The following is a 114,493-nucleotide window of genomic DNA, read 5'->3' on the forward strand; positions in this document are numbered from 1 at the left end:
TTCTCAGTTCCAGGCCTGGGCTCCACTGATGTTGTATGTCTTCCTTATTTCACACTCCTGATTCAGATCATCAGCTCCAGAGGGAGATTCACAAACACAGCATGAGCTCCAGCCAATCAAACAGCAGAATCAGCTGATCCAGGTGTTCAGGGTTATTTGATGACAGACAGCTGTTCTGGAGCTCTACAGGAGCTAAACTGACCAGCTGTGCAACTGCCTGTTTCCCCAAACTGTACTAACATGGTCGCACAGCCACTTAACCAGCTAATTACTCTCTAACAGCGATGCACTACTGCAAAAACAAAAGTTTAAAGACACAATTCTGAAGATGGCTGCTATACCCTTTAAGTAATAAACAAGAAGCATGTTAAAAACTCTGTAAACCACGGCTTCACGGGGCTTACTGCTTTTATGAAACTGTCATTCCATATATGTAATAAGTTATCATAAAATGAAACATATCAAATAAAGTGTAATATTAATAAAAACATTATTCCAACAAATGTAATTCCAACAAAGTGGTTGCCAAGCAACACACAGAAGTAAACAGGTGTATGTTACTTTGTAGAGTAATTTGCAACAGCTTCGAACTTGGCTGTTGGCTCAACCAATCAGAACCAAGGAGCGGAACTATCCTTTTTGTAAAGGACGCTGTCATTTTGCTTTATTTGATGTTTGATTCATCACAGGTTCACAGGTCCCAAATGACGCACTATACACTATAGTGTACACTATGCACTATACTCTGTGCACTTGACCTCCCCCTTCTCTGTGCAGTTAAAGCTAACAGCTGAGTGCATGACGTGTCCAACATTACACACTTCATGTTTTCAGTTCAGTGCATCATCCAGGTGTTTCAAGTGAACTTTTTCTTTTTGGAATTTTCAGTAAGAATGCATTAAACACACTAGTTATGCACTTTTCTATGAGGTTTACTTGGGACACACCTATACTCTGGGTTTCCCTGATGAATTTATGCAAATGCACACACTTCAAAAACGATGTTTATGGTTGACTAAAATATATAGATTGATACGTGTATTTATTTAAACAGAAAGAAGAGTATTAAGAGTAACCAGAGGACATCATCAGCATCTGTCACATTGCTCAGTGTAAGTGTGTGTGAAAGTCTATATGCGGTTTCATCATTAAACATTGTATTCTTCATCTCAGATCATTTATTATTAATGCGTGGACAATGACTCATTTCTGCAGGGGCATGTATGTAGATAATTTTCTGCAGCCCACTAACTATTTCTAAGTGCTCTGTTTGATATGAGCGTATCTTACCAGATCTGTGAGTGTGTATCTGTGTCTCTCTCTCTCTCTGTGTGTGTGTGTGTGAGTGAGACTGTGTCTGTGTGTGAGAGTGTGTGTGTGTATGAGAGAGAGAGAGTGTGTCTCTGTGTGTGTGCTTTTTTTCTGCATTTAACCCACACTTGGATGGGTTAAATGCAGAGCACAAATTCTGAGAATGTGACACGTTCTTGGCCCCACATCACATTCTGTTCATGTACATAACAGGCTTAAAACCTAAACGAGAAGAGACACATTTTTAGACTTAAAAAAGAAAATGTTTGGATTACTACTGAAACTGAGGTAAATATTATGAACAATGTCGTTTTGTGTCAGCACAATAATTTAACAAAAATAAATGGTTTTAGGTTTCTTTTTTAGTTTCACTGAAACCAGGGAATGCCAAGATTATGTTTCCTGGGCCCCACGGGTGTCTGGGACCATATAATACACACCAGTGATGCGCGGGCTGATCCAAAATGAGCGGGTGCCTGCGGTGTCATCCAAAAATATTTTTAATGATATTCGGGTCGCGGTCGGTCGGGTCGTTTGAAATAAAGATGCCAATTAAACCTTTGTAATTTATATAGAACTAAACACAATTTTGAAATACATAGGCCTACGCTTTATTGGCTGAATAACTGGCATGAAGATGACGCATGAGCTCGGTCGGCAGGTAGAGATGGAGGCGGCAAGAGAAAAGGTGAATACTGGGGTGCAAAGGCACTGGTTTTGGTAAAACATGATTTTGACGACGAAGTTTTGTTGAAGTTTTGTTTTATAGAAAACTCCTATATAAATTGTATCTTCTATAAATTGTATCTTAATTTTGATCAATGTTTTATCAATCAATTGCCTGTATTTTATAAATAAGGAGCAAATGTAATGAGGCACCAGCATGATCACTTGCATTGTATGTGAACTGGAGGGAGCCGAAACTCAGCTTGTGCCTCACAGATTTGAGAAATATAGGCGATATATTACAGAAAGCTTAAAATGTCTACTTTTAAAACGAAAATATTCAAACTAAAATAAATAGGCTACTCTCTGATTATGTAATCCATATGAAATGTGCATTTCTCTCTGGCGTTCATGGCGAGTCCGGATCGTCAACTTCATCTTAGCAGCGACACAGAAAACACCAGTTTATTAGGCAACTAAACAATTACTAAACAATCCTAGCTAATTTAAACACATTCATAATCGAATTGAATTTGTGGCAAGCTTTATGCGGTCATAAGGCTTATTATCCTGTATTATCCTAAGTACCTAATTAAATTAATATAAAGGGGCGATTTGTCCACGAATGGCTTAAATGAACAGCTACTAATCAACTAGAAAAAAAAAATGTGTCGAAGGCAGCCCTTATTCCACATATTTTCGAACCAGCAAGCCACTCTGGGTTGAGCGAGCGACTCCACGGAATGAGTTAAGCACTGCGGAATATTCAGAATGCGTTCTCGCTCCCCCAAACATCCCCCCTCCACCCGCACCCCTACGTCTATGGCCCAAAAGTGACCGACTCGATCTGTTTCGATCATCATTCTGAATCTGATCCAGACCGTCTTTTACAAAAACACAATGTTCTCAGCTTTTTGTTCAAACTTTTCACTTTCTCAATTAAACTTATCCACATTTAAGAGTTGCATGAAGGTAGAATAAAACAATTTTGTTTAAAAGCAGAGGCAGTTCTTTGTTTTGCTATACATATGTTATTCAGACAAAAAAATAAAAAAAATATTCAAAGGGCCATGAATGTTTTGTGAAAGTGATCAAAACGGCTGGTGGGGAGAGAGTTAATGGATGCAGTGAAGAAATCTCTTACAGCAGGGTTATTATCACATCTCTGTCATGTCATGTACAGCAAAACGTGCATTAAACAATGATCTGCTCACCCTCGAGCCCCATCCTAGCTCTACATGACTTTCTTCTTTCAGACGAATACAGTCAGGGCTACATTAAAAATGTCCCGGTGAGTGAATCAGGGGTCAGTAGATGATACACAGCCTACATTTACTGCATTATGCGATGTGACAGAACAATTACACCATGTTTTTGTGGTTTCTTCTTGACATCATCATATGTTCATCAAACTTTCACAGGTGAAAGAAAGTGTTAGTGTTACGTTGGTTACGTTGAGTGTTCAACAGACCCATGTCTTCATCTTTGAAAACAACCATTTTTTTGCCCTATTTTTACAGCACATATATTGCTTTCATACTTGGGGCTGATTAAATCAGTCAACAACACCAGTTGTTGCGGTGTTGGTGGAGTTGTTGCGGCATGTTCCACTGGTGTTGACGGAGTTGTTGGTGCATGTTCCACTGGTGTTGATGGAGTTGTTGCTGCATGTTTCACTGGTGTTGATGGAGTTGTTGCGGCATGTTCCACTGGTGTTGATGGAGTTGTTGCGGCATGTTTCACTGGTGTTGATGGAGTTGTTGCTGCATGTTCCACTGGTGTTGACGGAGTTGTTGCGGCATGTTCCACTGGTGTTGATGGAGTTGTTGCGGCATGTTTCACTGGTGTTGATGGAGTTGTTGCTGCATGTTCCACTGGTGTTGATGGAGTTGTTGCTGCATGTTTCACTGGTGTTGATGGAGTTGTTGCTGCATGTTCCACTGGTGTTGACGGAGTTGTTGCGGCATGTTCCACTGGTGTTGATGGAGTTGTTGCTGCATGTTCCACTGGTGTTGACGGAGTTGTTGTGGCATGTTCCACTGGTGTTGATGGAGTTGTTGCTGCATGTTCCACTGGTGTTGACGGAGTTGTTGCTGCATGTTCCACTGGTGTTGATGGAGTTGTTGGTGCATGTTCCACTGGTGTTGATGGAGTTGTTGCTGCATGTTCCACTGGTGTTGATGGAGTTGTTGTGGCATGTTCCACTGGTGTTGATGGAGTTGTTGCTGCATGTTCCACTGGTGTTGATGGAGTTGTTGCTGCATGTTCCACTGGTGTTGACGGAGTTGTTGTGGCATGTTCCACTGGTGTTGATGGAGTTGTTGCTGCATGTTCCACTGGTGTTGACGGAGTTGTTGCTGCATGTTCCACTGGTGTTGATGGAGTTGTTGCTGCATGTTCCACTGGTGTTGACGGAGTTGTTGTGGCATGTTCCACTGGTGTTGATGGAGTTGTTGCTGCATGTTCCACTGGTGTTGACGGAGTTGTTGCTGCATGTTCCACTGGTGTTGATGGAGTTGTTGTGGCATGTTCCACTGGTGTTGATGGAGTTGTTGCTGCATGTTCCACTGGTGTTGACGGAGTTGTTGCTGCATGTTCCACTGGTGTTGATGGAGTTGTTGGTGCATGTTCCACTGGTGTTGATGGAGTTGTTGCTGCATGTTCCACTGGTGTTGATGGAGTTGTTGCTGCATGTTTCACTGGTGTTGACGGAGTTGTTGTGGTATGTTTCACTGGTGTTGACGGAGTTGTTGTGGCATGTTTCACTGGTGTTGGTGGAGTTGTTGTGGTATGTTTCACTGGTGTTGACGGAGTTGTTGCGGCATGTTTCACTGGTGTTGACGGAGTTGTTGCGGCATGTTCCACTGGTGTTGACGGAGTTGTTGTGGTATGTTTCACTGGTGTTGACGGAGTTGTTGCGGCATGTTCCACTGGTGGCATGTTCCACTGGTGTTGATTGCGGCATGTTCCACTGGTGTTGATGGAGTTGTTGCGGCATGTTCCACTGGTGTTGACGGAGTTGTTGTGGCATGTTCCACTGGTGTTGATTGCGGCATGTTCCACTGGTGTTGGTGGAGTTGTTGCGGCATGTTCCACTGGTGTTGACGGAGTTGTTGTGGCATGTTCCACTGGTGTTGATGGAGTTGTTGCGGCATGTTCCACTGGTGTTGACGGAGTTGTTGCGGCATGTTCCACTGGTGTTGACGGAGTTGTTGCTGCATGTTCCAATGGTGTTGATGGAGTTGTTGCTGCATGTTTCACTGGTGTTGAAGGAGTTGTTGCTGCATGTTTCACTGGTGTTGATGGAGTTGTTGCGGCATGTTCCACTGGTGTTGACGGAGTTGTTGCGGCATGTTCCACTGGTGTTGACGGAGTTGTTGCTGCATGTTCCACTGGTGTTGACGGAGTTGTTGCGGCATATTCCACTGGTGTTGGTGGAGTTGTTGCGGCATGTTCCACTGGTGTTGGTGGAGTTGTTGTGGTATGTTTCACTGGTGTTGACGGAGTTGTTGTGGCATGTTTCACTGGTGTTGGTGGAGTTGTTGTGGTATGTTTCACTGGTGTTGACGGAGTTGTTGTGGTATGTTTCACTGGTGTTGATGGAGTTGTTGTGGTATGTTTCACTGGTGTTGACGGAGTTGTTGTGGTATGTTTCACTGGTGTTGACGGAGTTGTTGTGGCATGTTTCACTGGTGTTGGTGGAGTTGTTGTGGTATGTTTCACTGGTGTTGACGGAGTTGTTGCGGCATGTTTCACTGGTGTTGACGGAGTTGTTGTGGTATGTTCCACTGGTGTTGACGGAGTTGTTGTGGTATGTTTCACTGGTGTTGACGGAGTTGTTGCGGCATGTTTCACTGGTGTTGACGGAGTTGTTGCGGTATGTTTCACTGGTGTTGACGGAGTTGTTGTGGCATGTTTCACTGGTGTTGACGGAGTTGTTGTGGTATGTTTCACTGGTGTTGACGGAGTTGTTGCGGCATGTTTCACTGGTGTTGACGGAGTTGTTGTGGTATGTTTCACTGGTGTTGACGGAGTTGTTGCGGCATGTTTCACTGGTGTTGACGGAGTTGTTGTGGCATGTTTCACTGGTGTTGACGGAGTTGTTGCGGCATGTTCCACTGGTGTTGACGGAGTTGTTGTGGTATGTTTCACTGGTGTTGACGGAGTTGTTGCGGCATGTTCCACTGGTGGCATGTTCCACTGGTGTTGATTGCGGCATGTTCCACTGGTGTTGATGGAGTTGTTGCGGCATGTTCCACTGGTGTTGGTGGAGTTGTTGCGGCATGTTCCACTGGTGTTGACGGAGTTGTTGCGGCATGTTCCACTGGTGGCATGTTCCACTGGTGTTGATTGCGGCATGTTCCACTGGTGTTGATGGAGTTGTTGCGGCATGTTCCACTGGTGTTGGTGGAGTTGTTGCGGCATGTTCCACTGGTGTTGACGGAGTTGTTGTGGCATGTTCCACTGGTGTTGATGGAGTTGTTGCGGCATGTTCCACTGATGTTGACGGAGTTGTTGTGGCATGTTTCACTGGTGTTGGTGGAGTTGTAGTGGCGGAGTCCGTGGCAACAGAGAACGCGGTGGGTTTGATTACATTGTCTTCTGTAGATATCGTAAAGGAAGATCCGAGATAGAATGACTGTGGATTGGACATGGAAGTTGAATCAATTTTCAAAACTCCAATTAAAAGAAGAAAGAGTCAAAATGATAAACTCAGTAAACAAGTCAAAATAGGTGATGCTGTTGAAGATGAAATCATATCTTCGGACAACGATGATTCTAGTGTTTCTGTGTGTTCAGAGTTCTCTGCTTGTTCTCAAAATGAAGCAGTAAATGTTTTGTACAAAGCTGAAGACATTAGTGGTTTTCTTCAGGAAACGAAAGGGATAAAAGGTGTGCAGATTGAGGATTATTTCCCAATTGCGCACAATTTGTGAAAGACACTAGATATTTGATAAAAGAAGGGGCTTTTGCAGATCTCGAAGTGTACCGTTTACGGGAAGTTTGTAAAAAAGTAAAAAAAAAAACAATTCCTAGAGATAAGAATGCCATGGTTAAAATCCATAAACTTGTTTTTTTTACCATATGCATAATTTCTGTCTTTTCCTATCTGAGTTTCTTGCTGAATCAGAATTCTGTTGACGTCATGTTTATACAAGAAATGCACAGTGATCAAAGAAATAAGAAGGACTGGAAAAGAGAGTGGGGTGGTCAACTCTTTCTTAGTCACAAATCCTCTGTGGAGGCGTTGCAATTTTATTTTCTAAAAATTTGACTCCAGTATCTTATGAATTTGCTGTTATTGAAAAAGGTTGTTTCTTTAAAGTTATTGTTAAATTTGAAAAAATTGTTATAGTTTTTTAAATTTATATTTATGCTCCCAATAGTGGAGTGGAAAGGGGTTTGTTTTTAAATTTAGTCAGCACTACTCGCAACTCGTTCAAACTTTGATCTCTGTGACATTTGGAGAAATATGCATAAAAAATTAAGGCAATACACATGGGTTCACTGTAAAGATAATTTATTGTTTTTGGCATGTCTTGATGGGTTTTACAGCTTTAAGCACCAGTGCAATGTTTTTTAAATTTTGTCAAATGAATCCTGTAGGTTTTTCAGATCACAGTGCAGTTCTTTGTTCTGTATTAGTGAATTATGTGAAGTCAAGCGGTGCCTATTGGCATTTTAATACATCTTTGCTTGATGACAAACATTTTAAAGATTCTTTTACTTTGTTCTGGGATGTTTTTAAACAACAAAAGTATTTATATAGCTCTCTACAACAGTGGTGGGATTGCGGGAAAGTACAAATCAAAAAATTTTGCCAGCAATGCACTCCTAATGTTACTAGAGAAATAACTTGATCGATGAATACTTTAGAGGCTGACATAGTTGATTTGTATAGTTTGTCAGCATCTACGGGCAAAAAAGAACATATTGACGCTCTGACATCAAAGAAAACTTTATTGGCAAACCTGTTGGACATTAAAGCACAGGGAGCGCTGGTTCGCTCACGTTTCCAGAATATCACACAAATGGATGCACCTTGCAAATTTTTCTTCAGTATGGAGAAAAGAAATAGTTAAAGAAGAAGAATTCACTCTCTGATACAGGACAGGAATTAACTAAAACGTCTGAAATAAGAGAAGCTGCTGCACAGTTTTATAAAAAATTATATACAGCTGATCTGATGAGAAGATGAAGGTCTGCCAAAACTCGATGATGAGAGTAATGAAAGTTTGCAGCAACCATTGACAGAACAAGAACTTTATACCGCAATGATGTGTATGGAGAATGGGAAATCCCCCGGGATTGATGGGTTACCCATTGAGTTCTATAAAACTTTCTGGTCCATTTTAAGAGAAGATCTCTTGGTAGTTTTTGATGAAAGCCTTATTAATGGGTTTCTTCCCCGTAGTTGTAGAAGGGCAGTTATCACCTTATTGCCCAAAAAAGGTGATCTTCAAAATATGAAAAATTGGAGGCCTGTTTCTCTCCTGTGTTCAGAGTATAAAATTCTGTCTAAAACATTAGCTACAAGTTTGAGTAAAGTAATAGGGAAGGTGATACACTACGATCAAACAAACTGTGTACCAAATAGATCGATTTTTGATAATATAACTCTAATCAGAGATGTTTTAGAGGTTTCAAAGCTGCTTGGTATAAATATTGGCCTTATTTTTCTTGACCAAGAGAAGGTTTTTGATTGTGTTGAACACCTTTATTTGTGGCACACTTTACAAGCTTTTGGTTTTAATTCACATTTTATTGATATGATTAGAGCAATGCATTGTGAAATTGAAAGTGTGATTAAAATTAATGGATGTTTGTGTGCCCTCTTTAATGTACAGAGAGGGGTTCAACAAGGTTGTGCCATGTCGGGGCTGTTATATGTGCTGGCTATAGATATATTAATGATTTAAAGGATATTTCATCAGCAACTGTAAATTAGGGGAAAGTGATGCCTTATTGATCGGAAAATGGGAAGAAGGAAATCCCAAATATCTTGGTGTTTTTTTAGGCAATGAAGTTTTGATGCAGAAGAACTGGGAAGGAATGGCAGATAAAGTAACTGGACGTTTGAAAAAATGGAAATGGCTGCTTCCTCAGTTGTCTTTTAAAGGACGCACACTCATTATTAACAATCTTGCGGCTTCTTCCCTGTGGCATAGACTTGTATGTGTTGACCGTCCTGATGGCCTCCTAGCAAAAAAATTCAAGCAGAAACAGTGAACTTTTTTTGGGACAACTTGCACTGGATCCCTAAAAGCGTTTTGTTTCTGGCTAAAGAAGATGGAGGACAAGGTCTAGTGCATTTGGCAAGTAGACGTGCTGCTTATCGTCTCCAGTTTTTGCAGAAGTTCTTGCTAGGATCTGAAAGACTGGTATGGAGGTTGGTGGCTCAATGCATTCTACGCAGAATAAGTGGACTTGGTCTGGACAATGTGTTGTTTTTAATGGACTCAAAAAAATTAGATTTCAGAGGAGTTCCTGCTTTTTATTTAAGTCTCTTTAAAATATGGAGTCTGTTTAAGCCTCAATGGATGGAACCGTTAATGTCCCTGCACTGGTTGTTCGAAGAGCCCATTGTGTGTGGAGCACGTTTCGATGTATCTAGTGATGATTTACCAGGTCTAAAGAATTTGTTGTACAGAACTGAATCTGTACAGTTGAAACATATTATAAATAATGCAGGTCCTGATTTTAAAGATCAGTTTCAGCCTTTTTAAAGGTAAAGTCTGCCCAATACATTAAACGGTTTTTAGATAAACTCCAGGGGGCTTTGAATGTACAAGAAAGAATTTTACTTGATGAGTACAATAACAAATGCATATTTCCAGATTGTGAAGATTTCTTCCCAGATATAAGTATTGTACCTGATCTATTTTCATTTTAATGACATTAATCCATTGTTGAAGAAGGAAATTGATGTGCAAATTGATTTTTTTGAAGTTAAAAGGAAAGGATTGTACAGAAGTATTGTGAAAGTGATGAATATTAAATGGTTAAATAGAAATGATACTGTATGGAGAGAAATATTGCAGATGACTGAAACAACAAAACCAGTGTGGAGGATTCTGTACAAACCTCCGTTACCAAAAAGAGTTGGTGACCTTCAATGGAGGATACTCCATGGGGCTATAGCAGTTAACTCTTTTGTGGCAATGTTGAACCCAAATGTAAATGAAAATTGTCCTTTTTGCAATGAAAGGAAGACAGGAGACAGTGTTTCATTGTTTTATGTTTTTTAGCAGACTTAGTTTATTGTTTAGTCTTTTAGAGCTTTTTTTTAAAAATCTTTTGAGGTTTGTTTCACAAAGCAGGATTTTATTCTTGGTTATACGTATATATTAACAAGCATTAATACGCGTGTCTGAGGGGGGTCATGAGATAGGAGCAAGCTCAGCTTTTAAGAGTACAAAGAACATCAGTCATAAACGATGAAAAATGATGATTCAGTCAAGTCTTCGATGTGGATTGTTCCTCTTGTGGCTAATGGGACCGTAGTACCCTTTAAATTAGATACGGGTGCAAAAGTTAATTTAATTAACATCAGAGATGTAAAAGCACTGAAAGAAAAACCTCTCATTAAAAAACGTACAGTTCCCCTTAAAGCCTATAATGGACAACCAATTGAAACGCGAGGAATATGCCGACTAAACATACAAATAAAAGGAAAGATGAAGAGTTTGATGTTTGTGGTAGTTCCCAATGGTCATGAATCTCTTTTAGGAGATAAAGCGTGTGAAGACCTTCATTTGGTTAAAAGAGTGTATCAAGTCAACAAGGAAACCGTAGTCTTACAGCCTGTCTGTGACAATATAACTGACATTGTCAAACAATTTCCAGATGTTTTTGAAGGTCAAGGCACACTGCCATTTACCTATAAAATACAACTGAAAGATGATGCTTCTCCAGTCATTCATGCTCCTCGGCGGATCCCTGCACCTCTGCGTGAGGCCTTGAAAAAGGAATTGGATCGTATGACCCAATTAGGAGTAATACAACGGATTGAACAACCTACAGATTGGGTAAATTCTATAACTTGTGTGAAGAAGCCTAATGGTGTCTTAAGAGTGTGTTTAGATCCTAAAGACCTAAATGATAGCATCAAACGAGAACATTACCAGATACCCACCCGTGAAGAGATCATTAGTGACATGTCAGGAGCTAAGTTTTTTAGCAAATTAGATGCATCTCAAGGATTCTGGCAGATCCGATTGGATTCTGAGAGTAGCCAGTATTGTACATTTAATACTCCCTTTGGGAGATATTGTTTCCTTCGACTTCCTTTTGGAATCAAATCAGCTCCTGAGATTTTTCATCGAGTCATGGAAACTCTTATTGAAGGTCTAGAGGGTGTTCGAGTATATATTGATGATATTGTGGTGTGGGGGTCCACCATTCAACAACATAATCAGCGATTAGTAAAAGTTATGGAAAGAGTTCGAGCACATGATTTAAAGCTCAATCAGAAAAAGTGTCAATTTGGAGTCACAGAGATCACGTTCTTAGGGGACAAGCTGTCTGCAAAAGGTGTGGAGCCACATTCAGCAAAAGTGCAAGCCCTCCTTGATATGCCTCCACCTACGGATAAGAAGGGAATTCTGCGTGCTTTGGGAATGGTGAACTTCCTGGGAAAATTTCTGCCAAATTTGTCAGCTAAAACTACCCATATGAGAAAGTTGTTACAAAATGATCAGGAGTTCGTCTGGACTTCAGTACATGATCAAGAATGGAAGCAGTTAAAGGAGACTCTTACTACTGAACCTGTCCTTGTTTTTTTTTGATCACACACGACCAACTAAGATCTCTACAGATGCCTCTCAGGATGGATTGGGGGCGGTGCTTCTTCAGGCCTTTGAGGATTTCCTGGAGACCTGTGGCCTATGCTTCTCGATCTATGACAGAGACTGAAAGACGATATTCACAAATAGAAAAGGAGACCTTGGGTTTAGTATTTGGCTGTGAAAAATTTCATGGATATGTCTATGGATTACATACTTTTACAGTAGTGACTGATCATAAACCATTAATCTCCATCATTCAAAAGAAATTAAATGATATGTCACCTCGAATTCAACGCATGATGATGAAACTACAAAGATATGATCTGAATCTAGTCTATACACCTGGAAAGTATATCATTGTGGCTGATGCACTGTCTCGAGCACCAGTATCTTCGGAGATCAGCAAAATGGACGAAGTTGAGAGACATGTGAGTATGGTGTATTCAGCATTACCAGTTTCAGATGAGATGTTAAAATTGATCGCAGAGGAAACTGCAAAGGACGCTGAATTGCAGAGGGTTATTGCTTACCTTCAACATGGATGGATCAAAGGCAAGTGTCCACAGTACCTTCCTTTAAGGGCAGAACTGAATGTGGTTGAGGGCATGCTGTTGAGAATTAACAGAATTGTCATTCCAGTATCAATGCGCCACGACATGCTTCGTAGAATTCATGAGGGACATCTTGGTATCGAAAAATGCAAGAGAAGAGCTAGACAAGCTGTTTTCTGGCCAGGAATTAATGTGCACATTGAGAAATACATCAATCAGTGTGACGTCTGTCTAAGTCATCATTATAAACTGGCCAAAGAACCTATGATGATAGCTGCTCATCCTACTGAACCATGGCAAAAAGTTGGAACTGATCTTTTCCAGTTGAATGGTAAGGATTACCTGGTGGTTATCGATTATTATTCCAATTATCCTGAAGTTGAACAGCTCCATCATACAACATCGAATGACATGATTCAACGCATGAAAATCATCTTTGCAAGGCATGGAATTCCTCATATTGTGCAAAGTGACAATGGTCCTCAGTACACTAGTTGTGAATTCAAACTGTTTGCGGAACAGTACGGTTTTAAACATACTACTTCAAGCCCACTTTATCCAAAGGCAAATGGTAAAGCAGAAAAAGGGGTACAAATTGTAAAAAGACTTGTGAAAAAAGCCGCAGCAAGCAGGTCTGATATAAATCTGTCTCTTCTGAGTTACCGTTCTTCTCCACTCAGTTGTGGATTATCTCCTGGGGAGTTATTGATGAACCGAAAACTGCGTGATACACAGCCAAAAGTATCCCTGAAAACCACAAACAACAGCCTATCATTGAAAGAGATGCAACATCTTAAAGAGAAGCAGAAAGAATATTATGACAAGGGAGCTCGACATTTGAAACCTCTTTCTGAACGAGATACAGTTAGAATTGCGGAGTCTAATGGATGGAAAAGGAAAGCTACAGTCCTAAAAGAGGTAAACCCAAGATCATATCTGGTTCAAACAGAAGATGGCCAGAAATTGCGGAGAAATCGACAGAGCTTGCTTAAGACTGCAGAAAAATGTCCTCTTGTTGATGAGCCAACCCTGTCTTCAGAACTGCAGTCTTGTGAAATGCCCCCTGTTGATCTGCAACGTCATGAAATGCTATCTCCAGGTATGTGTAGTTCTGCAGAACAAATTCGTGAACTCGAGTTATCTGTACCAAAGACTGACATGCCTCTTTTAAGGAGAACTAATCGAGTTCGAAAAGCTCCTGTTCGAATGGACTTATGAAAAAAAAAAAAAAAAAAATGAAATGAACTGATTGTATTTTTTTTTTTTTTTTTTACAGTTGGGCTGATGTGAATTATTAGTAATTGTGAATCTAATGTGTTAAAAAAAAAAAAAAAAAAAAAGGAAAAGAGATGTAATGAGTATCTATTGTGATGAGTACTGATTGATGCCTGCAGGTGGCAGTAATGTATTGTATAAGATGAAGTGCATTCCCTAGAGGAAAGGCTGGTAATGGAGACATGCTTTGTACAACACCCGGAATAAAGACGCCAGTACCATCAATTCTTTATATCTTTATTTGTTGTCTCTGGAACAATACAGCCAGTATGTACGAGAAGCCTTATTCGCTGCTCTCTCTTTACTTAAAGAGGAGTGTGTGTTGCTTTCCCGAACCCCTGGGGGAAGAGAGTTATGGGTATCTTGGCAACAAAGGGGCGGAGTCGTAAAGCTCGCGGTCTGGGTCAGGATAGATTCTGTTTGACGAGGCCCCTGGGGGGTTGGGTAGGGTACAGTGACGAGTGCAAAGACACTGCAAACAAGTTCTGAGGGAGGTCCTGTGTCAAATGTGAAAGTGCAAAGTGAAAGTGACGTGACATTCAGCCAAGTATGGTGACCCATACTCAGAATTTGTGCTCTGCATTTAACCCATCCGAAATGCACACACACAGAGCAGTGAACACACACACACACACACACACACACACACTGTGAGCACACACCCAGAGCAGTGGGCAGCCATTTATGCTGCGGCGCCCGGGGAGCAGTTGGGGGTTCAATGCCTTGCTCAAGGGCACCTAAGTCGTGGTATTGAAGGAGTGTGCTACCTTTTGTTAGACTCAGGTGTTCTCTCAAAACGGCAACGGAGACCAGAACGACAGAGGGCCACAATGACAAGCGCTTGTCTGAGGGGCTTCATGAGATAGGAGCAAGCTCAGTTTTTAAGAGTACAAAGAACATCAGTCAAAAACGATGAAAAATGCAGCAGGTGCTGGACAAAGTTTAAACTTTCGAGAGCGCACGTGTTTAACCTCCTGCATTCGAATGCGCAAACAAATGGAATATGCTTTGAAATTCTACGTGTTCAACAGTACGCATATCTCAGCGTACATGTACAAAAATTAACTATACTTTGGTTTCAAGGGTGAGCTTCAACGTCACAGTTCTAAAAGGTTCTTCAGGAAAACCACCGCAGCCCAGAGGTCAGTCGGGCCCTCACACGAGTGACGAGGTGGCCGAGTGGTTAAGGTGATGGACTGCTAATCCATTGTGCTCTGCACGTGTGGGTTCGAATCCCATCCTTGTCGCTCCTTGCTGTGATTGTTCATCTGCTCTGCACATTTGGTGCACTTTCCTTATGTGACACGTTCACCTCATGCAGTGCGATTCAAAGCAGTCGATGATCCGAAGCAGGTGTGTTAAATAATGGAAGCACGCAATGCATTAAGGACACCAGATCTATTCTTCACCAACACGATATGCTTCAAAAGAAGCTGGCAAAAATTGCCAATGCTGACTCTATTTCAAGTCATCCTGGCGGGGTATTGGGTAAAGTTTTCAACCAGCAATGATCGCGCCTCATAGGCTACAATATTGCCTCTGCGAAAGAATGGTGGCAAGGGTCGCGACCTTTCAGCTGGAGCCATGTGGACGTGGAACGACATGGTGGTAATTAGCTCCAAACTGCGTGATGTGTCTACGAAACCAGTAGGCAGTATGTACGAGAAGCCTTATTCGCTGCTCTCTCTTTAGTTAAAGAGGAGTGTGTGTTGCTTTCCCGAACCCCTGGGGGAAGAGAGTTATGGGTATCTTGGCAACAAAGGGGCGGAGTCGTAAAGCTCGCGGTCTGGGTCAGGATAGATTCTGTTTGACGAGGCCCCTGGGGGGTTGGGTAGGATACAGTGACGAGTGCAAAGACACTGCATACAAGTTCTGAGGGAGGTCCTGTGTCAAATGTGAAAGTGCAAAGTGAAAGTGACGTGACATTCAGCCAAGTATGGTGACCCATACTCAGAATTTGTGCTCTGCATTTAACCCATCCGAAATGCACACACACAGAGCAGTGAACACACAGACACACACACACACACACACACACACACACACTGTGAGCACACACCCAGAGCAGTGGGCAGCCATTTATGCTGCGGCGCCCGGGGAGCAGTTGGGGGTTCAATGCCTTGCTCAAGGGCACCTAAGTCGTGGTATTGAAGGAGTGTGCTACCTTTTGTTAGACTCAGGTGTTCTCTCAAAACGGCAACGGAGACCAGAACGACAGAGGGCCACAATGACAAGCGCTTGTCTGAGGGGGGTCATGAGATAGGAGCAAGCTCAGCTTTTAAGAGTACAAAGAACATCAGTCATAAACGATGAAAAATGCAGCAGGTGCTGGACAAAGTTTAAACTTTCGAGAGCGCACGTGTTTAACCTCCTGCATTCGAATGCGCAAACAAATGGAATATGCTTTGAAATTCTACGTGTTCAACTGTACGCATATCTCAGCGTACATGTACAAAAATTAACTATACTTTGATTTCAAGGATGAGCTTCAACTTCACAGTGCTAAAAGGTTCTTCAGGAAAACCACCGGAGCCCAGAGTTCAGTCAGGCACTCACACGAGTGACGAGGTGGCCGTACCTTCCAGCGATCGGACGGCTGAACACTTCCTAACACTTCCTAACAACATTTGAATACTTCCGAACAAGGTCGCAACACTTCCTAACAAAGTCAGAACGAAAGTCCGAACACATCCTAAATTAATCCGAACAGGTCCTAACGCAAATCCGAAACTTTCGAACAGATGGGGCAAAGGAGCCAATCAATTCCTACCGAGAGGAAAGAGCCAATCAGCAAGTTGACATGCCAATCTCGCCGCTGATTGGCTGAATGAGTTTCGTGATATTCCAGCTGTTTGTAACTCACTGGACATCTGCTATGCGGAGATTCAAGGTAAGCGTTATCACAATAAAAATCCGTGACATCAGTGTTAACCTATTTGTTCAAACATTAATTCATGATTTGGAATAAAGATTATTCTGATCGTTCTACGCTTGCGTAGCAAGGCAAGCTAACTTAACGTGTCGCTAACTGATGCTTGTTGAGCCTTCGATTCATAACAAGTTTTTATTTTCTATATCTTTGCAAGAATTTCATTTCATCATTCAGTATTCCAAGTATCCATTCCCTGTGTTATTTCAGTCATGACTGAGTGATTCTTTACTGAATGTATTTAAATCTTTTACTATTCCAGGTATTCATTAAATATCTAGTTTTTCCCCCTTTCTTACTTTATATACAAACACAGTTTTTATAATTATACATCAAAAGCTATTTGCAATTTTTTGCAAGTAGGAACATATTTACTGCAGAAAACTATTAACCTGCCACATATTTCACCACTCAACATGTCTGCTTTTATATACTTGATGTGAGTCTTTATATATATATATATATATATATATATATATATATATATATATATATATATATATATATATATATATATATATATATATACTGTATATGTGTGTGTGTGTATATATAAATATAAAACTCCAATAAACTCCTTTCTACTGTTGCTATATTAACACATATTTAACCACATTGATTTGTTCCCCATTATTGTTCAGATATGACCAAAACAGGCAAATCCTCTGCTTATTGGAACGACATCTGCCACAGGTATGCCCAGGGCACCTTCCAGTTCAGTACAGGAAAAAGGCCTGGAAGCAGAAAATAGAAGGAGGTCCTGGAGCGGATTGATGCCTGTCCCATGCAAAAGGGGAATAAGGTGGACCTGTTTGGCAGGCACATAGTGTGCACTTGTGGGTTCCATAAGGTAGGTATATGATATAATATATCAAAGGCATGATAAGTCCCTGTATCATGTAATACACTATTTTATGCACCAACCCCTGATATATTCTCAGAATATATTCTCAGTACAGTTCTGCAGAGTAATTGGTGTAATTATTTAACATGAATAGTAAGACCTTCTTTTGTTCCTAATATTAATTTTCTCCCAGTCAACAGATAAGGTCTTGATTGAGTCAGGGCCTAAGGTAAAGGCAGGCGGCAGCTCAGAGGAGACCGGGACATCACAGGAAGTACATGGGGTGAAATGTTCTCTGTGTAGTGTGGTTGTGGAGGCAGAGAAGTTCTCCGAGCACCTCTCTGACCACCACGTTGAAGAGAGGTGTGACAGCTGTGGGGTCAGGGTCCAGGGTGCCGTCGGACTCCTCCAACACATTGAGTCGAGCCATTATGGGGCTCTATTGGCTCCACGTGTCAGCCCTTCAAAAAATCCCACACCATCTCCTTGCCCCTCACCATCTCCATGGCTGCCTCCACCTCCACAGCACTTGCCGTCTCAAATGCCAGTACCAGTGTCTCCATCCCCAGGGCCCACTCCATTCCCACACCACTCTCCAGCTCCAAAGCCCTCACCACCACCTCCACGGTGCTCTCCATCTCCACAGCCCACTCCATCCTCACATCCAGTACCCTCACTGCAGCCTACACCATCTCTGCCTCAGGCTATTACTGACTGGGAGAACTTTCTTCCCAGTCAGTTCAAGAGAGTCCTCCAGCCAGCAGATTGGGTGTGGATTGCCAAGTGCCTCTATGAGCCCACAGGGCAGCTGAGGCAGAAGATCCAGGTGAACTGGTTTTATCCATCGATGCAGCCCAAGCCATGTCCTCCTGAGCCCGGGTGGTACTTCCGACAGAGGATGTTCTTGTGGGCACCAATGAGGATGTGGGGCATTCCTCTTAAATGCCCACAGTGTGGCCGGAAGATGCACCATTCAGGAATTTACCCGAAGGTCAGGGAGGTGATTGACATGGATAGCCGCTATTACCTTGTGGGTGGGGACTATCCACGCTGCAGTGCATGCAAGTTGCCAGTATGCCCATGGAGCCAGGACATCCTTTCACAACTGGATGTGGCACACAGGACCATGTTTCCAGCGGTGCTGACCACTCAGCTAGCCCTGGACAGGAAATGTGTGACTTTCCTCAGGCCAAGGACCAGTGGTAACAGTTCCTCCTACTTCCAGTCAGCAGTAGAGGAAGCACACAGTGAGGAGTGGGCACGACGCACCATCCAGTACCTCTCTGATTGTGAGCATCATTTGAGAAAGGTTACCCTGGTCCAATCTGCAACGGCACCTGCCTTTTCTGCACCCGCACCCTTCAGGCCACTTCCACTCGCCCAGTGGTTTGAGACTGTCCACTCCAACGATATCCTCAGCCATTTGGACGAGATGAAAGGGGTGATTACCTCCACCTATGGCCGAATCCTGAAGATGGATTCTACAAAGAAGGTACAATACATGAAGGTTTCAGCATGAGGTTTATTTTCAGCCAGAAAGAATTTCAACATGATGAAAAATGTTGTGTTATATACATTTGTGTTATATATATATTATAATGTACCATAACAAATCAAAGAAAATGTATAATTAAGCTTGTCAGAATGTCTTTATTTTTCCTTCTTTTTGTTTTTCAGATCACCAAAAAGCTGGCTGGTGGCATTGGGGACACGGCTGCATGGATGACCAACATTGGCAATTAGCTCGGCCAGGTTCTGAACAGTGTTCTGACAACAGCTGAAGGCGCAGGACTGGAGGAGCTGTGCCAGGGCGTCGTCAAACGCTACCAGAATGCTGGCGAGCCAGAGCCTGAGGTCATCTATGTTGACCGGGATTGCTGCAGTCAGTCAGGTGAGATTTTCAAATTACTACTTCATCAAATGTGCACTGCAATATATTTTATAAAAGTTAATAGTGGTGTAAAAAAGTTCCCCTTTCCCTATTGGTGATGGTAATTAATTAGTATTATTTTTACAGCCAGTGTATTAAAAATTGTAATAAATTATATTGACTGAAAAGTATGTTTGAAATTAAATCAAATGCATGTTTTTTATTTTTTCTCCTCCACAGGTGCATCTTCAGTGTTAAAACTTTTTCGGCCATGGAAGTCTATTGTAAGGCTAGATATCTTCCATTTTATGAGAAGATTCAACTGTGGCCTTACTACAGAACACCACCCTCTCTATGGTACCTTTTGTTCAAAACTTTCCTCCTGTATCTTTGAGTGGGATCAGGAGGATGTGAAAGAACTTAAGGCTGCCAAGAGAGGGGAGTGGAAGTGCAGCCATGGTGGAAAGGCTCCCACTGAGGCTCAGCTCATGGCCAGCATCAGCCCAGGTGAACTCGCGAAGCACTGTAGGCGGCGGACACGCAGGGCTGAGGAGATCCGGGCCATGATTTCAGGGCTGCTGGAATCAGTGTGGGAGCTAACTGACACTACAGGGTTTCGCCTGGTTAACCCTGACAGCATGCACCATGTCTGGGAGATGCAACAAAAACACCTCGAGTGCATCCAGGACCCTCCACATGTAGAGTTGTACACAAAGACGGGGACACTCCAGAAGGGTGGCAAAGTCCTAAACGTGCTTAGGTGCGGCAGGGGGTCATCCTCGCTGGAGAGTTTTCACGGCCACCAGTGTGCCTTCATTCCTGGTAAATTCTGAATATTAAATTGCAGTATGTTTTGTAGATTTTTACGTTGAAAAGATCGCTATTGTGTCAACAACAGAACCCTGGGTGCTACCTGGATTTGGCTTGTTTTCATGGAATTTACTATCAGTCTCATTATTATGTGTTACTGTTCTATAACTGTGTCATTAAATTTGTATGTCCTCAGTTTAAAATAATTGCTGACTGAATCTGTGCATTTTCATTCTTAGGATGGAGATGCAATGCCATGCACACACAAATGTACATGTTAGAGGGGGCCTCGAGGTGGAACATGAGCCGGGCAAAATAAGCTGTATCTGTGGTGGGGGCCTCAACCCTAAGGACATTTGATGTCTGCACAATGTCTCATTTAAACAGCATGAGCCAACGGGTCCTTGGTCGGGCTTTGATGCCAGAATTTACCCCTCCAGGAAAACCCACTGGTAAGATATCTCACAGGAAAATGCTGAGCATTGGAGTATTTCTCTCTCTCCTGTGTTTGTTTGTTTGTGTGTGTGTGAGTGTGTGTGTCCTCTCCCCATTAACAATGTGGTACAAATTATTGCAGGGGAGCGCATTGCAGTGGAGTACTTGTTGGCCCAGTCCAATAGAGGCGACCAGTTGATTGCACACCACAATGACATGCCTGAAGTCCCCCCAGAGGAGCCCGAAGAGGATAGTGAAATTGACACGACTGTGTGCCATGCAGCTGACCTTAGGGCTGATGACTCTCCAGTAGCTGTCGTGCAGGTCCAGGTGACAAGTCAGGTGGGTGACACTGAACCCAAATCCCCAGATGAGGAGGTCACTGAGGAAGAGGAGGATGACACTGCAAGTCCTAGCACATCAAGCCAGGTAATATTGCTATCCTGTATTATTTTTTACTTTTAAAAAAAATGTATCTGGTACAGTGCAAAACGCCTATTGTCACCAATGTGTAAAGTTAAAATATATGCATGTACAATGCAAAATAATTATTACAACACCGTATATGTTTATTGGACTGTGTTTGGCATTTTTCTCAATTTCCAGAGTACACAGTGTGATTCCGGAGGTGTCTTGGGCTGGGAGGCAGTTGATGCCCTGGCAGCCTACTTGGTTGGCCTAAACCGAACGATCACTGCCTTGTCATCACAAGAGGAGGCCAACATAGTCCAGCTGTACATGGCTCTGCATGCCATGGACAAGGTACCATCAAAATATAGCCAGAGGGTTAAGAAGAAGGCTTTGACAGGACCTTGGAGAGCATCCAGGAAGCAGAGTGGCTCTGCTCCAGGACAGCAGGCAGCAGAGAGGTAATTTGACTATTTGGATCGTCACTAGTTTATAACCCAGTATACAGTTCAGATTATATCATCTTTCTTTTCCATAGATTGTTCATGACTCATGGGCAGGCAGCTCAGGACCCTGAAGTCCACAGGGTCTGTGAATGTGTTTGCCTGAGGCTTTTGAAAGAGTTTCAGCAAGCACGGAACAGGCCCAGGGACACACAAGGAAAAACTCTGCCAATTCCACAATCTATTGTGGTGGTATACAGCCACTTAAAACAGCTGATGGAGGACAGCAGAGGGTTCTAGGACAGACTAACCTAGTTCTGGTCCCGATAAACACCACTACTGTCTCCTCGTGGTGAGTCTTGTTTTATGCGATACTTTTGCACAATCACAGTAGTATATCAAGATTGTACTTATAAAACCTTCTTGTACATGCTTTTAAAAAATGATGCTACAGGAAGTAAAGACAATGGGCTTTTATTCACTTAAATTGCTAATTTAAGATGAAGAATGTTTCTCTTGCAGGCTACTAAAAAGACAGAAACGTGTAGACAGAGACATGCTTCTGCAGGGTACTGCACTGCCCAAACAAGTATATTTGGCAAAGGAGGCTCTTCCTGAAGTGCGCGAACTTCCAGCTGTTCCTGCACAGCATGGGCATGAGGCCATGGTATTTCAGGATTCAGCAAATCCGGAGGGAGAGGCCTTCATTCGTAAGCGTATCTCCAACAGGTGCCCAATGCCCACCCCTCCTCCTGGATCTTACTCTGCATTTCCCATATACCCACCAGCATCACACTTTGCATTCCCCTCTGGGTCCTACCCACCCTTTCCCAGCTACCAACCAGGTCTACCACTGCCTCATTCTACCCAATTCCAGCCACCTCCCCAATTCCAGCCGCCTCCCTAATTCCAGCCGCCTCCCCAATTCCAGCCACCTCCCCAATTCCAGCCGCCTCCCCAATTCCAGCCCCCTCCCCAATTCCAGCAGCCTAATACCTTGCCATCACAAACTTGTCCCTCCACTCAGCCCAGGCAGCGCACATGGAGAAGGCAGAAAGCTGCCCAAGAGGATGAGGAGCGAGTGGCTAGAGGTGAACCACCACGGAAACGACTAGCAAAGGATATATATCACTATATCTGCAAGCAGTGTGGGCAGGCAAAAAATAAGACAACTGGCCACACTCAGCTGAAGGGCCGGTGGTATTGTCCAGCCTCAGGCCTCTCTGTTGCACAGTGGAGGGAGAATGTACAAGGAGTTCTTTGATTTTTTTTTCATTGGTGTATATAGTAATGTATATAGTTAGGTTTTTATATAGTTGCATATGTTGTGCTGTGTGTGTGTTGTGCTGTGAACATTTTGTTTTTAGTTGCTGTTTCCAGTGTTTAATTTGCAGTGTTGGTAAAAAAAAAAAGAAAGACACAACTCTTGTGGTGTAATAGTAACACATCCACCCTTTGGGTGGAAGATTCCAGGTGCAAGTCCTGACAAGAGTGTGTGGTGTGTTTGTCAGATTATTATTATTATTATAAATTTTTTTATTAAAAAATGTATAGTCAAAAACCAATCAAACACTTTACTTAAATCCTTTGTGAGTGTTCATGAAGTTTGATGGATAATTTTTTTTCTTTTTCTTGCTTTCCCTCCTTTCTCCTTCTCTTTTCCCTTTCTTTCCCCCTTGTAGCAGTCCCTTTTGCCCTGTTTTTGGCCGAGTGGTTAAGGCGATGGACTGCTAATCCATTGTGCTCTGCACGCGTGGGTTCGAATCCCATCCTCGTCGATCCTTGCTGTGATTGTTCATCTGCTTTGCACATTTGGTGCACTTTCCTTATGTGACACGTTCACCTCATGCAGTGCGATTCAAAACGGTCGATGATCCGAATCAGGTGTGTTAAATAATGGAAGCACGCAATGCATTAAGGACACGAGACCTATTCTTCAACAACACGAAAAGCTTCAAAAGAAGCTGGCAAAAATTTCCAAGGCTGACTCTATTTCATGTCATCCTGGCGGGGTATTGGGTAAAGCTTTCAACCAGCAATGATCGTGCCTCGGATGAGCCTCATAGGCTACAATATTGCCTCTGCGACAGAATGGTGGCAAGGGTCGCAACCTTTCAGCTGGAGCCATGTGGACGTGGAATGACAGGGTGGTAATTAGCTCCAAACTGCTTGGTGTGTCTACGAAAACCAGTAGGCAGTATGTACGAGAAGCCTTATTCACTGTTCTCTCTTTACTTAAAGAGGAGTGTGTGTTGCTTTCCCGAACCCCTGGGGGAAGAGAGTTATGGGTATCTTGGCAACAAAGGGGTGGAGTCGTAAAGCTCGCGGTCTGGGTCAGGATAGATTCTGTTTGACGAGGCCCCTGGGGGGTTGGGTAGGATACAGTGACGAGTGCAAAGACACTGCAAACAAGTTCTGAGGGAGGTCCTGTGTCAAATGTGCTACCTTTTGCTAGACTCAGGTGTTCTCTCAAAACGGCAACGGAGACCAGAACGACAGAGGGCCACAATGACAAGCGCTTGTCTGAGGGGGGTCATGAGATAGGAGCAAGCTCAGCTTTTAAGAGTACAAAGAACATCAGTCACAAACGGTGAAAAATGCAGCAGGTGCTGGACAAAGTTCAAACTTTCGAGAGCGCACGTGTTTAACCTCCTGCATTCGAATGCGCAAACAAATGGAATATGCTTTGAAATTCTACGTGTTCAACTGTACGCATATCTCAGCGTACATGTACAAAAATTAACTATACTTTGGTTTCAAGGGTGAGCTTCAACATCACAGTGCTAAAAGGTTCTTCAGGAAAACCACCGGATCCCAGAGTTCAGTCGGACACTCACACGAGTGACGAGGTGGCCGAGTGGTTAAGGCGATGGACTGCTAATCCATTGTGCTCTGCACGCGTGAAACCAGTAGGCAGTATGTATGAGAAGCCTTATTTGCTGCTCTCTCTTTACTTAAAGAGGAGTGTGTGTTGCTTTCCCGAACCCCTGGGGGAAGAGAGTTATGGGTATCTTGGCAACAAAGGGGTGGAGTCGTAAAGCTCGCGGTCTGGGTCAGGATAGATTCTGTTTGACGAGGCCCCTGGGGGGTTGGGTAGGATACTGACGAGTATTGCAAAGTTAGCCATATATATAACTAGGAGAAATAAAATTGAACAGAAAGGGGAACAAGAACTTATAAAAGCTTTAAAAAAATGGTAAAATCACGACTTGTTATTGTGTTTAATTTTAATAAATTAATGAGTACATTGGATATCTTTGAAGTTGAGTGGTGCTGTGATAATGTGCTGTTCATTAGTTGAAAATGAACTGGTTATTTCTGAAGTGTTGAAGTGATTTGTTTTTTTATGATATTTTTGTAATAAAAGGATTGTTTTTGATAAACAAAAATGCATGTGCAAATTGTAAACTGAAATTGTAAACCCTTTGTATGTGACTTTAATTTGCACAGATGTTGGTGATTTGAAGCAGATAATTGAGAGGAAATTATTAAAAGTGAGATATATTTGAGATAAACAGTACAGAAAAACACAGATGTGATAGTTACAGATATGTCTCAAACATATTAACCCAAGTATACTTGGCTTTTTACCCAACATGCAGATTTCATCACCTGACTAGTACACATACTAGTGACTGCAGCAATTATATTCTCCACCAGATGGCAACAAAGTCTAAACGTAGCCAGAGAAAAACTGCATAAAAGAAAGAAAACCAAACACAGACAAACTACAAATGCTACCTCAATGAATGCCTGCAGGGTTGAGAGACCCAACTAAAATATTATAAAATGTAAGATGTCTATAGAAGTTATAATTTATGGCAAGAGATTGAGCAAACTCTGGGTAAAGTTGAGGCTGAGAGAGGAGAAATACTTTTGCAACATAATGTGTATGTATGGAAGCCTGTTTCTGACACTGAATAAAAACAAATATGTGACCGTGTACCACAAAACCGGTCAATATGATTATTTTAAATTATTATAAATTGATATTTACACTAACCCTGAATAAATCATCTTTCCATTGATGTCTGGTTTGTTCTGAGGACAATATTTGTCTGAGATACAACTATTTGAAAATCTGGAATCTGAGGGAGAAATCATCTTTAAAGTTGTTCAAATGAAGTTCTTAGCAATGCATATTACTAATAAAAAAGTAAGTTTTGTCATGCCAAAGTAATCTTGTAATCTTCATGGAACATAATCTTTACTCAATATCCTAATGATTTTTGGCAATAAAAGAAAAATCTATAATTTTGACCCATAGGCCTACAATGTCTGTTGCTACAAATATACCTATGCTACGTTTGACTGCTCTGGTGCTCCAGGGACACATATTTATAAAGCTATTGCAACTTTTTATGTCAGTTCTGTTTTTCTCACAATTGCATGATATAAACTCATGATTCTGGCTTTTTTCTTGTAATTCTGGTTTATTTTCTCAGAATTGTTCAGTCCAGTTCTGAGGGGAAGAAAATTGCGACTTCATATCATCCGATTCATATCATGCAGAGACACAGTTAGTGTTTGATCTTAATTTTTAATTTATTGTTTTAGACTTTTCTCTCTCACCTTGTGTTCAAATGTCAACAAATGTCTTAGTCGTAGTAAATGTCTTAGTAATGTACCTAGTATTATTGGTGTTTATTGACCACCTTCATTAAATAATCATTTTTATGATAAATTACACAATATTATGCAAAAGTTTGATTTTACTAAATAATTTTTTTTGCCGATTTAAATGTAAATTGGCTTAATAAAATGCACAGATTTGAGATAACTTGTAAGTTTACCTACGAGAATAACTAGATCCTCCGAAACACAAATTGATTAAATTTTTAGTAATAAACCAGATCATATAGTAAAGTATTCCAGTATGATTACAATGCTATCTGACCATAATTTAATAGTAATTGTAAGAAAATTGGCAAAGAAAAGATTAATTTATCAGACTATAATCAGAACATCGTGTCATTTTAGAATAACAAAAAAGTTAATTTAATCTTTTTTAAAAAGGCACTAGAAAAATATAAGTTGGGCAGAAATGTATTCTCATAACTGTACTGAAAGAAATGCAAATGTTCTAAATGACACTATTCAATATATTACAAACTATTTTATGAGGCATATTAAACGTAGACCTAGAAAAACAAAATAGTTTACCTTGGCTAAATGAAGATATATGGTCACTTATGAAGCAAAGAGTTTATGCACTGAAACAGTATCTTAAGTGTATCTAGTTTAGAATATGAGAAGTGAAGCTTAAATAAATTAAGAAATAAAGTAATTAGTGAAATTAGAAAAGCTAAAGCAAAATTTTATAACTCTGTAATAGAGGAGGGAAAAGGAAATACAAAATTTCCTTTGTGGAAAAGTTGTATTTTGGCAGCCATATCACCCTGGAGCCCAAGACCGGTTTCCCACTGAAGCTAAGCAGGGCTGAGCTGGTCAGTACCTGGATGGGAGACCTCCTGAGAAAACTAGGTTGCTGCTGGAAGAGGTGCTAGTGAGGCCAGCAGGGGGGGCTCACCCTGTGGTCTGTGTGAGGCCTAGCACCCCAGTGTAGTGATGGGGACACTATACTGTCAACAAGCACCGTCCTTCGGATGAGACGTTAAACCGAGGTCCTGACTCTTTGTGGTCATTAAAAATCCCCAATTCGCCCATTGGCCTCGGACCATCATGGCCTCCTAACAATTCCCATATCCGCTGATTGGCTTCATCACTCTGTCTCCTCTCCACCAGTAAGCTTGTGTGTGGTGGGCGTTCTGGAGCACTATGGCTACCGTCGCATCATACAGGTGGATGCTTCACACTGGTGATGGATGAGGAGATACCCCATGTCTATGTAAAGCACTTTGAGTGCCTAGAAAAGCGCTATATAAATGTAAGGAATAATTATTTTATTATTATCAAAATTGATATGGGAGAAGGTTGACCAGTAGTACAGAAGAAACAGTCGGGCAACAGATAAGGACAGCAGTTTGTAAGTGTTTTGCCTCATTTTCTCATTAAACTACTGCATGATCGTCATTGCTAGGAAACTTTGGTTTATTTACTGTGTGTCTTACCCAGTGGCCTGTACCATGAAGCTAGATTAGCTGGCTAGCCAAGTAAGTTTCAGGTTAGTTTGCACCAATCCTGGGTTTTAGGTACAGGTAAGTGGCTTGGCTTTTAGCGGCATTCATTGACATAGTAATTTACACTCCACGGCTAACCTGCTCCAGGGCAGATTATATTCTGGGTTAGAGATCTCAAACTGAAGGTGGACCAATCAGATGTGAGAGAAGTGACACATGTCTGACACAAAGTCACTCCCCCAGTTTGTCTTGCTCCAAATTAAAGGTCACTAATGCTAAAAAAAAAAATAAAAAAATAGAAGAAGTCTGGCTTTAATGATAATCATTTATATAATTATTATGATTCATATTATTAGTATTATTTATCTATTACACACAAGCAGTTTTAGTTTAACAGTTATTATAAATCATTTATTTAAAATAAATATGATTGTATACAGATCATGTAATATAAATAAGCTGTAGTATCAAAAGATTGCACTATTTAAAAAATAAAAAATCGGACCTTACATATTCGAGTCCCTAACACTATATATTTTCAAATGTATAAACTAACTTCACAAGTTTCACTTGTCACTGCACTGATAGAGCAAGATCATTTATTTTATTTGTCCTCCTTAATTTTTCATATGATGTTTACATTTGTCATATTCTTCAATCTCTTAACCTTTAGCAAAACCTTTAGTTTTGAATCTCGCTAGGTCTCTCGCGAGAAGTAAATCAAACTTGCTGTGTGTTGCAAGGCTCATGATTGGCTGTTCGCCAGTGATGTCACACATTCATGTGCACGCTCCACAAACTCAGGATCAAACCCTGAATTGCCAAAGAAAGTTGATGAACAGCATCATGGTACCAACAGAGCCAGATTGGAGAGGTTTGGTTTTTTCAACTCAAAACTACTCCTGTAACTCTGAATTTGTTCATCTACCATCATGGTACAGGCCCCTGGTAAATACGTGCTGAAGTGGACTCCACCGAGCAAGGACACAGACAAGGCTCTTGAGGCCATCCTTAAAAATATTTTGGTTTGCAGTAACGACAAAAAGTAAAAAAAAAAAAAAAAGGTCGGTAGGTAGGTCTATATATATTTTTTTTTCAAATTTCAATGTAAAAAAAAAAAGTACAATTTTGGTGATGGTGATTACGTAGGTATGATTTTAAACAAATTAGCATATCGTGACGTCACTGACTGGGTCTTCAACCCGTGCCTTCGGGTGCATCATTGCAAATCTCATTTTGATGCAGGCTATATAGACCACAAACAAATTGAAATCTTTGTCAAAAACATGTTTATTGCATGAATTTCAGGTGAGAAGAAAAACAATTAGGTACTGTTATACTGTTTTACTTGCATCCACCGCTAGGTGTCAATGCATCCTACAAATGAGAGACCGTTTTCTTTGCTTTCTTGGGTTGTCACTTTGAAAAAAATCCTGTTTGATTTGAGTGACAAGTGTTCATTGAATCGATTGTCAAACCAATTTTGCATGTCTAGATGCATTTTATACCGCAAATAACACCAAATATAGGTAAATCCACGAACAACAGGCAGGACGAATGTAAAGATTCAATGTATTGGTAAATTGGCATGAAGTTACATGCACAATGACAAACAGGAGTACAACATTCTCGAAAAACAATAAGCAGAGTGGACTGCCATAATGCAAAAGATTTACTGCAGGCTTCAACATGGCTGTGTTTACGATTAGAAATGTCAACAACAACAAAAAATCGCTTAAGTAGGCGATTCTAGCCAGGATCTGTATCTGTATGCATGAGACTGTCTGAATACCGGCAAGATTTAACATTTCTGTGATAAAAAGAGAAACAATGTGCAGAAGTATTATTTGCTGTTATGCGTGTGTCCGAAGCTGTCACAGTGTCTGGGTTGTGTTCCCTGGGTTTCCACTAGGTGTCCTCCTTTCTCACGGTGTCTATCACCTTATCACTTCCTGTTCCCTTATTTGGTCACCTTCCTCCTTGTTAGTAATTGATTGTTCCCCACCTGTCTCCTGTTCCCTCATTATCCTTCTGTGTATTTATACCCGGTCTGTCTGAGTCTGTGTTACGGAGTCCTTGTCTAATGTCTTGTCATTCCGTAGTCTTGATCCTGCCTTGTGTTTTGTCCGTTCTTGTTTATTTGGATTCTCTGGTTTTGACCCTGCCTGGACTGTTTACCCTTTTGGATTGCCCCTTAATAAATATCTTACCTGCAATTGGTTCCCTCTCCTGTGTTTCCTGTAACACTGTACGTGACAGAAGGACTCCGTCCTGCAAGGAACCAGCGGTATGTCTTTTTCCCGCTCCCCAGCCAGGATGGCGGAGTGGAGGGCGAAGTATCTGAACTTGATCGCCCTCCGCCAAGAGGGCAATGAGGTGGGTGCCCTGGCACAGGTGTTCTGGTCCCTGGCCGAGGGCATGGGATACAATGACGCAGCCCTTAAAGATTATTTTAACAGCGGACTGGATGCTGGAGTTTCTCAGGAAGAGATAGCGCATTTAGAAACTTTGGAGTTCTGGGAGTTTGTGTAATATTTGCAGCATCGGCTTCTGTGGGATGCCCCAGCCACTCCTGTCTCTTCCGGCGGGGTGGTCGTCAGCCCAGCACCACTGCCCAGGATGGCAACCAGCCAAGCGCCACAACCCAAGATGGCCGCCAGTCCAGCACCACTGCCCAGGATGGCTACCAGCCAAGCGTCACAACCCAAGATGGCCGTCAGTCTAGCACCACTGCCCAGGATGGCTACCAGCCAAGCGCCACAGCACAAGATGGCCGCTAACCCAGCGCCAATGCCCAAATTGGCCACCGTTCCAGCGCCACAGCCCAAGATGGCCGTCAGCCAAGCGCTACAGCACAAGATGGCCGTCAGTCCAGCGCCACAGCACAAGATGGCCGCTAACCCAGCGCCAATGCCCAAATTGGCCACCGGTCCAGCGCCACAGTACAAGATGGCCGCCAGCCCAGCGCCAATGCCCACATTGGCCACCGGTTCAGCTCCACAACCCCAGATGGCAGCCAGCCCAGCATCACAGTACAAGATAGCCGCCTGTCCAGAGTCATGGCCCAAGATGGCTGCTTGCCCAGCGCCGCTGCACAGGATAAGAGTCTCAGCTGACCCTCCGGAGTCGAGTCAGGTGCCAGTGGACCCTCCAGAGTCGAGTCAGGTGCCAGCGGACCCTCCAGAGTCGAGTCAGGTGCCAGCGGACCCTCCAGAGTCGAGTCAGGTGCCAGCGGACCCTCCAGAGTCGAGTCAGGTGCCAGCGGACCCTCCAGAGTCGAGTCAGGTGCCAGCGGACCCTCCAGAGTCGAGTCAGGTGCCAGCGGACCCTCCAGAGTCGAGTCAGGTGCCAGCGGACCCTCCAGAGTCGACTCAGGTGCCAGCGAACTCTCCAGAGTCGACTCAGGTGCCAGCGAACTCTCCAGAGTCGAGTCAGGTGCCAGCGAACTCTCCAGAGTCGAGTCAGGTGCCAGCGAACTCTCCAGAGTCGAGTCCGGTGCCAGCGAACTCTCCAGAGTCGAGTCAGGTGCCAGCGAACTCTCCAGAGTCGAGTCAGGTGCCAGCGAACTCTCCAGAGTCAGGGCTAGTCACCACCGATCCTCCAGAGTCAGGGCTAGTCACCGCCGATCCTCCAGAGTCAGGGCTAGTCACCGCCGATCCTCCAGAGTCAGGGCTAGTCACCGCCGATCCTCCAGAGTCAGGGCTAGTAACCGCCGATCCTCCAGAGTCAGGGCTAGTCACCGCCGATCCTCCAGAGTCAGGGCTAGTCACCGCCGATCCTCCAGAGACTAAGCTGGTCACCGTGGACCTTTCAGAGTCAAGTCAAGTCACCGGTGATCTTCAAGGACTGAGTCAAGTCACCGGGGATCTTCAAGGACTGAGTCAAGTCCCCGGTGATCTTCAAGGACTGAGTCAAGTCACCGGTGATCTTCAAGGACTGAGTCAAGTCCCCGGTGATCTTCAAGGACTGAGTCAAGTCCCCGGTGATCTTCAAGGACTGAGTCAAGTCCCCGGTGATCTTCAAGGACTGAGTCAAGTCACCGGTGATCTTCAAGGACTGAGTCAAGTCACCGGTGATCTTCATGAGCAAATACAAGTCACCAATGATCTTCATGAGCAGTGTCAGGCCAGCACCAATCTTCTGGAGTCCAGTAAGGACACCAGGGAATTACCAGAGTTTCGTCGTCCCGTTGGTCCAGCCGCACGGAGGTCTGCTCCGCCTTGGGGGGCTCTGGTCCTGACCACATGGCTGTGGTGGTCTTCTGCTCCGCCCTGGGGGCCTTCCGCCCTGACCACACGGCTGTGGGGGTCTTCTGCTCCGCCCTGGAGGACTCTCGCTTCGTCCACAAGGACGTGGTGGTCTTCTGCTCCGCCCTGGGGGGGCTTCATGTTGTTTTTTTTGCCTTTTTGTTTTTGTGTTCACCCCTGTCCCTGTTCCACTCTGTTAGTCTGGCCCTCCGTCCCTCCCCCTGAACCTCCTCCGGTCCTCCTCCATCCTGGTCTCCCTGTTTTGTGTTTACATTCTGGTGCCTGTTCCCCTTGTTTTCCGTTTCTGGCCCTCCGTCCCTCCCCCTAAGCCTCCACCTGTCCGCCTCCCTCCTGGTCTCTGTTTTGTGTCTGTCGTGGAGCGTCTGGGAGCCGCTCCGTAGAGGGGGGGTACTGTCACAGTGTCTGGGTTGTGTTCCCTGGGTTTCCACTAGGTGTCCTCCTTTCTCACGGTGTCTGTCACCTTATCACTTCCTGTTCCCTTATTTGGTCACCTTCCTCCTTGTTAGTAATTGATTGTTCCCCACCTGTCTCCTGTTCCCTCATTATCCTTCTGTGTATTTATACCCGGTCTGTCTGAGTCTGTGTTACGGAGTCCTTGTCTAATGTCTTGTCATTCCGTAGTCTTGATCCTGCCTTGTGTTTTGTCCGTTCTTGTTTATTTGGATTCTCTGGTTTTGCCCCTGCCTGGACTGTTTACCCTTTTGGATTGCCCCTTAATAAATATCTTTCCTGCACTTGGATCTCTCCGTGTTTCTTGTAACACTGAACGTGACAGAAGCTGCAGCTGCTGTGTGACGCGTGTTCCCAAAAAAAAAAACCTGGACGCTCCGAGGGAAGCCCGTTAAAATTTCCTATTTCCGTTTTCGAAACTTGTGTTGGTTGGTCCAATCGATTCGTGCAATAGATTTTCAAAGTTTTAGACTAGACAGGAGAAGGGATGGGAAAAGATCTGACATGACATACAGCCAAGTATGGTGACCCATACTCAGAATTCATGCTCTGCATTTAACTCATCCAAAGTGCACACACACAGGGAGCAGTAGGCAGCCATTTATGCTGTGGTGCCCAGGGAGAAGTTATGGGTTTGGTGCCTTGCTCAAGGGCATCTCAGTTGTGGTATTGCCAGCCCAACACTTGAACCCACAACCCTAGGGTTAGGAGTCATACTCTCTAACCACTAGGCCACAACTTCCCATTTGTTTTCATTTGTAAGTCGATTTGGATAAAAGCGTAAATACCTAGGAATAATAATAGATTCTCAGCTTCACTTTAAAAACATGTGAAGTTGTTAACACAGTGAAATTTAACTTAGTTTGAATAAGGAAGCAGCAGTTTTGTTTATCAATTCCATGAATCTTCCACATATTTCATAGATAAAAAAATCAAGCTGTTATTGTCATGTAATCAAACAGATGGTGAAAACTATTAAAAGCAAAGATTACATGTTGCAATCAATCTTATAGCAAAATTTTGTTGTTTTGTGTGTTGTCTGAGATCTTCTGAGGGGTTGGCATCATCTCTTCTCAGATGTTCGGTCATCTCAGGTCTTTGTAAGGGCTGGATCCAGACTGAAGCGTGTGTAATTCCAATGCTAATCCCATGGCAGAAACAAAGAAAATAGAGAAAAATGAGAATAGCTGCTGTTCCAACTATAAGCAAAAAATTATGTGTTCAACCAAAGCAAAAGAATGTTAATGTGCACTTGATCAAATGTAACTGAATTACAGGGTTATGAGTTACATTATGAGAATGCAGAGAGAGAGTCTAGAATTTTGTGACCTTATGGAGCGTGATGGATTGTAGTGTGGCAGAAGACTAGTCAGGTACACAGTATCTCAGCCTCAGACATCACACTCTCGGACCGTTGGCTGAACGTCTGATGCATACAGCACACAAAAGTGGAAACAGTTCAGTCGTCATCGGATTGGTTGAATTATACAGGATTTCCTGGAGATGTGTGTGTCGCATTCTTTAACGTTCTGCCTGGAAACAAAGATGTGGTGCCACCAAACCCCTTCACGAAAGCCGTCGTGTTTACAACTGTGACGACGAGCACTTATCAGGATCAACTAAATGCTGGATTCTCAAAAGTTGTTGAAGTATTTAAAGGTCCCCTTCTTCATGATCCCATGTTTTAAACTTTAGTTAGTGTGTAATGTTGTTGTTAGAGTATAAATAATATCTGTAAAATTCTAAAGCTCAAAGTTCAATGCCAAGTGAGATATTTTATTTAACAGAATTCGCCTACAAAAAACGACCCGTTTGGACTACATCCCTCTAGTTCCTGTAGTAATGGCGTCACTAGAACCATTTTTTGACTAACCTTCGCCCACAGGAATACACAAAAAGGGGGGCGTGGTCTTGTTGCGCTCTGACGGAGAAGAAGGAAGAGCGGCGTTTGTGTTTGTCGCCATGTCGTCGAAACGCTGTTATTTTCATCTCGGAGTCCAATCACCTTTGTTTGGGCTTCCCAGGGACGCTGTACTTGGAGATTAATGGTTACAATTTATGTTTAACTTGGTTCCCGAAAATTATAATCCACATGTAAAACTATGTGCAGCACATTTTGCTGAGGACAGCTTCCTCAATCTCAATCAGTTTAATGGCGGATTCGCACAAAGATTATTCCTGAAAGATGGAGCAGTTCCCTCTTTTCTGGAGAAGGCGTTGTTTATGGACCACAACCGGTAAGTTTATTTTATTATTTAAGTTGGTGCGTTTAACAGTTTCTGTAACTTATTACACAAAGGGAAACGCTGTTTAGCTTTGTTAACTAGATGTTAGGGCTGTGCAAAAAAACGAATGCGATTTTCAAGCGCATCTCGTCAGTAAAAACGCTCCTGTGATTATAAGTACATATCCAGCACATGCGTTCAGATCAGGATTGCCAGGTTTTCAAAACAAATCCTGCCCACTTGCTTCTCAAAACTAGTCCAAAACTGGCCCAATCTCGTTTCCAGGCAGGCAGGGTGCTCTAAGCTGCTGTCGAATCACAACACAGGAACCGCTGGCCCAATCAGAACTCGTCACGTATTTCTGAAGGAAGGACTTTATAGAACAAGGAAGTCATCAGCCATTTTAATGACAGTGAAAACAGCGGTATACAGATAGGTGAATTGTGTGAAAAATACTGTGTTTTTTTACACGCGAAACATGAACACATTATATTGCCCATTGTAAACACAATTAAAGCTTCAAAAAAGCGTGAAAAACGGGACCTTTAAAGTTCATGGCACAGAATCCTTAAAATACGCCAGAGAGTTTAAAAAAGCTCCTAGCACCAAATTTATTTTTTTGGCAACTTTTTCGGCAACTTTTATCAACTTTTGTAAAGCATCTCAAATGATAAAAAGGCACATATTTTCATCTATATTACACAAAAAGAGGAAACAATTGAACAGTTGACCAAGCAGCACATCAACCTGGAGACAGCTAGAGAAAGATGCATAAGAGTACAAACATCAAATGTACAGTTTCTAGTTCCAATCAGTCAATATTATTAGCGTGTATAATAGTTGTTCAGTTAGGAACATTGTAAGAAAAACTGTGTGGAAAAACTGAAAAGGTACTAGAAATTTTCTGACAGGATGTTACCCATTAAGGTTGTAACCTTAAAACACAAAATGTAATTTTAAATTTAAAAAACAGGTGAAACACCTGTAAAAAATAAATACAGATCGTTCCTTCATATTAACAGAACATTTTACATCATTACCTATTTTTACAGACTTTTGAGTAGCTTCAAACTATAATTGATCAGAATGTGCAGTTTTACTAGTTAATAAGAAAATACATAAAACATGTAACTGTTCAATAATTCAATTCTGTCAAAAATCTGATCATAAAATGTGTTACTTATGTTCCTTTTACAAATGAAAAGATTTTATGCTTATAATAGTTTTATGAAATTTACAATTTATTTTTTTAATTGTGCAGATTTGAGTAATCTTGTTGTGTATTCTATGTAAAAATACTGTTTTGTGTCATGGTCATGCAATGACATCATCACGCGATGACATCACAACGTCATTTATAGGGAGAAACAAATGTGCAATTTTGCCAGGACATTATAGTCCTCCACGTCCACTGCATTCTCAAAACGCAATTTGATAATACCTAGAATATCAAAATCAACTGCTGGCGGCAGATCCTTTTCCTATTTGGCGCCTAAACTCTGGAATAACCTACCTAACATTGTTCGGGAGGCAGACACACTCTTGCAGTTTAAATCTAGATTAAAGACCCATCTCTTTAACCTGGCATACACATAACATACTAATATGCTTTTATTATCCAAATCCGTTAAAGGATTTTTAGGCTGCATTAATTAGTTAAACCGGAACCGGAAACACTTCCCATAACACCCTATGTACTTGCTACATCACTAGAAGAATGGCATCTACGCTAATATTTGTCTGTTTCTCTCTTATTCCGAGGTCACTGTGGCCACCAGATCCAGTCTGTGTCCAGATCAGAGGGTCACTGCAGTCACCCGGATCCAGTACGTATCCAGACCAGATGTTGGATCAGCACCTAGAAAGGACCTCTACATCCCTGAAAGACAGCGGAGACCAGGACAACTAGAGCCCCAGATACAGATCCCCTGTATAGACCTTGTCTCAGAGGAGCACCAGGACAAGACCACAGGAAACAGATGATTCTTCTGCACAATCTGACTTTGCTGCAGCCTGGAATTGAACTACTGGTTTCGTCTGGTCAGAGGAGAACTGGCCCCACAACTGAGCCTGGTTTCTCCCAAGGTTTTTTTCTCCATTCTGTCACAGATGGAGTTTCGGTTCCTTGCCGCTGTCGCCTCTGGCTTGCTAAGTTGGGGTCACTTCATCTACAGTGATATCGTCGACTTGATTGCAAATAAATGCACAGACACTATTTAAAACTGAACTGAGATGACATCACTTAATTTTAATGATGAACTGCCTTTTTGCATTATTGAAACACTATTTTCTGTTCAGTTTGCTTTGATGCAATCTGTATTGTTAAGAGCGCTATATAAATAAAGGTGGCTTGACATTACTTTTTTTGGCAACAACTAAGAAAATTTTTTGCTTTAAAATTATAAACTATTTTTTGAATGGGTACTGTTTAATAAAAATTATAGTTTTGGTTAAATTTGCAAGAAGTTAAGCAAAAGAGTTTATTTAAAACTTTAAAGATTTCATCTAAACAATCTTTTGATTTTAAAAATATCTTATTTAAACTATAAAGATTTTGCTTTAAGTTGGCCTGAAATGAAAGTTGAGATAGTCTTTTGTTCCTTATTTAGTTATTACTATATCCAAGTGAAATGATTTCTGGAATGTAGGGTGGGATTTCACCTTTCACCTGGCATTTGATTGACAGATAATCTGACCAATCATAATTCCGAATCTGCCATTTCGTCTGACAATCAACCCAAACAGTAGAGTAAGAGTCATGCCAGTGGAGTATTGCCTCTCTGGAAAAGACCAAACAGAGGCTTCAGGGTGAAGTGGAGGACCTGATGATTGATGGGGAGAGGGCAAATGCACTGGCTGCCAACCTTGCCATAATACCAATATACCTGCACATAAAATTGTCAATTTGTATATTGTTATTCCTTCCTTGTTCTATTTTTTCTTTTGTTATTACCTGTGTTTTGTTCTGTGACTGTCATTCTTTTGCACTGCGGAGCTTCTGTCACCACAACAAATTCTTTGTATGTGTAAACATACTTGGCAATAAAGCTCATTCTGATTCTGAATCATTCAAACATTTCCTTTAGGCAGGACTCCAAAAGGTTTCTAAAAATATTTAAAGATCGGAGTGCTTCTAACATCATAACACTCTGCATTTCATTTGTTGCAGGCCCCGCCTCCGGAGACCTAGCAGACAAATTACTGAAAATACAGGAAAGAAAGAAGAGAGTCGGGAATCGCGTCTGTTCTCTGCCAGCTCCTCTGTATCGTGTCTTTATTGACAACAAATCAATCTTCAACATCCACCAGTTTCTTAAACCACAAAAATAAACTCATATAATCTCTTTTCATTGTTTGTCTTTTTCTCATTTAACCTGTTTGAACATATAACAATACTCTTTCCATACTTTCTCATGGGTCAACAGTCAAATCTAGCAAATTATTACTTTGATTATTCACCTAAGTGCATATTTTAAGTCTGTTTCAACTCTTAAAACATTTGTGACATTTGTTTCACCGTTAGTTTGTCAAAAATCAACATTTCAAAGCATTAACAGCTATTTAGGCTGCCGTTACACACTTCTGCATGAGCTGGTCACGTGACCATCAAGCGCGCCAAGCGCGAGTTCAGAGTGAGCTTTGCACATAACATATAACATAATCAATTAACTTTTACATATAACTCAATGGAACATTTAGATCTGAGACACTGAATAAACATGTTAGACTCAAATATTGCATTACACAGGAGTATTTACAGTAGTTTTACCTCAGTATGAACACTTTTAGAAATCACAGATGTAAGTTATCAAACTCTCACAACCAGCCCTCACTGTACATTGTAATTAAATGGATGTTACCCTATTTAGTCAAGTTTTCCCCGAACATTTGTACTATATACCTGAAAATACAGGAAAGAAAGAAGAGAGTCGGGAATCGCGTCTGTTCTCTGCCAGCTCCTCTGTATCGTGTGAGCGGAAGCTGCAGAGATAGCCCGAAAGCGCGATCCCGTGTCAAAATAAAAGTCTCTGTTTCAAGTGTCCGTGCAAAGTAAAAAAAATAAAGTACTTCATGAATGTCCATATGAAAGGCATAGAAGGAAGATATTATTATTCACACAACCATATTGTGTACTCATTTTTCATGGGTACCACACTCTCCCTGACAAAAGGAAATGCAAAATCCCATAACCAACCACTCTTAATAAACAGCAGTAGCAACCCCATAAGGTGTGTGTACTGGAGGTAAGTATAAGTGAGGGTAAGTGATAGGTGTGGTGTAAGTAGGTGAACCCCAAACAGGCATGTGTGGAATGGGGTAGGCAGTAACTGAGTTCAGTGTGGGATAGGGGTGGATTGCAGGTTGACCCAACATGTCATATGTATAAATCTGCTTTGGCCTCCGCTCCCTGGCTGACTTTCTCACACTGGTTTCCCCTTCCATCCTCAGATCCACAGCCCCATCTATGTCCTCAGACTCACTTTCGGGGTTCGCACAGTTTCCTTCATCAGCATTGTCTGGACATGTAGCGTCATCAAGGTAGGTATCTGTAGCTACTAACTGAATGTTTTCCCTTACAGGTGCTCGTTCTGGGAGTTGGTTGTTCCCCACTATTGGCCAGCTGACTGGAGCTCTCAACCAGTATCCTCCTACTCCACTCTCGGCATCTGAGTCAGTCAGATCACCATCTCCGACGTTCTCTTGGTTGACTGTTCGTCTAACTGTCTTTCTCTGTCTTTCAGGCCGCATGGATCTAGGTGTCATTGCTGGAGCTTCCACCGGTAAGTCATTCACCAGTAACAACAGGTTTCGATGCAGCGTCCTGGTTTTTCTGCTATCACCATTCTCAGGGTATATCACGTATATGGGGTTGTCAGTCAATTGTTCCTTTACCACATATACTGCTTTCTCCCAGTAGGACCGCAACTTTCCTGGGCCTCCACGCTCCCTGAGGTTCCTGACCAGTACTCGATCCCCTGCCTTCAGCACAACTCCTCTCACTTTCCGGTCATACTGCTCTTTCCCTCTGGTGCTTGCCTGACGGCTGTGACTTTCTGCGATTTTGTATGCTTCAGTCATTCTGTGTGCCCACTGCTCCGCATACCCGTTTGGTGTTGTTTCTTCCTCTTGCTCCACCAGGCCAAAGATCAGATCCACTGGAAGGTGAGGATGCCGTCCATACAACAGATAAAAGGGAGAATACCCTGTGGACTCGTGTCGTGTGCAGTTGTAAGCGTGCACCACTTGAGGTAAGTGGTCCTTCCATCTCTCCTTTTCCCTGTCTGTTAGTGTCCTCAGCATCTGCAAAAGGGTCCGGTTGAGCCTTTCCACTGGGTTCCCTTGGGGGTGGTACGGAGTAGTGCGGGAGTGACCGATGCCAGCAAGTTGTCTGAGGTTCCGGAACAGTTCATTTTCGAACTCACGGCCTTGATCGTGATGTAATTTGGCCGGGTATCCAAACCGTGGGATGTAGTCCTGGAACAAGCGTTCTGCTGCAGTCCGCCCTGACTTGTTTTTTGTTGGATAGGCTTGGGCGAACCTGGTGAAATGGTCCATGACCACTAAGATATACTCATATCCTCCTCGGCTCGGCTCCAAGTGGAGGTAGTCTATACACACCAGCTCCAGAGGTGAGTGCGTGGTGATACTGCCCATAGGTGCTCGGACGTGTGCGGTGGGTTTCTTCTGCTTTATGCATGGGCACCTCCTAGTCACATACCCCTCTATCTCCTTCTTCATGTACGGCCAGTAGAATCGATCCCTTGCCAAATTGAGTACTCTCTCCGTACCCACATGTCCCATCCGGTCGTGGAGGTGCTCGAGAGCCAACTTCTTATACATGTTTGGTAGGACTAGTTGTGTTCTTTCCCTTGCCCTTCGGTAGAGGAGTCCCCTTCCCAGATACAGATTTTTCCATTCGTACATGAGCTTTCTGCTGGTCCCTGTCATGCTTCGTCTCATTTCCTCCGTTGGTATGACCCCATCGACTTTCCACTGTCTTACTTGTGAAATCAATGGGTCCTCTTTTTGGGCGGTAACCAGCTCTTCCAGTCCAATTGTCGGCAACCAAGTGGTAAATGGCTGTAGTTCGCCTCCCCCCGTAGACAGGTACAATGCTGCGATCCAGGCCACATCTTTATCTTCTGATACGCGACTACCCTCCCAGGCTGCTTGTATTACACTGGTAGGCAACTGTTTTGTGCACTCTGACTCAAATGCTTCAATATCCAGGGGGAGACGGGACAGAGTGTCTGCATCGATGTTAACCCTGCCTGGCCGGTATTTGATGTCAAATCGGAAGTCGGATAGCTCCCCGACCCAGCGATAGCCCACTGCATTTAGCTTCGCTGTGCCCATCACGTATGTCAGTGGGTTGTTGTCGGTATACACTGTGAAGTGTGAGGCGTAGAATAGGTAGTCCCGGAATTTCTCACATACCGCCCACTTCAACGCCAGGAACTCGAGTTTTCCGCTGTGTAATCGATAGTTTTTCTCAGCTATCGTCAGTGTCCTGGACCCATACCCGATGACCCTCAACTTTCCCTCCTGTCGCTGGTACAGGATAGCCCCCAAACCCTCTTCCGATGCGTCGGTGTGGAGTGTAAAGGGTTGATTGAAGTCTGGATATGCCAGAACTGGTGGTTTCTCAAGCATATTAATTAGTCTCTCTAGAGTCTGCTGGTGGTCTCGGTTCCATTCCACTGGAGTCTTTGAAGGAACTTGTGGCCCTTTAGTTTTTCTTCGGCTGTGTACATCCTGCTCAGTCCCTGGCTTCCTCTGCAGCAATTCATACAGGGGTCTTGCGACTCTGGAGAAGTCCTGGATGAATGTTCGATAGTAGCTGAGAAACCCCAATAACCCACCGTCTGAGGAATCCTGCGTGTGAGAGACCGGACAGCTTCCAGGTCCTTTGGATCTACCCGCACCCCTTCAGCCGACACCAGACGCCCCACGTACCTGACCTCTTGACGGAAAAGCTCACATTTTCCAGGTTTTAACTTGACTCCGTGGTGCTGAAGGGCTTTTAATACTCTCCTTAGGCTCTCTACATGTTCATCAAAGGACTCTGCGTAACATAGGACATCATCTAGGTATGGTATGCAGCACTCATCCCTTAATGAGTCAAGCATCTCCTCCATGCTACGTTGGAAGGCAGCAGGTGCGTTTGACAGGCCGAAAGGGATACGGACCCACTCATACAGCCCCCATGGTGTAGTGAATGCTGTCATATGTCTGCAACCCTCAGCGATAAAGCCCTGGTGGTATGCCTTACCCTGGTCTAAGATGCTGAACCAGGAATATCCCCCCAGTGTGTCAATTAGCTCCTGTATCCTGGGCAACGGGTGTCGATCAGGTATAGTCTTCTTATTTAGGAGACGATAGTCCACGCAAAGCCGGAGGTTGCCGTCCTTTTTCCTAACACAAACCACTGGAGCGGCGTATGGCGACTTGGACTTGACAATCCATCCTTTTGCCAGGAGATCTTGTATATAGCTCTTTACTTCACTGAACAGGGGTTTTGGAACTGCCGAATACGCCCTCTGAACAGGAATGTCATCCTGAAGGATTATTGACATCTGCAGACTGGGGATACTTCCGATGTCGTCGTCGCCCTTACTGAAGGCGCCAGACTCCTCATATAACATCTTCTGTACGACTTCACGTTGGCTCTCACTCAGATGTTCTAAGTCAACAGGAGGATACCACCCGGCTGTGTTCATTCCTCCCTCTTGTGTCGCTGCAGTCTGGACCCTTGCCATCTGCCTTGCTCCACTTGTTCGTTCAGAATCAACTATTTCCTCTACCCGCTGCAGTGTTCCGAGGAGCGTACCCTGCTCTAGAGCTACGTCACATCCTGTGTTATTCCCAATGGGTATGGAGATGCATGGATTACATTGTTTTGGTATCTCCAAGAGTCCCTCCCCAATATCCAAATGTCTTAAGCGGGCATTATCCTCTTGTGGTTCAAACAAGACTACAGCGTCCATCTGTGCTAACTTTGGTGAAACTCGACATTGAACCCAGGCGACCTGTCCTGCTGGAATGATGACTCCTCTTTGGCCGACCTTTAAACTGCCACCTTCCTCATCTTCATCTGCTGTCCGTATCACCTCGACTAGGGTCTGTGCCTTCTCGTTAGGAACATTAATGGCTCCAGCTAGTAGCATGGTAAGTGTTGGCATGAGTCGTTCAGGCTGTCCCTGAATCAGTTCCTCTACTACATTGAAGCCCAGAAGTGGTCTCTCAATCGGCATCTTGCTCACTAAGAATGGGACATTAATGGACAGGTTGGGATCCTCATTTCCTAGCAAGTTAACTGTAATGATTGTCCATCCGTCAAATGGAATTGGATTCCCATTCACAGCATAGACCTCCAGGTCATTTTCACATCCCAGTAAGTCTCGCAGTGGCCTCACCTCAATATTGGGTAGGTATTTATCCTTCCACATTCGATCCACTATGCTGACCTGTGCACCTGTATCAAGTAGTGCTCTCACAGTGAGTCCATTTAGGTTGCACTGGGTTAAAGCTTTGCTTCCAATTAGCTTAATTATTGTGTCATTCTTTTTCTGCCAGGGATCCAGATCATTGGCTCCTGGGCTCCTATGCACCACTTTTGTGTCTGTTGATTTGTTTTTTTGTCTCTGATTGTTGTGTCCGGGCCTGCCCAGCTCTGAGCAGGTTGCATAAGTGTGGGACATTCGCTCTGCGGTCACTGGTTGCCCCTCTACAGTGGCCGGTTCTCGTTTCCTTGCCGCTGAGGTCGTCTCAAACACCCAGCTGCCCGGTGCCCTTCCTCACCACAAATGAAGCAATGGGGACAGTCCTGTCGCCCTTCTCTTGTACACTGTGAACAGCAACGTGACCGGCTTACTCTGTGGGAGACTGGATGACTGGTGCAGCAGTGACAGCCCCGCTCGACCTGTGTTGCCATCGAGTGTTGTAGTGTATCGACCATGTTGGTTAGAGCGTCGATCCTTGCAGTCAGTTGTTTGATTGGGTCGTCCTGGCTTTTCTTTACAGCAGCCTCTGTCCTTCCTCCCACATCACTGCCCGGTTCACTATGGACTTGGGCACTACTCGCTGTGGACTGTTTTGTTCTGGTTGGTGGCCCTAACTGTCGCAGCCTCTCATTTTCGTCGCTTGTGACTTTCATTACATGTCGGAGGATGGCATCATCAGTCACATTACTGTCCGCAAGCAGCGGCTTCAGTTCGCTGCGAATGTCTTTACATCGGTGACTCAAGCCCTGGTACACTGTATGTAAAAACACGTCCTGCACGGTGACTGCATTATACTTTCTCTCTGAATCAGCTTGTCTTGCTGCGAAAAGTATCTTCTGTTTCAGCCCCATTACTCTGTACAGGAATTGCTGAGGGGTTTCATGCTCACTCTGTTTGGTGCACATTAGTTCTTGGAACAGCTCAGTGCTATTTCGGTCCCCCAAGTGCGATTGTAAGAAACCTTTTAACTCAGCTACAGTCATATCATCCTTGTTCATTAGCATATCTTTAAAAATGCCCGGCTTGATAATTCGCAGCACCCCTCTGACAATGTCGGCATTGCTGAAGTTCTCTTTCAGACCACTGTCTATTTGCCTGCATACGTTGTTATACGTGATGTCTGACGAGTGGTCCCCAATCTGACCTCCGTGTATCTTAAACTCACGGGGCTGAATATACTGTAACCCCGTAGGAAAAGCAAAATCATGAGCTACATGTTTAGGTCGCTCAGTGTGATTTACGTGTGCTGTAGTGGTGTTTCCCTGCGCTACAGTGTGAGTCGAGTCCGTGTGCTGGGTAAGTGTCATGTACTGGTGGATTTTTCTACTTATCTCTTCATATTCTGCAAGCATTTTATGTATGTTTGTGTTTGTTTCAGATTCAGTCCCCTTAACACCCCCTGAGTCAGATGCCACATGAGGTGGAGTCATGTAAGTGTCACCAGTGGTGGATGGATGTAACACATGTGCAAAGTGTGTGTTTATATCAACATCAGGTGTAGATACAGCAGCGCCAATCTGTTTTGCTGATTTTACAGTATCTTGTAATGTCAACAGTTCGCTCATCCCTTGGTCCTCAGCCTCAAGCAAATGTTCACTGGACATGTAATCGTCAATGTACTTGAAACAAACCTCACTATCCTCCAGATCCAGTTCACTTGTGTGGTGTCCAGGTACTGGCCCGATGCCCTTGGCAATGCGGAACAGTTCGTCAGCAGGTAAATTGATTAAATCTCTCTTTACGTCCCACACCAGCTGTTTCCTTGCACGACCCGCCATTATGTCGCTTTTTCAGTACTCCGGTTGTAGCCTCAACCTCAGGATGAAAAGACAGTCACCAGCAGATCACCTGGTACACGCCTTGTTGCCTCGTTGTCCGTGGATGTAGCAGTCGCCGGCCTCTAGCCCCAACGCTGCCTGGTCCCACGTCCTGGAAATCTTTGGATCCGCCTCCTAGCGTCACATGGAGTGGATCCCGGACGAGCCCCCAAGAATCTGTTGCAGGCCCCGCCTCCGGAGACCTAGCAGACAAATTACTGAAAATACAGGAAAGAAAGAAGAGAGTCGGGAATCGCGTCTGTTCTCTGCCAGCTCCTCTGTATCGTGTCTTTATTGACAACAAATCAATCTTCAACATCCACCAGTTTCTTAAACCACAAAAATAAACTCATATAATCTCTTTTCATTGTTTGTCTTTTTCTCATTTAACCTGTTTGAACATATAACAATACTCTTTCCATACTTTCTCATGGGTCAACAGTCAAATCTAGCAAATTATTACTTTGATTATTCACCTAAGTGCATATTTTAAGTCTGTTTCAACTCTTAAAACATTTGTGACATTTGTTTCACCGTTAGTTTGTCAAAAATCAACATTTCAAAGCATTAACAGCTATTTAGGCTGCCGTTACACACTTCTGCATGAGCTGGTCACGTGACCATCAAGCGCGCCAAGCGCGAGTTCAGAGTGAGCTTTGCACATAACATATAACATAAACAATTAACTTTTACACATAACTCAATGGAACATTTAGATCTGAGACACTGAATAAACATGTTAGACTCAAATATTGCATTACACAGGAGTATTTACAGTAGTTTTACCTCAGTATGAACACTTTTAGAAATCACAGATGTAAGTTATCAAACTCTCACAACCAGCCCTCACTGTACATTGTAATTAAATGGATGTTACCCTATTTAGTCAAGTTTTCCCCGAACATTTGTACTATATACCTGAAAATACAGGAAAGAAAGAAGAGAGTCGGGAATCGCGTCTGTTCTCTGCCAGCTCCTCTGTATCGTGTGAGCGGAAGCTGCAGAGATAGCCCGAAAGCGCGATCCCGTGTCAAAATAAAAGTCTCTGTTTCAAGTGTCCGTGCAAAGTAAAAAAAATAAAGTACTTCATGAATGTCCATATGAAAGGCATAGAAGGAAGATATTATTATTCACACAACCATATTGTGTACTCATTTTTCATGGGTACCACACATTCAATAACCTAGGACCAAAGGAGGAAAAGGCAGTTTTGCCAAACTCAGAATATGCTCTAGGAACAATTTAATTTAATGTAGAAGAAATTCTTCTCCTATAACTACAAGTATAGTATGATAAGTGATTACAATATGTAGTGATTGCAGCATGTGTATTTTTCTCCTTTGGTAAGTGAAGATGCATTCATTAGAAAATGTATTGTAGCATGATATATACAGTCCAACTACTTTAGTAAGGATAGGTTTTCATGCATACAAACCACATCACCGTAGTCCAACACTGAGAGGAAACAACTAAATAATTCTATTTTTGCTTCAAAAGAAAAGCATTTCTTTATACAAAAGAGAAACCCCAATTCAAGTGTGAGCATTTTTAAAGAGATGTTCAATAATTCAATAGCATTATGATTGGTCAGATAGCCTGTCAATTAACTCTGGTAAAGCTGGTGAAGGGTGCTGTAAGCCCAGTCATTGGACAGTCAGTGTAGTCCAACCCCTTCTCCGAGTCTTATGTCATGAAGAGAAGAGCTGTCATTGGGTGTGGGGGAGGGGGGTTAATGTTTTTGATTAAAGATTCAAGTGAAGATGCATTTTTTAAAAATAGTGATGTGCATGGATAAATAATTCATAATAAATACTTCAATACTGTGTAAAAAAGAAGAAAAAAAACAGAGTTGTCGTTTTTAATTCCATGGTGACTTTAAAAATAAATTGAATGGGATCAAGACATTAAAAGGGTACGCAGTCTAACTTGACACATGCTCTGTAATGGATCGTAGCGTCTCATCTGGACTGAAACTCTGACCGTCTCTGAGTGGGTCTGAAGAATTCAATCCACCTCACAATGGAGATTATCCCTGGGAGGACCAGGGAGATGTATTTATTTTTAAACAAACTTTTTTTTTTTTGTAAAGCTTTTATTTGTGTAATGGACATCATTGCTCAAAATTTGTTTTATATATATATATATATATATGCATTTAGCAGACACTTTTATCCAAAGTGACTTACAGTGCACTCAGGCTATCAATTTTTCCCTATCATGTGTTCCCGGGGAATCGAACCCCCAAACACAATGCTCTACCGCTTGAGCTACAGGAAGTGGGGCGGGGCCGAGACATTGGAAATGAGCAACACCTGCTCGACCCACCGGTCTCGAGTCCCACGGAGGAGATGGAGGGATATAAAACCGGAGCGACGACAGTGACGGACGAGAGAGGACCAGGCCTGGGTTTTAGTTGTGTTTGGTCTTTATTTTGTCATTAAAATGTTATTTGATTGTCCGCCGGTTCCCGCCTCCTTCTTCCCGTGATCATAGAGTTTTAATTCGTTACAATATATATTTGTCACCTAAAACCTGTTTATATTATTTATCAGGAAACATATTTGTAAAATGACATAGATTTTACACTGATATAACAATGTAAATATGGTTTAAGATGCAATTTCGTGAGTCCTCATAATTAAGATTGAAGAAAAATGCAGACATTTTTGTGTGATGGATAGGTGTACAATTTGTACAGTAAAAATCTTTACATCTATGGAGTGTCCCCACAAACCAGATGTGTGTTTGTGTGTGTGTGTGGTACATGTATCTAGTAATACATCAATGATTGACATGAGCAAAAATTATCCCCATGAGCATAACAGCTTTTTAAATGATAAATTATGCTAAATTATGTTTTTGGAAATATCATAATGCAGAATGTTTACTGTGATGGATAGGTTTAGGGGTTGATACAGTATTGACATGAGTCCCCATAATCCCTTATGATTTGTTATGATCACAATCCTTTATGATGATCCCGTTAAAATTTATTATTTTCTCTTTACTTATTTTGACATCACAGGTTCCTCATTACAATCAACCGGTAACTTTTTCTTACATGACAAACTCTTTTTCCTGCTCCTGGAAAAATGTAAGTTAAAAATGCACCTCAGGACATCATTTATGTGCTGTCACTGTTCAAAACTGATCAGTCTTCATATTGATTCCTGGGTTGCTGGGTCAATGCTGGGTCAATCTTGAAATTCAAATTATGCTAAAGCCATATGACATATTAACATCTGGAGATTATTAATAGGTCAAAGGTGATGCATGGCTCCTGAGGTGAAACAGGCCAGAGGTCATCATCAATAATAATGTTTTTTTGACATTTGGTGGTCCCCTATCTACTACTCACCTCTTCTACACACTTCTTGTTGAAACACACTCTGGTGTCTGAGTAAGCTTCAATGTCATGATCAGAAGCACCCAGGAACATCTCCCAGTCCAGTGGCACCCTCAGGTGTACGGGTGTACCATGAGCCTGACCTGTCCGTCTGACCTGCAAATATCTCAGCAGTTGTGGATTCTGATGAATGTATTTTATTATTTTTAAAAGGTTTAAAATGCTTGACACGCTCTGTCCTGTGTTGCTGTGACTGATCGTTTGCTCCTCAAGTCTTAAAGACATTTGTAATATTTACAAACTCAAGATATTGATTTAAACATTTAAGTGCTGTTTTTGAACATTCTGTCACTCTATTCTAATTTAAACAGTTATTTGACTTTGTTTAGCTGCATGTGGTAGTAATGAGTAGTGTTCCTGTAGCTCAATTGGTAGAGCACTGTGCTATCAAGCGCAAAGTTGTGGGTTTGATTCCCTGGGAACACATGATAGGTAAAAATTGATAGTCTGAATGCACTGTAAGTTGCTTTGGATAAAAGTGTCTGCTTAATGCATTAATTTAATGAGAACATTCATGGAAGCTAATTCTATCTATATTGGTTAGCAAATTTCCATTGGTTTATATTTCAGGCTGCCATGATGGCTGAGGAGCTGGAGAGGATGAAGAAGAACATGGAGGTGACTGTCAAAGACCTGCAGCACCGTCTGGATGAGGCTGAGAGTCTGGCCATGAAGGGTGGAAAAAAACAGCTCCAGAAACTGTAGTCCAGGGTAAATTACAGACTAAATACAGACTTAGATGGCAGAGATATGACAGGTGTCAATAGCTCTCCAGTGAAGGTGTATTAGTTGGAGACCATGTTTTTGGATGGTTGTGGATTAGAACTTGCAGAAGAGGTGTGTCTTTAAATTCATCACATGACTCCTCCCCCTCACACTTACCTCAATAACAGACTGAATTATTTGAAGCAAGTCAGCAAAGTTTGGCAACACTTAAAGATCCACAATGCAATTGCTGCAAAGGTATTGGCTGCACATTGTGTCACTGAACCATATCACGTCTCTCAGAGATCCACTGTCCAGTTTTGACGTGTCAGTGTCCTCTGTAATATCAGTCTCCTGCTCTGAGCTGATGGGACTCTCCTGCTGTTGTACCCACATCTGAGTGAACTACACTGCAGTGACAAATACAATCATTTACTGACACTTTCCACTCATCCCTTTACCTTGGATCAGTCATTATCAAGGCATTTTCAACCACAGCAACAGAACGAATGCTGACTGGATGTTTTGCACTATTCTCTGAAATCTTTCCAGACTATTGTCTGACCTGTAACTTTCTTAGCCTACCAAGAAATTTTTAGTTGCTTGTATTATGACTTGACTATTTCACTTGCAGTCTTTCACAATTGTTCTCTAAATATACTTCCCTAAATCCTGGATCAACAATCCAAAAACTGCATTCAAGACAAGTCAATGATTTTGTGGTTGGATGCTTCATATTTGACTTGATGCACTTAGGACAGATGTGGTGTGATTACAAACCATACAATATTGATGTAGAAATGGATCTGGCGATGTAACTCACCACGCTCAGAAGATGAATAAGTATTACTCCACATGTTGACTGATGTCTGTAAATGTATATTTAAATCGAGCAAAATTCTCAGGCTTATGACTGTAACAGAAAGTCTGTTAATAACAATCTACAACAATAGTAAACTGCAGCAGCAAATAAATGTTAACATATAAACATACATCTAGAGAGTCTAGAGCAAGTCAAAAACATTGTTTAATACCTTTTATTTATTCATTTATTTCAAAACACATTAAACTGAAAAAGCAGTGTACTTACTGAGAAATCTTACAGTAATGTCATGATAGGTCAGATAAGTCTTCACCGTGGCCTCGTTGAGTAACCTAAACTTCATGATTCAAACATGAGGTCTCTGTGTGCTATATTTATGATTTGTCCATATATGAACATGCTGTTTATAACTTTGAGAGTCATTATATGACCATGAAATAAGATTCATATGTGGAGTGATCACTGAGCTTTAATTGTACAATAAAGATCTGCCAGAGAGGATTTTTCTTTCATTTGAAAGGACTGTTTCAGTCCATCTGTGGTAATTCATCTAAGTTTTTAATGTCCTGCTTGACAAACTTCTCAAATTGGTCAAGAGGAAAATCTTTGCTCACATTCTTGTGATTGAACTAGATATTACATACGGTAAGCTCTTTGTTATTTTGAAAAACATTTACATATGTCAAGGTCAAGGTCAAGGTCAAGTTCAAGTTGATTTATTATGTGTCCAAAAGTTACAGTGTCCATTAAATGTGAACACTGTAACTTTACTCAGTTTGCAATTGAAGAGGAAATAATATAGATGCTAAATGTCCAAAAACAAATGTTGGAACAGAGGTAAGAATGATAAATTACATCATGTGATTTAGAAATATCAATCGTTATATGACAGAAAGTTGCCCAAACATTAGTTGTATATGACCTTTTATCAAAAGTACAAACTTAGTCATCACATTGTTTCCGTCTTGCTGTCACCTCTAAAATGAAAGAGCAGAGACAGCTGACTGCTTCTTCACATCTCAAACAAGTTCCTTCTCTTTGCCAAGATTAAAATAAGAAGCAACATTGAAATATGATCTCAGTGAAATCAAATGAAATATTGTAAACAAACACACACACTCAGCAAGAAAGCCTACATTTAAAAGAAGAAACACAACATAAGAAAACATGCTGGATTATCCAAATATCTATGATTGATATGTTATTGCTTTAAAATTAAAACATACAGTATTAATATCATGAATGTTTGACTGATTTTTGAAAGAAGCTTTGACTGCTTTTATTGTCCTCGTTTGTAAGTCGCTTTGGATAAAAGCATCTGCCAAATGACTAAATGTAAATGTAAATGAATTTAAGTATAGAAAAGCTGTTCAGTTGATGTAACCCATGAGAATAATTAAAATGACATGCTCCAGCAAACCAAAAAAACAAATGAAGGTCAAATGAAGGCCAACATGTTGCTATTTTCCACCAGGACTGAGATGCATCATCATAAACCATGTAGAATAACATGACCAAATCCAGCCGGACAGTTCAGCTGAGTCTTCAGTAAAGATACTATATAAATGACAACCTCTGATTGAAGCACAGTTGCCCATCAAAACTGGTGAGTCACACCATCTATCTATCTATCTATCTATCTATCTATCTATCTATCTATCTATCTATCTATCTATCTATCTATCTATCTATCTATCTATCTATCTATCATTCATTATATATATATTATTTTATTTTTCTTCAGAATCCTGAACTGGACAGCTGCAATTTCTATCTGAGCATAATAGAAGGTAAAGAACTTCCCAACTGATGGTGACATTATGATCTGTTTGGAAGTTAGGAGAGTTAGAGTTGACAGTTAGACATTGACAATCAGAAAGTAAATCTAATGAAGTTTATCATCATGGTGATGTCAGTTGTGCTCCACAGTGAAGTAAAATCATGGGAGATGGTGAAATGGAGTGTTTCGGCCCGGCGGCCATTTACCTCCGGAAGCCAGAAAAAGAGCGAATCGAGGCTCAGACCGCCCCCTTCGATGCCAAAACAGCATTCTTCGTGACAGATGCAGCTGAGATGTACTTGAAAAGTACTCTTGTTAGTAGAGAGGGTGGCAAAGCTACTGTCAAAACTCACTGTGGGAAAGTAAGTATCATAGATTGAAAAAAACTATTTGATATGTTACAGTGCTTGAGTCTTCAAATGTTAAAGTTTTTTTACTTAAATAATGAAACAATGTTCATTACAGACTGTCACAGTAAAAGAAGATGATATCTTCCAAATGAATCCTCCCAAGTTTGACAAAATGGAGGACATGGCCATGATGACCCACCTCAATGAGCCTTCTGTGCTGTTTAACCTCAAAGAGCGTTACGCAGCCTGGATGATCTATGTAAGTACATCATCATTTATTCCTGGAATAGGGCAGCAACATTGTAAAACTGGACGATCTCCATTTCAGACCTACTCTGGCTTGTTCTGTGCCACTGTCAATCCATACAAATGGCTCCCAGTGTACGACGCAATTGTTGTGGCTGGATATAGAGGCAAAAAGAGGATTGAAGCCCCACCTCACATCTTCTCCATCTCTGACAACGCCTACCAGTTCATGCTCACTGGTGAGTGGATTCCAGCAGTCAATGAGAAAATACACTTTATAATGTCTAGTGTGAAGTAATAGTAGATAATTCATTGTCTATAAATTGCTGTTTTAGCAGAGTTCATAGAAAAGCTAAATCCAAATCATATGTATATATGAAAGACTTTAGTTAACAACTTCTCAGTAAACGATACCTAAATGAAGTTTTTAAGCTGAGGAAACTGAGTGGTAAAGTTCAAATTAATATTCAGTCAGTGAGTGCTTCATAACCATTATTTTGCATTATTGTATTAAAAGTTACCTTCTTCTACATGCACTTATATGAATAAATAAAATAATTGTTAAAACTAATAAACTAATACCAATTGTAAAAATATATATATATTTAGTGCTACCTATTGAAGAAATCCTATTAACATTTCACGGTTTAATTTCAGATCGTGAGAATCAGTCTATCCTGATTACGTGAGTAAATATTCTTCTGCTGACACAATCTGAAGTTTTTCAATTATAATTGTAAATCAATAAAAGATTCATGTCTAAATGATGATCTCGTATAAATCTCCAGTGGAGAATCTGGTGCAGGAAAGACTGTGAACACAAAACGTGTCATTCAGTACTTTGCAACTGTTGCGATGTCTGGTCCAAAGAAGACAGAGTCTGCCTCTGGAAAAATGCAGGTTAGTGAATATCTATTCTAGACAATGTTATTGATAACAGTGTTTGTGATTCACCTCATGATTCCCCACTGTGCTACAATTACGTCTAGGGATCTCTGGAGGACCAGATCATTGCAGCCAACCCTCTGCTGGAGGCTTATGGGAACGCCAAGACTATAAGGAACGACAACTCCTCTCGTTTTGTAAGTTGCACCTCTGAATCATCAATAATAACATCATACATTTTCAATCACAATTTCAAAGCAGGCAAACAGTTGAGCTTTTATCAATGCTTTCAATCTAGGGTAAATTCATCAGGATTCACTTTGGAACCACTGGTAAACTGGCCAAAGCAGATATTGAAACTTGTGAGTCAACACTGTTTTAAGACAAACATTTTATTTGGAGGCTAAGATGTGGATTAATCAATTAAACACAATGTCTTTTTTTTTCTTGCAAAGATCTGCTTGAAAAGTCAAGGGTAACATTCCAGCTGTCTGCTGAGAGGAGTTACCACATCTTCTACCAGCTCATGACTGGACACAAGCCAGAGCTGCTCGGTGAGAAATCTACACGATTGTGTTTTCACTTATTTCTATGTTTGAGAGCACTGGCAATATACTGCACATCAATTCTTTACAGAGGCCCTGCTTATCTCCACCAACCCTTACGACTATCCAATGATCAGCCAGGGTGAAATCACTGTCAAGAGCATCGATGATGTGGAGGAGTTCATTGCCACAGATGTATGTGGACAACTGCAATATTATTTTTAGTAGTAGTATTTTTAGATTTTATGCAACATTTCTGAGCAAACAAACATCAGAAAATCACCAGTTTGAACTGAATACTGCATGATACAATCCAATAAACCATATGATTTATTTGGTCTGTGTAAAAACAGACTGCCATTGACATTCTGGGCTTCATTCCTGATGAGAAGATCAGCATCTACAAGCTGACAGGTGCTGTGATGCATCATGGGGCCATGAAGTTCAAACAGAAGCAGAGAGAGGAGCAGGCCGAACCTGACGGCAATGAGGGTAAGATAACAATTTTAGCACAAATTAACATATAAACAGTGACTTAACTATCAACGATAATGCATAAAACTATGCTTCCTTAGCGGCTGATAAAATCGCCTACCTCATGGGCATCAACTCCTCTGACATGCTGAAAGCTCTGTGTTACCCCAGAGTGAAGGTCGGGAATGAGATGGTGACCAAAGGCCAGACAGTACCACAGGTGATGACTTCATCAACACATTTAAATGTGGATACAGTGATAAATGTCTCAGACATAGTCATCGTGAGAAGTAAAGGTAATGATATAATCAACAATGACCTTTGAATTTCTCAGGTGAACAATGCAGTCTCTGCACTCTGCAAGTCTGTCTATGAGAAAATGTTCATGTGGATGGTCGTCCGTATCAATGAGATGTTGAACACGACGAATCCTAGAGAGTACTACATCGGTGTGCTGGACATCGCTGGATTTGAGATCTTTGATGTGAGCATCAGTCATTAATGTGAAAGTCTGAAAGAATCAAGATATAAAAGATAGCAGTCAGTTGCAATAATTGCTTCTGTTGAATTATCAGTATAATAGCTTGGAGCAGCTTTGCATTAACTTCACAAATGAGAAACTGCAACAGTTCTTCAACCACACCATGTTTGTTCTGGAGCAAGAGGAGTACAAGAAAGAAGGCATTGAATGGGCGTTCATTGACTTTGGTATGGACTTGGCTGCCTGCATTGAGCTCATTGAGAAGGTAAGAGGATATTCAGTAAATTAAAACAACAATCTCACTTGTGCCTGTACTTGAGTGTGAATATTTCTTCAACAGCCAATGGGCATCTTCTCCATTCTTGAAGAGGAGTGCATGTTCCCAAAGGCTACAGACTCAAGCTTCAAAAACAAGCTGCATGACCAGCATCTGGGAAAATGTGCAGCTTTCCAGAAGCCCAAGCCTGCCAAAGGGAAGGCAGAGGCCCATTTCTCTCTGGTGCACTATGCCGGCACTGTGGACTACAACATTACTGGCTGGTTGGAAAAGAACAAGGATCCACTGAATGACTCTGTCGTGCAACTTTACCAAAAGTCAGCACTCAAAGTGCTGGCCTTGCTGTATGTCGCTGTGCCAGAAGGTACAAACATCTGCATTTCCTCAGTTCCTTTGTGTTTGAATGATGTACAAGACACCTCCTTATACAAAAACTTAAAAAAAAAAAAAAAGAATGAGATAATCAGAATGCAACAAACTATGTGATCAAAGGTTTTGGAGTTTTAAAACAAGAAGTATATGCAAGAGAACAGTTAGATTCAACAAGATGTAAATAGAGATTTATTGAAGGGGTTAATGGAAAGCAACACAAGATTAACAAAAAAACAAAAAACTTTCTGTCATTGATATAAAACAGAGGGAGGTGGAAAGAAAGCAGGCAAGAAGAAGGGTGGTTCCTTCCAGACGGTGTCTGCACTTTTTAGGGTAAACACATTCTCTCTCTTATTGAAGTTTCTGAATTGTTTCACCATTACAGATTAGACTAATTACAAATATTTCCACAGGAGAACTTGGCTAAGTTGATGTCTAACCTGAGGAGCACTCACCCTCACTTTGTGCGCTGCTTAATTCCTAATGAATCCAAGACTCCAGGTAATCTTGATCCCTGAAGACTCAAATGCATCACAGTTTTGAAAAATATCTGAAACCTTAAGAACATTTGCATTTCAGGTCTGATGGAGAACTTCCTGGTTATCCACCAGCTCAGGTGTAATGGTGTGCTGGAGGGCATCAGAATCTGCAGGAAGGGTTTCCCCAGCAGAATCCACTACGGTGACTTCAAGCAGAGGTAAAGATACTTAGAGATGATGTATCATCTAATCTTCGCTTCCTTACATATTTCACAAGAATACTACTCTCCCCTAAATGTCCTCTAGATACAAAATATTAAATGCTAGCGTCATCCCTGAGGGACATTTCATTGACAACAAAAAGGCTACAGAGAAACTCTTGGGCTCTATTGATGTTGACCACACCCAGTACAAATTTGGACACACCAAGGTGAGCTGTTCACCAAATACACCATGTGGACAGAACTATTTCAGTGCTTTCCTTCTAAATTTTGGCTCTGCTACAGTACAATGACATTGCAGAAGATTCAGTCCCTCCAATTGTCCTGCAACAGTCTTAGGAAGGAAGGCCTGAAGCTTTTGAATAGGCGTTCAAGTCTAGGCTTTGTGCCAGTCAAGTTATTCCACACCAGATTACACCAAAAATTCCTAGATGGACCCCACTTTGTGTGCTGGACACTGTCATACCTCCTCAAACTGTTACATCAAAAAAGAAAGGACATAATTCTCTCAAATGTCATTCTATACTATAGCATAGAACATAATAGATATTTCCCCATTGAAATTACTAGAACAGCCAAATTAAATTATTATTAGGGCCATATAGTGTATCCCAGGCCATATCTACTCTGAAAATGATTTATTAGCTTCTTCAACACTACGTCTCTAATATTTTCCAAATGTTCTTGTAGGTGTTCTTCAAAGCTGGTCTGTTGGGTACTCTTGAGGAGATGAGAGATGAGAAACTAGTCAATCTGGTTACCATGACTCAGGCTTTGGCCCGAGGATATGTCACGAGGAAGGAGTTTGTCAAAATGATGGAGAGGAGGTACAACTTACAATAATGTTTGGAACAAAACTGTCTAGTAGCACAGTGTGATAAAGGCTGATATGCTGATTACAATTTACACAGGGAGTCAGTTTTTGCCATCCAATACAACATCCGCTCATTCATGAATGTGAAACATTGGCCATGGATGAAGGTGTACTTCAAGATCAAGCCTCTTCTGAAGAGTGCAGAGAGTGAAAAAGAAATGGCATCAATGAAGGAGAACTTTGAGAAAATGAAAGAAGATTTAACAAAGGCATTAGCTAAAAAGAAGGAGCTTGAGGAGAAAATGGTGTCAATTGTTCAGGAGAAAAATGATCTTCTACAGCAAGTAACTTCTGTGAGTATTTCAGCTCTTATTTATCCCAATATGGATCCTACAGCTATGAACATAAGTCATTAACTATATCCATGTCAATGAACAGGAATCTGAAAACCTCTCTGATGCAGAGGAGAGATGTGAAGGGCTCATCAAAAGCAAGATCCAGCTCGAGGGCAAACTCAAAGAGACAAACGAGAGACTGGAGGATGAGGAGGAAATAAATGCTGAACTGACTGCCAAGAAGAGGAAACTAGAGGATGAATGCTCCGAGCTGAAGAAAGACATCGATGACCTGGAGCTCACCTTGGCAAAAGTGGAGAAGGAGAAACATGCAACAGAGAATAAAGTCAGTCTTTTATATATGTATATATTGCAGATTGTGATTCAGGCTCTTGATAATGAAAGCAGTAATCAATGTTTCCATTTAGGTGAAAAACCTGACGGAGGAGATGGCCTCTCAGGATGAGAGCATTGCTAAGCTGACCAAAGAGAAGAAAGCCCTCCAAGAGGCACACCAGCAGACTCTTGATGACCTTCAGGCAGAGGAAGACAAAGTCAATACTCTGACTAAAGCTAAGACAAAGCTTGAGCAGCAAGTGGACGATGTAAGATGTTTGGCATAAGAATACGACCATGCATTAATGAGAAATCACATATATTGCACTATACCAGATTTTAATGCTCCAGTTTGTGTAAAAATAGCTTGAGGGCTCATTGGAGCAAGAGAAGAAACTCCGTATGGACCTTGAGAGAGTCAAGAGGAAGCTTGAGGGTGATCTGAAACTGGCCCAGGAGTCCATAATGGACCTGGAGAATGAAAAACAGCTATCAGATGAGAAGATCAAAAAGTGAGTGGCCATCAGATTTTGAACTTTACACAATTACACAAAATAAGTATTTGGCACATTTTAAAAAACAACACTTTAATAAACAGGAAGGACTTTGAGATAAGTCAGTTTCTAAGCAAGATTGAGGATGAACAGTCTTTGGGAGCACAGCTTCAGAAGAAGATCAAAGAACTTCAGGTAACACTAAGTTCTAATCTTTCTGATGTGAAATGGTGAAGTGGACGCATAGCTGGAAAAATCCACATTACAAATATCAGTAAAGAAGTCTTTTTTTTCATTCAGGCCCGTATCGAGGAGCTGGAAGAGGAAATTGAGGCAGAGAGATCTGTCCGTGCCAAAGTGGAGAAGCAGAGAGCTGATCTTTCCAGAGAACTTGAAGATATCAGCGAGAGGCTTGAGGAAGCTGGTGGTGCCACTGCTGCTCAGATTGAGATGAACAAGAAGCGTGAAGCCGAATTCCAGAAGATGCGTCGTGATCTGGAAGAGTCTACCTTGCAGCATGAAGCTACAGCTGCAGCTCTCCGAAAAAAGCAGGCAGACAGTGTGGCTGAACTCGGAGAACAGATCGACAACCTCCAGCGGGTCAAACAGAAGCTGGAGAAGGAGAAGAGTGAATACAAGATGGAGATTGATGATTTGTCAAGCAACATGGAGGCTGTGGCTAAAGCAAAGGTTATGTCACTAGATGATCATTAATAAGTACAAAATCACCTTTTACAAACATATTCATATAATCTCTAATCTATTTAGGGTAATTTAGAGAAGATGTGCCGCACTCTTGAAGACCAGCTGAGTGAAATCAAGGCCAAAAGTGATGAAAGTAGTCGCCAGTTGAATGACATGAATGCACAACGAGCCAGACTTCAGACTGAAAATGGTAAGAGAGTAAGCTTCACATGTAAAAATCCTCAAAACAAAATTGAGTAAAAAGATTCTGTTATTATATTTCATGCTAATATCTGTAACATGTTTCTAAGGTGAATTTAGCCGTCAGCTGGAAGAGAAAGAAGCACTTGTTTCACAGTTAACTAGAGGAAAACAGGCTTTTACTCAGCAAATTGAGGACCTCAAAAGACATGTTGAGGAAGAAGTCAAGGTAGAGTTTCACGTATTATTTTGTTTCGATAATCAAATTATGCTTAAAGTTTTTTTTATATCCAAACCATCGTGTAGATGGTAAAGTGTTTAAAATCCCCAAATGTGCCACCCTATAGGCCAAGAATGCTCTGGCCCATGCAGTTCAGTCTGCCCGCCATGACTGTGATTTGCTCAGAGAGCAGTATGAGGAGGAGCAGGAGGCCAAAACTGAACTCCAGCGTGGAATGTCTAAGGCCAACAGCGAGGTGGCCCAGTGGAGAGCCAAATATGAGACTGATGCCATCCAACGCACTGAAGAGCTTGAGGAAGCCAAGTAAATTCACCAAAGAAAAAAGTCTTCAGTACCCTACATTTCATATCACAAATATTAGTAAGCTTTGATCATTTCATATCATTTTCTTCAGGAAAAAGCTGGCACAGCGTCTGCAGGATGCTGAAGAATCCATTGAGGCAGTGAGCTCCAAGTGTGCCTCTCTGGAAAAGACCAAACAGAGGCTGCAGGGTGAAGTGGAGGACCTGATGATTGATGGGGAGAGGGCAAATGCATTGGCTGCCAACCTTGACAAGAAGCAGAGAAACTTTGATAAGGTAAGAAAGATGTGGATAATATTCTTGAATAATTATAATTATAATTATAATTATCTTGAATGGATAATAAATCTTGAACCATGGACTTGGCTAATTAACAATGACTACATTTCTGGTTCAGGTCCTAGCAGAGTGGAAGCAGAAGTATGAGGAAAGTCAGGCTGAACTAGAAGCTGCTCAGAAAGAAGCTCGTTCTCTCAGCACTGAGCTTTTCAAAATGAAGAACTCTTATGAAGAAGCTCTTGACCACCTCGAGACCCTGAAGAGGGAGAACAAGAATCTGCAACGTAAATGGCACTTTTATTTTTACAGGATTCTAAAAACAGAGATGCATTTAAAATCAGAAAATGATGTACAATTGATTTTTAAATACTTTCAGAGGAGATTTCTGAGCTCTCTGAGCAGCTTGGAGAGACTGGAAAGACCATTCATGAGTTAGAGAAAGCCAAGAAGACAGTGGAGTCTGAGAAAGCAGAGATCCAGACTGCACTAGAAGAAGCCGAGGTGCCATTCCTTTGCTACAATACTAACATCACACCAGTGCTTTGAATAATATTAAAATATTGTATATGTAGTGGTTCAAAACCTTAAATTAATGTAATTATTTCCTTCTTAATCACAAATGTACTGCCATAACTCGGGAGGCATATAGTACATTTTGACAAGTTTTAAATGTAAGTCAATTATTTCCTTTTTTCCTTGCAGGGCACCCTGGAGCATGAAGAGTCCAAGATTCTTCGTGTGCAGCTGGAGCTGAACCAGGTGAAGAGCGAGATTGACAGGAAGCTTGCTGAGAAGGATGAGGAGATGGAACAGATTAAGAGGAACAGCCAAAGAGTGATGGATTCCATGCAGAGCACTCTGGACTCTGAGGTCAGGAGCAGAAACGATGCCCTGAGAGTCAAAAAGAAGATGGAAGGAGATCTGAATGAGATGGAGGTCCAGTTGAGTCATGCCAACCGCCAGGCTTCTGAGGCCCAGAAACAGCTCAGGAACGTCCAAGGACAACTCAAGGTATCTCTCTGTAGAATAAGGAGTTTCAATGTTTGATAATATGAATATGATACACAAAATAACTGAAGCATGACATGCAACTAACAAAGAAAGAACATTTCCACAGGATGCACAACTGCACCTTGATGAAGCTGTCAGAGGACAGGAGGACATGAAGGAGCAGGTGGCCATGGTGGAGCGCAGGAATAACCTGATGCAAGCAGAGATTGAGGAGCTGAGAGCTGCACTGGAGCAAACAGAGAGAGGCCGCAAAGTGGCGGAGCAGGAGCTGGTGGATGCCAGCGAACGCGTGACACTGTTGCACTCACAAGTACAAAAGATTATTAAATACTTACAACAAATTCAGGTAACATGATAATGTTTCAGTCAAATATACACTAAACTACCTGCTTAAATCCTGCAGAATACGAGTCTTATTAACACCAAGAAGAAGCTTGAGACTGATCTGATCCATGTTCAAGGTGAGGTGGATGATGCAGTCCAGGAGGCCAGAAATGCAGAGGAGAAGGCCAAGAAGGCCATCACTGATGTGGGTGTTTGCATTCTGTCACTCTATTCTAATTTAAACAGTTATTTGTCTTTGTTTAGCTGCATGTGGTAGTAATGAGAACATTCATGGATGCTAATTCTATTTATATTGGTTAGCTGATTTCCATTGGCTTATATTTCAGGCTGCCATGATGGCTGAGGAGCTGAAGAAGGAGCAGGACACCAGTGCTCACCTGGAGAGGATGAAGAAGAACATGGAGGTGACTGTCAAAGACCTGCAGCACCGTCTGGATGAGGCTGAGAGTCTGGCCATGAAGGGTGGAAAGAAACAGCTCCAGAAACTGGAGTCCAGGGTAAATTACAGACTAAATACAGACTTTGGGTGAACTCATTCTAGGAACGGTTGCCTTGTGATGAGCCAGACTGTGATTATACCAGGTGACATTGATGGAGGAATTTGCAGCTATACTCACAAAGTATAAATACTGTTTATCGATAAGCTGAAAACCAGACCCATTATAAACCTATATTACTCAATACTCAAATTAACTGAAAATTTTTACTTTCTGAGTAGTAATAAATGTTTTTGTAGAAAATATGACCCAACTGAACCATGCTCTGGCTTACCTCTTCAAACAGGCCAGGACATGGTTCAGTGTACCATGCTCAGATATAGTACAGAGTGATCACACTAGTCAAACGAACCAGACTTTGGGGCTTTGGGGGTGCTCGGGCATGGTTCAGATCGCCTAGTGTGAGTAAACCTTAGGTGAACTGGCCATGGTAGAGATTTGACAGGTGATAACAACAACTCTCAACTGAAGGTGCATGAGTTGGAGGCTGAATTTGAAGCTGAACAGAGACGTGGTGCAGATGCTGTGAAAGGAGTGCGCAAATATGAAAGGAGAGTGAAGGAGCTCACATACCAGGTAAACCTACACAAGAATTAGGTATTTAACACTCTTCATGATGATATACATAGTTTAACCAAGGCCATGAACAACTATTACACCCAAAGACTGAGGAAGACAAGAAGAACGTGACTCGACTGCAGGATCTGGTAGACAAGCTGCAGCTGAAAGTCAAGGCGTACAAACGCCAATCTGAAGAAGCTGTAAGTCTAATGTCAAATGTCTTGAGTGTTTTCAGATTTTCTATTCAATAAACTCAGTGCCATGAGTACAATGCTCTGAAAGGGGTTGGATATCTTGTGTAATCCTAACAGGAGGAGCAGGCCAACACTCACCTGTCCAGATACAGGAAGGTGCAGCATGAGCTGGAGGAGTCTCATGAGCGCGCTGACATCGCCGAGTCCCAGGTCAACAAGCTGAGAGCCAAGACCCGTGAAGCTGGGAAGGTAACAACAGATGATGATTATGTAGAGAAAAATTAGTTTTTACACATATAATCTATGAAACATTTTCAATAAAATCTATTTATTGAAAATGTTTCTATTTATTAATTATTTTTTTTTTTTCATTTTCAAGACTAAAGATGAATAATGAAGACACAACACCTACAAGCAAGCATATGACTGACTTGTGCTGAGTTCTTCTATGTCCATTAAATGGCACATTAATTGAAAACTTTATTGTCCATTATTTTTTCCACTTTCAAACTTTTATCAGATACTCTATCACTGTTTTAAAAGTCAACTATGAGGCATGAAGGCAGGGGATGTCCAATGGACGTTTTCTCTAGTATTAAGACATAACACATATTTTACAGCACTGCTCAGCTCCTCTGACGCTGATCATTCCGGTTCAGCATCTGATAACGTGTGCGCACTCCCGCACGAATGTTTGCTGAACAGGGACCCTGGTCACAGTTTTCGCTAGGTCACCGATTTCGATCCAACACAAGTCAAGTCAAGTCAAGTCTGCTTTATTGTCAATTCTTCCACATGTACAGTATATACATACAAAGAATTTAAATTGCGATTACTCTCAAACCATGGTGCATACAGATAACACTAACAGCACAGCCTAAACTCTAGATCAAATATAAAATACAACTTTACAATAAGGGCATGTAAACAAATACTAAAAATAAAGTTAAATAAAACAACACGAGGCACATGGAAGATAGTGTGCAAACCAGTGAAGTGAACAAACAGTGCAGATAAAAAGATTGTAGTGCAAAAAAATCTTATTCAGTCTGATTAAAGTGGCAAAGGACTCAAAGAGCAGTTCTTTTATTTAAACTGACTAGAATGACGTCAGTTCTATGCTGAATGAGGTAGTGAGCAGACCAATGCAGCACAAAGTGACTGGTGCATATCATCGTATGTTAGTGGGGAGGGGTTTGGAAGAAACTGGGGATGGGGGATGGGGAGGGAGGGAAGGGGGGGCAAGTTCAGAAGCGAGTTCAGCTTCCTAACAGCCTGATGGATGAAGCTATCCTTCAGTCTGCTGGTCCTGGTCTGGAGACTCCACAGTCTCCTACCTGATGGCAGCAGGCTGAAGAAGCTGTGTGATTGGTGGGTGGGATCACCTGCGATGCAAAGGGCTTTGCGGGTGAGATGAGTTTCGTAAATGTCCTGGAGGGAGGGGAGAGAGACACCAATGATCTTCTCAGCTGCTCTCACTATGTGCTGCAGAGTCTTTCGGCAGTGCTGCGGTGTTGTCGGTCCAGGAGAGGTCCTCTGTGATGTGCACACCCAGGAACTTGGTGCTGCTCACTCTCTCTTGAGTGTGCAATGTCCTGAAGTCAACAACACTCTCTTCCTTCTTCTCCACGTTCAGAGAGAGATTGTTGTCACTGCACCACCCGGCCAGGCAGCTCACCTCGCTCGCTGTCAGCAGAGTTAAGAGGAGGGGGCTCAGCACACATCCTTGGGGGGCCCCAGTGTTCAGTGTGATGGTGCTGGATGTGTTGCTGCTGACCCGTACTGCCTGAGGTCTTCCAGACAGAAAGTCCAACAGCAAGTTTACAGTGAAGTATTTGTGAATGAGCTGTTGAGGGATGATAGTGTTGAATGCTCAAAAATGAAGTCTATGAACAGCATTCTGATGTAAGGGTCCTTTTTGTCTATATGTGTGAGTGCTGAGTGGAGGGCAGTTGTGATGGCATTATTGGTCGAGTGGTTGGATTGATATGCAAACTGGAAAGGGTCCGGGGGGGGGGGGGGGCAGACTTGATATGGTGCATGACTACCATTATAAGCACTTCATGAGGATGAGAGTAAGTGCAACAGGACGGTAGTCATTGAAGCAGGATGGAGATGGCTTCTTAGGGACTTGAATGATGGTGGTAGCTTTGAAACATGTGGGAACAACAGCCTGACTCAGTGAGATGTTGAAAATGTCTGTGAAGACATCAGTAAGTTCTGCTGCACAGTCTCTCAGTACATGCCCAGGAATGTTGTCAGGACCCGGAGCTTTGCGTGCATTGATCCTGCTGAAGGATCTCCTGATGCTGTCTGGGGTCAGCGTCATCACCTGGTCTCCGGGAGGAGATGGAGTCTTCTGTGCAGTGACAGTGACAGTGATGTGGTCTGAGGCTCCGTGGTGGGGGAGGGGGAGGGCTTTGTAAGCTCCTCTCTGTGTGGTGTAAACAAAGTCCAAAATGTTATTACCTCGTGTTGGAAAGTTAATGTGTTGGTGTATTTTTGGAAACACACTCTTTAAGTCAGCATGGTTGAAATCCCCAGCTATGATGAGAAAAGCATCAGGGTGTGCTGTCTGCTGCTCACTGATGTGCTGGTACAGTTAATTTAGTGCATCGTTCCTGTTGCAGTTGATGTTGTTCGGAGGAATGTATACAGCAACGAGCAGTATGGCAGTATATTGCCTCGGCGGATAGAACGGCCAGCACTTAATAATCATAATTTATTTGACTTTATTTAACTTTATTTTTAATTTTATTATATGTCTTTTTTTTTACATTCCCTTATTGTATAGCTGTATCTTAAATTTGATCTAGATTTTTAGGCTCTACTGTTAGTGTTATCTGTATGCACCGGGGGTCTGAGAGTAATGCAATTTCGATTCTCTGTATGTATGTACTGTACATGTGGAAGAATTGACAGACTTGTAAAGCAGACTTGACTTGACTTGACTTGACTTGATAAACTCCACCTGGGGTGAGCAGTGTTTGCAGATCACAACAGCATTGCGGCACCATGCATCATTGATGTATACACTTTGAGTGAGATGCAGTAGTGGGGCTCGTTGATGGTGTATTTTACGGGAACAACCAACTGGATGTTCATTATTCGGCTTATAACATGGCTACATGGCTACTAAGTTTTGACAATCAATAATGAAATTGTTAATGATCCATCAGTGATCTCCAACGCATTCAGTTTGCATTTCTCCCAAACACAGCACAGTCATCGCTCTTTCACCCTGAGCCGACTGTTAATATTCAGCCCTGCAATAGTTCTTTCACATTCTGACAGGCTAGCTGATGTCCAGTTGGCCATTAGCAAGTTATCCTCTAGCAGTGGACCTGGCCCTGACGGCACTGAGGGTAAGTTTATCAAACTTTCTTCACATGTCCTATCCTCTCCATTGGCTGAGCTCTTTAATCTGTCATTTTTAACCTGTGAAGTGCCTCTGGCACGGAAGTGTACCAAAGTCATTCCATTTGAATAAAGGAGGGGACACTCAAAACATGAACAATTACAGACCTATCTCAATAATTAATAGTATTGTGAAATTTTTTTAGATCTTACGAAAGCATTTGATTTAGTTAATCATTATCTCCTTATGGATAAATTGTATTCAGTTGGCCTTTCCCGTTCATCACTTCTTTGGTTTAACTCATATTTCCATCACCGCCGCCAGTGTGTGTCCTTCAGGGGCAGTCAGTCGAATTTTACAGGTGTAGATAAAGGCATACCTCAGGGTTCTTCTCTTGGGCCTTTGTTATTTTCCATTTTTATTAATGACTTGCCACTCTACTGTTCAGGATGTGACATTCATCTTTATGCAGATGATACAATTATATATTGTTCCAAACCAAATATTCCTGATGTAAATTATTCTTTACAACATGACTTTGATTCTGTACAGCAGTGGCTGTCATCTAATAAACTCCTATTGAATAAAGCTAAATTTGTCTGTATGCTTTTCCAGAAGAAAGATAGAAATAATCTTAATCTGCATTTTCTGGATTCTTCTCCTTTAGAGTCAACCGAAAAATTTTAATATCTTGGTGTTTGGCTAGAAACTGATCTTTCATTCAAAGCTAATGTACACGTGCTTAACAACAAACTTAGCTCTCGTCTTAAAACATTATATCAATCGATAGACTGCTTCAACTTTCAGGTTAGGAGAAGAATAGTCTCTCATTTGTTGCTACCTATTTTGGACTATGCAGATATTATATATGCTAACACCACTGCCACTTGTCTACACTCTTGATGTGGTATCCCTATAGGACACAGCATTGTGTGATGTATGAACAGCTGTCCTGGCTTGTACAGACCGTTCTCATCCCAAGGCGTCATATACTGACCCTTTTGACATTTCGTCAACATCCTACGCACATGGCACCCTCTAGCGTCAATATTAGAAGCAGATAGAAATGGGCCAGAAGGTGCCTCCTAGCGGTCTAACCCTAACCCTAACCCTAACCTTAACCCATAATCTGTGTCTCATATTGACACTAGAGGGTGCCATATGCGTAGGATGTTGACGAAATGTCAAGAGGGTCAGTATATGACGCCTTGGGATGAGAATGCGTTAGCTTGTACCCTCAGCCAGAAGACAATATCATTGGCTTCAGCTTATTTTTGAATGTATTTACTTTCAATATCCATATTATTTATCGCAATATTTAGTGCCTTACAGTTCACAATATAGCCTGCGTCACAACGAACAGATCTTTTTTACTTTTCCTAGAGTTAAGAGAGAAATTGGGAAATATGCTTTCTGTGTTAGAGCCCCTCGTGATTGGAACTGTCTTCCTGCATCTATTCGCTCGCGTAGATCTTTTCCTCTATTCCAAACTGCTTGGTTAACACATCTGCAGAATACTTGTCTATGTTTCTAGCATTTCAGATTTGGCATTGATATGTGTCATGCTATGTTTTGTGTGTATATATGAATGTGCTTATGCATATATATACGTACATATTTAGTGATGTTAACTTTGTCAGTTATATTTGGGATTGTGTTATATGCAATATGTTATATCAGTTGTTCTCAAACATCTCACATCAAATACCCCCCTTAAAACGCTTGACTTTTACTGAGTACTAGATTAAAAAGGTTTTACTTAAAGGGGTATAAAATAAAATAAAATGTGTTTAGTGGTATACATACTACAGTTTGGGAACCACTGTGGTTTACTTTATTCCATTTGAAATGGGTGGTGATAATGAGAGCTGTTGTGTGTGTGCATGCAGACATGCTTGTGCGTGCATGTCAGTAATGGCGCGTGTGAATGTGTGTGAGTGCGTGTGCGCTAAGGTTTTTTTTCTCTCTCTTTGAATTGTATCTACTCTGTTGTTCTTTTCTATGTTTTTGGACATGATCCTGAGGACCCCCATGAAAACAAGAGGTTTCATCTCATGGGGTTGATCCTCTAATAAATGTTTATAAAGAAATAAATACAAGCTGAAGGTAGTACAAGCTGAAGGAACACTTTTCCAACTCTGACCCCCGACGCATGTGGCAGGTCATCCAGATCATCAGTGACAACAAGTATAGCAGCTCCGCTCCAACGGTCACGGACATCTCCTTCCTTAATGAGCTTATTGACTTTTATGCTCGCTTCATCAGCGACAGCAAAGAGACAGCCACTAAAATTACACACTCAGCATACCACCAACCTCTCAAACTCACCTCCACAGATGCCCACACTGCACTGAGCTGGATCAACGCACGCAAGGCTGCTGGCCCGGATGTCATTCCTGGACGTGTGCTTAGGGCATGTGCAGTGCAGCTTGCAGGGGTCTTCACAGACATTTTCAACCTGTCCCTCACCCAAGCAACTGTGCCAAAATGCTTTAAGTCCACATCCATTGTGCCAGTACCGAAACACTCCTCCCAATTGGCTTGAATGACTATTGCCCCGTAGCACTCACACCCATCATTATGAAGTGCTTCGAGCGACTGGTCCTAGCACACCTCAAAGACTGCCTCCCACCCACACTGGACCCACACCAATTTGCCTACCACAGAAATAGGAGCACAGAGGATGCAGTATGCACAGTGCTGCACTCTGCACTCATACACCTGGACCATAACAACACATATGTTAGGATGTTGTTTGTTGAGTTCAGCATTTAACACCATCATTCCCTCCAAGCTGACCACAAAACTTGGAGACCTGGACATTAACACCTCCCTCTGCAACTGGATTATGGACTTTCTGACCAACAGACCTCAGCATGTTCAGTCAGGCCACACCTGCTCCACCACCACCACCATCACACTTAACACCGGCGTACCACAGGGCTGTGTGCTGAGCCCATTCCTTTACTCCCTTTACACCCACGACTGCAAGCCTGTGCATGGATCCAACTCCATCATTAAGTTTGCAGATGACACCATGGTGATTGGCCTCATCAGTGACAATGATGAGACTGCTTACATGGAAGAGGTCCAGCACCTGGCCACATGGTGCGCTGACAATAACCTACTCCTTAACACCAGTAAGACAAAACAGCTCATTGTGGACTTCAGGAAGTCAAAGTCAAAGTCAAAGTCACCTTTATTTATATAGCGCTTTAAACAAAATACATTGCGTCAAAGCAACTGAACAACATTCATTAGGAAAACAGTGTCAATAATGAAAAAATGATAGTTAAAGGCAGTTCATCATTGAATTCAGTTATGTCATCTCTGTTCAGTTAAATAGTGTCTGTGCATTTATTTGCAATCAAGTCAACGATATCGCTGTAGATGAAGTGTCCCCAACTAAGCAAGCCAGAGGCGACAGCGGCAAGGAACCGAAACTCCATCGGTGACAGAATGGAGAAAAAAACCTTGGGAGAAACCAGGCTCAGTTGGGGGGGCCAGTTCTCCTCTGACCAGACGAAACCAGTAGTTCAATTCCAGGCTGCAGCAAAGTCAGATTGTGCAGAAGAATCATCTGTTTCCTGTGGTCTTGTCCTGGTGCTCCTTTGAGACAAGGTCTTTACAGGGGACCTGTATCTGGGGCTCTAGTTGTCCTGGTCTCCGCTGTCTTTCAGGGATGTAGAGGTCCTTTCTAGGTGCTGATCCACCATCTGGTCTGGATACGTACTGGATCCGGGTGACTGCAGTGACCTTCTGATCTGGACACAGACTGGATCTGGTGGCCATGGTGACCTCGGAACAAGAGAGAAACAGACAAATATTAGCGTAGATGCCATTCTTCTAATGATGTAGCAAGTATATAGGGTGTTATGGGAAGTGTTTCCGGTTCCGGTTTACCTAATTAATGCAGCCTAAAATTCCTTTAACGGATTTGGATAATAAAAGCATATTAGTATGTTATGTGTATGCCAGGTTAAAGAGATGGGTCTTTAATCTAGATTTAAACTGCAAGAGTGTGTCTGCCTCCCGAACAATGTTAGGTAGGTTATTCCAGAGTTTAGGCGCCAAATAGGAAAAGGATCTGCCGCCCGCAGTTGATTTTGATATTCTAGGTATTATCAAATTGCCTGAGTTTTGAGAACGTAGCGGACGTAGAGGATTATAATGTAAAAGGAGCTCATTCAAATACTGAGGTGCTAAACCATTCAGGGCTTTATAGGTAATAAGCAATATTTTAAAATCTATACGATGCTTGATAGGGAGCCAGTGCAGTGTTGACAGGACTGGGCTAATATGGTCATACTTCCTGGTTCTAGTAAGAACTCTTGCTGCTGCATTTTGGACTAGCTGTAGTTTGTTTACTAAGCGTGAAGAACAACCACCCAATACAGCATTACAATAATCTAACCTTGAGGTCATAAAAGCATGGATTAACATTTCTGCATTTGACATTGAGAGCATAGGCCGTAATTTAGATATATTTTTGAGATGGAAAAATTTAGTTTTAAAAATGCTAGAAACGTGGCTTTCTAAGGAAAGATTGCGATCAAATAGCACACCTAGGTTCCTAACTGATGACGAAGAATTGACAGAGCAACCATCAAGTCTTAGAGAGTGTTCTAGGTTATTACAAGCTGAGTTTTTAGGTCCTATAATTAACACCTCTGTTTTTTTCAGAATTTAGCAGTAAGAAATTACTTGTACCCAGTTTTTTATATCGACTATGCAATCCATTAGTTTTTCAAATTGGTGTGTTGCACCAGGCTGCAATGAAATATAGAGTTGAGTATCATCAGCATAACAGTGAAAGCTAACACCATGTTTCCTGATGATATCTCCCAAGGGTAACATATAAAGCGTGAAGAGTAGCGGCCCTAGTACTGAGCCTTGAGGTACTCCATACTGCACTTGTGATCGATAGGATACATCTTCATTCACTGCTACGAACTGATGGCGGTCATATAAGTACGATTTAAACCATGCTAATGCACTTCCATTAATGCCAACAAAGTGTTCAAGTCTATGCAAAAGAATGTTGTGCTCAATTGTGTCAAACGCAGCACTAAGATCCAATAAAACTAATAGAGAGATACACCCACGATCAGATGATAAGAGCAGATCATTTGTAACTCTAAGGAGAGCAGTCTCAGAACTATGATACGGTCTAAATCCTGACTGGAAATCCTCACATATACCATTTTTCTCTAAGAAGGAATATAATTGTGAGGATACCACCTTTTCTAGTATCTTGGACAGAAAAGGGAGATTCGAGATTGGTCTATAATTAACTAGTTCTTTGGGGTCAAGCTGTGTTTTTTTGATGAGAGGCTTAATAACAGCCAGTTTGAAGGTTTTGGGGACATATCCTAATGACAATGAGGAATTAATAATAGTCAGAAGAGGGAAGCACCTCTTTTAGGAGCTTAGATGGTATAGGGTCTAACATACATGTTGTTGGTTTAGATGATTTAACAAGATTATACAATTCTTCCTCTCCTATAGTAGAGAATGAGTGGAACTGTTCCTCAGGGGGTCTATAGTGCACTGTCTGATGTGATACTGTAGCTGACGGCTGAATGGTTGCAATTTTATCTCTAATAGTATCGATTTTAGAAGTAAAGTAGTTCATAAAGTCATTACTGCTGTGATGTTGGGAAATATCAACACTTGTTGAGGCTTTATTTTTCGTTAATTTAGCCACTGTATTGAATAAATACCTGGGGTTATGTTTGTTTTCTTCTAAAAGAGAAGAAAAGTAATCGGATCTAGCAGTTTTTAATGCTTTTCTGTAGGATATGTTACTTTCCCGCCAAGCAATACGAAATACCTCTAGTTTTGTTTTCCTCCAGCTGCGCTCCATTTTTCGGGTTGCTCTCTTTAGGGTGCGAGTATGCTCATTATACCATGGTGTCAAACTGTTTTCCTTAACCTTCCTTAAGCGTAAAGGAGCAACTGTATTTAAAGTGCTAGAAAAGAGAGAGTCCATAGTTTCTGTTACATCATCAAGTTCTGAAGTTTTGGATATGCTAAGGAACTTGGATACATCAGGAAGATAACTTAAAAAGCAGTATTTTGTGTTAGAAGTGATGGTTCTTCCATACTTGTAACAAGAAGTAGGATTTACAATTTTGGCTATATGAAGTTTGCACAGAACTAAATGATGATCTGAGATATCATCACTTGGCTGAATAATTTCAACACCATCAACATCAATTCCATGTGACAGTATTAAATCTAGAGTATGATTTCGACAATGAGTAGGTCCTGAAATGTGTTGTCTAACCCCAATAGAGTTCAGAATGTCTATAAATGCTGATCCCAATGCATCTTTTTCATTATCAACATGGATATTAAAATCACCAACTATTAAGACTTTATCTGCAGCCAGAACTAACTCGGATGTAAAATCACCAAACTCTTTAATAAAGTCTGTATGGTGCCCTGGTGGCCTGTATACAGTAGCCAGTACAAACATAACAGGGGATTTATCATTAACATTTGTTTCTCTGGATAATGTTATATGAAGTACCATTACTTCAAACGAGTTATACTTGAAGCCTGCTCTCTGAGAGATCCTGAAAACATTGTTATAAATTGAAGCAACACCTCCACCTTTGCCTTTTAGACGCGGCTCATGTTTATAACAGTAATCTTGGGGGGTGGACTCATTTAAAATAATGTAATCATCAGGTTTTAGCCAGGTTTCTGTCAAACAGAGTACATCTATATTATGATCAGTGATCATATTATTTACAAAAAGTGTTTTCGTAGAAAGGGATCTGATATTCAATAAGCCAAGCTTTATCATTTGTTTATCCATATTGCTTCTGTTTTTTATTTGTTGAACCTCAATTAAATTGTTAATCTTAACTTGGTTTGGACGTTTTTTGTTTTTTCTAGTTCAGGGGGAACAGACACAGTCTCTATAGTGTGATAACTAGGTGAAAAAGTCTCTATGTGCTGAGAATTAACTCCCGGTAAACATTTGACTATGGTGGCTGGTGTCTCTATATTCACGTTCCGTACAATAGAATCACCAATAACTAGAGCACTTTCATCAGGTTTCTCAGTGGGTGCATCACTGAGTGGGGAGAACCTGTTTAATGACCCACGACTACGCTGCCTCACCGTCACCCAGTTGCCCTGCTGCAAGGGCTCTGTTTCCGGAACCGAACAATGCACAGGAATCCCTGAGCTAGACGCATCCAAAGCCGTATCTAGAGCCCTAACATTCTTACTGTCCTCAATTAAAGTTTGGATGCGTGTCTCTAATTCTGAAATCTTCTCTGTCAGCCTAACTATTTCCCTGCATTTATCACATGTGAATCCCTCATCAGCGACAGAGATAGATAAACTGTACATGTGGCAAGAGGTGCAAGTAACAATGACAGGAGAAGCCATTACTCACCGTGCTTGATGAAAATTCTTACTGCGGTTGTTTGATGAACTTGTGAAAAACTGGAGCGAGGGAGAGGAGAAAAGAGAGGAGAAAAGAATACAGCGATAGGTTCGAATGAAAACGCTAATGACAAGCTAACGAGTGCTAACGCTTTGCAGGTGTACTGCACTCACGGAAATAAAATAAAAGTGAACGATCGAAGTTAATCTGATAAGATTGATCGATGATATCAGAAATATGGTGTGAATTAAGTTATATTTTAACACTTTAAAAAAACAGAGGGTGATAGTAAGATAAAGATTCTAGAAAAAAAATAAAATAACAGCTACACGGAGCTACGATTTGCTACAGAAGGCCAACAGGAAGTAGAGAAAACACTGTCCAACAGCGACACCCGCAGGACACCCCTGTGTCAGTGCGACACAGGAAGAAGAAAGGAACCACGCATGACCCCATTCACATTAACGGGATGGTTGTTGAACATGTCTCCTGCTTCAAGTTCCTGGGAACCATTTGCCTCTTTGCCTCTTTTTTTAGGAGCAAATGCTCCTAATTTGCCTCTGAAATTTAACAAAGGTTTTCTCCATTTTAACCTTAAATGCTATAATCATTGTAATATAAATAATAAACATGTTGAAGAACTACAAGTTTTAAGTTGTGTCAGCTAAGTTTTTCAAGTTTTGACAACTAAGTTTTTTTTAATGCAAGTTAACTGTTACTGGAACTTTCAAGTCTGTAAAAGCTTACTATTTTAAGTTCAGATTCCCAGATGTTTTACAAATAGAATAATTCTTGTCACAGCAGCTGAAACAACAATTACTGTCGTTTAGGTAATTCATTTTTTCTGTAAACAAAGAAATAATTATGTTTAATAAGTCCCCACATTATAAAAATGCATGTTTGTTTTCAAATTACATAAGTTAAAGGATATGATATACCAATTAACAGACAACAATGTCTTTGTTTGTAAGACAACTTACAAGACTATTATATCCAGAAAATAGACATAACCAATTTAACATACTCTAGCCCTCAATACCAGACACACAAACCTCAAGAACGGTGACAACCAACACATGTTAAAAAGATGAGCTCTTTACATCACAGTACAATAAATAACTAACAATAATCAGAATCAGAATCAGAATCAGAATCAGAATCAGAAAGAGCTTTATTGCCAAGTATGCTTGCGCATACAAGGAATTTGTTTTAGTGACATAAGCTTCCAGTAAACAGACACACAACAACACACAGAGAGAAAAAAAAAAAAAAAAAAAAAAAAAAAAAAAAAAAAAAAATTACGGGAGAATTACAAATTGGCAAATAAATAAGTGTATAAACAATTGTGCTATAAATGATAATGGAATAGGATCGAGTGAGATGCAGGAATGTTCTAGGATGGAGGGGTAACAAATAAATATAAGGATATTGCACATTTTTGCATAAGCATAAGTTTAAGTGGGAAACATTTAACTGTTCATGAGGTAGATTGCCTGGGGGAAGAAACTATTCTTGTGCCTTGCTGTTCTTGTATTTGCGGCTCTGAGGCGCCGGCCAGATGGCAAAAGTTCAAAGATGGGGTGACTTGGATGTGAGGGATCCAGAGTGATTTTCTGAGTCCTTTTCCTCACTCTGGATGTGTACAGTTCTTGGAGGGTGGGCAGGGGAGCACCAATAATCCTTTCAGCAGTCCGAACAGTTCTCTGTAGTCTTCTGATATCTGATTTTGTAGCTGAACCAAACCAGACAGTAATTGAAGTACACAGGACTGACTCAATGACGGCTGAGTAGAACTGTTTCAGCAGCTCCTGTGGCAGGTTAAACTTCCTCAGCTGGCGAAGGAAGTACAACCTTTGTTGGGCTTTTTTCACAATGGAGCCAATGTGATTGTCCCACTTCAGGTCCTGAGAGATGGTGGTTCCCAGGAATCTGAATGACTCCACTGCAGTCACAGTGCTGTTCACGATGGTGAGTGGGGAAAGTGCAGGGGGGTTTCTCCTAAAGTCCACAGTCATCTCCACTGTTTTGAGCGTGTTCAGCTCCAGGTTGTTAAGACTGCACCAGACAGCCAGCTGCTCAACCTCCTGTCTGTAAGCAGACTCGTCACCATCCTGGATGAGGCCGATGACTGTAGTGTCGTCTGCAAACTTCAGGAGCTTGACAGAGGGGTCTTTAGAGGTGCAGTCGTTGGTGTACAGGGAGAAGAGCAGAGGGGAGAGAACACATCCCTGAGGGGCACCAGTGTTGGTGGAGCAGCTGTTTGACATGAATTTCCCCAGTCTCACTAACTGTTGCCTATCTGTCAGAAAGCTGGTGATCCACTGACAGATAGAGCTAGGAACAGAGAGCTGGGTCAGTTTGGTCTGGAGGGTTGTTGGGATGATGGTGTTGAAAGCCGAACTAAAGTCCACAAACAGGATCCTCACATAAGTCCCTGTTTTGTCCAGATGTTGCAGGATGAAGTGCAATGCCATGTTGATTGCATCATCCACGGACCTGTTTGCTCGGTACGCAAACTGCAGGGGGTCCAGTAAGGGTCCAGTGATGTCCTTCAGATAAGCCAGAACCAGTTTTTCAAACGACTTCATGACGACAGACGTTAGAGCCACAGGTCTGTAGTCGTTAAGTCCTGTTATCTTGGGTTTCTTTGGAATGGGGATTATGGTGGAGCGTTTGAAGCAGGAAGGCACTTCACACAACTCCAGAGATCTGTTGAAGATCTGTGAAAAGATGGGGGCCAGCTGGTCAGCACAGATTTTCAGACAGGCTGGTGTAACGCCATCTGGGCCTGGTGCTTTTCTTCTTTTGTTTTTCTTGAAGACCTGGCGCACATCATCTTCACAGATTTGAAGAGCAGGAGGTATGGAGAGGGGGATTGCAGGAGGTGTTAATGGTTGTGTAGGGAGATGGTCAGAGTGGGTGTTGGGGGTTTCAAATCTACAATAAAACTCATTCAGGTCGTTAGCAAGTCGTTGATTAGCCTCAGTGCAAGGGGATGGTGTCTTGTAGTTTGTGATGGCTCTCAGTCCTCTCCAAACTGAAGTAGAGTCGTTGGAAGTAAACTGGTCTTCCAACTTTTTAGCATAGGTCTTTTTAGCCGCTCTAATCTCTTTGTTCAGTGTGTTCCTGGCCTGATTGTACAAGACCCTGTCCCCATTTCTGTAGGCATCCTCTTTGGCCTGACGAAGGTGTCTGAGTTTTACTGTAAACCATGGCTTATCATTGTTGAATGTTAAATAAGTCCTGGTAGGAATGCATATATCCTCACAGAAACTAATATAGGATGTTACAGTCTCTGTGAGTTCGTCCAGATCGGTGGTAGCAGCTTCGAAAACGCTCCAGTCTGTGATGTCAAAACAAGATTGTAAATCCTGCTCTGTTTCGCTGGTCCATCTCTTCACAGTCTTTACTACAGGTTTAGCAGATTTAAGTTTCTGCTTGTAGGTCGGTATAAGATGAACCAGACAGTGATCAGAACGTCCCAAAGCTGCTCGTGGAACAGAGTGATATGCATCCTTTATTGTGGTGTAACAGTGATCCAGTATATTACTGTCTCTGGTGGGACAGGTAACATGCTGTCTGTATTTTGGCAGTTCACGGGAGAGATTGGCTTTATTAAAGTCCCCAAGAATGATTAAAACAGAGTCCGGGTGTTGTTGTTCTGTGTCTGTGATCTGATCAGCGAGTTTCTGTAAAGCTGAGCTCACATGTGCTTGAGGTGGAATGTAAACACTGACCAGAATGAGCGAGTGAAACTCCCGCGGCGAATAGAACGGCTTGCAGTTGATAAACTGCGTTTCTAGATCAGGACAGCACATCTTCTTTAACACAGTTACATCTGTACACCACCGTTCATTGATGTAAAAGCATGTCCCGCCGCCGCGCGATTTCCCCGTTGATTCTGCGTCGCGATCCGCTCTAAACAGCTGAAAGTCCGGCAGATGGAGTGCGCTGTCCGGTATGGCGTCATTCAGCCAGGTTTCCGTGAAACACAGAGCAGCAGAGTGAGAGAAATCCTTATTTGTCCGAGAGAGCAAAAGGAGTTCGTCCGTTTTGTTGGGTAGAGAGCGGAGATTTGCGAGATGGATGCTAGGCAACGGCGTTCGAAATCCGCGCTTCCTGAGTCTGACGAGCGCTCCCGCTCGCTTTCCCCGTCTGCGCGTCCTGAAGCGCTTGATCAGCGCCGCTGCTCCTCCGATAACAATGTTCAGTAAAACGTCTGTATAATAGAAATCCGGAAAAATATCATGTGGTGTGTTCTGCCGAATGTTCAGCAGTTCATCCCTGGTGAAACTGATCGTGTTTGTTAAACAAAAAACAGGAAAAACGAACAAAAACAGTACAAACACTGGAGAGCCAAGCACTGAAGCAGCCATGTGCGGCGCCATCTTGGATTGTCCAAGATGATAAAACAATAATAAAAAAGTTGAAATTAAGTCCGCAAACAGCAAAACAATAATGCTATAACAGTAACTGCATAATTTATTCACGCAGCAATGCATGCTGGGAACTCACAAAGCCTTAACATTTCAACAATATGACATTCTTTGTTCAGACAACTGTGTTTGACTAGTTGGGGCAACATTTGGGGTAATTTTGTTGGTCTGACAAGGATTTTTGTGTAGTTTCAAGAAAATAGGATTTGTCGGTATTTGAGACTCAAAAGTTTTCGTAACTGGAAAATGAGGTTTCATTTTTTGCAGTGTTGTCGAGACCTTACAAATAATGCAATATTGCCAAAAATGACTGATAAACAGTTGTATAGTGCCTAAGTATTAATTCAGAAATGTGTAAATCCCCAGCTGAAAAAGGCAAATTATCTGAACTTTCTGAATTATCTGAGCTAGAATTAGAAGGAATGTTTCTCCTCGACAAAGACGTCAGGGAAAGTTACCACTGGCATCGTGACAAGATGGCGGACGCAAACTTTCAGACTTTTGAAAGGAGCTCCTGGGAAAATCCTTGGAAACCCTGTCAGCCGGTTGCCATGACAAATTTCAAATGAGCATGCGCAGATAAGTTGACCTCACTCTAACTGGGTGTCATCTACAACTTTAAAATAAAATCAACTCAATTTATAAAATAAGATGAACTTTTCCTCAGAAACGTCTGAAAGTGAGTTCAAGTGGTTTACAACAGATCAAGTTCAAAGTAGCAATTTTATTTGTCAGTGAATGCAAAAATCTAAGTAAGGTGAACAATTTTGAGTTGTCGTTTTTACAGTGTATTGGCTCTGCATGTAACATACATAACTTTTGGCATGCTTTGGCAGAGGTGGGTAGAGTACCCAAAAACTGTACTCAAGTAAAAGTAAAAGAACTTATAGAAATATTTACTCGGGTAAAAGTAAAAGTACTAGTCTGAATAGTTACTTGAGTAAAAAAAAAAGTATCAGATAAGAAAAAACTACTTAAGTAGTTAGTAAAGTTACTAGTTACTTTGGGTCATATACTGAATATCTATAGTCTATTTTTATTTAGATATATAGATACAATGTATGTAATGTGTGTGTGTGTGTTTATATATATTTCATCAGCCTTTACTCCAGTCTTCAGTGTCACATAATCCTTCAGAAATCATTCCAACATGTTGATTTACTATCAGTGATGCTCTTTTTGGCTTTCTATTCATCAAAGAATCCTAAACAAAATCTCACAGGTTCCAAAAAAATATTAAGCAGCAAAACTGTTTCCAATACTGATAATAAATCAATATATTATAATAATTTTTTTAAGGATCATGACTCTGAAAACTGGATTCACAGCTGATGAAAATTCTGATTTGCATCACTGAAATAAATGTATATTTTAAAGTATGTATTATATATGTATAAATAACCTCTGACACTGAGAAGAGTGAAAACTCCTCACATGACCGCTAAGTTACAGAACATCTGAACATAACAAACAAAATGCACAATGATGGATCTTTTTCTGTCTGTTGTAAACTAATGTAAACAAATGTATGTTTCTGCAAGAGTAAATATTGTGGAAATATTAATGTTAATTGTGTCTAGGCAAAGGCATTCCTCCTGGAACAGAACTAACGCGGGTTAGGAGTGTATTTATATCATACTCTGTGACAGCTCATTTAATGTAAAAATAATATTTTAATATATAAGCAGGGGTGTCATGAACTCATTATTTTTGAAGGGGGCACGAGTGGGGGGTGGGGTGTCATCATGTGACACACAGCAGCCACAACAACATATTGCTAAATTATTATTAAGCATTATTTATTCATTTTTTCATTGTTATTAGAAACATTCCCAGACACATGAACTATATCATGAAATATGTCAATTTTCACCTTCATAGATTATGTTAGATAATATGCGATGGTCAAAGTAGCCTAATAATGTAATCTATGAACAATGCATAAAAACATGTCTGTTTACTTAAGTAACAGACATGGGTGTCATGCCATAACATATTTTAATACGACTGACTTTATTTTAAATGTGACTTTAACATTGAAAGTTAATATGAGTTAAAGTTAAAGAACATTTTCACAGACAGTCTAGAGTTCAATCGCTCTCAAAAACTCCCATTAAAATCACTAAAACTGTTAACACTGTGAAATCAATATCTTAATTACAGATTCATACATTCAGTACATCTGCACTTTGTTGTTGCTGACGAGAGAATTCACCAGAAAGAGGTATTCAATCAGTGTGCTCCCCTCTATTATAAATTACATGTACAACAAACTGAACTGTAGACAGCACATCTAATAAAGATCTTAATCGCTAGCAAACAATAGCCTTTGCAGATTTGCTTTCAATTCAGTGCAGATCCAAAGCCATGTCTTCAATGCTCTTGATGATCTTAAACTTTCTGTTACAACTCTTATTGAACTCCTTCGTGAATGGGCATCGCTGATTGTCCAGAGAAAAGCAGACGCTGCGTTTGGAATAAACTGAAGCATTAATAACTTGTATTGCATTAAGATAAAGTAACGAGAAGAGTGTTGCCCACAGTAATAAAGTAAAAGTACAAATTCCCCCCCAAAAAATTTTCTTATGTAAGAGTAAAAGTACCCATCTTTAAATATACTCCAAAAGTATTAGTTACCCCCAAAAATGTACTCAAGTAAATGTAACAAAGTAAATGTAACTCATTACTACCCACCTCTGTGCTTTGGAATGTTGCCTTTGAAAGCAAACTTATTTTGAAGTTTTGTTGTGAATGAATGAATGAATCAATGTATGAAAGAGACATTTATATAGCAATTTATTGTGTATTGCTGTGCTGTGCACCCAAAGCGCTTTACAATCATATGAGGGGATCTCTCCCATCCACCTGGATGATGTGACAGCAGCCACGGGACAACGGCACCAGTGCACTCACCACACACCCTCTACAGGTGGAGATAGAGCCAATTCTGTGGACGGAGATTGTTAGGAGGCCATGATAGACAAGGGCCAGTGGAGGGAATAAAAACCAGGGTAATACCCCTGCTCTTTACGAGGAGTGCCATGGGATTTTTAATGACCACAGAGAGTCAGGACCTCAGTGTCATCCGAAGGAAGATGCTTTTTATATTATAGTGTCCCCGTCACTATACTGGGGTGCTAGGAGCCACACAGAACACAGGGTGAGCGCCCCCTGCTGGCCTCACTAACACCTCTTCCAGCAGCAACCTAGTGTTCCCATGAAGTCTCCCATCAAGACACTGGCTTCATTGGGCAACCGGTCTTGGGCTACATGGCGATATGGCTGGCTGTTTTGGTCTTGCCTTTTTCTATGTTCACGTTTCCCTTTCCCTTTGTATTTTGTTATATCCTTTTTTTAGTGCAAAATATACCCATTTTCTTTTTGTCTCCTGTGTTTTTTTTTTTTTTTTTTTGTGTTCTGTGTTTTTATTTTTTGTGTGTGTGTGTGTGTTCTGTGTTTTTATTTTTTGTGTGTGTTCTGTGTTTTTATTTTCCAGTTACTTTTGGTTTATTCCAGCACATTTACATTTATGTATTTATCAGACACTTTTATCCAAAGCGACTTACAAAGACAAGTTCACATTTTTGTTATGAAGTTCAGGCTGTTTCTGGTTTTCATTTTTCCCCTGCTTTTTATTACTGGGTTCTTTATGTTAATATCACAATTTCAGTACACTCCATTTGTGTTCTTTACCACATCATGCCTCATAGTTGACTTTTAAAACAGTGATAGAGTATCTGATAAAAGTTTGAAAGTGGAAAAAATAATGGACAATAAAGTTTTCAATTAATTTGCCATTTAATGGACATAGAAGAACTCAGCACAAGTCAGTCATATGCTTGCTTGTAGGTGTTGTGTCTTCATTATTCATCTTTAGTCTTGAAAATGAAAAAAAAAAAAATAATTAATATATAGAAACATTTTCAATAAATAGATTTTATTGAAAATGTTTCATAGATTATATGTGTAAAAACTAATTTTTCTCTACATAATCATCATCTGTTGTTACCTTCCCAGCTTCACGGGTCTTGGCTCTCAGCTTGTTGACCTGGGACTCGGCGATGTCAGCGCGCTCATGAGACTCCTCCAGCTCATGCTGCACCTTCCTGTATCTGGACAGGTGAGTGTTGGCCTGCTCCTCCTGTTAGGATTACACAAGATATCCAACCCCTTTCAGAGCATTGTACTCATGGCACTGAGTTTATTGAATAGAAAATCTGAAAACACTCAAGACATTTGACATTAGACTTACAGCTTCTTCAGATTGGCGTTTGTACGCCTTGACTTTCAGCTGCAGCTTGTCTACCAGATCCTGCAGTCGAGTCACGTTCTTCTTGTCTTCCTCAGTCTTTGGGTGTAATAGTTGTTCATGGCCTTGGTTAAACTATGTATATCATCATGAAAAGTGTTAAATACCTAATTCTTGTGTAGGTTTACCTGGTATGTGAGCTCCTTCACTCTCCTTTCATATTTGCGCACTCCTTTCACAGCATCTGCACCACGTCTCTGTTCAGCTTCAAATTCAGCCTCCAACTCATGCACCTTCAGTTGAGAGTTGTTGTTATCACCTGTCAAATCTCTACCATGGCCAGTTCACCTAAGGTTTACTCACACTAGGCGATCTGAACCATGCCCGAGCACCCCCAAAGCCCCAAAGTCTGGTTCGTTTGACTAGTGTGATCACTCTGTACTATATCTGAGCATGGTACACTGAACCATGTCCTGGCCTGTTTGAAGAGGTAAGCCAGAGCATGGTTCAGTTGGGTCATATTTTCTACAAAAACATTTATTACTACTCAGAAAGTAAAAATTTTCAGTTAATTTGAGTATTGAGTAATATAGGTTTATAATGGGTCTGGTTTTCAGCTTATCGATAAACAGTATTTATACTTTGTGAGTATAGCTGCAAATTCCTCCATCAATGTCACCTGGTATAATCACAGTCTGGCTCATCACAAGGCAACCGTTCCTAGAATGAGTTCACCCAAAGTCTGTATTTAGTCTGTAATTTACCCTGGACTCCAGTTTCTGGAGCTGTTTCTTTCCACCCTTCATGGCCAGACTCTCAGCCTCATCCAGACGGTGCTGCAGGTCTTTGACAGTCACCTCCATGTTCTTCTTCATCCTCTCCAGGTGAGCACTGGTGTCCTGCTCCTTCTTCAGCTCCTCAGCCATCATGGCAGCCTGAAATATAAGCCAATGGAAATCAGCTAACCAATATAAATAGAATTAGCATCCATGAATGTTCTCATTACTACCACATGCAGCTAAACAAAGACAAATAACTGTTTAAATTAGAATAGAGTGACAGAATGCAAACACCCACATCAGTGATGGCCTTCTTGGCCTTCTCCTCTGCATTTCTGGCCTCCTGGACTGCATCATCCACCTCACCTTGAACATGGATCAGATCAGTCTCAAGCTTCTTCTTGGTGTTAATAAGACTCGTATTCTGCAGGATTTAAGCAGGTAGTTTAGTGTATATTTGACTGAAACATTATCATGTTACCTGAATTTGTTGTAAGTATTTAATAATCTTTTGTACTTGTGAGTGCAACAGTGTCACGCGTTCGCTGGCATCCACCAGCTCCTGCTCCGCCACTTTGCGGCCTCTCTCTGTTTGCTCCAGTGCAGCTCTCAGCTCCTCAATCTCTGCTTGCATTAGGCTATTCCTGCGCTCCACCATGGCCACCTGCTCCTTCATGTCCTCCTGTCCTCTGACAGCTTCATCAAGGTGCAGTTGTGCATCCTGTGGAAATGTTCTTTCTTTGTTAGTTGCATGTCATGCTTCAGTTATTTTGTGTATCATATTCATATTATCAAACATTGAAACTCCTTATTCTACAGAGAGATACCTTGAGTTGTCCTTGGACGTTCCTGAGCTGTTTCTGGGCCTCAGAAGCCTGGCGGTTGGCATGACTCAACTGGACCTCCATCTCATTCAGATCTCCTTCCATCTTCTTTTTGACTCTCAGGGCATCGTTTCTGCTCCTGACCTCAGAGTCCAGAGTGCTCTGCATGGAATCCATCACTCTTTGGCTGTTCCTCTTAATCTGTTCCATCTCCTCATCCTTCTCAGCAAGCTTCCTGTCAATCTCGCTCTTCACCTGGTTCAGCTCCAGCTGCACACGAAGAATCTTGGACTCTTCATGCTCCAGGGTGCCCTGCAAGGAAAAAAGGAAATAATTGACTTACATTTAAAACTTGTCAAAATGTACTATATGCCTCCCGAGTTATGGCAGTACATTTGTGATTAAGAAGGAAATAATTACATTAATTTAAGGTTTTGAACCACTACATATACAATATTTTAATATTATTCAAAGCACTGGTGTGATGTTAGTATTGTAGCAAAGGAATGGCACCTCGGCTTCTTCTAGTGCAGTCTGGATCTCTGCTTTCTCAGACTCCACTGTCTTCTTGGCTTTCTCTAACTCATGAATGGTCTTTCCAGTCTCTCCAAGCTGCTCAGAGAGCTCAGAAATCTCCTCTGAAAGTATTTAAAAATCAATTGTACATCATTTTCTGATTTTAAATGCATCTCTGTTTTTAGAATCCTGTAAAAATAAAAGTGCCATTTACGTTGCAGATTCTTGTTCTCCCTCTTCAGGGTCTCGAGGTGGTCAAGAGCTTCTTCATAAGAGTTCTTCATTTTGAAAAGCTCAGTGCTGAGAGAACGAGCTTCTTTCTGAGCAGCTTCTAGTTCAGCCTGACTTTCCTCATACTTCTGCTTCCACTCTGCTAGGACCTGAACCAGAAATGTAGTCATTGTTAATTAGCCAAGTCCATGGTTCAAGATTTATTATCCATTCAAGATAATTATAATTATAATTATAATTATTCAAGAATATTATCCACATCTTTCTTACCTTATCAAAGTTTCTCTGCTTCTTGTCAAGGTTGGCAGCCAATGCATTTGCCCTCTCCCCATCAATCATCAGGTCCTCCACTTCACCCTGCAGCCTCTGTTTGGTCTTTTCCAGAGAGGCACACTTGGAGCTCACTGCCTCAATGGATTCTTCAGCATCCTGCAGACGCTGTGCCAGCTTTTTCCTGAAGAAAATGATATGAAATGATCAAAGCTTACTAATATTTGTGATATGAAATGTAGGGTACTGAAGACTTTTTTCTTTGGTGAATTTACTTGGCTTCCTCAAGCTCTTCAGTGCGTTGGATGGCATCAGTCTCATATTTGGCTCTCCACTGGGCCACCTCGCTGTTGGCCTTAGACATTCCACGCTGGAGTTCAGTTTTGGCCTCCTGCTCCTCCTCATACTGCTCTCTGAGCAAATCACAGTCATGGCGGGCAGACTGAACTGCATGGGCCAGAGCATTCTTGGCCTATAGGGTGGCACATTTGGGGATTTTAAACACTTTACCATCTACACGATGGTTTGGATAAAAAAAAAACTTTAAGCATAATTTGATTATCGAAACAAAATAATACGTGAAACTCTACCTTGACTTCTTCCTCAACATGTCTTTTGAGGTCCTCAATTTGCTGAGTAAAAGCCTGTTTTCCTCTAGTTAACTGTGAAACAAGTGCTTCTTTCTCTTCCAGCTGACGGCTAAATTCACCTTAGAAACATGTTACAGATATTAGCATGAAATATAATAACAGAATCTTTTTACTCAATTTTGTTTTGAGGATTTTTACATGTGAAGCTTACTCTCTTACCATTTTCAGTCTGAAGTCTGGCTCGTTGTGCATTCATGTCATTCAACTGGCGACTACTTTCATCACTTTTGGCCTTGATTTCACTCAGCTGGTCTTCAAGAGTGCGGCACATCTTCTCTAAATTACCCTAAATAGATTAGAGATTATATGAATATGTTTGTAAAAGGTGATTTTGTACTTATTAATGATCATCTAGTGACATAACCTTTGCTTTAGCCACAGCCTCCATGTTGCTTGACAAATCATCAATCTCCATCTTGTATTCACTCTTCTCCTTCTCCAGCTTCTGTTTGACCCGCTGGAGGTTGTCGATCTGTTCTCCGAGTTCAGCCACACTGTCTGCCTGCTTTTTTCGGAGAGCTGCAGCTGTAGCTTCATGCTGCAAGGTAGACTCTTCCAGATCACGACGCATCTTCTGGAATTCGGCTTCACGCTTCTTGTTCATCTCAATCTGAGCAGCAGTGGCACCACCAGCTTCCTCAAGCCTCTCGCTGATATCTTCAAGTTCTCTGGAAAGATCAGCTCTCTGCTTCTCCACTTTGGCACGAACAGATCTCTCTGCCTCAATTTCCTCTTCCAGCTCCTCGATACGGGCCTGAATGAAAAAAAAGACTTCTTTACTGATATTTGTAATGTGGATTTTTCCAGCTATGCGTCCACTTCACCATTTCACATCAGAAAGATTAGAACTTAGTGTTACCTGAAGTTCTTTGATCTTCTTCTGAAGCTGTGCTCCCAAAGACTGTTCATCCTCAATCTTGCTTAGAAACTGACTTATCTCAAAGTCCTTCCTGTTTATTAAAGTGTTGTTTTTTAAAATGTGCCAAATACTTATTTTGTGTAATTGTGTAAAGTTCAAAATCTGATGGCCACTCACTTTTTGATCTTCTCATCTGATAGCTGTTTTTCATTCTCCAGGTCCATTATGGACTCCTGGGCCAGTTTCAGATCACCCTCAAGCTTCCTCTTGACTCTCTCAAGGTCCATACGGAGCTTCTTCTCTTGCTCCAATGAGCCCTCAAGCTATTTTTACACAAACTGGAGCATTAAAATCTGGTATAGTGCAATATATGTGATTTCTCATTAATGCATGGTCGTATTCTTATGCCAAACATCTTACATCGTCCACTTGCTGCTCAAGCTTTGTCTTAGCTTTAGTCAGAGTATTGACTTTGTCTTCCTCTGCCTGAAGGTCATCAAGAGTCTGCTGGTGTGCCTCTTGGAGGGCTTTCTTCTCTTTGGTCAGCTTAGCAATGCTCTCATCCTGAGAGGCCATCTCCTCCGTCAGGTTTTTCACCTAAATGGAAACATTGATTACTGCTTTCATTATCAAGAGCCTGAATCACAATCTGCAATATATACATATATAAAAGACTGACTTTATTCTCTGTTGCATGTTTCTCCTTCTCCACTTTTGCCAAGGTGAGCTCCAGGTCATCGATGTCTTTCTTCAGCTCGGAGCATTCATCCTCTAGTTTCCTCTTCTTGGCAGTCAGTTCAGCATTTATTTCCTCCTCATCCTCCAGTCTCTCGTTTGTCTCTTTGAGTTTGCCCTCGAGCTGGATCTTGCTTTTGATGAGCCCTTCACATCTCTCCTCTGCATCAGAGAGGTTTTCAGATTCCTGTTCATTGACATGGATATAGTTAATGACTTATGTTCATAGCTGTAGGATCCATATTGGGATAAATAAGAGCTGAAATACTCACAGAAGTTACTTGCTGTAGAAGATCATTTTTCTCCTGAACAATTGACACCATTTTCTCCTCAAGCTCCTTCTTTTTAGCTAATGCCTTTGTTAAATCTTCTTTCATTTTCTCAAAGTTCTCCTTCATTGATGCCATTTCTTTTTCACTCTCTGCACTCTTCAGAAGAGGCTTGATCTTGAAGTACACCTTCATCCATGGCCAATGTTTCACATTCATGAATGAGCGGATGTTGTATTGGATGGCAAAAACTGACTCCCTGTGTAAATTGTAATCAGCATATCAGCCTTTATCACACTGTGCTACTAGACAGTTTTGTTCCAAACATTATTGTAAGTTGTACCTCCTCTCCATCATTTTGACAAACTCCTTCCTCGTGACATATCCTCGGGCCAAAGCCTGAGTCATGGTAACCAGATTGACTAGTTTCTCATCTCTCATCTCCTCAAGAGTACCCAACAGACCAGCTTTGAAGAACACCTACAAGAACATTTGGAAAATATTAGAGACGTAGTGTTGAAGAAGCTAATAAATCATTTTCAGAGTAGATATGGCCTGGGATACACTATATGGCCCTAATAATAATTGAATTTGGCTGTTCTAGTAATTTCAATGGGGAAAAATCTATTATGTTCTATGCTATAGTATAGAATGACATTTGAGAGAATTATGTCCTTTCTTTTTTGATGTAACAGTTTGAGGAGGTATGACAGTGTCCAGCACACAAAGTGGGGTCCATCTAGGAATTTTTGGTGTAATCTGGTGTGGAATAACTTGACTGGCACAAAGCCTAGACTTGAACGCCTATTCAAAAGCTTCAGGCCTTCCTTCCTAAGACTGTTGCAGGACAATTGGAGGGACTGAATCTTCTGCAATGTCATTGTACTGTAGCAGAGCCAAAATTTAGAAGGAAAGCACTGAAATAGTTCTGTCCACATGGTGTATTTGGTGAACAGCTCACCTTGGTGTGTCCAAATTTGTACTGGGTGTGGTCAACATCAATAGAGCCCAAGAGTTTCTCTGTAGCCTTTTTGTTGTCAATGAAATGTCCCTCAGGGATGACGCTAGCATTTAATATTTTGTATCTAGAGGACATTTAGGGGAGAGTAGTATTCTTGTGAAATATGTAAGGAAGCGAAGATTAGATGATACATCATCTCTAAGTATCTTTACCTCTGCTTGAAGTCACCGTAGTGGATTCTGCTGGGGAAACCCTTCCTGCAGATTCTGATGCCCTCCAGCACACCATTACACCTGAGCTGGTGGATAACCAGGAAGTTCTCCATCAGACCTGAAATGCAAATGTTCTTAAGGTTTCAGATATTTTTCAAAACTGTGATGCATTTGAGTCTTCAGGGATCAAGATTACCTGGAGTCTTGGATTCATTAGGAATCAAGCAGCGCACAAAGTGAGGGTGAGTGCTCCTCAGGTTAGACATCAACTTAGCCAAGTTCTCCTGTGGAAATATTTGTAATTAGTCTAATCTGTAATGGTGAAACAATTCAGAAACTTCAATAAGAGAGAGAATGTGTTTACCCTAAAAAGTGCAGACACCGTCTGGAAGGAACCACCCTTCTTCTTGCCTGCTTTCTTTCCACCTCCCTCTGTTTTATATCAATGACAGAAAGTTTTTTGTTTTTTTGTTAATCTTGTGTTGCTTTCCATTAACCCCTTCAATAAATCTCTATTTACATCTTGTTGAACCTAACTGTTCTCTTGCATATACTTCTTGTTTTAAAACTCCAAAACCTTTGATCACATAGTTTGTTGCATTCTGATTATCTCATTCTTTTTTTTTTTTTAAAGTTTTTGTATAAGGAGGTGTCTTGTACATCATTCAAACACAAAGGAACTGAGGAAATGCAGATGTTTGTACCTTCTGGCACAGCGACATACAGCAAGGCCAGCACTTTGAGTGCTGACTTTTGGTAAAGTTGCACGACAGAGTCATTCAGTGGATCCTTGTTCTTTTCCAACCAGCCAGTAATGTTGTAGTCCACAGTGCCGGCGTAGTGCACCAGAGAGAAATGGGCCTCTGCCTTCCCTTTGGCAGGCTTGGGCTTCTGGAAAGCTGCACATTTTCCCAGATGCTGGTCATGCAGCTTGTTTTTGAAGCTTGAGTCTGTAGCCTTTGGGAACATGCACTCCTCTTCAAGAATGGAGAAGATGCCCATTGGCTGTTGAAGAAATATTCACACTCAAGTACAGGCACAAGTGAGATTGTTGTTTTAATTTACTGAATATCCTCTTACCTTCTCAATGAGCTCAATGCAGGCAGCCAAGTCCATACCAAAGTCAATGAACGCCCATTCAATGCCTTCTTTCTTGTACTCCTCTTGCTCCAGAACAAACATGGTGTGGTTGAAGAACTGTTGCAGTTTCTCATTTGTGAAGTTAATGCAAAGCTGCTCCAAGCTATTATACTGATAATTCAACAGAAGCAATTATTGCAACTGACTGCTATCTTTTATATCTTGATTCTTTCAGACTTTCACATTAATGACTGATGCTCACATCAAAGATCTCAAATCCAGCGATGTCCAGCACACCGATGTAGTACTCTCTAGGATTCGTCGTGTTCAACATCTCATTGATACGGACGACCATCCACATGAACATTTTCTCATAGACAGACTTGCAGAGTGCAGAGACTGCATTGTTCACCTGAGAAATTCAAAGGTCATTGTTGATTATATCATTACCTTTACTTCTCACGATGACTATGTCTGAGACATTTATCACTGTATCCACATTTAAATGTGTTGATGAAGTCATCACCTGTGGTACTGTCTGGCCTTTGGTCACCATCTCATTCCCGACCTTCACTCTGGGGTAACACAGAGCTTTCAGCATGTCAGAGGAGTTGATGCCCATGAGGTAGGCGATTTTATCAGCCGCTAAGGAAGCATAGTTTTATGCATTATCGTTGATAGTTAAGTCACTGTTTATATGTTAATTTGTGCTAAAATTGTTATCTTACCCTCATTGCCGTCAGGTTCGGCCTGCTCCTCTCTCTGCTTCTGTTTGAACTTCATGGCCCCATGATGCATCACAGCACCTGTCAGCTTGTAGATGCTGATCTTCTCATCAGGAATGAAGCCCAGAATGTCAATGGCAGTCTGTTTTTACACAGACCAAATAAATCATATGGTTTATTGGATTGTATCATGCAGTATTCAGTTCAAACTGGTGATTTTCTGATGTTTGTTTGCTCAGAAATGTTGCATAAAATCTAAAAATACTACTACTAATAATAATATTGCAGTTGTCCACATACATCTGTGGCAATGAACTCCTCCACATCATCGATGCTCTTGACAGTGATTTCACCCTGGCTGATCATTGGATAGTCGTAAGGGTTGGTGGAGATGAGCAGGGCCTCTGTAAAGAATTGATGTGCAGTATATTGCCAGTGCTCTCAAACATAGAAATAAGTGAAAACACAATCGTGTAGATTTCTCACCGAGCAGCTCTGGCTTGTGTCCAGTCATGAGCTGGTAGAAGATGTGGTAACTCCTCTCAGCAGACAGCTGGAATGTTACCCTTGACTTTTCAAGCAGATCTTTGCAAGAAAAAAAAAGACATTGTGTTTAATTGATTAATCCACATCTTAGCCTCCAAATAAAATGTTTGTCTTAAAACAGTGTTGACTCACAAGTTTCAATATCTGCTTTGGCCAGTTTACCAGTGGTTCCAAAGTGAATCCTGATGAATTTACCCTAGATTGAAAGCATTGATAAAAGCTCAACTGTTTGCCTGCTTTGAAATTGTGATTGAAAATGTATGATGTTATTATTGATGATTCAGAGGTGCAACTTACAAAACGAGAGGAGTTGTCGTTCCTTATAGTCTTGGCGTTCCCATAAGCCTCCAGCAGAGGGTTGGCTGCAATGATCTGGTCCTCCAGAGATCCCTAGACGTAATTGTAGCACAGTGGGGAATCATGAGGTGAATCACAAACACTGTTATCAATAACATTGTCTAGAATAGATATTCACTAACCTGCATTTTTCCAGAGGCAGACTCTGTCTTCTTTGGACCAGACATCGCAACGGTTGCAAAGTACTGAATGACACGTTTTGTGTTCACAGTCTTTCCTGCACCAGATTCTCCACTGGAGATTTATACGAGATCATCATTTAGACATGAATCTTTTATTGATTTACAAGTATAATTGAAAAACTTCAGATTGTGTCAGCAGAAGAATATTTACTCACGTAATCAGGATAGACTGATTCTCACGATCTGAAATTAAACCGTGAAATGTTAATAGGATTTCTTCAATAGGTAGCACTAAATATATATATATATATTTTTTAGCATTGGTATTAGTTTATTAGTTTTAACAATTATTTTATTTATTCATATAAGTGCATGTAGAAGAAGGTAACTTTTAATACAATAATGCAAAATAATGGTTATGAAGCACTCACTGACTGAATATTAATTTGAACTTTACCACTCAGTTTCCTCAGCTTAAAAACTTCATTTAGGTATCGTTTACTGAGAAGTTGTTAACTAAAGTCTTTCATATATACATATGATTTGGATTTAGCTTTTCTATGAACTCTGCTAAAACAGCAATTTATAGACAATGAATTATCTACTATTACTTCACACTAGACATTATAAAGTGTATTTTCTCATTGACTGCTGGAATCCACTCACCAGTGAGCATGAACTGGTAGGCGTTGTCAGAGATGGAGAAGATGTGAGGTGGGGCTTCAATCCTCTTTTTGCCTCTATATCCAGCCACAACAATTGCGTCGTACACTGGGAGCCATTTGTATGGATTGACAGTGGCACAGAACAAGCCAGAGTAGGTCTGAAATGGAGATCGTCCAGTTTTACAATGTTGCTGCCCTATTCCAGGAATAAATGATGATGTACTTACATAGATCATCCAGGCTGCGTAACGCTCTTTGAGGTTAAACAGCACAGAAGGCTCATTGAGGTGGGTCATCATGGCCATGTCCTCCATTTTGTCAAACTTGGGAGGATTCATTTGGAAGATATCATCTTCTTTTACTGTGACAGTCTGTAATGAACATTGTTTCATTATTTAAGTAAAAAAACTTTAACATTTGAAGACTCAAGCACTGTAACATATCAAATAGTTTTTTTCAATCTATGATACTTACTTTCCCACAGTGAGTTTTGACAGTAGCTTTGCCACCCTCTCTACTAACAAGAGTACTTTTCAAGTACATCTCAGCTGCATCTGTCACGAAGAATGCTGTTTTGGCATCGAAGGGGGCGGTCTGAGCCTCGATTCGCTCTTTTTCTGGCTTCCGGAGGTAAATGGCCGCCGGGCCGAAACACTCCATTTCACCATCTCCCATGATTTTACTTCACTGTGGAGCACAACTGACATCACCATGATGATAAACTTCATTAGATTCACTTTCTGATTGTCAATGTCTAACTGTCAACTCTAACTCTCCTAACTTCCAAACAGATCATAATGTCACCATCAGTTGGGAAGTTCTTTACCTTCTATTATGCTCAGATAGAAATTGCAGCTGTCCAGTTCAGGATTCTGAAGAAAAATAAAATAATATATATATAATGAATGATAGATAGATAGATAGATAGATAGATAGATAGATAGATAGATAGATAGATAGATAGATAGATAGATAGATAGATAGATAGATAGATAGATAGATAGATAGATAGATAGATAGATGGTGTGACTCACCAGTTTTGATGGGCAACTGTGCTTCAATCAGAGGTTGTCATTTATATAGTATCTTTACTGAAGACTCAGCTGAACTGTCCGGCTGGATTTGGTCATGTTATTCTACATGGTTTATGATGATGCATCTCAGTCCTGGTGGAAAATAGCAACATGTTGGCCTTCATTTGACCTTCATTTGTTTTTTTGGTTTGCTGGAGCATGTCATTTTAATTATTCTCATGGGTTACATCAACTGAACAGCTTTTCTATACTTAAATTCATTTACATTTACATTTAGTCATTTGGCAGATGCTTTTATCCAAAGCGACTTACAAACGAGGACAATAAAAGCAGTCAAAGCTTCTTTCAAAAATCAGTCAAACATTCATGATATTGATACTGTATGTTTTAATTTTAAAGCAATAACATATCAATCATAGATATTTGGATAATCCAGCATGTTTTCTTATGTTGTGTTTCTTCTTTTAAATGTAGGCTTTCTTGCTGAGTGTGTGTGTTTGTTTACAATATTTCATTTGATTTCACTGAGATCATATTTCAATGTTGCTTCTTATTTTAATCTTGGCAAAGAGAAGGAACTTGTTTGAGATGTGAAGAAGCAGTCAGCTGTCTCTGCTCTTTCATTTTAGAGGTGACAGCAAGACGGAAACAATGTGATGACTAAGTTTGTACTTTTGATAAAAGGTCATATACAACTAATGTTTGGGCAACTTTCTGTCATATAACGATTGATATTTCTAAATCACATGATGTAATTTATCATTCTTACCTCTGTTCCAACATTTGTTTTTGGACATTTAGCATCTATATTATTTCCTCTTCAATTGCAAACTGAGTAAAGTTACAGTGTTCACATTTAATGGACACTGTAACTTTTGGACACATAATAAATCAACTTGAACTTGACCTTGACCTTGACCTTGACATATGTAAATGTTTTTCAAAATAACAAAGAGCTTACCGTATGTAATATCTAGTTCAATCACAAGAATGTGAGCAAAGATTTTCCTCTTGACCAATTTGAGAAGTTTGTCAAGCAGGACATTAAAAACTTAGATGAATTACCACAGATGGACTGAAACAGTCCTTTCAAATGAAAGAAAAATCCTCTCTGGCAGATCTTTATTGTACAATTAAAGCTCAGTGATCACTCCACATATGAATCTTATTTCATGGTCATATAATGACTCTCAAAGTTATAAACAGCATGTTCATATATGGACAAATCATAAATATAGCACACAGAGACCTCATGTTTGAATCATGAAGTTTAGGTTACTCAACGAGGCCACGGTGAAGACTTATCTGACCTATCATGACATTACTGTAAGATTTCTCAGTAAGTACACTGCTTTTTCAGTTTAATGTGTTTTGAAATAAATGAATAAATAAAAGGTATTAAACAATGTTTTTGACTTGCTCTAGACTCTCTAGATGTATGTTTATATGTTAACATTTATTTGCTGCTGCAGTTTACTATTGTTGTAGATTGTTATTAACAGACTTTCTGTTACAGTCATAAGCCTGAGAATTTTGCTCGATTTAAATATACATTTACAGACATCAGTCAACATGTGGAGTAATACTTATTCATCTTCTGAGCGTGGTGAGTTACATCGCCAGATCCATTTCTACATCAATATTGTATGGTTTGTAATCACACCACATCTGTCCTAAGTGCATCAAGTCAAATATGAAGCATCCAACCACAAAATCATTGACTTGTCTTGAATGCAGTTTTTGGATTGTTGATCCAGGATTTAGGGAAGTAATATTTTCTCAGTGTTTCTGTTTTGTTTTCTAGTACAAATATCTGAACATTCTTGCATCAAGATGTATTTACTCCAGAAACAAAATTACTTCAGATATTGAGCCTTGTTTACTAAAAAACTATTTTAAAAACAAAAATATCTGCAAAAATGAAATTAACTTACCAAAACTAATAATAATCTAATCCTTTTCACGTTTAAACAGATGTTATTAAATTATGTCTGCATTAATGCTTGTGAGCCACAAAACTAGAAAGAATGTTTACATGTAATTACAAGGCTTCAAGGAAATTTACAGTTCAAATAATAAATACAGTAAAATCAAAGATGTATTCAATAACACTGTGTAATAAGGTTCATTATTTAACATTAGCAGGGGTGGGCCATCAGGGCCTTCTCTTATTGCCCTATAAAAAAATATATATATATATATATATATATATATATATATATACAACCCGAATTCCGGAAAAGTTGGGATGTTTTTTAAATTTTAATAAAATGAAAACTAAAAGACTTTCAAATCACATGAGCCAATATTTTATTCACAATAGAACATAGATAACATAGCAAATGTTTAAACTGAGAAAGTTTACAATTTTATGCACAAAATGAGCTCATTTCAATTTTGATTTCTGCTACAGGTCTCAAAATAGTTGGGACGGGGCATGTTTACCATGGTTTAGCATCTCCTTTTCTTTTCAAAACAGTTTGGAGACGTCTGGGCATTGAGGCTATGAGTTGCTGGAGTTTTGCTGTTGGAATTTGGTCCCATTCTTGCCTTATATAGATTTCCAGCTGCTGAAGAGTTCGTGGTCGTCTTTGACGTATTTTTCGTTTAATGATGTGCCAAATGTTCTCTATAGGTGAAAGATCTGGACTGCAGGCAGGCCAGGTTAGCACCCGGACTCTTCTACGACGAAGCCATGCTGTTGTTATAGCTGCAGTATGTGGTTTTGCATTGTCCTGCTGAAATAAACAAGGCCTTCCCTGAAATAGACGTTGTTTGGAGGGAAGCATATGTTGCTCTAAAACCTTTATATACCTTTCAGCATTCACAGAGCCTTCCAAAACATGCAAGCTACCCATACCGTATGCACTTATGCACCCCCATACCATCAGAGATGCTGGCTTTTGAACTGAACGCTGATAACATGCTGGAAGGTCTCCCTCCTCTTTAGCCCGGAGGACACGGCGTCCGTGATTTCCAACAAGAATGTCAAATTTGGACTCGTCTGACCATAAAACACTATTCCACTTTGAAATAGTCCATTTTAAATGAGCCTTGGCCCACAGGACACGACGGCGCTTCTGGACCATGTTCACATATGGCTTCCTTTTTGCATGATAGAGCTTTAGTTGGCATCTGCTGATGGCACGGCGGATTGTGTTTACCGACAGTGGTTTCTGAAAGTATTCCTGGGTCCATTTAGTAATGTCATTGACACAATCATGCCGATGAGTGATGCAGTGTCGTCTGAGAGCCCGAAGACCACGGGCATCCAATAAAGGTCTCCGGCCTTGTCCCTTACGCACAGAGATTTCTCCAGTTTCTCTGAATCTTTTGATGATGTTATGCACTGTAGATGATGAGATTTGCAAAGCCTTTGCAATTTGACGTTGAGGAACATTGTTTTTAAAGTTTTCCACAATTTTTTTACGCAGTCATTCACAGATTGGAGAGCCTCTGCCCATCTTTACTTCTGAGAGACTCTACTTCTCTAAGACAAAGCTTTTATAGCTAATCATGTTACAGACCTGATATCAATTAACTTAATTAATCACTAGATGTTCTCCCAGCTGAATCTTTTCAAAACTGCTTGCTTTTTTAGCCATTTGTTGCCCCCGTGCCAACTTTTTTGAGACCTGTAGCAGGCATTAAATTTTAAATGAGCTAATTAAGTGGATAAAAGTGTAAAATTTCTCAGTTTAAACATTTGCTACGTTATCTATGTTCTATTGTGAATAAAATATTGGCTCATGTGATTTGAAATTCCTTTAGTTTTCATTTTATTAAAATTTAAAAAACGTCCCAACTTTTCCGGAATTCGGGTTGTATTATTATTATTATTATTATTATTATTATTATTATTATTATTATTATTATTTAGGTATAATTTTCATTTGTGTAATGTCCACAAAGTGGCCTATGATTAGTTTCGTTGAGATTGAACTGGAATATCCAACTGTAAAAAAAGGTCTGCGGCCAGCCTGTAGACTTAACAGGGCCAGCTCTACAGATAGTGCTTCCCTTTAGTTCAAAGATGTTGAATCTGATTTGTAACGAACATTAGTGACAGAATCTTCAGCCAATCAAATTTTGATGCTCCATGAAAGAGCGCCCTCTGGGACCAGCTACGTGCCCAGTGCTTACCCCAGCTAGGGTTGCCAGGTTTTCTCTACAAAAATCCCCCATTAAAAATCGTGTTCCAGGAGTTAAATACAAGTTTTTGGCAGGGTTCTCCTGGTAAAGTTCACATTCCAGAGGCTAAATGTCACATCACTGAAGTCACTTCAAGCAGCAGACATGAAAAACAACCCACTGCAACATTGGTAAAGTAGCCCAATTTGGCAACACTGCGTCCATCGTTTAGTTGGGAATTTCCAAGCCACTGGCACCGGCGCCTGTACACCTGATCTTGTTGCAAATCTGCTTTTTCAAGACGCTCTTTTGCAGACAAAAGAGGAATAACTGAAGGATAAACTACTTAAATTGAATTAGCTAACAACATTTTTTTTAGCAATTTCAAAGATTGCATCTACGAGTGGCTAACAGCTAGCACTGAGCACAACAAGTTATTATTATTTGTTTTATATATGAGTAAAGGGACATGGAATGACAGACACATGGACTTTATTTACAAGTGACAGGTGAGTGCTTTATTATTTGTCGAGTATTGATTCATGCACATTGTAATGGAGGTGTAAGTGGTGGTTAATAATACTGTGGCGTGGTGTGTGGATGTCCAGCATTTGTACAGTTCTGCTGCTGTGGTGCGTCGTCATTTTAGAGTGAAGTGAATGTTCATAGTGACCCGTGTATTGGTGGATTACTTTTACTGATCAGTGTAGGGAAATTTACTCTGAATTTAACCCATCACCATCTAGTCTACTGTTGAAATTGTTGATCAGCTGCCATTGTCGTGAGAGCCTATGTGCAGCATAATATGCAAATTATATGCATATGGATGAGTTAGCTGCTACAGAGATGTGTAAGGGTATGTAGTTTACAGTGCTTACTGAAACCTGTGATGAAGTTTGGCCTTCCTGTCATGTCCACCAACATCAGGAGGGCATTCAACAACCAAAAAGCGAGTGTTGGCACCAACATCCCTGTTAAACACCAAAAAGAAAAGAAAAGATTCCTATTTGTGCATAAAACACTCTACAGATCATGAGTCATGTTCACGCATCTAATTAAAAAAGTTTGCTGTTACAGAATAGAGTGGTGGGTTTTAAGTGAAATTTAGCTGATTTGAGTCCTGACTGACATTAACCGAGTTTGAGTTTGAGGCAGTCAATTCAGTCTAGAACAGATGTGTGAACATTTCATGGTCGTTTTCCAGAGGGGGGGGGGGTCATGTCAATGTTAAAAACAAGAAAAAAAGAAACAAGAAAAAAAAAGTTTACTACTTCTCTAACCGATAAAAAACAAGGCCAACTCATTTCCACCAAAGGCTTGGTGCAGAAGTTTGGTCCACTGTGTTTGCCAGAAATCTCCAGATGCTCTCCAAAACCTCTGCAAATGCCTGAAAACACACATAGATCATTAATAATTAATGGTCAGAAAGAACCAGAGCAGCCATCTTATGGACAATTTTTTTTTATTGTTGACATGAAATTCAGATTTGAAATGCAAGTCAAAATTATAGAAATTAAACCTGCTTACCATGTCACTGAGCTCCTAAATCTGACCATGAAGAAAAGTCCAGATCCAAAGACAAAAGCTGCTTTCTTCAACGAATCCCAGGGGCCTCCTTTTATCTAAAACGACTTACAGATGAGGACAGTGGAAACAATCAAAACAACAAAAAGAGCAATGATATACAAGTGCTATAACAAGTCTCAGTTAGCTTAACACAGTACACCTAGCGTGGGATTTTAAATAATATAATAAATAAAAAGAAAAGTGATAGAATAGAGCAAGCTAGTGTTAGAGGTCTTTTTTGCTTTTGTTAATTTTACAATAAATGAAAAGAAAACAGATAGAATACATAAAGATTAGAACGCTAGTTTTTTTTTAAGGATAGAATTAGAATAGTGAGTGTTAAAGTTAGAGGGTCAAATAAAGATGGAAGAGATGTGTTTTAAGCCGATTCTTGAAGATGGCTAAGGACTCAGCTGCTGGGATTGAGTTGGGCAGGTCATTCCACCAGGAGGAACATTTAATTTAAAAGTCCGTAAAAGTGACTTTGTGCTTCTTTGGGATGAACAATCAAGCAACGTTCACTTGCAGAACACAAGCTTCTAGAGGCACATAAGTCTGAAGTAACAAATTTAGGTAAATGGGTGCAGAGCCAGTGGTAGTTTTGTAGGCAAACATCAATGCCTTGAATTTTATGCGAGCAGCTATTGGTAGCCAGTGCAAATTGATAAACAGAGATGTGACATGTATTCTTTTCAGCTCATTAAAAATGTATCTTGCAGCCGTAATCTGGATTAATTGTAAAGGTTTGATAGAATTGGCTGAAAGACCTGTCAAGACGGCATTGCAATAGTCCAGCCTGGACAGAACAAGAGCTTGAACAAGGAACAGAAACTACAGGCGATTAATTTAGAAACAGTTCTGAAAATTACTGTTCCTTCTGATTTATTATTACATAATTAGCTTTTAGACTTATTCACAATAGCATTATTATTTGTCTGATGTTTGTTTCGAACAAATGATGAAATGTCAGCGCACAAACACAAGCATCAAGAAAGACATGCTTTAAACTCCAGAATAAACCTTTTTGTTCTATCAGCACAGTTGCTTTGGGATTTCTTCAAGCTAACTGGATTCCAGGTTGTGCAGAGTAACACTGTAGCGATGATGTAATGCACTTGTGCCACATCTAACTAACCCTGATTTCCACTGCATGCATCTGTGGCGCATTACGGCTCCGAAGAGTTTTGTTACGTCCTCCACGTGGTGCCAACTCACACCAGAAACAGTTCAGAAGCACATGATTTGCCTTTTCAAACATTGTTGGCTAAATGTTAAAGTGGGGGGTACAATGGTGTTTTGTGTATTCAGAGTTGTGCCCAGTGTTAAAGAGGTGGATTCTCATGCTACACATGGCCAAAGTTTTAAAAAATAATTTAGAAAAATGACTGAGAATTTCTGTGTCGAAAATCTTACTTTCCGGGTTGGTACAAGTTTCGGCTGTTTTTTTTTTTATCATGGATCTAATGACATAGACGAGAGTGGAACTCCTTATATGAGCATTTCTCTGGTAAAAGCGTGCCCGCGCACACATCGGCCAGAGGAGATTGAGAGCGCGCACATCAACGCACTTCACAATCGTTGGCAGCGCTGCGTAGGATTTGTTTGAGAATGCCTCCAAATAACTGCGTTTTTGGATGTGAGGGAAAGTTTACCGTGTTAAGCTTCCACAAGAACCCAGCGTTACATGAACAGTGGATGCAGTTTGTTTTTCCGGAGCAGGAGTGTATCAACTGTGTTTGTGTGTTCTGGTCATTTGAGTGACGAATGTTTTATAAACAAGGCCCGAGTCGACGCTGGATTTGCACATCGTTTGCTATTATAACATGGAGCCGTCCCTGTGATAAAAGACCCCATTCATGTAAGAACAACTGCATCAGATTTCTGTCTTTTGTTGGAAATCAGCACATAAGTGAATATATGTTAATGGAAACAACACGAAACATCAGTATTATAGCTCCACCCATGGCACGCCTCCAGGAGCTCGGCTTTTTCCGGAAAGAATCGGAAAGCTGTATTTTTCTTTTATAAATATGATAAAACTAAAGACTTGTTGGTTATATGAAGGATGCAGTACTACTCTATAGGTACTCAAGATTAACATGAGATTAGGTGAAACTGTGTATGTTATGTGCCCTTTAATGTTTTATCCAGTTTAATTCTGTTTATTTCACTCCTACAAATCCTGCAATTAAACTCCACACCACACCTTTTTTAACTGTCCTTGTAAAAAGGATCTGTGATGATCTTTCAACTGAGGATGAACCTCTCATTATCTATTTCTGGTCTTCTAGCAAGCATATGTGAAATATGATTGGGAGACTGCACATGGTGTTAAGTTTTAAATGTACATGATTTTTTTTTCTCTTCTATTTTGTATTTGCTATGCGGTTTGGACACGGCATGCGTCAAAAATAGACAAGGCGCCTATCTTTAGCGAATCGGCGTGAAGAGCAGCCAGACAATACTGTGCAGAGTGTTGTTTCATTCTGTGGAAGTAAATGAGGACCAGCAACTGTTTGATTATACACATTTAAAACACAGTCTGCCTAATCACATATAGCTTTCTAGGGTTTCATCATCTTGATAGTTATTTCAAGACCTGTTTCAGATCAGGGAGACTTCCAAAATGTTTTCTGTTTGGTGGCCTCCAGGAACAAAAGGCCACATAATGTATATACAGTACAGACCTGATCTATAGTGAACATCAGGATGTGTTTTAAGTGTGTTAGACATGATTGCATAAACAAATATATACATATATACACAAAACATGACTCTAGTTAATATGAGCTGGGTATTAACACAGATTTCTCGATTCAATTCGATCCTGATTTGAGAACATTTATTGTGTCACTGGAAATTCCAACATAAAACAAGACACGGAATACAAGGAGTGTTTAATGTTGACAACTGACAGAACTTCTCAGTGGCTGACCACGAGGCACTGCAGAGGTGGTGAAAACTGCCCAACGCATCACAGGGACACCACTTCCTGCTCTTGAGGACATCCAGAGGAAACGCTGTCTACGCCGAGCTCGCAGCGTTCTCAAGGACTCCTCTCACCCTGACCATGGACTGTTTAACCTCCTGCCCTCCGGGAGGCGCTTCAGGAGCCTTCGGACAAGGACCACAAGATTCTGGAACAGCTTTTTCCCTACAGCTGTCTCCTTGCTGACCTCTGACCTCTGACACCACCCCACACCACACACACAGACTCCTCCCCCTCTTCGTCACTACATCTGACTGATTTATTTATTTATTTACAACAAGCAAAAAACAGTAAACTTGTTATTACTTGCACTACTGTCTGTTCATCCGGGAACACTGAGTAATCCATTTGCACACTGAAATATTTTCTATGCACTGAACTGTCCATTGCACTAGTGTAAATGATGTTCATATGTTCATAGCTCTGCTTATAGTGTATATACACTTACATAATCCATCTGTATAGTATGTTCTCATAGCACACCTACCTGTATATCATGCTTATAGTATTTAAAATCTGTAAATTATGTCCATAATACTGCCTTATCTGTATATTTATTGTACATTTGTAACATATTGTAGACCTTGTATATTCTGTACTTACGGCTTATTGCACTTCTGGTTAGATGCTAACTGCATTTCATTGCCTTGTACCTTACATGGGCAATGAAAATAAAGTTGAATCTAATCCAATCTAAACAGACTAAAATACAGTTTATGTAATTACAAATATATTATTTATTTTAAAACCAGATGCAAAAACAACCCATCTCTTGTCTTTTCTTCCCAGTTTTGATTTCCATAGACATGAACAAAGAAACTCAAATAGCTCACTAAAGACTCACTAGTTAATAACTCACTAAGTTAATTTAAACGGCTCAAAAGACAAATTAACAAATTAGTACAAATTCTAAAATGCTTTACATGTAAGCCCTTGTTTCCTCATATGATTGTGTTCCCATCCTTTATTTTGTTCTTTAATAATACATCAGGATCAACACATCTGTGAAGACATTTAGAGGACTCAGTACCAGGTGTCTTTAAATGATGACATCTTTTACTGATGAAGTAATGTAGTGTCTTTTGCAGTCCTAATACCAAAAACAAAAACAGTTTGTTAGTAAATGACTGCTTTCCTTCCCTCTCGTATGATCACCATGTATTTAAATTAAATTAACTGGTAACACCTTACAATAAGGTTCATTAGTTAACATTAGTTAGCTGCTTTAGTTAACATAAACTAAGAAGGAACAATACTTCTACAGCACTTATTAATGTCAGTGAAAGTTCATTTCAACATCTATTAATGCATTTTTAATATCAAAAGTTAACATGTTAACATGAACTAATGCACTGAAAATTAACATTAACTAACAATGAATGACTGTTTTTTCATTAACTAACATTAACAAAGATTAATAAATACTGTAATAAATGTCCTGTTCATGGTTTGTTCATGTTAGTTAATACATTACTAACATTAACTGATGTGACCTTATTGTAAAGTGTTATCAATGAATTTAAAATATTATTGACCTGCTTCATCTTTGCTAGGAATTGTATTTTTTGTATATTTTCTGAAGAAATTATTTTTTCTTGTGTTTTGGAACAGACAGGAAGACAGGGAAGATGCCTGTATTTTTATTCATTTTTATTTTGTTAGGCTATGATAGTGCTTAAAGTCACTAAGCTTGTGATGTGACATTTAAGTGAAAATGACCTGAACGCTCCCACATTAAAAGAAAATGACCTGTACTCCTTGTTGCTGATATTCAGAGGTGTATAATACTTGAGTAATTTTACTTGATTCATTTACTTAAGTATTATTTTGGGGGATTTGTACTTTATTCAAGTACAGTTTAAATTGGATACTTGTACTTTTACTTGCTTACATTTCTGGAGAAAAAACTCCTTACGATTTTATTTCATCTTAAAAAGTACATTACATTTTTATTTGATCTTATGCACAATAAATATGGTGAACAGAAGTTCAAATGCATGCGCTTGACGTGAGAACCAACGATCATTGTTTTCACGCATCAAGCACACACACTTCTACTTCAGTTGTGACTCTTCTCATGGTGCAAAGGGACAGGACCACTTCAGAAACCACACAAAGTGAACACGACGGTCAAGTTTATTTGTATTTTTTGTATTTATCTGTTCGCTTAAGAATAACACTTAAGGTCACTGTATTTGTGTGTGTGTGTGTATTTGTGTGTGTGTGTGTGTGTTTGTGTGTGTGTGTCGGTGTGTGTGTGTGTGTTCCACTGTGCTGCATTTTAAATCTTGTTGCACTAGTATGTGATCGAGTTCAGGCCAAACAGAGACAACAGCGCTACTACGGTCACACAATACAATGGTCAGAGAAAGTGGTGTAACAGAGGTGGTCCAGGGAAAATTCTGCCAAGGTGGAAAATGTTAGGATAGTCACTCGTTGAGTCTGGTTTTCATCGTCCGTGCTGAAATCTCTCTGCTGTGTGTGTTAAACCGTGTTTGAAATCTCCCTTCGGTGATTGGTGGTAGCTGTTTTTAATGCCTGATCAAAATTTACTGCGAATCTGATTCGTAAATTCAAAACACAATTCAAATTTTATTGAATTGTGTTTTGAATTTACGAATCAGAATTTGTAAATGTAAATTGTGCTGTGCATTTATTAATTTTGTTTTGTAAATGTATTATTTTTTTAGGCTGATTTGGCTCCATATCAAATTGTTTACATTGTCATGACTTAATTATTAGCTTTTTATCAACTCACAAAATCACAGTTCTTACATTAACCCCAGTTTGGGAAACCCTGCCGTAATGTAATGTTTTTATGGTTGATATCAAAAAATTTAATATATTGTCTTTCTTTTTGATAATGGTAAGTTTAAAACAAGTTAGATAAAAAAAAAAGTAATCTAAAAAGTAGTCAGAGTACTTTACCTAAGATAAGTAACCTAGACTTGATATCCTCAAACTGGATGGAGTCACAGTCTGGATGCTAAAAGATCAAGTCCATCATGCACTAGACAGTTTTCTGTGTAATCTGTGTAATAAGACTGTGAAGAACTGTCTGGCTCATGGCCTTCCCTTACATTCGGCATACATAAATATAGAAATAAAAGTAATTCAATGGCCTGATATTTAAGGTGATGTGAAGTGCAAATGAAAATTCACTCAATTCAATACAATATATTATTTAAATGCATTTTACTGTCAGCAATCTTTAAATGCATGTTTCTTTTTTTGACCACATTTGTCATCTTAAACTCCACTCCTTAGGAGCTACGCCCACTCCTGCAACATCCAATCAACAACTGATGCATAGAACCAAGTCCCGCCCCTAGATTTTTTGTTTTTCATTTGAATGTACACACACACACATATATATATATAATTTTTTTATTTTTACATTTGTTTTAAAGAAATGCATGTTGTGCAGAAAAAAAATGTAAGTTCATTAATAATATAAGCGGGAAATGGGAAAATGTACAGACTGGTAAGTTTGAAAATAATATACTAGTTTCCTCATCCATTTGAGATCAAGAAATCCAAAGTCATTCCTAATTGCTATATATATATATATATATAATTTTTTTTTTTTTTTTTTACTGCACTGCCATCAGGTGGTTGTCAAAGCATAATGTGCAGCATATATATATAAACTGTTTAACTTGTGTAATTTGTGACTGTTGTCAGCAGATGGAGCCCATTGACCAGTATTATATTTAAAGTGAGGTTCTATTACATTCAATATGGACAAAAGAGGAACTTATGAAGGAAACATTTGTATAAGTTAGTTAGTTTATATCATACATCCTCTTTCAGCTCCTGTGATGTTTCTCCGTGTGAATCATAGCTTTGGACTGATCAGAGATGAACACTAGAGTACTCTGTATGTCGGACAGGAGTCTCGTTGGGTAGCTCAGTTTCTCAGCTCTTTCTGGAGCTCTTATCCCGGGGTTATTGGCAGTCAGCGGCGGGTCAGTTTCCCAGCACAGACCTCCACCATCTGAGGACTAATCCACAGGAAATATGGGCAGCTCTCTCCTCGTCTCCTCGCTGGAAAATCTCCCTAAATTCAAAGCATCTGTAGGCACGGGTTGGAAAAGGGCCGCTTTCCCAGAGCTCTAGCAGATGATTTTTTTTTCTTTGCATGTAGAAAGTTAGCCCAGAGGGGCAGAGGACTACATGAAATTAAAACAAACATCAGCGGGATCAGGGAGCGTAAATAGCCGGTCATCAAAGATCATGCCAGTCTACATGAAAGGAGCGCAATATATCCATCATTTAGAGTGGATGCTCAGTCTCAGAGGTGAATCTGTTTGTTGATCGCTCATAATCGTGAAGAATGTCGACCCAATATACTCACAGCCGCTCAGATGTGACTTAGTGAGAGAGCAAACGCAAACAGAAAAAAAATCCTCATGTGGTACGAATTCACTTCTTAAACTATATGTACTCATAGAGGGCACTTGTAGTGTTAAAGCTCAAATCTGAAGCTGTGCTCATGAAAAACACACAGCAGCTTGATGTATGAATGCTGGGGTGGACAAGCATATGGGAGAGCTAGTGCATTACCGTTAAAGTGTAATAATCATTCTCCATAAAACTTTAAACATCCTTTTGGTGATACTATGGTGATTTACTCAATATGTACATTTTTGCATTTTGAGCATCCCATACATTTCGTAACATACCCTTGTTCAGTCATCAGACTAGTTCATTACAGGCAACCATAGACAGTATGTTTGTCCTGAAGGAATAATGGGAAAACATGATGCAACCTTATTATCTTGATCCTGGGGTTGAATAATTATACATGAGGATTCCTGTAAGGCATTTGCTGCATTCAGGAGAACTTGCAGAGCTTGGGACAATTTTAAGATGCACACCAAATTTCATCAATTTTCAAAACTTGTCGTTGAAGAAAATGGGGTCAAGAAAATTGAAAGTTGCAACCAAACTGTTATTTAATTTTCTGCAGTTTTCAAAGTCATGTCATTGCTTTTGCCACTTACACTATGTTTTTGGTTTTGTTGTATGGTTTATTTGTCTAAAAAACGAAAGCTCAGTTGTTTTTCAAATGCTGGGTTATCACAGAAAACATACCACTTTACTCAAGAGTTACATTAGAAACACTAAATATAATTTCACTGGCACATTCATGCAGTAACTGAATTTTGTATTGAAGGTAAGGAACACGGTCACACATTTCCAGCTCTCAGAATCATTCAGTGTCGGTGATGCTTCATTGGGACAGTCTACGGTGGACCTTATCCTGCTGCAGGAGACTACAGCTTGCACAATCCTCCTGGTTTGTGCATTAAACGGCTGGTCCGGTGTGCTTTTATTGGGCTGCGAGGCTCTGGAGGTGATTCTGGAGTCTCTGTGCGTCCAGGGTTTATCTGTAGGCCAGATCAAAGGGTCAGCTCCACAGATAAAGCCTGACCCCTCAGCTTTTCCCTGCTATCTGCAAATGGTTAAACACAACCTGATTGACTGCATTCAGCCAGGAAAAGGGGAGAGGAACCAATGCATCTTCACACAGCAAGTCTGAACACGTGAAAGCACAAGAGACATTCGAGAGCTGCAGCAGAGGAGGAGATAACAGCTCACATGGGTCTGTTCCTCACACAAAACCATCGTGTAAAGCTAAAAATCATCTGTGGAGTCTGTGAAAGTAGATTTCTGCCATCACACTCATGTATGCGGCCACTGCTTCACAGCTTTTCCACACATGATGAGCCCGTCTGCTGAGGGTTTTGGTGGATCAGGACGACCTGCGTTAATCCAGAGAGTCTACAGCATTGTGTCGTCTGTAATGGTGTGACTGTCGACGTCCTTCATTAGGAAGCCCAACACCTCCAGCTCAACCTCACACACACACACACACACACACACACTCTCATGGACGAGACCCTCTTATCATTATCCCGTCTCTCACACACACACGCACACACACACACACACACACACACACACACAGCTAGACAAACAAAAGAGCTGTATGTACATTTGCCTTGGGGCCATTCAGGACTTGCTGTGACTAAAGCTCTGTAACAAGCCGCTCATCTATTCCTGTGACTCCACCTGTGTGTTTCCTGCAGGAGCCTCTGAGCTCGTGCATTTTGCAGGAATGCTTCATTTTGCTTCCTTTAGGCTGTTATTGGTGCCGGAAATCAGACTCTGAATTGAAATAAACATCAGGTTATGTTGTATAGAATGACGCAGAGACATCAGGAAGTAAAGGCTGTGTATAATGCAGAGAGTAAATTCAGCAGAACAAATGGCAGCCTGTGTTTAGGCTGAACAGCTCCGTTTCAAGCATTTAAATAATAAAAAACAGCAAGCAAATAGTGCCATTTGTAACCCATGAAGTAATTGGTAGAACACTGAACTTAACTACATTTTAGATTATTTAATTTAATGCATAAGAACAAAAATATTTTAGATTTCCTAAATTATTTTATTCACTGGAATACCAACCAACATTTTAATCATCATTACATTTACTGTACATTAGTAACATTAAATCCCAAAGCAGTAAAACATCATCAGCAAAAACACTATTTTTTTAATTAATTCATTTATTTATTTTAAGTGATAGAGATTATTCTTATCTAATAATAATTGAAACATTTAAAATATGTTTTTTTAGATCTGATTCTGTAAAAAAAAAATTGCACATTACTACTGTATATTTTCTTTTATTTTTATTAATTTTTTAAAGGTAAAAATTGCATTTGTTAATGGCTGTGGTTTAAGTGCTTGGCAGAGAGGTTGTATGTTCATCTTATTACTTGTGATGAGCTCTGCAGATCTCAACACAGAACCAATAGGGTGAAGGTTCTGGTATGAAGGAACCACCAGTGCCACTTGTTCTGTTCTCTGTCTGTAAACGAGGAGGGGAAGATAGACTAGTAAGAGTGGAGGAAGGCCAACAGAGAAATGACTACAGCTTGGAGAAGTTAGACAGGTATTCTGTCAGGAAGGGACTGATTTTTCTGATGTTATAAAGTGAAACCTGCAGGTCCGGGCTGTTCTGCAGTTCAACTGGCCATCAAACACAGGTTCTCTGCTATCCTGGTCCGCATTAGTATTTTGAAACCCAAATGTACAGACATGTTGTGTTCAGTTAATAAATAAGCTGGATTTACATGAAGGTTTGACTTCTGAGCTGAAGATGGCATAAGTTCAACCTTTAACCTCGAGGAGCCCCGGTGATTGGCTAAAAGTCTAGTGCAGGGTTCCTCAATAGAAGACCCAAACCTGCATGAGTTTCTCTCTTCTGCTGAACACAGAAAAGAAGAGGGAATTTTGAAGAATGTGTGTAGCCAAACAGGTTTGGGACAACATGAGAGTAAATGATTAGAGCATTTTCATTGTTGGATGAACTATCCCTTTAATGCTGAACAGATCGATGCTGTTGTTTGAATGTAAGTTATGTGTCTTCAGCTCCTGCTAAAGCACTGTGAATCTGACGGGGAATGACCAAGACTTTTCCCTGTCTACGGTATGCAGGAGAAGACTCATGCATGTCATAGAGTTCAAAGTGCACAGGAACAATGGAGGATAATTAAAAGCTTATAGGAGAATATGAGCTTGCAGTGTGTCATCCGAGTCAAAAGCAGATGCACAACATAGAGTCTGAAGGTCTGTAGTGATCTGCAGTACAGGTGATCAATGCATATTTATGAGTCGCATGCACACAGGCAGTGCATGAGTAAATATTTTAAGTTTCTTCAGCTTTTGCTGTATAAAGTTTTTTTTAGGAAAATTAAATGACGCTAATGCACACTTTTTCCAAACTTCGGACTTCTTGTACAGACATGGGCTGTGTCGAAGAGAACTCAAACACTGTCTAGACTGAGAGGCTAGAGCCAGTAATCCCAGTAATATCCAGCAGAATCAGTCCGAAACCTGAGATGTGCTACAGTTCTCAGGTTGTCTTTGGCTTCCATGGATTAATGTCACAATGGCCTCTGATCCCCGCTGAAGCTACTCAAAACGCTGGAGACATATTGATGCATTCTGTCACAACGGCATTGTAAAAAGAGTGACAGACAGCATGCTTTTTTGTTATCTGTTGCTTCTTTTTTCCATTTCCATTTCGATGATTCCTGTAAAAATGTCCTTTTTGTGCAGTCATTGTTCCACACAGACTAACAGATCACAGGTGTAGACAGATGATGTAATGATAGGAATGATATAATATAGCCATGCTGTTTGATTTCAGTATATCAAATCCAATCTATTTTAATTAAGAGGAAAAATGATGAGTCAGTACTTTTGTGTGTTACTTTCTGTCTGTTGTTGTGTGTGTTTGAGAGCTTGATTTATTTGAACTTTATTTGTAGTTTTTTGTTGTTTTATTATTTTCTTTTGCTTGCTAATAAAGGAGGCAGGGATTCTGAGCAGGACTCTAGTTCTTTTATTAGTTTTGGAAAGAAATGAGGAGTTCATTGTCTGAATTTTGGAATGTTTTGTGCCACACAGTGAGTGAAACAATGACGTCCTTCTCAGGAAACCCTTGACATCTGTTTCACTGAAATATACTCTAATTAAGAGCAAAGCGAACTCTTTCTGTTTCTCTTCTGCTCTGTAACATTAACATTCAGCCTCAAAACATTTGTAATGTAACAGGGTTAGAACAAAACATAAAAAAAGAAATGTAACATAGTCATTATATTATACACATTACAACATTATAGCATATTAAAACATTATAATGTAATCGAACGTCCTTCTGAAATATTCTAGTACAGCCGGCCTGGACTGTTTTCTGTCCTGCTGCCATCTCTTGAGCTTTATGACTCCATGACTGAAATGCTGGCAATATTTGTTTTGATAAATTTACCTTAAATTGCTATGCATTCCATCATAATGCAGAAGCATTTGATTCGGATCGTGTTTGGATTAGGTTTAGGGTTATGAACACAGACGCAGGGTCAAACACGTATATAATATGTGAGTTTATAAATCTCCTGCCCTTCACTGAGGAAAAGCATTTCTCCAGCGGCGGTTCATCCTTCAGGAAGCCCAACACATGTGTTAGAATGCAAAGATCTACAGAATACCTACACGTCAAATCAGCTTTATCTCTGTAGCACTTTAAACAATACAGATCACGTCAGAGCAGCTTCACAGAAATAAACAGGACAATCACAGAATCCATTGCAGTATAAATAAGATCATACTATTTGGTTCAAGCTGATGGTCTGGAGAGGGAGCTGTTTTCTGGAACTCAAGAACTGATCTTTTGAAAATACACAGAAATAGTAGCAGAGTTAGTAAATGTGAATGGAGAACTTATCTTGGCCGTCTTTGAAGAGCATGTACAGTCAGATCCTATTGTTTGTAGTTCTGTTTACACATTCTGAAACTTTTGCACCATATTGAGCAGTGAGGGATTTATTGACAACGCAAAACCAAAATAAAACCAATGCAAACTCAGAAATATGAGCAAAGGTGCATGTTATGGAGTCGTGTTTATAGCTGATGTACACTAACATAAGATAGAAATCCACCTTATTATGCAGAAGTTCATCAGCCACTGTAGGTAAATAACCTGAAGAATAACCTGCCATGAACGGTAAAGCTATCTGTGCAGCAATCCAGTGTTTATTATTACAACAATACAATACAATATAATATGAAATACCAATTTGCAGCATAACATGCTGTTTCAAACAGCTAAACATAACTAGAAGTGGACGAGCCCTAATCTAACCCCTAACCGTGCACATTCACGTAAAGTGTGATGCGGTGTGAACCAGCACAAACCAGCATTAATCTCTGACCGCACACTGTTGTGTTAAAGTCAAATGTTCATGCACTGATGTGTTTTGAAGGCCTAGATTTCCAGGAGCCCGTGCTCTCATGAGAGCTGATGTGAGTCCCGCACGCCGCTCGTCTCATTGGTTTAACTAAAAATAACAATGATCAGACACAAATGTGCACTCGCTAATCAAGAGCATTAAACAAAGACCACGACGGAATCAGGCCACAATCATGGAGCAGAGCGTCTAGCTGGAAATGATATTGTGTATGATTAATGCTCAATTTGACTGGATCTGTCCTGCAGTAATCTGCTCTAGTTAATGGATTAGAGAGTCCAGCTGCTCTGAATTGTGGCGTCTTGAGTTTCCTAGTTAAGGTAGATTCGCTCAATGAGAGTATTTAGAAGATCTGTTTCATTCCCCACCTCTCGACGGCTGCAATCATCAGATGCTCAACACAAGCTGTTTGTGTGTGATTCTATTGGGAACATGTGTGTGAAGCTCTGCCTCTTATATTTACAGACCCACTGACCCTGGATCAGACTGAAGGGGCTGAAGCGATGTTTACTGTGGACTTCAGAGTGAAGAAACTGCACTTGACACAACTGACCCATCTCCTTCTGGATCTGGGAAATATCACACTGTATTTTCATGTTATATTGATTAATCACCTGATCAGCTGATGATCATCGCAGAAGGGATGGACAGTATTTCAAGATCATTTATTTGTAAAACTATTTTGTATTTAAATACACTTAATCTTAGTATTTTTGTATTCTGAATATAAAAAAACTAAGATTAAATGTATTTAAATGCACAAATGTATTTAAATGTCAGATACATGTATTTGGAAAGCTGTCCATCCCTGCAGACAATTAGCTCTTAATAATTGCTTGATGCTGATGCACGGATGATTTTTATAATAGCAATATCTTAGTTTACAAATTGTTTTTTTTTTGCGTTATTATTTTCTAGTAAAAATCAGACGTGACTTTCTGAGCTCTCACTTTTTAAGGAGAATATTTTATAATTCAAAGCAGGATCAAACAAACCTTTAAAAAACAGTGTCAGTTGTATATAAATTATTTTTGGAACACAATAAACAATACAATCATAAGTAGGCTTCTTAAACAAATATGTAATCTATATAATGCATGCTGTAATTAAGAAGGAAGGGAAACTTTTTTTTTCTTCTACAAACTACATTTTCAGGTTGAACACTCAATCATAATGCACAGAACATGACTTCAGACAGAAAGAAAATGTAAAAATGATCATTGTAAAATTAATAGTCTACTTGTAAAAAAAAATTATATATATATATATATAAATGAATGAATAAATATTTTTATTAAGCTGTAATTAAAACATAAACTTATTGAAATACATTTTTGAGAAATGTTTGCAAGACTAATTCTGTTTTTCTTGCTTTGAGCTTTAAAGCACCACAAGAATGTATCTCTTTTGCATAATGTTCAAATTAATATTAATAACATACAATAAATAAATATGAATGTAAACTGAAAAAAGGCTGCAGATGCTAGATAGATTTTAAACACCTGATGAGGACAAATAAAAGCTCTTTTGCGGTGCTTCATGTGCTTAGAGTGGTTTTTTCTCAGTAGGCTGCTGATATTTCTCTTTGGTGAATATATGGAAAATGGGACACTTTCTGAACATTTATTATAGGGCTTTTTAACATGATCCAGATGGCACAGTATCATTTTAATAGTTATTGGTCTTCACTATACAGAAGAAAGCAGAAATGAATATGAATTATTAAGGCTAAAGAGTTATTAAAGCTCAAAATAAATCTATCTATCTCTATTTGTTTCAGTGCGAGTGTGTGTGGGAGAGATAAGCGTTGGTCTGAAGTGTTGCGCTGCTTTGATGTGGCTCTAATATGGTCAGTAAATGTTGATTCTGTCCAGATCTGTGCTCTCGAGAGCCTGTCAGACTCCAGCTGTAAAACACGAGTGAGAAATCATCGAGACTCACCTCGTTACGCTGCTAAAAGCTTTTTTAAGCGAAAGCTCGTCCCTGCTCACGCTCACTGTGAGGAAACTTTAACAAACATCTGCTGATTTACTCTCAACAAATGCTGAGGGGATGTCAATGACAAAAGAAAGAAAAAACACATGATTTAAAAAAACTAACACATTCCAGTCAAGGCTCACGTGTGAAAAGAAAGAGCATGTCCGCCTTGAACACATGAGTGGAAACATCCGAAGTCATTATATGAGAGAAAAAGTATTTAAATATATTCCTAAGGATTTTTTTTAAACTGTAAATTATTCATTCATAAATGTCTTTAAGGTTTTGGAAAGCGCTCATAGGACTGTTTACAGTAGCCTTGTCTTGTCACACTGTTTCAGTCATGCCATCAAATAAAGAAAGAAATCAGGTAACTGTGCCTTTTATCTCATAACTACAGTAGTCATAATTTTGAGAGATTATTCTGCCTTTTTTTTCTCTGAATTCTAATTTTATCTTGCAATTCTGTTTTTTTCTGCCTTTTAAAATAAAAAAATAAAAAAGGTTTTTATCTAACAATTCTTATTTTTTTCCTAGTATTTACAAGTTTATATCTAACAATTCAGAGTTTAAATCTAAAATCAGAGTAAATCAGAGTAAATATCTAGCAAAAAAAAAAATCAGAGTAAATATCTAGCAGTTCATATTTTTCAAAAATGTTCTATTATCTTTTTTATGCATGCATATTACTAGCACATGGCTGTTTACTAGTACTTATAAAGCACATATTAATGCATGAGCATATCCTAAGATCCCTGAACCTGAGCCCATAACCCTAACTACCTCAACAACTAGCTCACTTACTTTACTGAGGAAAACTCTTAATAGTGAATATGTGTTTCCAGTTCTGTTATCCTGCGGTGGAAATGTTTGAAAAGAGTTTCTCTCAGTCAAATCATCTCCTGTTTGACGTTTATTTAATAGACAGAAATATGATTTGGAATGTTTGTCAAATGAATGCGCAGGGAGCTTATTTCCAAGTATCACCCTGATTTTTTTACTTTGTGCCTCAATAAATCTCTAAATGAATTCTCATGAGAATGTGGATATTTGTTCAGTTTGAAATGAGCTGGTGCATTCGAGCTGAGGTGTGTGTGTGTGTGTGTGTGTGTGTGTGTGTGTGTGTGTGTGTGACTCTTCCTGTGACTGTTATGAAGGCCCATCTCTCTCTCTCTCTCTCTAATGCATTCTCTCTGACCTCGGCCGTGTAAATCAAGGAACCGCTTTAGATCTGCTCTTGCAGTGTTTGTAGTGAACAGACCTCAGACACTGTGTGTGTGTGTGTGTGTGTGTGTGTGTGTGTGTGTTTGAGAGAGAGAGAGATGTGTGTGCTGTGATTAAGTCCAAATCACTACTTCTATTCTTATGATGTTTTAACAATAATATTTTTGGGGAATATATTCGAATTTGGGGCCTTCATACACACATATTTGAATTATATCAGAACTTTATTCTAGTATTTTGCGTCTCTGAAGTTTTCAAGCCAAGGCAGAATCAGACAACCAACAGGTGGCAACAGCAGACAGTTTGTCTGAGACTCATACTCAGCTAGGGCCAGATAATGAGTGAGTGAGTGAGTGAACAAGTGAATGCGTGAATGATTGAGTGAGTGAATGAGTGAGTGAGTGAGTGAGTGAGTGAATGAGTGAAAGAGTGAGTGAGTGAGTGAGTGAGTGAGTGAGTGAGTGAGTGAGTGAGTGAGTGAGTGAGT

The 114,493-nt window shown here is 40.6% G+C and overlaps 2 protein-coding genes, 2 non-coding genes and 1 pseudogene across 4 annotated transcripts; 2 read left to right on the forward strand and 3 right to left on the reverse strand.

Annotated features, from left to right (window-relative positions):
- The first annotated feature begins 14,756 nt into the window (after positions 1–14,756).
- Positions 14,757–14,838, forward strand: trnas-gcu (transfer RNA serine (anticodon GCU)). Its single transcript has one exon. It is a non-coding gene; the product is annotated as a tRNA-Ser (tRNA).
- Positions 14,839–15,012: 174 nt separating this feature from the next.
- LOC132131020 (U4 spliceosomal RNA) lies at positions 15,013–15,142 on the reverse strand (annotated as a pseudogene).
- Positions 15,143–23,282: 8,140 nt separating this feature from the next.
- On the reverse strand, positions 23,283–23,423 carry LOC132131019 (U4 spliceosomal RNA). Its single transcript, XR_009428825.1, has one exon. It is a non-coding gene; the product is annotated as a U4 spliceosomal RNA (small nuclear RNA).
- Positions 23,424–51,537: 28,114 nt separating this feature from the next.
- Positions 51,538–62,421, forward strand: LOC132130426 (myosin heavy chain, fast skeletal muscle-like). Its single transcript, XM_059542135.1, has 39 exons — positions 51,538–51,750; positions 51,854–51,997; positions 52,067–52,223; positions 52,642–52,669; positions 52,773–52,884; positions 52,974–53,066; positions 53,168–53,231; positions 53,325–53,423; positions 53,506–53,609; positions 53,768–53,906; positions 53,990–54,108; positions 54,223–54,372; positions 54,464–54,634; positions 54,710–55,010; positions 55,284–55,351; positions 55,432–55,519; positions 55,598–55,715; positions 55,804–55,927; positions 56,409–56,545; positions 56,630–56,885; positions 56,971–57,213; positions 57,296–57,472; positions 57,570–57,715; positions 57,802–57,892; positions 57,998–58,387; positions 58,466–58,592; positions 58,693–58,811; positions 58,930–59,126; positions 59,218–59,401; positions 59,523–59,688; positions 59,781–59,905; positions 60,107–60,415; positions 60,522–60,725; positions 60,819–60,944; positions 61,087–61,257; positions 61,729–61,833; positions 61,923–62,018; positions 62,130–62,261; positions 62,392–62,421. The coding sequence occupies exons 1-39, from the start codon at positions 51,550–51,552 to the stop codon at positions 62,404–62,406; spliced, it is 5,796 nt and encodes a 1,931-aa protein (XP_059398118.1). The 5' UTR covers positions 51,538–51,549; the 3' UTR covers positions 62,407–62,421.
- Positions 62,422–80,990: 18,569 nt separating this feature from the next.
- On the reverse strand, positions 80,991–91,948 carry LOC132130885 (myosin heavy chain, fast skeletal muscle-like). The gene is made up of 39 exons (XM_059542733.1): positions 91,736–91,948; positions 91,489–91,632; positions 91,263–91,419; positions 90,812–90,839; positions 90,597–90,708; positions 90,415–90,507; positions 90,250–90,313; positions 90,058–90,156; positions 89,872–89,975; positions 89,575–89,713; positions 89,373–89,491; positions 89,109–89,258; positions 88,847–89,017; positions 88,471–88,771; positions 88,131–88,198; positions 87,963–88,050; positions 87,767–87,884; positions 87,555–87,678; positions 86,937–87,073; positions 86,597–86,852; positions 86,269–86,511; positions 86,010–86,186; positions 85,767–85,912; positions 85,590–85,680; positions 85,095–85,484; positions 84,890–85,016; positions 84,671–84,789; positions 84,356–84,552; positions 84,081–84,264; positions 83,794–83,959; positions 83,577–83,701; positions 83,067–83,375; positions 82,757–82,960; positions 82,538–82,663; positions 82,225–82,395; positions 81,649–81,753; positions 81,464–81,559; positions 81,221–81,352; positions 80,991–81,089 (listed from the first exon to the last, which is right to left on the reverse strand). The coding sequence occupies exons 1-39, from the start codon at positions 91,934–91,936 to the stop codon at positions 81,075–81,077; spliced, it is 5,796 nt and encodes a 1,931-aa protein (XP_059398716.1). The 5' UTR covers positions 91,937–91,948; the 3' UTR covers positions 80,991–81,074.
- Between the last annotated feature and the right edge of the window lie 22,545 nt (positions 91,949–114,493).

Source organism: Carassius carassius, chromosome 47 (genome assembly GCF_963082965.1).
Source record: "Carassius carassius chromosome 47, fCarCar2.1, whole genome shotgun sequence".
In the NCBI taxonomy this organism is placed as follows: Eukaryota; Metazoa; Chordata; class Actinopteri; order Cypriniformes; family Cyprinidae; genus Carassius; species Carassius carassius.

What these genes read in the sequence shown, in the direction of transcription:
- LOC132130426 (XM_059542135.1), top strand. Translation starts at nt 51,550, where the DNA reads ATGGGAGATGGTGAAATGGAGTGTTTCGGCCCGGCGGCCATTTACCTC. An exon ending in CAAAGCAGATATTGAAACTT is followed by an intron (nt 53,232 to 53,324) that starts GTGAGTCAACAC and finishes TTTCTTGCAAAG; the next exon opens with ATCTGCTTGAAAAGTCAAGG. An exon ending in GTCAAAATGATGGAGAGGAG is followed by an intron (nt 56,546 to 56,629) that starts GTACAACTTACA and finishes CAATTTACACAG; the next exon opens with GGAGTCAGTTTTTGCCATCC.
- LOC132130885 (XM_059542733.1), bottom strand. Translation starts at nt 91,936, where the DNA reads ATGGGAGATGGTGAAATGGAGTGTTTCGGCCCGGCGGCCATTTACCTC. An exon ending in ACGCAGCCTGGATGATCTAT is followed by an intron (nt 91,420 to 91,488) that starts GTAAGTACATCA and finishes TCTCCATTTCAG; the next exon opens with ACCTACTCTGGCTTGTTCTG. An exon ending in TTCTACAGCAAGTAACTTCT is followed by an intron (nt 86,512 to 86,596) that starts GTGAGTATTTCA and finishes GTCAATGAACAG; the next exon opens with GAATCTGAAAACCTCTCTGA.